Source organism: Podarcis tiliguerta (genome assembly GCF_965153285.1).
Source record: "Podarcis tiliguerta genome assembly, chromosome: 8".
In the NCBI taxonomy this organism is placed as follows: domain Eukaryota; kingdom Metazoa; phylum Chordata; class Lepidosauria; order Squamata; family Lacertidae; genus Podarcis; species Podarcis tiliguerta.
The window spans coordinates 73501194-73641016 of record NC_139541.1 but is presented as its reverse complement, the minus strand read 5'-3'; the positions used below and the strand labels follow the sequence as shown (position 1 = coordinate 73641016).

At 45.2% G+C, this 139823-nt stretch overlaps 9 protein-coding genes and 2 long non-coding RNA genes across 18 annotated transcripts in view; 3 read left to right on the top strand and 8 right to left on the bottom strand.

The window, feature by feature from the left end:
• LOC310684702 (uncharacterized protein) overlaps positions 1 to 14915 on the bottom strand; it is a 36570-nt gene extending 21655 nt beyond the window's left edge. The window contains exon 1 of the mRNA XM_083456181.1: positions 14894 to 14915. The gene's annotated coding sequence lies outside the window, so the exon portion shown is untranslated. The remainder of the gene's footprint in view (positions 1 to 14893) is intronic.
• The window catches only part of LOC310684843, a 36666-nt gene extending 21732 nt beyond the window's left edge, over positions 1 to 14934 (bottom strand). Inside the window, exons 1-5 of the long non-coding RNA XR_014514860.1 lie at positions 14736 to 14934; positions 13269 to 13385; positions 11568 to 11723; positions 8089 to 8226; positions 7248 to 7503 (exon numbers count right to left, since the gene is read on the bottom strand). This is a non-coding gene — a long non-coding RNA (uncharacterized lncRNA). The remainder of the gene's footprint in view (positions 1 to 7247; positions 7504 to 8088; positions 8227 to 11567; positions 11724 to 13268; positions 13386 to 14735) is intronic.
• A 4733-nt stretch (positions 14935 to 19667) lies between these two features.
• LOC310684698 (phospholipase A2 inhibitor CNF-like) lies at positions 19668 to 27729 on the bottom strand. 3 transcript variants are annotated; one of them, XM_083456175.1, is made up of 6 exons: positions 27626 to 27694; positions 25225 to 25315; positions 23336 to 23452; positions 21874 to 22029; positions 20989 to 21126; positions 19668 to 20051 (listed from the first exon to the last, which is right to left on the bottom strand). In XM_083456175.1, exons 2-6 carry the CDS (start codon positions 25271 to 25273, stop codon positions 19876 to 19878), a joined length of 636 nt encoding a protein of 211 aa, XP_083312301.1. In that variant the 5' UTR covers positions 25274 to 25315; positions 27626 to 27694; the 3' UTR covers positions 19668 to 19875. The 3 variants fall into 3 exon arrangements, with proteins under 3 accessions (XP_083312301.1, XP_083312302.1, XP_083312303.1); XM_083456176.1 differs by lacking the exon at positions 27626 to 27694 and adding an exon at positions 25341 to 25485 and having other exon boundaries at positions 25225 to 25293; XM_083456177.1 differs by lacking the exon at positions 25225 to 25315 and having other exon boundaries at positions 27626 to 27729.
• Positions 27730 to 29992: 2263 nt separating this feature from the next.
• LOC310684675 (phospholipase A2 inhibitor and Ly6/PLAUR domain-containing protein-like) lies at positions 29993 to 43399 on the bottom strand. Its single transcript, XM_083456139.1, has 6 exons — positions 43265 to 43399; positions 37372 to 37484; positions 35655 to 35762; positions 34775 to 34933; positions 31320 to 31448; positions 29993 to 30379 (listed from the first exon to the last, which is right to left on the bottom strand). The coding sequence occupies exons 2-6, from the start codon at positions 37415 to 37417 to the stop codon at positions 30153 to 30155; spliced, it is 669 nt and encodes a 222-aa protein (XP_083312265.1). The 5' UTR covers positions 37418 to 37484; positions 43265 to 43399; the 3' UTR covers positions 29993 to 30152.
• Positions 43400 to 48586: 5187 nt separating this feature from the next.
• LOC310684449 (uncharacterized protein) lies at positions 48587 to 62488 on the bottom strand. The gene is made up of 6 exons (XM_083455639.1): positions 62423 to 62488; positions 56730 to 56842; positions 54778 to 54879; positions 52068 to 52235; positions 51211 to 51351; positions 48587 to 49995 (listed from the first exon to the last, which is right to left on the bottom strand). The coding sequence occupies exons 2-6, from the start codon at positions 56773 to 56775 to the stop codon at positions 49136 to 49138; spliced, it is 1317 nt and encodes a 438-aa protein (XP_083311765.1). The 5' UTR covers positions 56776 to 56842; positions 62423 to 62488; the 3' UTR covers positions 48587 to 49135.
• A 2575-nt stretch (positions 62489 to 65063) lies between these two features.
• Positions 65064 to 72521, bottom strand: LOC310684724 (protein RoBo-1-like). Its single transcript, XM_083456213.1, has 6 exons — positions 72392 to 72521; positions 69988 to 70108; positions 68474 to 68584; positions 67720 to 67872; positions 66546 to 66689; positions 65064 to 65330 (listed from the first exon to the last, which is right to left on the bottom strand). Exons 2-6 carry the CDS (start codon positions 70031 to 70033, stop codon positions 65179 to 65181), a joined length of 606 nt encoding a protein of 201 aa, XP_083312339.1. The 5' UTR covers positions 70034 to 70108; positions 72392 to 72521; the 3' UTR covers positions 65064 to 65178.
• A 4336-nt stretch (positions 72522 to 76857) lies between these two features.
• Positions 76858 to 84479, bottom strand: PINLYP (phospholipase A2 inhibitor and LY6/PLAUR domain containing). The gene is made up of 6 exons (XM_083456148.1): positions 84163 to 84479; positions 80868 to 80956; positions 79631 to 79747; positions 78429 to 78581; positions 77776 to 77919; positions 76858 to 77472 (listed from the first exon to the last, which is right to left on the bottom strand). The coding sequence occupies exons 1-6, from the start codon at positions 84168 to 84170 to the stop codon at positions 77321 to 77323; spliced, it is 663 nt and encodes a 220-aa protein (XP_083312274.1). The 5' UTR covers positions 84171 to 84479; the 3' UTR covers positions 76858 to 77320.
• On the top strand, positions 77859 to 81935 carry LOC310684918. The gene is made up of 3 exons (XR_014514965.1): positions 77859 to 77900; positions 80878 to 81019; positions 81624 to 81935. It is a non-coding gene; the product is annotated as an uncharacterized lncRNA (long non-coding RNA).
• Positions 84480 to 86478: 1999 nt separating the features above from the next.
• Positions 86479 to 105351, top strand: XRCC1 (X-ray repair cross complementing 1). The gene is made up of 17 exons (XM_083455239.1): positions 86479 to 86621; positions 87322 to 87414; positions 89518 to 89625; positions 90271 to 90429; positions 91437 to 91517; positions 91616 to 91727; positions 93676 to 93797; positions 95282 to 95405; positions 96194 to 96419; positions 97359 to 97475; positions 97718 to 97817; positions 98542 to 98734; positions 99541 to 99595; positions 99946 to 100091; positions 101033 to 101123; positions 102024 to 102099; positions 102684 to 105351. Exons 1-17 carry the CDS (start codon positions 86571 to 86573, stop codon positions 102795 to 102797), a joined length of 1968 nt encoding a protein of 655 aa, XP_083311365.1. The 5' UTR covers positions 86479 to 86570; the 3' UTR covers positions 102798 to 105351.
• Positions 105352 to 106086: 735 nt separating this feature from the next.
• ZNF575 (zinc finger protein 575) lies at positions 106087 to 114942 on the bottom strand. Of its 5 annotated transcripts, none has more exons than XM_083455927.1 (3): positions 114823 to 114942; positions 109468 to 109581; positions 106087 to 108484 (listed from the first exon to the last, which is right to left on the bottom strand). In XM_083455927.1, exons 1-3 carry the CDS (start codon positions 114899 to 114901, stop codon positions 107787 to 107789), a joined length of 891 nt encoding a protein of 296 aa, XP_083312053.1. In that variant the 5' UTR covers positions 114902 to 114942; the 3' UTR covers positions 106087 to 107786. The 5 variants fall into 5 exon arrangements, with proteins under 5 accessions (XP_083312053.1, XP_083312057.1, XP_083312054.1 ...); XM_083455931.1 differs by having other exon boundaries at positions 113687 to 114856; XM_083455928.1 differs by lacking the exon at positions 114823 to 114942 and adding an exon at positions 112518 to 112646.
• Positions 112568 to 128824, top strand: ETHE1 (ETHE1 persulfide dioxygenase; the record flags this gene model as incomplete). Of its 2 annotated transcripts, none has more annotated exons than XM_083455939.1 (7): positions 112568 to 112759; positions 122335 to 122479; positions 123886 to 124034; positions 124305 to 124434; positions 125776 to 125865; positions 127201 to 127317; positions 128325 to 128824. In XM_083455939.1, 7 exons carry the CDS (start codon positions 112568 to 112570, stop codon positions 128375 to 128377), a joined length of 876 nt encoding a protein of 291 aa, XP_083312065.1. In that variant the 3' UTR covers positions 128378 to 128824. The 2 variants fall into 2 exon arrangements, with proteins under 2 accessions (XP_083312065.1, XP_083312066.1); XM_083455940.1 differs by lacking the exon at positions 112568 to 112759 and adding an exon at positions 117485 to 117701.
• Between the last annotated feature and the right edge of the window lie 10999 nt (positions 128825 to 139823).

Genomic DNA, 139823 nt, shown 5'->3' with positions numbered 1-139823 from the left:
AGAGGCCTTTCTTCTTGGAATAACAGGTTTGTGTCTGCCCAAGAAAGATGTTAAATTATTTTTGTATGCCACAACTGCTGCTCAAATTTTACTAGCTAAGAATTGAAAAACACAAGAAGTACCAACAGTGGAAGACTGGCAGATGAAGATGATGGACTTTTTGGAGCTAGCTGACCTGACTGGAAGAGTCCGTGACCAGAAGGAGGAGATCAGGAGGAATGGAGGAAATTCAAAGACTATTTAGTTAAATATGTTAAGTTAAATTAATTGGAAAAACTTGCAAATACCAGATACGCCTAGGATTTAAACATGTAATGTGATGAATTAATATGTTTAATGTTGAATTGTAAAGAAAGAAAGATGTTAAGTGATGAAGTTAATTTTATAAGAATATTGGTTTTGGAAAACTGTTAAAATGATATACAATGAAGTCTAACCAGGGGGATACGAGTAAGTCACTTAATAATGTTATTAAGTTAGGTTTAAATAAGGTTGATATTTATGTTTGTTTGCTTGTTTGTTTGTCTAAAAAACTTTTTTGGAAAATCAATAAAAAAAATAAAAAAAAGAGTGTGTTCCTCCCTGATAACCAGGAAACCTCACCTCCCTAGGGTGCATTTATATCCCTTTATTTCTCTTTCTCACTTACTGAAATCAGGGACAGATATATTTCCCCAAAGTACTTTCAAAACAAGGAAATACCACTTTAAAGAAAACCTTGAATATTTCCCTTCAAAGAAAACATCTGGTACAGCTCCCCCCCAGTGGTGGAGTTAGCTGCATGGGCGCCCGGAGCAGCAGCCTTGCCGTGCACCCATGGGGCACAGTGATCCATGTACATCAGTGGCAAGGTGATCCTCTGTGCGCAGCGGTAGCAGTGAGATCCTCCGCGTGGTGGCGGCTCACACCTTTGCACCCAGGGGTGGCAGGATGAGCTGCCTATGGTGTGCCTTTTTCTCACCCTCCCCCCAGAGATGGCACCCAGGGTGAACTGCCCCTGCCCTCCTTCCTATGCCCTGCCCCCCCCCTTTGCTTTTATCACATTTGGCCAGAAAAGGTAGTTGATGGCTGGCAGTTGATTGGCAGTTTACTCACCATTCTTTACAATAGCAACAAGTTTCAGACACTTAAGCGATTTATGAGGGAACATGAGGTTTACGACGCAAGAAGTTGAATTCTCTGCAATTGGGTCAATGCACCACAGCGCCCCATGGTAATAAGGTGGAACTGGCAAAATGGAGCATATGGTCAGCCCTTAGTTTCCATTTCAAACAGACACACACACACACAACTGCAATCAAATGGGCCTGCTGTGAAAATCTAATATAAATATTTCTTAGTGTTGCATATTTTGTCCTCAGTATAACTAGAATGATCCTGAGAATGTATCATATTCAGATCATTCTCAGAACATGCATGTTGCTGTTTAGCTGCTTCTGAATGATTTTCAGGATCATTCTAGGGGTAAACTAGATCAACTGAATTTTGCCTTTATCTCACTCCTCCCACCAAATGTTACTACAGCAAAGTCTCCTCTGCATTTGGGGGTGCGGGACACTGGCAGGAGGGTTTCAACCAAGCCCAAAATAGCATCCAATTTGTAGAGGTTCTAGTCTTGACATTTTATAGGGATATTGCTTATTTCATTAAACTTCAAGGAACGTGACAATAATAACATACCCAATTATAAATACGGTCATTGTAATGAAGGTGTCGTTTTCTTCTCATATATAAAATGATAAATGTGTGCACACCTCTTGAGTTTCCAGGACATGCCAAACCTCTTACATGCTTACTGGGTTGCAAAATTTGACTACCAAATGGAAAAGCACCAAACTCCCACCTCAGATTTTTTGGGAATTATGAAGAGGTGCCCGGTTGCTTTCCTGGGGCACCAGGAAGACAAATCTTGGGCCCAGTTATAGTTAGCCTGTGGTTAAAGAATTATTGATACACAAAGTGTCCAAAATAAAAGGATTCTTACTTTCGATAGGATTTTCATTGCATAGGTCAGTATGGCAGCATTCCGTTTTCATCAGAAAAAATCCCATGTATACTGCATTATAACCAAACAAGCCTGGGGTACAATTCTCAGTGTTAACACAGTCACTGTAATGCTTTATTGTGGAGTGGTCTTGAACTGTGAAGAATTAGGAAGAAATATCAAGGTAATTAATTTTGCCACAAAGTAGAGTGGCAAAATCAGAATTTTAAACACATACATAATTTGGAAAGTCTTTAATTTAAAGCTGTACATTGATGCTGTAAGAGTATCCAGCACTTAGGTTGTTTTTCTTTCTTTAATGTGACATTTCAACTAAACATTGTATTGATCTGATACAAAAACCACTTCCCTCGTGATGTGCACATCACCAGGGTTCGAGTATAATTCTTTGTGTTTGGATAAGTGAATTTTCACAAAGCAAGTGAATGGCTCTGCTTGTATTACTTTTATTGCACTGTGTGGATTTCATAGCTTTTGGGTTACACTATGTATGGGAAACATGCAGAAAATAATGCTATCACAACATGAGGTAGAAGTCTCTAAGAAGGGTTTTTATTACACTATGATTTAACTGTTTTGCAACTGGCATTATTAATTAGAGTTTGCATGTTTGCTTTTATTCTCAAAGATAAATAGAACCCACCATATTCTCTCCTAAGTGTGATTTTTGGCTTCAGATCAAAAAATCCTACATTCCATGGCAGCACAAGTTGCAAACATCTGTTCCATGCAAGTCACATTCTAAACTGAAATGCATCTGATACACGTTTTCATGCATATAAAATGAATACTTTTGTTAGTCTTTGCGGGATTTACAATTAAGTTTTTAAGCTACTAAACAGATATGGATCTGTTCTCCTTAGCTGTTCATTTTCAAAGTGAATGCATTTTCAGAGTTAAAATCATTTCCTCTTTTTCAGCAGAAACATCAAACAGCTGGGTTAATAAAGTTAACGTGATGAAGGGGCCCATCATCAAACCTAACCAGTACATGACAAACCTATGCCTACAAAGCTAGCCATCCCTACTAAGACGTACACCACTCTGAATTGAGCAAGGCATAATCTCGGGTAAGAAGGGTTGGGATTTCAGCCACTCTGACTACTTTGATTTCACAGTTCAGTGTTGCACAGTTTAGTGTTGCTCAGGGAGGCAACAGACGAAGAGAGAGAATATAGCTGTAAGTGAACAACAAAAATGCCACAGGGAGAGGGAGGAAAATAATTTTAAATGTAATGTCACATTTAAAATGGAGATTGAGTTGGTCAAAGGTAGGGAGTGAAATCCACATGGTTCTCCTAAACTGGACAAAGAGGTTAGCACTGAGGAGCTATTTCCTCACAACAGGAATTCACATCAGAAAGCTATTTAATGCTGAAATCCAAACCCCCACATACCTGGGAGTAAGGCTCATTGGATTCAGTGGCATTTGCTGCTGAATTCATATAGTCAGGATTGGAATTTTAGCACATATAGCTTCCATTTGGCCAGAAACAACACTTCAGAAAGAAGAAAAGCATAGAGGCACCTCTGTACATAAATGAATATGAAAATGATATGCCCTACATAAAAAACAATTTATCTACCTCTTAATGTATCGTGTGTACATTTTTCAAAAGAAGTTCATTACGGAATCTGTGCCATTTGTTGACTGAATGTGTGGATGGAAGGACATTTGATTGATTCTCCATTGTCAATCGATGCCAACAACATCCCAGGTTCATGCAGAAATATGACAGGGTCCAGAAAACCGTGATAGACTGCTGACCTTAGCTGGAATATTTGCTAGACCCGATTCCTGCCAGAGATTTTTTGAGATAGGGTTGCCATATTTCAAGAAGTACCATTCTGGACACAGATAAAGCTTTTTTTTCTCCTCCTCCCCCCTCCCTTTTTTTGAAAAATCACCCCAAAATCATCTACTTCCAGGTTCTGATTGCATAAACCTGGCCTTTTTGCCAATTTTAAGAAATCCCCCCCCCCGACACTACTTATGCCCCTGGAACCCCAGACACGTCTGCGGAAAACTGAATGTATGGCAACCCTATATTACAAAAGAAAGAAAGAAACCTAACTCACATATTTCGTCTTCCATAACAACTTCACGACAAGCATTGCCTGGACAAAACCGTGGCTCTCGCGAGATGCATTTATTGTAGGCATCATATTTACAGGTCATACATTGTAGTGGCGCCCCTACAGAGAGGAAAGAATATAACTAGACCTCGGTGTCACTGTCTTAAGCAAAAAGAAACCTCCTTTTTGACCTAGCAAAGATTGGCAGGACAACTTACTCTATGGCATTAACCCCTTCATGCATTTAAACTTAAGTATGTTGGTGACTTAAGTATGTGGGTGAGCTCCCGTCTTTCGGTCCCAGCTCCTGCCCACCTATAGCAGTTCGAAAGCACCCCTAAGTGCAAGTAGATAAATAGGTACCGCTTTATAGTGCGAAGGTAAACGGCGTTTCCGTGTGTGCGCTGGTGCTGGCTCGCCAGAGCAGCTTCGTCACGCTGGCCACTTGACCTGGAAGTGTCTCCGGACAGTGCTGGCCCCTGGCCTCTTAGGTGAGATGGGTGCACAACCCTAGAGTCGGACACGACTGGCCCGTACGGGTAGGGGTACCTTTACCTGTATGTTGGTTATATGAGGCCAGAGGCATTTAAATGGTGCTGTGATTGAAGAGGAAGACGATGGCAAATTCCTGAGCTTTACATTATATTTAATAATATATATTTAATAAATTATTTCCAAGTGCTCATGTCATCCCGATTCTTGACAGGCTTTACTTCTTCTGAGAAGCTACCGTATTTTTTGCTCTATAAGACGCACCAGACCACAAGATGCACCTAGTTTTTGGAGGAGGAAAACAAGGGAAAAAATACTGAATCTCAGAAGCCAGAACAGCAAGAGGAATCGCTGCGCAGTGAAAGCAGCAATCCCTCTTGCTGTTCTGGTTTTTATGATAGCTGTGCAGCCTGAATTCACTCCATAAGATGCACACACATTTCCCCTTACTTTCTAGGAGGAAAAAAGTGAGTCTTACAGAGCAAAAAATACGGTAGGCATTATTCTGCCTGCATGGTTAATCTGACATTTCATTACATAAAAGGAATGGGAATTTCCTTCATTCCCCCTTGAAACCAAAGTAGAATATTCAGAGGGCCCGGAATATCCCCCAGAAGGCCACCCATGGCCCATTCATTGAGGAATAGAGGCAGCTTTTAGGATCCTCAGAATGGGCCATTGCCTATACGCTCCAGCAGAGCCATCTAGGGCTGGCCCCTACCCAGCTGCTGTCCCCAAGCAGTATAGCCAGCACTACCAGACTCTACCACTTGCCCCTCTCTGCCTCAAAGCTGCTGGGTAAATGCCCAGTCATGGGAGTTACACCTCCCCAAAATAAGCTGAGGGAGTAGTTTGCTCTGATCATTACAAGCATATTTATATGCAAGACATGCTTTGTTGAGCACTGATCAATTGTCCTCTGGTTGCAGTGTGTGCCATGTATTTGGTGCCAATGAGCCTTTCAGCACCACCACCTCCTTGGTGTCAGCACTGCATGCAGAGGCCATCTGAAATCCCTCTTAGCACAATGCTAGACATGTCTACAAAGAAATACACCCAAATGAATTCAATAGGGCTTTCTTCCCAGGCAGAACATTTCATACTGCAGCCTTCACACCCTTTCCACATCCCTTAACTTTGTTTTTACCAAGAATCTTAATGTTTATTTTTGTAAGTAATTTGCAAGTAAGTAATGAGGCCTTTTCACATATTCCTGTGCTGTGTGAGAGGTCTGTGGTTTAAACAGCAAAACTAGCACAAAAGGAGTGCTAGACCCTCCTCCCATTCCGGACATTTCTGCTCTCTGTCTGTCACTCAAGCCCTTTCCCCCACCCTCCTGCTGGACTCTCAGATCAGAAATAGGTCTGTGTTGGACACGAATCTCCAAGGCATGAAGTCATGGCATGGTAAATCATGGAAGCTTCCACAACCCCTTGCCTGCATGCCCAATTTGCTCCTTAGTGGAGCAATTTATGCCCTAGCAGAGCATTCTGGCAAGTGCAGCAAGTGTAGGAAGAAGGACTCACAGCAGTCAAGAACAGGGTCCAATGGATGCTGGGGCAGTTCAGCCCCTCCCTACAGTCAGAACACTCCAGTTGGGGGCTTTTCATCTAGAGGAAGGAGAGCTTCACAGCTGAAAGAGAGGTGTATACATTGCTTTCTCTAGGACTAGGTAATCCAGGATTCCTTACTACATACTATTAAATGAATTGTTCGTCCTCTCTCCCAATCCTAATCTTCCAAAGGACCAAGCTCCCATGGCACATTCCAGCCAGTTCCAGCCCACTAAATAGGACAATCAAAGGAAGGAAATTAGAAATCTCTGGGAGCTTCCAAATCTTTATCTCATAGATTTCTTCCAAGATTATACTCATGGCTCCCAGATCCTCCTGCTCTTTATCACAATATTCATATATTCATTATTCTGTCTAAGAGCACTTGAAATTATTGACCTCTAGCCCCATTGGCCATTCCATACTCTAGAGGAAATTCAAGGAATGGTCTTGGGACAATTTGTCTTGAGGGTTCCTGACATCAAGGAGGAAGTTTCAGTCTATAGACCTTTCCCAACCATACAGATTTTTGGTTCCTTGGAATTCCTGAGAACCGCCAGGTACAAGCTGCTAGTGAATTTTTAATTGAATGTTCCTCAGAATCAAAGCTTCTGGAAACATTTGAATGGTGGGGGTGGGTGAGCCAAAGAAATCAGTCACTAGTTAAGTCAGGATGTAACTGGATAGACAACTGAGATCTTTTATCTGATCTCTAGTTTCTTTACATATTTGCAGATAATAGTGGTGTAATGGAAAAATGAGCCTTCTAGACTGAGCACATAACAAAGCCAGAAAGTGTGGTGCTTTTCTCTTCATTCAGCTTTCCTAGTGGAACTAGTTCTCCCTACTAAAGAAAAATCAAAACTAAAACCTGTGCCATTAGGGGAAAACTATTAATATCCTAGATTACAATTTTCAGTTTTCTTCTCGTTCTTGGCCTTCAGAAGTTAACATTCATTGTGCCATCACTGCATAGAAATTATTCACTTGAAAAGCCCCAATGCAAGAAACAGAATTTGTCTGCTTTATCAATTTATTCAGATAACAATTCAAATGGAAATCCCTGTGCCATATTTTCTCTAACTACATCTCCCAAATCTCAATTTCCTGCCCTCTTGCACCTGCCTCCAGCATCTCCAGAGATCTTCCACACACTGCCACTGATAGCACAGTTTCCTCCCAAGTCCCACGAAGGGCACATCTACAGGTCAGAAGTATAGGATGATGGCTGGGCATCAACACATGTCACTTGGGTGACATTGAACTTCAGGAAGCCATTCAGTTTTCGCTTTACTCCTGTTGGGATTGTTGTTATGAAATTACAGAAATCTGGTGTTGCACATCCTTTGAAAGCAGCCGTCACTTGATTTGCTCCGACTAGAAAGAGAAGAATGTTAATATGAGTCAGGGTGGACTTAAGGACCCGGCACACTTGGGGAACCTGCAGGACCCTTTTAGCCCCACCCCTGTTATGTTCCCTGAAAATTCACAAGATTTTAGGACCATTTCAGATTTCAGGCATATTTCAGGACCGTTGCACCTCAGAACAGCCCACTTCTGCTGTCTTCCACAAGCCCTGCTTTCCCTTTCTTCCCTGTCTACTTGTACTCTGACCAGACCAAGTATTGGGTGAAGCCCACATTTGCGAATTTAGCCACCAATTTAATTTCCCCCAAAGGCATGTGGAAACTCAAAATGGGAATGACAGCTTTGTACATGTTTGCTTCCATGCGATCAGGGATTTCCCAGGACTGTCTGGGGGTGGGTCAACACCATGCCATTGACTGAGGAATGGGGCAAGCAGTGTAAAGAAAACTTTAAATTCATCCCCTCAAAGAAAACACAGGTCCCCACCCCATCCTTTGCTTTTATCACATTTGGTCAGAAAAGGGTCAGGTAGCTGATGGCTGAGAGCTGCTTTCCCTCACCCCCCACCCTCTGCTGATTGGCAGTTCTACTCACTTTGCTGCAGGCTACCAGCAAATGTTATGCACTTAGTCTCTCCAATAGGGCAGTTATGGGTGCCGATGACCACACAATCATTTGCATTCTTCGTGAAACAGAATGGGCACTGCAGTGGACCAAAACTCTCAGGTTGCACTGGCAAAATGAAATTTATGGTTAGCAGATGGATTCCATTTATTCTGACATGACTGGTTCATTCTGGCCCTTATTTTCCAGTTTGTACAAAGGGTTATCACTCCCCCCCCCCCCCCGGCAAGGTGTTCTAAAAGTGCCATCCAGCTGGGAAAATCTAATATAAATATTGTTGAGTGTTGCTCATGAGTATGGCTTCTGTATGTAACATAGAATCATAGAATAGAATCATAGAGTTGGAATAGACCACAAGGGCCATCGAGTCCAACCCCCTGCCAAGCAGGAAACACCATCAGAGCACTCCTGACATATGGTTGTCAAGCCTCTGCTTAAAGACCTCCAAAGAAGGAGACTCCACCACACTCCTTGGCAGCAAATTCCACTGTCAAACAGCGCTTACTGTCAGGAAGTTCTTCCTAATGTTTAGGTGGAATCTTCTTTCTTGTAGTTTGGATCCGTTGCTCCGTGTCCGCTTCTCTGGAGCAGCAGAAAACAACCTTTCTCCCTCCTCTATGTGACATCCTTTTATATATTTGAACATGGCTATCATATCACCCCTTAACCTCCTCTTCTCCAGGCTAAACATGCCCAGCTCCCTTAGCCGTTCCTCATAAGGCATCGTTTCCAGGCCTTTGACCATTTTGGTTGCCCTCCTCTGGACACGTTCCAGTTTGTCAGTGTCCTTCTTGAACTGTGGTGCCCAGAACTGGACACAGTACCCCAGGTGAGGTCTGACCAGAGCAGAATACAGTGGCACTATTACTTCCCTTGATCTAGATGCTATACTCCTATTGATGCAGCCCAGAATTGCATTGGGTTTTTTAGCTGCCGCGTCACACTGTTGGCTCATGTCAAGTTTGTGGTCAACCAAGACTCCTAGATCCTTTTCACATGTACTGCTCTCAAGCCAGGTGTCACCCATCTTTCTCAGAACATATGTAGGTCTTTCTCAGAACATGCATCTTGGTGTCTACCTGCTTCTGCATGAGAGTGATCTGAATTGTGTGAAATGAGATTGACAATTCTGCCAGCCGGGACAAAAGCAGATTGGCATTGATCCTTACCAGCCTATGAGATGAAACAAGGCTTGCCCATAGATTCTAAGATCCAGGCTTACTCTTTTGAATGGAAGATGATACTTTTCTACTATCCATGATAGGCATTTATAGTGGTTTCAGGTTCAGTCTTGGAGTGATTATTGTGATTATCACCATTAACAAGATCATTTGTTGGGAATGATGCTACTGGGTACATACTGGTTTGCTGTAGGCAAAAGCCGCCCTGCCCCTAACAATGAAATGAAAATGCTACAACATTCAGTCAAATCTTAAATAGGATCTAGTTTTGACATTTTAGAAGGGTTCTTGCTTCTTTCATTAAACTTCACGGAGTGAGACAATAGTAACACACCCAGTTATAAATAAAGTCACACTAATAAATATGTCAATTCCCCCCACCCTCATATATAAATTGATAAATGTGTGCACATCTCTTGATTTTCCCAGACATGCAAAAACTATTACTTGTTTCTGAGCGGGGAAATTTGATGACTAAATAGAAAAGCACAAGATCCCCACATCAGATTTTATGGGACTCGTGAAGAGGAGTCCAATTGCTTTCCAGAGACACTAGGAAGACAAACCTTTCACCCAGTTATATTTTGACTCTGCAACAAAGTAAGCAAAACACAACACAAAGGAATACAGAGAAATAAAGAAACACAGCTCACATGGCTTTGTATGCAATTATATAGAACTACTCAAAGTCAAAACGTAAAAAACAAGACATTTATACTCCACCAAGTGTCTGTTTCTTTAAATATAACCTTTACATAATATATACCAGGCACGTCCAACTCCCAAGAGACTGTGATCTACTCCCAGTATATATTAAAAAATGGCAGTGATCTACTTATTGTCGTTGGAGGGAGGAGGATTCCCCAGAGTTGTTGAGGTTTTTTTAAGGGAAGAGTGACCAGAGTTGGTGAGCATTTTTGCAGGACAACTGCAAAACCAAAATCATGTTCAAGTACAATACGGGATGTCTCAAAACCAAAGTTCCAGCCAAATGTACCTTTATTCAATCAAGAGAATAGAATGTCTAGAAATATACTTGTTGCTAAAACGTGTTCTCCCTAACAGAGAGCACGTGTTGCGGTGGGGGCCAGCAGCCCCCCCCCCTGTTGCTGGCCAGACCCGTTTGGATGTCAACAGGCAGTGATTAGGTAATTTGAGTCTCTGGGGAGACTTCGATGTTGCCAAATTGGAGGTCAAAGGTTTTAAATACTGTGGTACAAATTGGAGTGGGGTCAAAGGTTTTAAATACTGGGCACACAGCCTTCGGCATCCTCTTGGGCTGCATGCACCAGATTACCGGCCCACCCTCCCTGAATTGGGGGGGGGGGTTTGTTTGCTTTGACCTTCCTCTGCCTGTCATGGGGTCGCCTGCTGTTGGAGCAGGGGCCTGGTAGGAATTTTGTCCATTTGGCTGATTGGCTGGTGCAATTTGGTTTTTGCCTACTGCGTAGCAAATCGTCACAACTTGTAAGGTTTGCAGTTAGGCATTAGTTAAAATTGGTGGGTGGAGGGGTAAGTGCCTACCCCCTCCAATGGTGGTGCTGCAAGGGAATTCCATCCTTTTCGTCCAAGTCCCTGGCATCAGGCTTGGGCCATACAAGCCCCGGGAGCATGTGGGTGAGAAGTGAGGGTCTGTTGCCCAGCTTCATTTCTCCCTGACTGGCCTCCGCTGGAATCCGGAAGTCAGTACTTTCCCTGGGGCAAGGACAGATAGCCGTAACCAATGCCTAAGCAACCACTCACATGTGTGTATTTAAATAAAGTTGTGGCCAAAATCATACCAAAAAACCTTAAACAAAATTGATGTGTGAAGTGTGAGTTTATTTGGGGTGGCTTGGGGACCTCGACACACAAAGGATAATCCACACGCTGGATGAAAACAACCCACTTTCCAGTGAGTGTTGTAGCCTTACTCTCAATCACTCAAACCACTCTGATAGAGCCTCAGCTGTGTGAAATCCCAAGTGGGACTCCGACGGCGAGATCACTGGATGCAAATCTCTGTTTCGAATGTCTTCTTTCAGTCCGTCCACAATGGAATGATAAGACAGCAAAACACTTGTTCAAGTAGGTAAGTCAGCTCCTTACACATTCTGTAAGGGCTGAAGTATATTATGCATATATTATGGAAAGGCTATATTAAAAGGAATGGACACTTGGTGGAATATAAGTGTCTTATTATTACATTTTGTCTTTGGGAAGTTCTATATTTTGCCTCTGGACAAGAATTGTTGATACAGAAAGTGTCCAAAATACTAGGGCCCTTACATTGAATAGGGTTTTCGTTGCATAGGTCAGTATTGCAGCATTCAGCTTGCATCCGAAAGAATTGGGGAGTTCCTCCAGAAAAAGAAAAGGTGCCTGGGATACAATCCTGAGTGTTAGCGCTGTCACTGTAAGTAAGGCTGAGGGTGTCTTCAGCAGCTGTGAAGAAGAATTAGAGAGGAATATCGAATCAACCATTTTTGCCCCAGATTTTTTTATTGGGGAAAAAAAGGAAGAAAGGAAGGAAGGAAGGGAGCAAACTTTGGCTGTTTGAATATATAAATCTGCAGAAGATATAGCAAGGTTTGGGCAAAATGTATTACATTGTAAAAATGTAAAAATGATAGCAGGACCTAGGGGGAGCAAGTAAAATCATTTTAAATGTAATGTCACTTTTAAAATGGAGATTGGGGTGATGGGCAGTCATACCCAGGTGGTTCTCCCAAATTGGACAAAGAGGCTACGACTGAGGAGCACGGATAAAATTCAGAAGTAACCAAAGAGATTTTTTTTCCATCTGAAAAGAACAATAATGATTTATGTGTTCCCTTGGCTTTTAAATTTTACAGCAGGAAGCTATTTAAGGCTGAAATCTGAACCCCCACACATCTGGAAGTAACACTCACTGAATTCATTGGGATTTGCTTCTGAGCTCACATAGTTAGGATTTGAATTTTAGTGCATATAGCATGAATTTGGTCAGAAACAAAACTTCAGAAAGAAGAAAAGCAAAGAGGCACCTCTATACATCAATGAGTAGGAAATTATATACATTGAAAAAGTATGTGCCTATTAATGTATCGTGTGTACACGTTTAAAAAGTAGTTCATTATAGAATCTGTGCCATGTTTTGATTGAATGGGTGGATGGAAGGACATTTGATTGATTGTCCATTGTCTGTGGATTCCTACAACATCCCATGCAGGAAGATGATGGGGGCCAGAAAGACTATACACTAGAATCTTTTCTAGGCCTGGTTCATGCCAGGGATCGTGCCTGGTCCCAACAGCCAACCTCACTATTCTCAATTTCAGCAGAACATCGAAGAAAATCAGATATAGAATTGTTGGTTTACAATATCTGACTGTATCATATTTAGGAGGCTCCTGAAAAATGGACTCCCACATACTTAGCCTTGAAGTGTTAAAAAAAACCTAAATCAATCTTTTAGCTTTTTCACTGAAGACAGAACATTTGGAGGGGAGAAATCCTGGTTAAGAGATGAATCACTAAATATGTCAGGTGCTCCCCTTGTAATATCATACAACTCAGAAATCTTTCTGGAGAATCCTTCATGCCCATTAATAAAGTTGTAGTCCACATAATTCCTTCTGTGAGGAGAAGATGTTGAACGCAGGCAGACTCTTCTGTATATTTTACAGAAGACTTTTGGGCTGAGTCACATGTGTATGGATTTTACTGTAATTCTTTGATCGCACAGAGCATGGTAATTTCTGAGTGTGTGGAAGGCCTCCGTTGAGAAGGGTTCTTTGTACATGGGTGCGGGGGGGAAAGAAAACTTACTCACATACAGTGGTGTAGCGTTGGGGGTGCAGGGGGGCCGGCCGCACCAGGAGCAACATCTGGGGGTTAGGGTTAGGGGGCGCAAATCCACAGGTTAGGGGGCGCAAATCCACGGGTTAGGGGGCGCAAATTACTTGCCTTGCTCCGGGGGTGGACAACTCATGCTACGCTTCTCCTCACATAGATTGCTTTGTAGAGCAACTTCACGGCAAGTTTCTTCTGAACATTTACGTGCCTGTCGCAGGAGACAAGTGTTCCTGTACATATATAGACATGTCATACATTGTAGTGATGCCCCTACAGAGAGAAAGGAAGATCACAAAAGCTCAGTGTCGTGATCATATGCCCCAGGCATCTCCATTTTGCTGACTCAAGGAAAAAAAGGTATAAAAAGACAATTCTTGGATGCCAAGAGAGAACCCCAGTAGCAACTTAAAATCACAAAATAGACAGCAAAATAAACCCTTAATATATAACTTTCTAAGTTCTTTCCAAAGTTCTCCTCTTTTAATTGCATAGAGAAAGACCACGCATAATATCATAGGATTTTAAATTTGGAAGGGACCCCACAGAACATCTCCTCCAACCCCCTATGATGCAGGAATCTCAACTAAGCATCCATGATGGATGGCCATCCAGCCTCTGCTTAAAATCCTCCAAGAAGGAGAGTCCATAACTTCCAGAGGGAGACCATTGCACAGTCAAACTGCTGTTGCTGTCAGAAAGTTCTCCCTGATGTTTAGTTGGAATCTTCTTTCTTGTAACCTGAATCCATTAGCTTGGGTTCTAGATTTCCTGCAGTTGTGACTCTAAATAAGTAATTTGTTTACTCACAATATTATGACTTCCTTGCATAAGTGTTTTGTGGACCATCAAGCAATCTTCATAATGAGATGTTTCCTCTTTCATCTGTTGAAAGTATTTTTTAAAGCTCTGCCACATCTTGCTGAATCGACTTCAAGGCTTGAATCTGACCAGGATTTCCTTCAACAAGTTTGTATAAGAACCCTCCTCCGCAATTTTCCCTGGCTCGGCAGATAATGACGCAGCTGGAATTAAGCTAGCTGCTATTTGCTTAGATCTCTACTCTTAACATGCCACTGCAGTTCTGGAGCAATAGCTCATTAAAAGCAAGATAATATGTGATGAAGTTTTATTCCCCCCCCCTCACCCCCTTGCCTGCATGCCCAATTTGCTCCCTAATGGAGCAATCCAAGCCTTAGCATAGCATGCTGGCAAGTGCAGCAGGTGGAGGTAGGGGGCCACAGCAGCCAAGAACAGGGTCCAATGGAGGCTGGGGCAGTTCAACCCTTCCATGACATCAAAACACTCCATTGAGGGACTTTTCCTTGACAGGAAGGAGATCTTTGCAGCAGGGGGAGCCTGATTGGCATCAACATTCCTAGATTGCACTCCTTTGGTGTAGAGATAACTATGATAGTGTTAGGGGACTTTGGTAACTTGTATGATTCACTTTCTCATCGCACCAAGATTCCCAGATTCTCCTGCTCTTCATCCTAATATCCATCTATTCAATACCCCATCCAGGAGCAGATGAAGTTCTTGACCTCCTTTCTCTAGCTCTGCTGACCCCCTCCCTATTCTAGAGGAAGTTAATGGAACACAGAATCTCTGGTTTCTACTCACCTACTGAAAACAAGCTCAAGAGGAGGCCTGTGCACAGAAGAATTCTCATGGTGTTGGGATAATCAAGAGCTGAGAAGGACTTCAAGAAGACCTGGTCCCAAAAAGGCAATGGATACAGCTATGAGCTTACAGAGGAATTTATAGTCAGGGATGGGAACCTCAAGCAGCACTTGCGAATGACTGGTTTAATGAGACGTGGAAACTGGCACAAATGGAGGCAGCATGTTTTCCCAGAGAGCCTCTGATGTGATCTTGGAACACAAAGCAATTTTGAAATTGCATGCAATCTTTTCCAGGAACACCATGAAATTTTGGCAAATGAGAATCCACGTTATCCCCAGTGTTCTTCACAGTGGATACGGGAAAGCATTTTCACAATCATATTCACAGGGGTCAGAGACCCCTCAAGTATCCTGATTTATTTGGGACATCACGGATTGGCAGAAGCTACCCCAGCTTCTGTTCCCAATCCTGAATGCCCCAATTTTGATCCCTCGCACCGGTCACGCCAGCTGTTTTAGGGTTCCGCTGTGGTGCGAGTCCACAAACAGGACCAAAAACAGGACCAAAAAATGGAAGGAAAACTTACCTTGACCTCCTCTTGTGGTGGTTCATCTCCAAGACCAGAGGAGGAGGTGAAGATAGCTGCGCTGCAACAGGAAACAGTCTGCGCTGCATCAGGAGGTGCAGCATAGGCTGGCAGGCCTTCGCCGCTCACATCTCCAGAGAAGTGGGCAGTTTGATGTGGCCTACCGGAAGTCCAGCCTGGCCTCTGCTGCCTCCAGAAAAGAGAGTGGTTTGGTGCAGCCTGCTGGAAGGCTGTGCTGGCCTCTGCTGCATGCTGCACCAGACTCCACCACATCTCCCAACACTCCTGAGAAGGAGGAAGAGTGCTCAAAGGTAGGTGCAGTGCTTTTTTTCTGGGGGGACACAGGGGCACACATACTCCTAAACATGTTGTGAATCTAAGTTTTGCCACATTGAGGAGCAGGATTTCAATGAGTAGGAAATGAGAGTACCCCTAAACATTTTTAGGGGGGAGCACTGGGGGAAGGGGCACGAGAAAAGAATGGGGTGTTGGTTGTGGGCCCCTAACTGCCCTCCCAAAATGTTGGAAGGTATGGGGTCAATTTGTACATCACACAAGCTTCTCATCCAGGCAGTTTGGTATCTCTTGGACTTTACCCTTTCAGCCAAGCTACTTTGGATGGTCAATTATTTAGTATTCCAGAATTCATTTATTTTAAAAAATATTATCCATTCTTAAGCAATAAGAGCTTTGCTATGGATGTTGGACTACCAGTCTTTTCAACATAGACCAGAACTCTGGAAATAGGAATTGTTGTGGCCACTCTAATTTTGTGTCCCAAGCAGGAGCAAATTTTGAAGAATATTGAAAAAACCATCCCACACAGTGCTCACTACTGGAGTCCCACATGGAAGGTCATAGAGTGTTTTTTTAGTCTGTATCTATCTCTGTGTTTGGGGGGGGGGTGTTAAAAAAAGGTTGGGGTGTTTACCTACTACTACAGACTTTGGTTTTAATGCAGGCCAAAATCTGCATAACCATTAATCCACTGTGAATGGTGCTGATAGGGAGCAAGGTGAATAAATTGCTTTCTCTCCTTTGGCTTAAACTGCATTTCCTCACTTTTTCTCTCCATTTGTTAATAACAACTATGTTTCTCCTCTCTCTAAGCTTAGTCTTCCCTCCCAGGGCCCCTCAAAGTGGCAAGAGCTTTGTTATCTCTTGGCCCACTCTTCAGGACTTTTTTATTATTATTTTTTACTGGAAATTGCTGGGGAAAGCTGAGGTGAAAGTAGCGGCCAGTCTAGCTTAATGCCACCATCCCTGTATTTTTAGGTGCTTCTGCCAAATCATCCTTGGCATTTACTCTATGCATCCTTCCTCTATCACAGTGATGGCAGGGGCGGAGGAAGGGATGTGTGGTACAGGCGGGCCGCCCCAGGTGTCACCACTGAGGGGGTCACAAAATGCTGTGTGACACTCACCGCGGGGCCTGCAGTGCACTCAAGCCATGCGTCTCTCCTGGGAGAGACATGGTGGCTTGGGCACCCACAGACTCCATGCTGCCCCAAACAGTCCATCTACCGCCTCCCCCTCAGCTGTAGGGCAGCTGAGTGGGAGGAGACAGACAGACTCCTCAGAGGCCCCACAGAGCGTCCTGTCCCAGGTGAGTGATGGAGAAAGTTTTCATGTATTTCATGTACACAAGGCTTCCTTTACAAATTCTCGAGCATATATATTTGAGCCATGAGATGGCCTTATAGCTTTTTTACATCTCTATGAAATCCCAGTTTGGAGGCTTTTCAGAAGTTAATGAAAATGCGTTGAACTTTGGCTTAGGTTAAGGGTGGGTTGTGCTGTTGCATATTTCATCTCGTATCAGAACACAAGGAGCCACCAAAATTAATGTTCTTTGGCTGCTGGCATCCGTGAGCTGCAGCGAACATGTACAGAGTGTCAAGAAAATTGTTCGCCCACTTAGGGCCCTGGCCAAAAGCTGACAATTACTGGTATTCTGAGGCAGCTGTTGCATCTAGGTTTTCTGTCTTTGAGGCCAGGGATGAAAAATTGGAAGCAGTTTTATCTGTGGGAAAGTGTATATGTGAAAGTACCAGGACATTCTAATTTTGAAGCCTGATTGCTTGAGGAAATTCACCCCAGTTAATATGCTTATTATTACAAAGCAAGCCTATACTGGTGGTTTGGGGTTAGGGTTAGGATCTGTCAATAGCACCCACGTCCACCCCTAACTGGAATCACCAGCACATTCTGAATATATTCCAAAGTACCTTCCTTAGAACAGATTGGAGCATTCCCATAGAGAAGCCAATAATGTGTTTTCTGGGGCAAAATCATTACTTTTCACATGGCATGTCTACTGTGAAAAATTTGTCCTCTCAGATAGTTCCCTCACCCAGGATCAGTTTATGGCCTCACTCAAATCCCACTGTCTTTATTGGCACTTGGCATGGGGGTTCAGTCTTTCTATGGTTTCCTGAGGCCCTTAACCAAGAGTAAACTGATGTTGGGAGACAATTATCAGCTGGCATAACTAGATGGGGTGGAGACCAGTGTCTGCAATATAGTGATGATGGTCATCAGCCTCTTTCACTGGGATTGTAAGCTCACTGGTGTCGTTTGATGAAATGCTTGTTCTGGAACACTGTTCCAACCTGCCTGTTTTATTGCTACCCAATTTCATTGTTAATCTGGACCCTCCTAGGCTTTATATATATATATCCATCACACACAGCAGTTAGAGTATGTTTCATGCACGCAATAGAGCATCCATGATGGATTAAAGTGGATGAAATTATGCCATATCTGTGTCTCTTCTGTAGAAGCTGTGTGGACCTTTGATCACATTTTTTGCTGTTTTAGATAAGACTAATGGAAACCTTAGCATCATGATAAGAGCAGTAGAAAAATATCTAGGCTACCAATGCAAAAGGGAAAGCATAAGATGTTTTGGAAAAGCAGCAATGGAGTGTGCCAACATGCCCATGACACAGCAGAGATCACAGTTGTTTATTTCCCACCCCTTACTGCATGCATCCATCCATCTTGCAAGACAATGAAGTGCACCTACAGGGGTGAAGTCAAACCATTGCATTAGCAGCAACAAAAGTGACACCTCTGGGGTGCAATCCTCAGCAGTGTGTATGGAGGTCCTGGGCTGACCAGAGGATAAGGCACCTCTCTTGGCCTCACTGATGTAGTCCAAAAGAAAGCAGAGCAGCTGCAGATGTTGCTGGAAGGAGGTGTACAAGACATCATCTGACAATCTTAAGGACTCCAGTCCAGATTTGTGTAGGGTTTACCCCAAAGATGTCCCACAAGGCAGCAGAGCTTTAGCATCAGAGTTTTCCTTCTTCTAGATGGACTACCTACCCAGGTTGATGAGCCCCATCCACCCCTCACTTCCCTCTACAGCACATCTGTGGACATTGTCACATGCAACAGTTCCCAAACACTGGTGCTCCATGGCCTTGATTCATGTTGTCTGTGGGGATTTATGGAGAACTGGACTTGATGCCAACAGCCTTTCAAAGGGTTCTGTCAATAGGGATTATGCCTTTACCTCTGACAAACACTGCACTTACTGTTCCTTGGATGGTTTCTGGACATTGCCTTTCAAGTTGCACCTGTGTTTCGGTGTTAGACCAGTTGGTTCTTTTTTTGATTGCTCCTGTGAATGGTCTTGGGACAATTTCTGAGATCAAGGAGCAAGTTTCAACCTATGTACCTTTCCAGACAGTACAGAATTTCTGGACACTATCAGGTACAAGGCTGCTAGTTAATTTATAATCAACTTGAAGCTTGCACAGAATCTGAGTTTCTGGAAACATTTGAGTGGGGCAGGAGAGCCAAAAAAATTAGCCACTACTCAGGTCCTCATATTTCAACCAATGTATCTGACTGTTACTTCTGCTAGTTCTGACCAAGCAGTAGCAGAACCAAGGCTAGGTGGGATAGTTCATTGCATATTACAGATTCTGTAGTTACATGAAATGATGGGGAATTGCCAATTATTTATTTTATTATTATACTTTTTTTTTCACCAGTAGGACAGGACCATTTTGACATCAGGATGTAACTGGACAGGACAACTGAGATCTTTGCTCTGATCTCTGGTTCCTTTACATATTTGCAATGGTGCAATGGAAAAACAAGCAATCTGAACTGAGTACAGAGTAATGCTTTTCTCTCCTTCCAGCTTTCCTGGTGGAAATAGTTCCCCTACTAAAAACACACACACACGTGCCATTAGGAAATACATATTGATATCCCAGATTACAATTTTCAGTTTCCTACTCCTTCTTCACCTTCAGAAATTAACATTCATCATGCCATATCTGCATAGAAATTATTTGCCGGAAAATCCTCAATACAAAGACACAGTATTTGTCTGCTTTATGAATTTATTCAGATCACAATTCAATGGAAATATAACTCCTGTGTCATATTTTCTATAACTAGATCTCTGAAACCCCAATTTCCTGCTCTCTTGCACCTGCCTTCTAGAAAAACACTCACTCTTTAGCCTCTTCAGAGATCTTCCACTCCCCACCGCTGGGAGCAGTTTCCTCCTAAGTCCCACGAAGGGCGCATCTACAGGCCAGAAGTATAGGATGATGACTGGGCATCAAAACATGCTGCTCGGTTGACATTGAAAGAAACCCAGTTATTTAAACTTTGCATTACTCCTTTGGGGACTGTTGTTATGTAATTACAAAAATCTGGTGTTGCACATCCTTTGAAAGCAGCTGACACTTCACTTTTACCCACTGAAAAAAGAGGAATGATAATATGAGTCAGGGTTGATTTCAGGACCCAGCACACTCATGCAATTTGCAGGGCCATTGGATTAATGTGCCCCCCCCTTTACCCCCAACCCAGTTATGTTCTCTGCATATTCAGAAGATATATTTCCACTCAAAAAAAGACACTGAGATGAAAGGTGCAGCAGGATAATCTGAGCCAGGCTTGGCATCAGGGCCAGGCATCTTTGGACAAATGTCAGGGTCAGTGCACCTGAGAACAGTCTGCATCTGATGTCTTCCACAAGCCCTGCTTTACCTTTCTTCCTTGTCTATTGGTATTCTGACCAGATCAAGGCTACTGGGTGAAGCTTACACATGTGAATTTAGCCAACAATTGAATCTTCCATAACGCCCACAATATAGCATCCTTCCAGGGCCTGGGGAAACTCAAAATGGGAATGACAGCTGTTTGCATGCCGACTTGCATGTGATCAGGGCGATCTGTGAGTGAAGCCAATAGCATGCCAGTGACTGAGGACTGGGGCCAACATTGTGTACCTCCCCGATAATCAGGAGATCCCACCTTCCTAGGTTCCTTCTTTTATCCCTTTATTTCTCTTTCTCACATACAGAAATCAGGGACAGATATATTTTCCCAAAATTCATTTCTAGCAAGGAAATATAATGTTGATGAAAACATTAAATGTTGTTGTTTAGTCGTTCAGTCATGTCCGACTCTTCGTGAGCCCATGGACCAGAGCACGCCAGGTCCCAGTCCTCAGTCACTGGCATGCTATTGGCCTCACTCACAGACCGCCCTGATCACATTAAATATTTTCCCTCAAATAAAACACATCTCCCTCCTCCCTTTGCTTTCTTCATATTTGGCCAAAAAGGGGATGGGTAGTTGATGGCTGACAGCTGCTTGTTTTCCCCTGTACTAATCGGAAGTTCTACTCACCTTGCTTCATAATACCACCAAAGGATATACATTTAGTCGCTTTATAAGGACACCTGCGGGCTGTCATGCTCTCGCAATCAGAGGTGCTGTTAGAGAAGCAGGATGGGCACTCCAGAGGACCATATCTCCCAGGATGCACTGTCAAAATGAAATCTGGTTAGATTTCTGTTTTCTTTGGCACGCCAAGTCCATTCTGGCCCTTAGTTTCTGGTTTGTATAAAGGATTATGACATCCACCAGGGTGTTCTACAACTGCAGTCAAATGTGCCAGCTGGGAAAATCTGATATAAAAGTTTCAAGGGGAACTTGCGATTACAATCTGACAACAATTGGGGGGAGGACAGACCCTGCCAACCTTCCATCTATTTGAAATTGTGGCTAGGAACACCATTTTTTAGTTCATTCTTGGGTAAATTATGACTGGCAATCAACTCTGATCATCTTCATTGCGATCAATACCATTAACAATTTCATTTGTTAGGAATGATGCTACTGGGTTGTTATAGGCAATGAAATAAAAATGCTGCTATATTTGCCCATGCTGAAATTTGTCATTATCTCTTCCCTGGCCCAAGGTTAATTGACAACAAATTTTCCCAGGATACGTTAGAAGCCAGCGGAAGTTAGTAGAATGTGGAAGTTAGTAGAATGTGGAAGTATTGCTATATATGGACTTAGCTGCCCCTTTGCTTCCTTTGCTTATAAGCGTATAAATGATTGTGCTGTTTTCATGCGTGGTGCAACACCCCTCACTACTTGCTGGATGAGATTGTGCTGACATTCTCACCTAAAAGTCCCATTTTACTGGCAATTGGATTCTATTGGACATTTCAGGCAGCCCAGGATATCTGGCTTCAACCCCGATATTCCCCCAACAATACTTACTTCCGAATCCATCCTCAATGCATGCAGCAGAATGGCAGCAGGTGAACTTCACCCGAAAATATTTCCTCATTGCTGTAGCAAAGCCAAAATAGCCTGGGTGGCATTCCTGGGAGTCAACACAGTCACTGTAATTAAATTGCTCTCTGTACTGAGAAACTGTGGAAGAGAATTAGGAAGGAGGTTCAAGTCAATCATCTTTGCCCTGGCGTTAACTGTGGCACTCTCAAAGCTGTAGGGTTGCCAAAGGAGGGATTTTAAATACAGAAGTGACCACAGCTGCTGCACCATCCAAAGGTGATAAAAGGCACTCCTAGCTAGGGATGTTGGAAAATAATGGAGGTGGAGACAAAAAATGACAGTGTCACTTGCTGGGGGCACATTGTCCAAGCCATCACCCCAACCTGGAACTATCTATCTATCTATCATCTATCTATCTCACCTGGAGATACAGACCTCACCTGGAGTACTGTGTCCAGTTCTGGGCACCACAGTTCAAGAAGGACACTGACAAACTGGAACGTGTCCAGAGGAGGGCAACAAAATGGTCAAAGGCCTGGAAACGATGCCTTATGAGGAACGGCTAAGGGAGCTGGGCATGTTTAGCCTGGAGAAGAGGAGGTTAAGGGGTGATATGATAGCCATGTTCAAATATATAAAAGGATGTCACATAGAGGAGGGAGAAAGGTTGTTTTCTGCTGCTCCAGAGAAGCGGACACGGAGCAATGGATCCAAACTACAAGAAAGAAGATTCCACCTAAACATTAGGAAGAACTTCCTGGCAGTAAGAGCTGTTCGACAGTGGAATTTGCTGCCAAGGAGTGTGGTGGAGTCTCCTTCTTTGGAGGTCTTTAAGCAGAGGCTTGACAACCATATGTCAGGAGTGCTCTGATGGTGTTTCCTGCTTGGCAAGGGGTTGGACTCGATGGCCCTTGTGGTCTCTTCCAACTCTATGATTCTATGATCTATCTATCATCTATCTATCTATCATCTATCTATCTATCTATCATCTATCTATCTATCATCTATCTATCTATCTATCTATCATCTATCTATCTATCTATCTATATCTATCTATCTATCTATCTATCTATCTATCTATCTATCATCTATCTATTTAAAATTATATGCCACTGTTCATCCAAAGATCACAAGGCAGTTTACAGCATTAAAATGCAAAATGAAAACACAAAATACATATCATAATAATAACAATGAAAACCAATAGCACCTCCCACAAACACATTAAAAAAGCTATAGAATGGCAAAATGGCAGTCCCCACAATTCCTTCTGTGATGAAAGGTTACAGGATGAAGAATGACAGCTCTGTGTATTTTAGGGCTGATTTACTCATGGACCTCACTTTAGTTGATTTCCCAGCATGCAGTTACTACGTGTGGAAGGTGTCTTTTGAAAAGGGCTGTGTGCGCATTCAGTGGAAAGAATGAAACCTTTCTTACTCACATATATTGTTATCCAGAACACCTTTGAGGCACGTATCAGCTGGGCAGCTATGTGCCTCTCGGTTTTCACAATAGTTTTTCAGCCCATACTGACAAGTTGTACATTGTAGCGGTGCCCCTACAAAACAGGAAAGGGGATCAAGAAGGCTCAGTGTCATTAACATACACCACAACACATCTTCTTTTGAGCCTTGGAGCCAGAGGGTCTTGGGCTTAAGATGGGAGACAAGGACAGATTCCCTCGACTTTGGAAACCACGTTAACCTATTTTGAATTAAAGCAATTCAGTTTAATAAAGAATTTGAAAATTGAAATTATGTTTAATAAATGAGCACCAAGTTCATTTCAATCATCCTATCTCCTGGTAGGCTTTCCTTCTTTCTCAGAAGCTGGGTACAATTCTGCCAGCAAAGTTACCTTATATTTCATTAAGTAAAGAGGATGGAAAGTTCCTTTATTCGCTCTTAAAACAAAAGTAGAACATCCAGGGGAGATGTACTGGGATATTCACAAATACATAACTCCAGGCCAACTCATTTAGGTCTGGAATCAGTTTTTAGGATGCTTGGGAACCTGCCCCAGCTCATGTGCCCCAGCAGAGCAATCTAGGGCTGACACTTACCCTACAGCTACAGACAAACAGTATAGCCAGTGCTGGCAGATGCTATTAGAATCATAGAATTGTAGAGTTGGAAGGGACCACAACAGTCCCCTAGTCCAAACCCCCTGCAATGCAGGAATCTCAGCCAAAGCATCCATGACAGATGACCATCCAACCTCTGCTTAAAAACCTCCAATGAAAGAGAGGCCACAACCTTCAGAAGGATGGTCAGTTCCACTGCCAAAAAATTCTTACTGTCAGAAAGGTCTTCCCAAATCTTTTGCTCAATGTGGGACATGAACCCACGACCCTGAGATTAAGAGTCTTGTGCTCTACCAACTGAGCTATCCCTGCTTGTTGTTGTTGTTTATGTTTATTAAATTTGTATACCAGTTTTCATCAGGAGAAAACAGGGTGCTTCACAACATAAAAATACAAAACGAGAATGCAAATATTACTATCATTTATTAAATAGACCCACTTTGGAATAGGGTTGCCGCCCATCCTTTAAAAATACAGGATCATCCCAGATTTCAATGTAAAATGCTGTGTGTTGATTGAATACAGGACACAGTTTGCCCTGTATTTCCTGTATTTCTGCTCTGTACTTTCTGGGTGTGGGTGTGTGTGCATTGCTGGCTTGGCTGGAGAAACCACCTCTCGCTTCACTCCTTTCGTGTTTTCTCCTCGTTTCCTCTTCTCATCTCGCCCCCAAGGAGGTGTTCTCCCTTCCCTTTCCCTGCAACTTCAGTGGGGTTAAGGAAACCATCCACAGAGCTGCAGCCTAGGAAAAAGAGCCTCGTCCTTCAGAGAACAGCAGCTTCCACGGCTCCAGAAACAAGCAGTTTTGTGACATTGTAACCCAGAAGCCACAATTCCAAACATAGTCATCTTAGGGTTGCCATATTTCAAAAAGTGAAAATCTGGACGCAAAAGTTATTAAGCTTTTTTATCTAGACTTTCGACATGGGTTGCCATACATCCGGATTTTCCCGGACATTTCAGAGATTTCTGTCCAGACACTGTTTTCTGCTGCCAGTTTCTGCCTATGTCCAGGAAATTCCAGACATATGGCAACCCTAGTTGTCTGCATAGTAATTTATTTTTTCTCCCTATTCCAAGATGCTAGCCCTGCTTCCCAAATCCTCCTGCTCGTCACTGCCTTGCCCATCTGCTAGTTTTCATTTCTAAGAGCACCTTAGCTTTTCAGTCTCCTTGCTGTAGCTCCACCAACCACTCCCTATTTTAGAGTAAATTACTGGAACACAGGATGTCTGGTTTATACTCACCTAGTGAAAACAAGGCCAAGAGGAGGCCTGTGCACAGGAAAGCCTTCATGGTGTTGCGATGATCAAAAGCTAAGGAGGACTTCAAGAAGATCTGCTCCTAAAAGGGCAATGGATACAGCTATGAGCTTACACAAAGGGATTTTATAAGTCAGGGATGGGAGCCTCAGCCAACACTTGAGAACAACCGGTTTAGTGAGATGCGGAAACTGGCACAAATGGAATCTGTATGTTTTCCCAGAGAGCCTGTGATGTGATATTGGAACACACTGCAGTTTTGAAACGGGATGCGATCTTTTTCAGGAACACCACGGAATTTTGCCAAGCGACAAGTTATCCCCAGTGTTCTTCACGCTGTATATGGGAAATCATTTTCAATCATATTCACAGGGATTGATTAGTTGCTAGAAACCACAGGAGGGGAGAGTTATCTGTGCTCATGTTCTGCTGCTTGGTTTCCCATAGGCATCTGACTGGCCACTGTGAGAACAGGATGTTGGACTAGATGGGTCATTGGGTGGGGGAAATGTATAATTCATCTTAAAACCATTGCAAACAGCTAAAATTGTTAGTAGGGTTGGAATAACACTTGTAGTTTAATGCTGAATTTTGGACATGGAAAAGTGTAATGGAAATGGACATGGAAATGTAAAAGATTTGGATTATCATCAAAGATGCAGGAGGAAACGATTAACAATAGGACCCACAAAGGGGAGGAGGGAAGTCCAGGAGATTCTTTGGAATCTTGTTTTTATGTTGTATGTTGGATATGTGATTGTAAAATTTATTTTGAAAAACCATTTTTTAAAAAATAAAAAAAAAGATGGGTCATTGGGTGTGATCCAGCAGACTAGTCTTGTGTTCTTACATACAATGCAAGGAAATGCACAAGAACGCGTACTATTACATTGATGGATACTTCCCTTGCTTCTGTGCTATGCTTTGTTTTGTACAAGCTTGCAATTGAAATAATTAGGTGTGGTTCTTTTTGATTCTGTAATGTTTAATGAATAGAATACCATCTTTTTTATATAAAAAAAAACAACTTTAATGTTTTCAAAGAAAATACCAGCATTCCCCATTGATTTTCTCTGATCTTGCCAGAAGGAGAGACATAGAAACCTAGCAAGCTGTTTCTCTTTTTTTTTTCTTGGTTGATTGGCAATTCTACTCACATAGATCTGTAGAGCCAGCAAGGGCTATGCACTGATCCTCATTACTAAAGCAACTGGCAGTCTCTATGCAGACTTTTTCTTTCCCATCACCTTTTCCCTTTAAAGACCCTCAAAGATTCTTGACCTTCTGGCTATAGCTGAGGGCTGGAGATCCCACAGCCCTTCAGATGTTATTGGACTACTGCTCCTGTCATCCCTGACCATTGGCTGGGGCTGATGGGATTTAGAGTCCTACAGAATAAGGAGTGCCACAAGTGGGGATGGACAGTTCTCTCAAGTTTTGTTTCTTTTAGTTTCACATTTTTTCCAATCTCAAGTTCAGTTCTCCACATTTCCAACAATTCGTTGATTTTTTTTAATGTCCTAATTTCTCCTGATTTACACATGTTTGTATGCAATTTTGCCTAATATACATGTTTTTGCAAAGCAATGTTCCTTAATGAAATGATTTTTTGTCTGCTATTTTTACCAATATTTAGGGCTGTGCAGAGCTTCTACGGCCATCCCCACCCCAATCAGATTCAAAGCCCGATGCAGTACATAGGAGTGGCCACAGTCTTACCTAGGATGATTCAGAGCCTGAACTGAATCACAGCCCATTCTCACTCTGGGTGCGCACAATCCAATCCGGAGCAACTGAGGGCTACCTAAATCCATGCTGTCTGCATCCTGATTTGATTGGGGACCCAAGAATGAACAAATGAATGAATGAATGAATGAAACTTTATTTGTGTCAGCCATCAGCCATAGCAAAAAAAGAACATTGCGATATACACAGAACAGAAATAAAAAGTCGATTGTATTAAACACGATTATATAAAACACAGTTTAGGGTCCTGAATCAGCAGTCAAATAGTGGATCTTATTCTGATTGCCCCAGCTAGTAATTGGGGGACCCAAGATTTCGCCACAGCTAGTTCACATTCTAACACGTGCTTTTTCGTGCACACTTTACTGAAATGCATGCATTTTTGTACACATTTCTTGTCTAAATAAATGGTTTGAGAAATTTTGAGAACAATTGGTTAATTTTGAAGGGTGGCTGTGTCTTGGTCTGAGTATTGTTCCAGAAAGTGTGGGTTATGTTGATTTGCCTTCACATACGAGCAAAACTGAATTTTGCCCCAGTTCCTGGCACAAGCCTCCCGCTCCTGTTTCACGTCCACTACCCATTCCCTTTCTAGAAATAATAAAAGAATAAAAACCCAGGACTTCTGGTTTCTACTCACCTAGAGGAAGCAGAACCAAAATGAGGCATGAGCTCAGGAATGCTTTCATGGTGTCAGATAGTTGAAGGGCCAAAACTGGAGCAGAGTGATACCAATGCAAGGACAACTCTTAGCCACAGATTGCTCTGGGCCATCCACCCTGACCTGTAGCAGTCCACGCCTCATTCAAGGCCTTGGCAAAATCTGATGCACAGCCCTAGTAACATGCCTGATTGAAGTACAGAAGTACTGCTCAGCTGGTGATATTTCCGACATGGGCCACATCAGTGCTCGCATTGTAGAACTGCAAGTGCCAGGGATACATAGTGGAGTAGGTGGGTGGGATTATTTACTAGGACTTTGTGCTCATTCTTGGCAGTTGAGGAAATATTGTTCTGGAACTCTGCCCCTCTCTGTTTCACTGCTACCCGATTTCACCACATTGCTGGGAAGAGGACGTGTTCAAACTGCCAGTGCTTGCCCCTGGCTATGCCTCCCTGAATTTTCACAAAGCCAATTTGGCTTTCTCCTCCACCTCCATGTGAGCCATAGCCTTCAGAACCCATCTTATTTATATACTCTGTTTTCCCCATATTAGCAAGCAAAGTCTGAATTTTCTGGTGACTGTTCCTATGCTGTCTCTGTTTCAACAGGACGTTCCTTAAAAAGTAAGCATCCATAAGATTGCACAACCATGATTATTGTTTGCACGGCAGGGGTTGGGGTAAATGAATCCTTAGGGTCCCTCCCAACACTATGATTCTAAGTAGTTTTTAAAAAGGGAAACATTCAAGTGAGATTTGTTTAATTCTAAAAAGCACACATGCAAAACTGTCATATATGTCAAGTCAGATCATTAGTCCTTCTCTCCATGTGCTTTTTTGATTGACAGATCCTCTCTGAGGTCTCAAAGCAGAGATTCATTCCTGGTCCTGGTAAAGGTAAGGTAAAGGACCCCTGGACGATTAAGTCCAGTCAAAGGTGACTATGGGGTTGTGGGGCTCATCTGGCTTTCAGGCCAAGGGAGCCCACATTTGTCCACAGACAGCTTTCTGGGTCATGTGGCCAGCATGACTAAACCGCTTCTGGCACAACAGAACACTGTGATGGAAGCCAGAGTGCACAGAAATGCTGTTACCTTCCCACCACAGTGGTACCATGGATCTTGGTACGCAGGGTCTGTTAGCTGCAGATTGAGCATAAAACCTTCCATCTGCAAAGCATGATTTCAGAAGAAATCACAATACATTTCATTTCACTGACCGATTCATTACATTAACTGATTAAAATCACATTTTCAATTGCCTTTTTTAAAAAAAGCCTGCCCAGTTAATCTAGGGATGCATTCATTCATTTATTTAAAAGAATTATTTTTGATAAAAGTAATTATAAAAACTGCAGCTGGCAGCCAGCATCTTAGAAGAAGCCTCCTCCCTTTGCTTCGTTTAGGAGGGATGCCTCTTCTAAGGTGGCACCTGCTGCAACTGGTGTATGTGTGTGTGTGTGTGTGTGCACATGCACATTAAACGTCACCATCATTTGTTGGTCAATGGGCACATTTGCAAATTGGAGAAAGTGCTGTGGGCACCTCACATACCCTACAACAGCCAAAAGAAAAAAATCAAGCAAAATTTCAGAAGCGGGAGGGAGCTCTGTGGGAGCCAGGGAAGGCCTGTGAGCCCAAGTGCTTCAAGCTGGTGACTCCTGAAGCATGCCATCTAAAAAAACAACTAAAATATGATCCACCGTTTGAAACTGTTGTTCTAGCTACAGTGGTACCTCAGGTTACAGATGCTTCAGGTTACAGATGAATTGGGTTACAGACTCCGCTAACTCAGAAATAGTACCTCGGGTTAAGAACTTTGCTTCAGGATGAGAACAGAAATCATGGAGCGGTGGCACGGTGGCAGCAGGAGGCCCCATTAGCTACAGTGATACCTCAGCTTAAGAACAGTTTCAGTTTAAGAACTGACCTCCAGAACAAATTAAGTTCTTAACCCAAGGTACCACTGTACATGCAAATCTATGCAACTTTGAGTTGATCAGTTAAAATGTATTTACTTAAACAGCTAACACGGCAATCCTGTGCACACTTACCTGGGAGCAAATCTCAAGCAACCCAATGAGACTCCCTTCTGAGTAGAGAGGCATAATGTTTCTGTAGTGCAGGGATGGGGTGCCTACAGCCCTCCAGATGTGGTTAGACACAGTTCACATCATTCATGATCATTGACTATACTGGCTGAGTCTGATGGACATCCAACAGCATCTGGAGGGCCAATGATACATTCATCATCCCTCAGGCAAATAGTTTCCCAACTTACACATCCTTATGCACACAGGGGTGCATGCACACCACACATACACAAACATACACACAAAGACGAATGCATTAGGATCCCCCTTTATTTAACTAATTTGGTCTTTGAAATCACATGCAAGCCTGCAAACAGACATTAGCAGATGCTGGAGCCTGAACTTCTGGGAACGGTGCATTGGAGATGCTTTTCCCAGCTTTGCTGAGGAAGACACCTTGAACCAAATGAAATCAGTAAAGGAATTTGTCCAGCAGGAGCCCAAGGAGATAGGGCAGGAGAACGGTGAAAGCAATGCTCCCATGTACCAGGCTGGCTCCATCAGTTGCTTTCTTTATGTGACTGGTGGCGATCGAGATTTTCACGTCTCCAAAGATCATGTTGGTGCCCTTGACAAGGATTTTTGCTGATTGAGTAGCACAGCCTTGCCCAAAGAAGTCCTGAGATGAAGCTGTAGAATCTGCAAAAGGACAATACAGGAAAGAAATAGTATCATCCCTGCTGTGAAGGAAATTGACAGTTGTGAAAAATAAAAATTGTGGGGTTAACTTGTTTAAACCCAGCCTGTACAGGGAAGGAATAGGTAGTCAAATTGTGCATGGGCAAAGTCTGCAGTTGGGACTCAGACCCAAGTAGTTTTGTGGATTTGGAACCAAGGGAGTTGAAGGATATGTTTGGGAACCAAATGAAACTTGAGGAGATCATGCTGGGTCTCAGGATACAAAAGAAAGACACATTGGGCTGAGGAAACAGCAAATTCTAACATAAGTCTTTAGCTTTAGGGACTGTCTCTAGATGGAAAGCTGCAAGTGTTTTAAACTGACATTTGTTTCTGCATTTTTGCTCCATTTAAGGGCTACGTCTGGGAAGCTAAAATGATGGGTGGCTGCATTTGAGCAATTGGGTCTCCTTTGCTTCTACCCGCTCTAGGAGAAAAAAGGTTGTCTCCAGCCATGTTCTGCTTGGAATTAGCTCACTGAAACTACTGGGTCTAAGTTTCTCACATTCATTTCAATGAGTATTATTTTTTCCAATCACAAACTGATGCAGAATGTGACTGAACTTAAGGGTAAAATTGAAAACTGAGAGAAACTGCAATTCATGGGCTTGTCCATCCCTAACCAGGAGGGCTTGCTTTGATGTAGAACAAGGGTTGGGGTTTAGCACAGAGTTCACTTGTGGATAAGCCTAAACTCCTCCATTGTAGAGTCAGTTTGGTGCAGTACTTATGAGGACCTGCTTAAGGTCTGGGTTGAAAGAACTGGACTTGGGTCAGTTATTCTCTTCCAGCCTCACCCATCATAGAACTGCCAAGAGAATAGGGGAGAAGCTAGACTCCTTGGGATTAATATGGAAATAAGATGAATAATCCTCAGTCAGCATACCGCGTTCTCATTTACCTTGGAAAGTCCCAGAAATGGTCAGGCAGTAGTCTTGGGATCCAGTACAGTTTGTCTTGTTACCATGGCAGGGCTTAGAGCTCCAAACGAAGCATGTGGGGCACACCTTCCTGGTGGAGGTTTTGTTTACTGCAACAAAGTGATGAAATGAGTGATGAAACATACTGCTGAACTGGAGGGGGAAACACTCTGCAAAAACAAAAACAACAACACCAACCCACCCCCTTTGTAGTTGGGGAAAATGGAAAAGGCATGGAATTTCTCAATTTGGTGTGGGGTGAGCATCAAATATTTTCTGGTCCAGGCCTTCCACTTCCTTGGGTTGTGGTTGGTCCTTTTAATAAACAAGAACTATTTTAACCAATGCATATGGTTCCCCTACTGGTGGGCAGCCTTCCCATGAGACAGAGCGAGACAGTTGCCTCAGGCAGGATCTGCAATGAGTGGCCAGGAGATGCTGAACCACAGAACTGTGTGTACCATTTCACCTGCCCTGTGCTCCCTCAGCTAGGGTGCTGCCCTCAGTTGCAGTGGAGGATGCTACCTGGTCTGCAGAGTTGAAGTGAGATCATTCTATCTCCACTGGTGCTGCGAATGACAAGTGTTGCATTTTGGTCCTGCTTGCTGGCTTTTCACATGCATCTGGTTGGCCACTGTGAGAATAGGATGCTAGACTAGCTGGGTCATTGGCCTGATCCAACAGGCTCTTCTTGTGTGCCTATGTAGAATGAATATTGTCCCTCAGGGCAGGCAGTAAATTGCCTTGAGCCAGTCCTGCCCGATGCTACTAAGAGCCAGAGCTCAGTGGTAGAACATCTGTGCTGCATTTGATCTCTAGCACCTCAAGATGGGGCAGGGAGACAGCCTTGTCTGAAATCCTAGGGAGCCACTGCCAGTCAGTGTAGACAATACTGAGCAAGATCATGATGGACCAGTAATCTGAGTCAGTAAAATGCATCTTCCTTTGTTCTATGTTCCTATATTATGGTGCCACAGGACCCTCCATTGTTTTGTGGGCAAACTGAATGGCAGAGCACCAGTTTTGTATGCAGAAGGTCCCGACCTCTCCAAGCAGGGCTGGAGGTGTCCCTACTCTGAAACCTTGGGGAGTTTCTGCCAGCCAAAGCCCCACCCAGAGGTGCCAACTTGCAGAGAAGATTGGCGTGGGGGAGATGATGCACGCACAATGTTGGGACACCGCATGACATCAGGATGTCAGGAGGAGACAGGGTGGCAGCAGCAGCAGCAGGAGCCAAATGTGGCAGCGGTGCAGCTATAATAATAATAATAATAATAATAATAATAATAATAATAATAATAATAATTTATACCCTGCCCATTTGGCTGGATCTTTCCAGCCACTCTGGGCAGCTTCCAGTAAAAACAGAATACAACTTCAAACATTAAAGAGCCTTCAGATGTCTTCTAAAAGTTGTTTATTTCCTTGACATCTGATGGGAGAGCGTTCCACAGGGCAGGTGCCACTACCGAGAAGGCCCGCATCTCCTCCTCTCTTGCACCCAGTCTCCTCCGTCTCTTGCTGATGCCACAGGTTGGGAGCTGCACGTCTTTCCCTTACGTGGCAGAAGGGGGAGCAGCCACTGAAGCTGTGCCATGCTCGGCTCCACAATCAGCCACATCTTCCTCCTCCTGCCACCACCATCGGCCGGGGGCTGCTTTCCCGCTCCTTCCCCTGCACAGCAGCAGGAGGAGCCGACCACTGAATTTGCACTGCACTCAGCTCCATACTTGGCCTCCTCCCCCCTCCAATGGTTCTAAACATTGGTAGGCTGCCCTCCTCCCCCCAAAATAATAATTTGGAGGGATCAAAAGAGCTGGGCGCTAGGAGTTGATGCCTACCGCCCCAGTAGACAACACTGAGCTAGATGAACCCTACAGCTTAAGCCAGCCTCCTAGGTCCATCACACTACAGAATCATTATCCGTGCACTCTAGAGGAGAAAAGTTGGTAGCCAGATGGACTTTCTCTCCCCAAATAGCAGTTTCGATTCAGTCCTACTCCACCTTGCTTCCTTTTCTGTTCTTCTTCTTGTGGCAATTTATTAATTTACATACTGCTTAATGTCATAATAGTGCATGGAGAATGGAAGCCAGTCTTGCAAAGCATTGAAATGTTAACATCCTCGATCAAAATATACAGTTTGGCAATCCCATTAAAGACATTAAAGAAATATACCTGCATCATTAATATATGCGATAAAAAAGCATTCCCTTTAAAATAACATAACATTCAAAACAGAAAGCTAAAGTCAAGGGGATGCCTGCATTAAGTGTGTCTGCAGTATATCATTATCATTACTATTGTTTATTGTTGTTAGAATTAATTTTATTTTCTAAATTTGTCCCAAAAGCAGCAAAGATGCAACACTGTGACATATAGAACAGCAGAGATTGTGCATCCCATACAAATCATTCCCTACACAGTGTTGCGTAATAACTTCCCCCACCTTTCAGAAATCTCAGAGGAGGAGGGAGTAAGATTTCAACGTGACCAAAAAATAAGGCACAACCAAAATTTGACAATCTGTAATTCTAAATAACTCTTCCATTATTCTCACTCCTTTTTGTTTCTTTTGTTATTGTTCCTATAAACAATGACGCTGTGCCAATCAGCTGTACATAAAGGTTTCTTCCCTTTTTGCCACACAGATGCTCTGAGTGGTTGTTGTTGTTTTCCCAGAGAGGCTAATTTGCGTTTCAACATTCTATTGATGTCTGAGACACAATGTATTTGCAACATGCTCCCTCTGCTGGCTTTATAGAAACTTGCATCCTTATTTTGCCTGCTGCGACCATAGCCTAAAACTTCTTCAACAGCAAAATACTGTCTCCTCAGTATAATCCTTGCTGAGTTCAATTCGATTTATGCCCAGGCAAGGATGGATATAGGATTGCAGTCCAAATGACTCTTTAAATCTAATGCTTGTGATTTTCCAGGTTTATTTGCATTTAACCAAAACTAGCTGTTAGGAAGAAGAACAAATGAGATAATGATTTGGATGCAGGGGTCAAACTTCCATCCCATGGAATTTTCCTATTGAAAATCCCCTCCCCAAACGGGGGGGGGAGGGGGTCTTTACAAGCTCTGGTTTGTTGTAAGTCATATTCAGAGTAGCCTCATGGAAATCAATGGGATTAAGTTAGACTTGGTTGTTAATTTCAAGAGGTCTACAGCGAGTAGGAGTTAGCTGGATACAGGGCTGCCAATTGAATAAAATATTAGGGGGGCAAGTAAGCCTTACCACAAATAATTAATCACAAGACCATTTGAATGACAATGCTCATTAACTTTGGGGGACCCTGGCCTCCTCAAATATTTTATTGAGGCGTCCAAAGGGACTTTGGCCCCTGGGAGTTATGGGATATGAAAATAAATTTGATATACTCATTTCTGAGACTCCTTCTCAACCTTAATCAGTTCTGGACCCCACATACCTGTAGGTGGGCCACTATTGCAGTTTTTCGTTTTGCAGCATACAGAGTTCCAGGTAAAATTTTTCCCAGCTGTGAAGAGAAATCCCCCCTCTTTGCATGCATCGAAACTGGTCTTGTTGGTTTCACAGCCTTTGAAGGTAACAGGGATTTCTTTGGAATCTTGTGTTTCAAAAAAAGGGGAAGGAAATAGAAGGGAGTTAGGGAGATAACAAATAACATGTTAAAACCAATGACCAAAACAATATCACCCATCCATTAAAGCAGGGGAGGACAAACCTTTTCAGCCTGAGGGTCGCAGTCTATCATTGACAAGTGCTAGGGGTGGGAGGGGCCTGGCGTAAAAGTGGGTGGAGCTGCAAACATGACTCATATCTTTGTGCCCTAGGCTAGATTCCAGCCATGCAAGAGTTAAGGGGTTCTACACACATTGTTCTACCTCCAGGCAAACAAGTTCAAGGGTGCTGAAGAGGGCATGAAGGAGGACCGGTGAGGGGTGTTGCCTGGGCGGGATGAGTGGGGCCTGGGCAGAGAGCGTAGGGCCAGAGAAAGAGAGCTGCCCTTGGCCTCTAGACCTGAGATTTACCCACCCCTTCATTAAAATGCACATAATCAAGCACTGGTGTATTCACACTTGTGGTCAGCAGTGATCTTTCTTGTAAGCGCAACCAAGTTCTTGATAGTGTAACTGATTCCATCTGTAATATGCAGGTGGGTTTGCACTATTCAGACAGTACAATTGGCATTTGATGTGTTCTTCAGATTCATCATGATCATGGCTGCATTCCTCCTCCCCGCCCCCCGCACACACCTTTTAATTAGGTTTCTAGAAAGGCTTCTGTTAGTGTTTTCTGGAAATGTCCCCAGGGACACATCTACCTACTGTTTATATAATTCCATGATTCTGAAATGCAGGATCCTCCAGCATCTTCAACTGTACAAGCTTTGCTTGGACACACTTTTTCACTACAGTCACAATCCAGGGAGTTTGCTGGGGGGAAATAATAACATTGAAAACAGTAAACAATAGCAACTACCACGATGATGAGCAACACTAGTTCTTATTTCTTTTGTTTCTGCTTTATTTTCTAATCCCAACCTTCCTCTGAGGAATTCAGGCTTATGTGCCAGAGACACAGCTGCAGTCGCCACACCCAATCACAACATCACAACTTAAGCCTCATTAACTCCATGCATTTATAGTGTTGTGATACGACTTCCCCTCAAAGAATTCTGCAGTTTGCAAAGGGTGCTGAAAGTTGTCAGGAGCCTCCTGTTGCCCTCACACAGCTATGCTGGATTGATTGTTAAACCACTATGGAAGGGGAATGGGGGCCTCTCCTAAAAACACTCTGCACCCTTACCAAACTACAGCTCCCAAGATTCTTGGGGCGAAGCCGAGGCTGTTTAAAGTTTTATCATAGCAGTTTAGATGTGTGGTCATTGTCTATTGGCTGCAACAGGACTCTACTGTTGTGTTCTAGTCCAATGACAGGCTCCACAGAGAATGCAGCTTCAGGACCATGGACAGATCTCAATGAGCAGCTTCTTTTGACAAAGGCTGGTTGCAGACTGAAGCCTTTTGAGCCTCTATCTCCAGGCTGTCTCCTCCCATGACTACTATTGTGGCAAGGCCACCTGAAGAAAGTATATTGCAGTACCTCACCTTTGCTGTACCTCATTTTACATTGTACTGCCTAATGCTAAAAGTGCCTAATTCTGAGAATCAAATGCTGTGTGTGTCTCTCTGTGCGCTTTATTGCTGGATTAGCAGAAACATATATTTTTAGCTGTGCTTGCAGAATATAGGGGAAAGGGGAAGGCACCCATCATAGTCACAAGGCGAGGCACTATCACCACATGTTCTGGAACACAGGATGTCCGAGTTGGGTGCTTTCCATATAGGACGCAGGATGTCTGATAAGGAAGGGGGTTTTGCTTTGCCTGCCAAAGAGGGGATTTTTAGCTTTACTTGCTGATAATAGTATATGAGTAATTGCCAATATAATGAGCAAATATATGGAAAGAAGAAGTAATCTTTATAAGGACATAGGAGGATTTAGGAAGGGTGATGTTCATGCTCATTGGTTTAATTTTGCTGCAGTGCATGAATATGTAATGTCTGAAAAAAGTATATAACCCCATGGAACTGTTGATCAGCATCCAGTCTTTGGGAGAGAACTCCACTGGACCTGTTGCTGTCAGCAAAAAAATTTTACTTTCTATTTCTCCAACTGCTGCGTCTGTGGTCTTTGAGCGCACCTTGAACAGGTATCCAGGTACTTTCGCAACACTATATCTCTCCTTTGTGAATGTTTGGTAATCTGCTCTAGGAAGACATTGTCCATTTCTGGCTTGGCAGTCTATAGCAGACCCTTCACAGTAAGGTCACTATTTCTCTCTGCTACAATTTTTACTCCTATACTCTCTATCAGCTTTCCATGGTCCAGGTCATGGATTTCTTCACAACTTTACATATAATGCTACTCCTCCTTCCTTCCTGTTTGATCTATGCATTTTGAACAAGTTATACATCTCAGTTGCTACCTTCCAGTCATGCGTTTCATCCCACCAGGTTTCAGTAATATGACTCAACTCACCTGCAGCTATCAAGGCAGCAAAAAGATAGAGAAGAAACAACTTCATGATTCTGGGAACTGAAGTGGTCGGGTGTCAATGGAAGAAAAATATCCCACAGAGAAGGTTTCTGCAACTGCAATACCAAAATGATGGGAGATTTTATTTTTTATTTTTTTTAAAAAAAAGCAAGCAAGAATCAACATGAAGGCAAATGATAAGGTGGTTACAGCTGGGCAAATGGCACTCTAGTGTGTCATGTGGTTGTGAGTTCCAATGGTCTTGTTTTTGTATTTTTGAAGTTTCTCCCTAGCAGACCTGGATCAAAGCATTTTGCTACCTGAATAATAATAATAATAATAATAATTTATTATTTGTACCCCGCCCATCTGGCTGGGTTTCCCCAGCCACTCTGGGCGGCTTCCATAGAAACAAAAAATACAGTAAAATATCACAGATTAAAAACTTCCCTGAACAGGGCTGCCTTAAGATGTCTTCTAAATGTCAGGTAGTTATTTATCGCTTTGACATCTGAAGCAGTAATGAGGATGACATTCTCCTTTTTTTCTTTTTTTCTTTCCAATCTTGCCCTTCCTCCAAAATAATCCATGACAATATACATCAGGGATGGAGGACAGCTCCAGCCCTCCAGATATTTATTTGTTTAAATTTATTGTTACACTTCTATCCCATCTTTCCTCCAAGGAAGCTCAAAGTGACACAGATGTTCTCCCTTTTCATGTTTCATCCTCACAACAACTCTTTGAGGTAGGATAGGTTGAAAGACAGTGGCTGACTCAAAGTTATCCAGTCAGCTTCATGACTATAGGGGAATTTGAACCCTGGTCTCCCAGGCAGGACAACAACTCCCATCATCCCAGACTTTGGGCCATGCCAGCTGGAGCTGGTGGTATTTGGAGTCCCCATCCCTATTTGGGGTAAATAAATTTGCAAAAATGTATTGTTTTTCACCCCCTTGGTCTCTCCATATTAAATCTTTACTGCAGGTGTGACCTCCAGATGTTATTACTAATATTACATATTTATTCATACCCATAGCATCAACATTTCCCTTTTTTAAAGGGAAATTCCCTTATTCCGAATAGGATTCCTCGCAAGAAAAGGGAAAAGTTGACAGCTATGTTCATACCCCACATTTTTCCCTAACAAGAACTTAAGGTGGCTTATAGATAAAAATAGGAATTGCTAAAAACATTAAAAAATTAAGCATTGATAGAATTAATACTCTCTCTTTTTCTCTCTATACATAATCTATTAAAACAATACAAATAATTACAATAAAAACAGCAGAGCACCAGCTCTTTCATTAAAAAGAATAAATTCCCAAAGGCCTGTTGGAACAAGAAGGTCTTCACCTGCCAGCAGAAGGAAAATAAGGAAGGAGGGAGTATCACTCCTCTAGGGAGGGAGTTCCAAAGTCTGGGAGCAGCCACCAAGAAGGCCCTCTTCTGTGTCCCCACCAAGACTGCTGTGAGAGTAGCAGGACTGAGAAAAGGGCCTCCCCTGAAGACCTCAAAACCCAGGCAGGTTCATATGACAGAATAGAGTCTTTGAGATACCTTGGACCTTAGCCTAGACACTGCTAGGGTACTATGGCAAAATGTGCATTAAAATGTATCTATTAGTGAAAATAACGAACGAAAATGCATTAGCACAAATAGGTGTATCGGACAAAATTGCATTGAAATATGTACATATTATAAGAAAGTCACCCTAAAATGCAGGTGAATTTCCGTCACTAATAGTTAACTGCTCCCTGCGGTTTGTGTGACAATATTTCAGATAGCAATCCCATTTGCTCCCACCCAAGGGAATATCTGGGCAAGGCCAGTAGACAAATGACTGTCCTGCCCTCTTTGCTAAACAATTTGGGGCAGGACCCCAGGGCGTGTGCTGTGAGGAGTGTGTATGCAAGGCGAATGTGCCTTGTGTGGACACACAGCACCTGAGAGCAAGAGGAGGGTCACACCCTCATAGCAAACACATCTGTCTGGGAGAGGGGGAGGGGAGAACATTTCGTCTGAAAACCATGTAACGGAGATGGCAAGAATGGATGGCAAGCAGGGCAAGGGAAAAGGAAGACATTCAAAGCTGCCATAGCTGGGTCTGATGGTCATCTGAATTGAGGGGTAGCAGTGAAGCTGGAGGTAGATAGCATGGAGAGAGTGGATAGAGGAAACTATTTATCCCTCTCTTATAACACTAGAATTCATAGACATCCAATGGAATGTTGGAAGATTCGGGACAGGTGAAAGCACATTCTATGGAATTTACTTCCCTGGGAGGTAATGATAGCCACCAACTTGGGTGGCCTTCAAAGAGGATTGGACAAATTCATGGAATATAAGGCTATGCTCTGCCTCCATGGTCTAAGACAGTATTGCTTCTGGATACCAGGTTCTGGAAGCCACAGGAGGGGAGAGTGCAATTGTCCTGCTTGCAGGCTTCTCATTGGCACCTGCATAGCTCTGTGAAAATTAGATGGTGGGCTTGATGGGCCATTGGCTTGATGCAGCAGACACTTCTTATGTCCTTATAGAAGAGAAGCAGAGACTGAAGAGAGGCAGTGAATGGTACTGCGATGTTGACATTTTATCCTTTATCAGGACTGACATGTCTACCGTGCTCATAAGCTGATATGGAAATCTCTTTCAGGGAAACCAGGTTGCTGGATTTCAGGGTGGGTCGTGGATAAGAAACCTTTGATAAGAAAGGGGAGGGTGTCCAAACAAAGGGATTTGCACCCCTCTGAGGGCAGATGTTGAATCATAGAACTGTAGAGTTGGAAGGAACCCCAAAGGTCATCTAGTCCAATTGCCTGCAATGAAGAAATCTCAACTAAAGCAGCCATGACAGATGGCCAGGCAACCTCTGCTTAAAACTTCCAAGGAAGGAGAGTCCACAACCTCCAAAGGGAGTCCATTCCACTCTTGAACAGCTTTTACTGTCAGAAAGTTCTACCTTCAACCTCCTTCAACTGTTCCTCATAAGGCTTGGGCTTGATGTCAAGCCCATAACGCTGTTTTGTACAGCACCAATGAATCCTCCCAAGATTTGTCGAAAAAACACCTGCTGCCAACCTTGGGTTTCACAGTCCTTGTGTTTGTCAGATGCACTGTATTTTAAAAGCTAAGTGGAGTCTTCAACAAAAGGTTGTGTTGCATCAGGTATGGGGGACTTTTGGCCTCTGGATGTTGCTGAATGCCAGTCAGCCCTGACCATTGGCCAACCTTCCTGAGGCTGATGGGAGTTGTAGTTCAGCAGCAACTGGGGTGCCGAAGATTCCCTTCACCTGCAATTAGAGCACGGCTGCTGCCTTGCAGCACTACACCCCAACAGAGGACAGAGCCCACAAAAGGACATTTTGCCTTGTTCCCCCTGACATCTTCCCACTGGGATGGTTATTTCAGTGGAAACTGAGCCCACCTCAGTGCTCTAACACTCTCAGTGATGTCATTGCCAAAACCCATGACTGACCAGTGAGAGTTTTCCACCCACTGCTGTGAGCTGCTAACATCATTTACTGTGCAGTAGGTTACCCTGATGTCATTTAAAACAAGGAAGGCGTTTGTTCTTTTTAGATACATTAGGCAAACATACAGCTATCAATAGTGTTATCAGCAGTACATGGGCAACCGCAGAGCATGAGAAAGCGGAGTGCGCACTGCATGGTACCTTCGTATTCATCCACGTGCATTTATACATAAGTGTGTTGCGTCTTTAACAGTGGTTCACATTCTAAGGAGGACTAACAATATAAAGTGTGTCTAAAGGAGGGTGACCAGGGTGGTTGAGAGGTCTGGAAACCACCAGTTACAACCCCAAGTCCTATGAGGAAATGTTAGAAGAACTGGAGGAACAGGATCTTGATGAAGGGTTGTCATTCAGAAAATGTATACACCCCTGATAGACCAAAAGCCCATCTAGTCCAACATTTTGTCCTCACAGTGGCTGGCAAGGTACCTGTGGGAATCCCAGATAAACAGAACATGACTGCAGCAGCACAGTCTCGGCCCAGTATACCTGAAAGAGTACCTTCACCCCCATCATTCAGCCTGGACACTGAGGTCCAGCTCTGAGGGCCTTCTGGGGGTTCCCTCACTGTGAGAGGTGAGGTTAGAAGGAACCAGACAGAGGGCCTTCTTGTTGATAGCACCTGCCCTGTGGAACGCCCTCCCGTCAGATGTCAAGGAAATAAACAACTATCTGACTTTTAGAAGACATCTGAAGTCAGCCCTGTTTAGGGAAGTTTTTAATGTTTGATGTTTTATAGTGCTTTTAATATTCTGTTGGGAGCCACCCAGAGTGGCTGGGGAAACCCAGCCAGATGGGCAGGGTATAAATAATAAGTTGTTGTTGTTGTTTCTATTGCTCAGAATCACCAAATGCTGGAACTGAGAGGCATGCTACCTCAGATACTGGTGATAATGTAGTCATCATGACTAGTAGCCACTGATAATCATCCACCATTGGTTTATCTACCCCTCACCGTTTAAAGCTATTCAGATTGGAGACCTTTCCTGGTTCCCACAGATTCACCTCCCCCTCCCCACTGAAATTAGACTTGAAAGAAACATTTTTTAGGGGAAGTTGTTTCCCTGTGCATTTGGACACCTCTTAAGATATTGTAAACATTTTTTCTTTCATGATGGTGCCCAAGAACAGGAATCAAGTTTTCATTTGGATGCAATTGGAGACCATTTTGAATCGAGAGGGTGGACTGAAGCTTATCAAAATCGCATTGACTTTAACTCAATTTTACAAAATGGTACCTGAGACCAAGAGGCAAGTTTTGAACTATATTTGTTGAACTATAATACGACTGGATGCCATTTTGAATCAAGATAGAAGACTGAACCTTTCAAAACTGCACTGATTTCAACCACCGATATCAAAATTCCACTGATTTTTCAGTTTTGGAGGTGGCTATCGAGTAGCCAATAGGCTGCTGCGTGTGTGTGCTACACACAACAGTTTCCCTGATTTGCTAGTCCACCTACTCAGCTGGTGGGGGCTGAAAACTATGTTGACCAAAACAAGTCCACTGAGAAACAACAGGCAAATATCAGAATGCTCGTGGGAACTGTAAGGTTTGCAGAAGTACAAAACACACACCCCACTCCTTCCTTCCTTCCTTCCTTCCTTCCTTCCTTCCTTCCTTCCTTCCTTCCTTTAGTGGAAATCTAAGGTGGCAATGTCCATGGCAAATAAAATACCAATCAGGATGATCAGTTCATAGAATCATCATCCAGTCTAACCCCCTACAATGCAGGAATCTCAATTAAAGTATGCATTACACAGGGCCACCCAACCTCTGCTTAAAAGGGAGTCCATTCCATGGTAGAACAGCTCTTAAAAGTTCATTCTGATGTTTAGTCAGAATCTCCTTTCTTGTAACTTGAAGCCATTGGTTCAAGTCCCACCTTCCGGAGCAGGAGTAAACAAGCTAACAGGGACTGAAGAAAAGTGTAACTGTACACAGTGAACCAGTGGTATTGCGAGTGAATGGGGCAGCCCCGTGGTTCCATGTTATGCCCATCATGGCCTGGAGGAGGGAGGATGTTGCAAAGACAGCTTGCCTTCCACTCCTGATCACCTCTGCCCATGCAGAGCTACCAGGTGGGTGCTGGGCATGTTCTAGGATGTCTGTGTAGGAAGATTGTGTAGCTCAATGCTCCTAGCAGCAAACCACAGAAATGGGTTGTGCACCCTGGAAGAGTCCCCTGTAGGTGAATGCACCAAGTTGTGCTGGGATGTCATAGAACAGCTTCATGCGGACCCTCCTAAATATCTCCCCTTTGCTGTTCAGGTCCTAGGCAAGCATCCCTTCCCAAGCACCAGCAAGTCCTGGCTGTAAAGTTGACTAATATCCATAGCAAAGAGTTCCTCTCTTACCTGGTTTCCCCCCTTCTTTGTTGATGTGATATCTTTATGCAGAGAGACCAGCTGAGAGGCATTAGGTTGGTTGTGTGTGTATATATACCCTCCAGGGAAAGGTGAGTAAGTGCCCGCTATCAGTGGGCAGGGAGTAGATATGAGAAGAAAGGGCAGCTTCAGTGAGAGACTTTTAAGGTGGAGGAGAGACGTTGTGATTCATTGTGAGGTGTGGTAAAGAAGGAAACAAGGTTAAAATATCTGGGCAAGCTTGACGGGAAATCTGAGAAACCAGTTCTGCCATGGAAAATAACTCTTGGTTTGTTTAGGACTGTTTTCCTCCAAACACCAAGTGAGGGGCTGCCCTGACTTGAAGAGGTTTTAAGGTGGAGCACATGAGATAGGGACAGGAAAATCTGAAAATTTTGGTTTCTCCCAGTTTCTAATTTTTTTCGTGAAGTTCAGTTTTCACAATTCTACATCAGTGTGCAGATTTTTTTTTAAGTTCTCATAAACATTCATCAGCATTTTAATGCAACTGTTTCTAAATATACACATATTGGATGGAATTGTGCCTAAAACACACACCTTTCACACAGCAAAGATGGATACTTTACTATATACATTTCTGTAAATGTTCCTTGACTGGAGAACCACGCTGCAAAATTTGGAGAACTGTGAATTTCAATGGTTTGCATATTGCGTCGGAAAATGGAGCTTAGGGAGGTTCGCCTCAAAATGCAAACTGTAATGAATTTCTCCCCCATCCTTATTATTAGAAAAGGACCCTAGCTGACTTCCAACTGTGAGGGGTCTAAGGATCTTCAAAAAAACTCTCATCACCTTTAACAAGCTACAGTTTCCAGGACTCGTGTGGTAGGAAGCCATGACTGTTTAAAATGACTGTTTAAACCATGCAGAGGGTCTTCTCGGTAGTGGTGCCCGCCCTGTGGAACACCCTCCCATCAGATGTCAAGAAAATAAAAAACTATCTGACTTTTAGAAGACATCTGAAGGCAGCCTTGTATCAGGAAGTTTTTAATGTCTAATGTTTTACATTTTTTGTGTGTGCTGTAAGCCACCCAAAGTGGCTGCGGAAACCCAGCCAGATGGGTGGGGTATAAATATTATTATTATTATTATTATTATTATTATTATTATTATGCCTCTGAACATGGAGGTTCCATTTACCCATTGTTACTACAGTGGTACCTCAGGTTACAGATGCTTCAGGTTACAGACTCCGCTAACCCAGAAATAGTACCTCGGGTTAAGAACTTTGTTTCAGGATGAAAACAGAAATCGCGTGGCAGCGGTGCAGCGGCAGTGGGAGGCCCCATTAGCTAAAGTGGTACTTCAGGTTAAGAACAGTTTCAGATTAAGAACAGACTTCCAGAACGAATTAAGTTTTTAACCTGAGGTACCACTGTAATAGCCATTACCAAGGAGAGGTGAGCTCCAAGGGCCTTCTGGCGATTCTCTCCCTTCGAGAAGTGAGGTTACAGGGAACTTAGGCAGAGGGCCTTCTCAGTGGTGGTGCCCACCCTGTGGAACGCCCTCCCATCAGATGTCAAGGAAATAAACAACTATCTGACTTTTAGAAGACATCTGAAGGCAGTCCTGTTTAGGGAAGTTTTTAATGTTTAACGTTTTAACGTGTTTTTAATATTCTGTTGAGCGGGGTATAAATAACATTATTATTATTATTATTATTATTATTATTATTATTATTATTATTATATAAAATGGTACCATAGTAGTTTAACTGTATAGCACTGATGGGGCCTGAGTGTTTCAGATATATTTATATTGTACAGTGGAACCTTGGTTTTCGAACATAATCTGTTCCGGAAGACCGTTCGACTTCCGAAACGTTCAAAAACCGAGGATCAATGGGTGGTCAGCAAACTCCATTGATAAAATGGAGAAACACACCTTGGAAGCCATTTGACTTCTGAGGCACATTCAAAAACGTTCGGGTTCCAAATCGTTCAGCTTCCCAGACACTTGAAAACCAAGGTTCCACTGTACTGTTTTAACATGTTGGTGTTTGTCTCCCTGGGCTCATTGGGAAGGAACAGTGGGATAGAAACTTAATAACTAATAAGGAGAGTCCTCCTGGATCACGCCACAAGCCTGTCTAGTCCTACTTCCTGTTTCCTACAGGAAGCAAGGGAAAGCCCACAATCAGAACATTAAGGAGCTAGTTTTTGTAAGCCATGCTTTTTAGATGAATGGTGGACTATAAATGCTGTAAGTATTTCTCCCTTGCTATTCTTCCTCAGGTATTCAGAGGCATGTCCAACAAACAGACAAATAGCCACTATGGCTGATGGGTATTGATAGACGTATTCTCTATGACTTTTTCTAATCCCCTGGTGAATGAATGAAACTGTTCAACCATTTTGTTTTCAGCTGGAGACAGGTCTAGGAGACTAGAGGCAGTTCTTGCCAGGAAGTTCAACAGGAAACTGAAACTTAAGTTGTTACGGGAAATAGAAACTTAGCAAAACTCTATTGTCATTCTGGTTGGCTGCAGTCCTAAAGGGCTGTTTTAGCAGAGGCAATCTTAAAAGAAAGGCTGTCAGTTATCTTGTTCAATTAGCGAAGGTTAAGTTCAGTTGCTGAATTTTATACATATATGGGTGTTTGCTTGTTAATAAAGTATACCTTCTAAATTGGAAACAGGAACCAGTAGAGGGAAAGCAAGGAAGATCTTTATTTTCCTGTTGCAACCAAGTCCCCACCCCCCACCCCACCGCACCTTTGCAAGGAAGTGAGGACCCAGGGCAAAGGTGTGTAAGAACTTTTAAAAACTTTAGAATTTGCGAAGACCCTCAGCCAAAGACCACCCAAAAAGCAGTCTGCTTTCTTCTTTGCTCCCATGCCCCAACTTGACTTCATGTAATTCCAGGATTGTGGTGTGGCACTACAAAACCTCCAACGGGAGCTGCATGAAGACAGCCTTACGTTTTTATGCATATAGGAAGACACACACACACACACAGAGAGAGAGAGAGAGAGAGAGAGAGAGGGGGTCTATTTCATTAACAAGAGTTTGTTTTTAACATTGTTATTTATTTATTTATTGCCATCCACATGTGCCTCAAAGCAATGTATAAAATAAAATCCAAGAAGCAAAAAAAAGGGGAGGGGTTACAAAGCTTGGTTTCATTAAGCATATTTTAAAATACTTAGTATTCCATAGCATTCTTCACATGTATAAATTTGTATCTTTAAGAGCAGGGATTTGGAGCCTGTGGTCCTCAAAATGCTGCTGGACTCCTTCTCCCATCAGAAATGATGGGAGCTGCAGTTCCTGTACTGCAGGGGTTGGACTTGATGAGCCCCGTGGTCCCTTCCAACTCTACACATCTATGATTCTGTGACATCTAGAGGGCCACAGGCTCTCCTGCCATGGTTTAGACGTTTGGGAAGCCCTTGAAAGCCAAACTGAGATCCTGGACTACCAGTTCTCTGGGTCTGCAGATATTAATGATTGTTGAGCAGGTCTCCTGGGGAGGATGCAAATCAGCTCTGTGTTCCCTTGGAAATGTAAACATTTTCCACTGCAGACCCGTCTCCTTTCCCCTCGGACTTTGGACTTGTGCAGAACTCGAGAAACCTGGACCAGGCAAAGGATGTTGTTTACCGAAGGGATATTTGCTTATTGATGAAAAGAGCCACGTCAGCATGTTAGGGTGGTTAGATGCAAGGGGGGGGCAAGGCCCATGTATCTTTAATAGCCGTGTTAAAGAGAGAAATGCAACTATTAGAACCACTAGCAGTCATCTTTGAGAATTCCTGGAGAACAGGCGAAGTCCCGGCAGACTGGAGGAGGGCAAATGTTGTCCCTATTTTCAAAAAGGGGGAAAGAGAGGACCCAAATAATTACCGCCCAGTCAGTCTAACATCAATACCAGGGAAGATTCTGGAGCAGATCATTAAGCGAACAGTCTGTGAGCACCTAGAAAGGAATGCTGTGATCACCAATAGTCAGCATGGATTTCTGAAAAATAAGTCATGTCAGACTAACCTGATCTCGTTTTTTGACAGAATTACAAGCCTGGTAGATGAAGGGAACGCAGTGGATGTAGCCTACCTTGATATCAGCAAGGCATTTGACAAGGTGCCCCATGATATTCTTGTAAAGAAGCTGGTAAAATGCGGTCTTGACTATGCTACCACTCAATGGATTTGTAACTGGCTGACTGACCAAAACCAAAGGGTGCTCATCAATGGTTCCTCTTCATCCTGGAGAAGAGTGACTAGTGGGGTGCCACAGGGTTCTGTCTTGGGCCCGGTCTTATTCAACATCTTTATCAACGACTTGGATGATGGACTCAAGGGCATCCTGATCAAATTTGCAGATGACACCAAACTGGGAGGGGTGGCTAACACCCCAAAGGACAGGATCACACTTCAAAACGACCTTGACAGATTAGAGAAGTGGGCCAAAACAAACAAGATGAACTTTAACAGGGAGAAATGTAAAGTATTGCACCTGGGCAAAAAAAAATTGAGAGGCACAAATACAAGATGGGTGACACCTGGCTTGAGAGCAGTACATGTGAAAAGGATCTAGGAGTCTTGGTTGACCACAAACTTGACATGAGCCAACAGTGTGACGCGGCAGCTAAAAAGCCAATGCAATGCTGGGCTGCATCAATAGGAGTATAGCATCTAGATCAAGGGAAGTAATAGTGCCACTGTATTCTGCTCTGGTCAGACCTCACCTGGAGTACTGTGTCCAGTTCTGGGCACCACAGTTCAAGAAGGACACTGACAAACTGGAACGTGTCCAGAGGAGGGCAACCAAAATGGTCAAAGGCCTGGAAACGATGCCTTATGAGGAACGGCTAAGGGAGCTGGGCATGTTTAGCCTGGAGAAGAGGAGGTTAAGGGGTGATATGATAGCCATGTTCAAATATATAAAAGGATGTCACATAGAGGAGGGAGAAAGGTTGTTTTCTGCTGCTCCAGAGAAGCGGACACGGAGCAACGGATCCAAACTACAAGAAAGAAGATTCCACCTAAACATTAGGAAGAACTTCCTGACAGTAAGAGCTGTTTGACAGTGGAATTTGCTGCCAAGGAGTGTGGTGGAGTCTCCTTCTTTGGAGGTCTTTAAGCAGAGGCTTGACAACCATATGTCAGGAGTGCTCTGATGGTGTTTCCTGCTTGGCAGGGGGTTGGACTCGATGGCCCTTGTGGTCTATTCCAACTCTATGATTCTATGATTCTATTAAAGGATGAGGAATACTTCCCTCTTTGTGTTTGCAAGTCCATCTTATAGAATTTATATTTGCATTTGACCAAAAACGGTCACACACTCTCCAGTTGTTGCTCCACATTCAGAGGTATTTTGTGGTTTTAAAAATATTTATTTTTATTTAATCAAGAATGTATAATTTAATGACATTGACAAATAAAGACTTAAAGAAAAACAACAACACAATTGAATTAATTAAACATACACACCCCAAAATAAAATGAACTACAAATTTTCAGTCGTTTCTTTCACAATCCCTGGGGAAAATAATAATAGTTCCGCATTCAGAGGTGATTGTAAGGAGACTAAGAGTGCAAGCCTATGCACATCAATTCTGAAGTAAGTCTCATTGGGTTTGGTGCAACTTCCACCAGGGGATGAAGGCAAAAAAAAAATTGTTTTGGTTCTCATTTTAATGAGAACCCATCAAATCCACCAATACGTGAATCAAAATGCACCTGTCCTTTGAAATTCACACTTTTCCTCACTTTGTGATGCAGTTCACCCACCAAAAAATGTTTACAAAAAGGTATATTGGGGGGAAATGTACATTAAACTTCTGGGATTGGTGCCCTCTGTTCTTGTATCGTGTTGAAGATGGTCTTCTGGGCCAAATGAAATCAGTAGAGAAATTTGTCCAGCAGGAGCCCAAGGAGACTTGGCAGTAGGATGGTGAAAACAGAACTAGTAGAGGTGGCAGAGGTGGAGGTGGTTGCAGGTTTAGTAAACTTGCTCAGGGACTTGTCGGAGGATCGGTTGGTAGAGGTTTTAGAGGAGGATGAGGTGATGGTGGAAGAGTTGGAGGAAGACAAGGTGGTGGAAGAGTTGGAGGAAGACAAGGTGGTGGAAGAGTTGGAGGAAGACAAGGTGGTGGGTGTTTTAGAGGAGGTTGGGGTGGTGGAAGAGTTGGAGGAAGACAAGGTGGTGGAGGTTTTAGAGGAGGTTGGGGTGGTGGAAGAGTTGGAGGAAGATAAGGTGGTGGAGGTATTAAAGGAGGTTGGGGTGGTGGAAGAGTTGGAGGAAGACAAGGTGGTGGAGGTTTTAGAGGAGGTTGGGGTGGTGGAAGAGTTGGAGAAAGAAAAGGTGGTGGAGGTATTAGAGGAGGTTGGGGTGGTGGAAGAGTTGGAGGAAGACAAGGTGGTGGAGGTTTTAGAGGAGGTTGAGGTGGTGGAAGAGTTGGAGGAAGACAAGGTGGTGGAGGTATTAGAGGAGGTTGGGGTGGTGGAAGAGTTGGAGGAAGACAAGGTGGTGGAGGTTTTAGAGGAGGTTGAGGTGGTGGAAGAGTTGGAGGAAGACAAGGTGGTGGAAGGTTTAGAGGAGGATGTGGGGATGTCCTGGCTGGCCCCATCTTTAGCTTTCTCTATGTGGCTGCTGGTAATCATGTAAGTGATCTCTCCAAAGGTCAGCTTCGTGCCGCTGACAAGGTTGCTTGCTGTAGGGGTAGCACACCCTTCTCCAAAAAAGGGCTCAGTTGTAGTACCTACAAAAGGACAATAAGAGAAAGAAATTATATCATCCCTGCTGTAAAGGAAATGGACCATTCTGATGAAGAAAAGCCTTGCATCTGGGTTGATTTGGGGATTATGAGGTTAACCTGTTAAACCTCACCTGTCCAAGTATCAAAGTAGAAGATGGTAAAATCTTTGAGGAAGGTGCGGGGTGGGATTTCGCATAGGCAACACCGGCAGTTGGGACTAAGGAGCTTATACTTCCTTGCATTTTGTCAACTGGGAACCAAGGGCATCACATAGCCAGAGGGCATGTTGGGGAACCAGGTGAAAGAAAGAGGTCAAGGCAGGTGTCATAATGCCAAGGGCTGGTGGGTGCAAGAAACCAACCATTCTTTCACTATAGGAACTGTGTCTAGAGGGAAAGCTGCAAACATCCTCCAATTCTTTCTGTACTTTTACTCCATTTTAGGGGTTTGCTTTACATGCTTGTAACCATTCGTATTTTTAAACCTTTTCCCTCAGAACAACCTTTTTAATCCTTTTGGTCAGCTTTTAATCTAGCTTCACAAAACCTTTGTCATCTACCTTAATGTGCCACCCTATATACCTGCATGCCAAGTTCTATGCTACCTTGAGGTCTTTTCAGTGGGGATCTGGGGCATGCTGCAAACAGATATAAGCAGCACCTCAAAAAAAATGTGACCATTTTGAGCCAGGCTAACAGTGAGTTCTTGCCAAGCCAGTTATTTGGGTCTCTTTTGTGAACCACAGCTGTTCTTTGAAATTTTCACTTCTCTGAATTTTGCAATGCAGTTCTTAATATGTATTTTTAAACTCCTTATCTTAGGGGAAAGTGTGCATAACAAATGAAAATAACAATCAAAATGCATTATTTTAGGGGAAATAAACCCAGACTCACCCATTGTAGAGCCAGTTCAGTGCAGTGGTTAGAGTATCCACTTAGATTCTGGGCTGAAATAACTGGATTTGGGCCAGTTATTATCCCTTATGCTAACCTACCTCATAAGGTTTATGAGAGAGCAAGGGAGAGGCTGAACTCCTAGGAAGAAGAGCTGGATTAAAATGAAATGAATAGTAATAATTTGCAGTCATCATACTGGCCATCTCTCATGGATGCTTTAGGTGAGATTCCTGCATTGCAGGGGGTTGGGCAAGATATCCCTTGGGGTCCCTTCTAACTCTTCTATGATTCTATGATTCTATGATTCTACATTCTGATTTACCTGTTGTGATAACCCCAGTAATGGTAAGGCAATGGTCCTGGGATTTGGCGCATTTCATCGTGGTGGCATTGCACAACTCAGAGCCGAAAACAAAGCACGTTGGGCACATCAGTTCACTGGGGGTGGTGTCTTCCTTTAGCGCTGCAGGAGTGATGAAATGAGTAAGTAAACAGAAAGAACATCTGCAGTGGCCGGCTCAGCAGTTGGCAAGCTGACTTGCTTTAGATCTCCAAAGTGCAAGTTGTAGCCTTCTCCAACTGGGCGCATCACAGACATTTATCCAGATATACTCCCCAATTTTGGACCAGCTTAAAACATACAGTGGTACCTCAGGTTAAGAACTTAATTTGTTCTGGAGGTCCATTCTTAACCTGAAACTGTTCTTAACCTGAGGTACCACTTTAGCTAATGGGGCTTCCTGCTGCTGCTGTGCCGCAGCTGTGCAATTTCTGTTCTCATCCTGAAGCAAAGTTCTTAACCCGAGGTACTATTTCTGGGTTAGCGGAGTCTGTAACCTGAAGCGTCTGTAACCTGAAGGGTCTGTAACCCGAGGTACCACTGTATTCTGCCTCCCATGCTACCTGAACATTGCAAAGTTTGGAGAGAGGCTTCCAACCAGTAAAGAACCCTAAGCCCTTTTGGCAGCTTGTGCAAAGCCAGGGCAATAGCTCTATTCACAATCAACAAGACAAAAAAGCTACTGTGCTATGCCCTTCATTTTCCTGACTTTTTATATACATTGTTAATAATTTTCATAATGCCCTTCAATAAAAATTCCCAGGGTATTTTGCATGAAAATACACCTATCCATTTCTGAGAGTCCTCCTTAGCCTTAATGAGTCCTGGACCCCACATACCTTCAGGGGTGACAGCATTGCAGTTGTTCTCGTGGCAGCATATGGTTTTAGTGTTCCAGGAAAATTGTTTCCCTGCTGTGAAGAACATCTCCTCCTCTTTGCACGCCAAAGGGGTCTGGCTGCTCCAACAGCTACTGAATATATCTTGTTTTGCACTGGAGTCTTCAGCTTCAAAAAAGTAGAAATCAGAAAGGAGTTAGAGACATCAGAATAACAACAACATGTGTTAAAACCAATGGCTAAGCAATATCACCTTTCCATTAAAGCAGAGAAGGAAACCATTTTTCAGCCTGAGAGCCGCATTGCATCATGGGCTGGTTTCCAGTGGCCAGTGGGGCAGGGGCAAAAGTGGGTGAAGCTACAGCATTCTTCCCTTTGTACACTCAACTGCATTCCAGTCTTGCAAAAGTCAGGGGTTTCTACACAGACCTCACTGCCTCCAGGCAAGCAAAGAGGTATTATTGCTGGCCAAGGACACTTCCAAGTGGGCAAAAGCACTCAAAGACACTGGCGGAAGAAGGGGAGTGCAAGGGGAGCGCACCGCCCCCGGCAGTGCAATCCCGGCAGGGTGCCATCGCAGCTGCCCCCCCCCCGCCCGTGCTGGGTGCCACACCCCTGCAGGTGGCACACCCCACCCCCAGGGCATGTGCCAGCCCTTGCCCCCCACCTGCTCTCCACCCCCCGGTGCTGGAGCATGAAGATCAGCCCTGCTCAAAATAGGAGCACAGCCAGTGAAGAGTGGGGCCTATGGAAAGAGGGGGGCCTGGGAAAGGGCAGCTGAGCCTAGTGAGATCCCCAAGGGGTGGGTAAAAAAGGCTGGAGGGCTGCACTGGAGCCCTGGACCTGAGGTTTCCCCACCTCTGCATTAAAGCATACTTTCAAGAAGCCCCATGGTCAGGCTTCCTGTTTCCGGCGGTGGGAAATGGTTGACTCCCATGAGACCGGACCCTGACCGTGCCGATAATTCAGGGCTGATATGGGGGTAATTAGCCCTGGCAGCTTCCCCAGGGAGGGGAGGACAGTCTCAAAGACCTGCGGTTTGTCCGAGATTGCCGGCATGCATTAAGATGCACCCAGCAGGACACTGGGTCAATGAGCACCACAATGGTTGGCACTCTCCGATGCCACTCCCATGTAGCCGGTCACATCTGTTTGGGATAGTATATATATTTGGAAAACAAACAGACGCGGTCTGATTCAGAAAAGCTGAAGGAAAAAACCTGCAGAAAATACAGTCTCTGGTGTATGAGCTCGAACTTCAAAGAGATCTTCATCACGGTGTGTGGAATGTGGAGGCGATTGGTATGCTTTCTTTTTCCTCTTTAAGATCAACAATTGGTTTTTCATGCCAACCCTCGTTAGGAACTTAAATTGCTTTTAAAAAAAATATGAGTGCAGATGGACTTTTATTTATAATTGGGACTCACACGCAGCTCTTTTTAAGACTTGAAAGGAGAACAAAGGATAAGATGGCGCTTACTTACTACATGGCGCTTACTTACTACACAGTTTTAGAATATTCGGAATTTGTCTCCGATTAAGATAAACAGGAATTAATTGCCGGCTGACAACAATGATTTGAGATAACATACAATGCAGCTGTTTCTGAAGGATTTTTTTTTTCAGTTTGAGCAAGAGAAAAGGCTAAATGGATGTCTAGCGGGGGCCCCTCTAGGACCCGGGGGGGGGGTGAGTGGTTTCCAGGAAGGCTGATCAATCGCCAAATGATTGATATATACATATACAACAAAACGAACAGCGTGCTTAAGAACAATTCAACACTTGATAACAGCCGGACAGGAAAGATTAATGATTTGAGAGCTGCCAAGATATCAAATTCAAAGAACTGGACAAAAGCCTGGACTGGATGGGGTCAGCTGAAGCGGTGCGAGGGGGGGGAAGCAGTGGAGGGGAACATAATATAAACAAGTCTGCACTCGGAGGTGGAAAGTTTATTCGTGTTTTTTGATGTGTGGAAGATCGCAGAGCCAGAGGCAAAGAAGTTTGGAGAGATAAAGTCGGATATGGAAATATGGAAAGATTGTGAGAGGCAGGACTAAGAATTTGGAGTTGCTTTGAAGTTCAGGCCATGGGAAGCCGTAAAACAAGAATCAAATTTGGAAGACAATTGGATTTTTTTAATTTTAGGGTTTTTTTTATTGGATTATGAATTGAATGTTAATTGGATGTTCTTATTGGAAAATTAATTGTCAAGCAGCTGTCAAGGAGCCAGGTCAACCACAGAGCAGGCACAGAAGGCAATTAGCCAATCTTTTACTCCTCTCTGTCTGAGCCTGTGACGCTCAGCCTCTATCCCTCCTTCTCCTGACCCCTCTTGGTCACTCAGACACCCTTCTCCCAGCACCTCCCAGCATGACCCTTCTGCAAACTGCTTTTCCATTTCCCACCACCAGGATCCAGAATCTTAAGTTGGCATCTTCTGTGCACTCGCTGGGAGGCTCTTGAGTGGGTGGCTTCCACCTCTATTCCTCATCCAGCCAGTGCCTGATATCCTGTTACAATCTGTACTACGCTGTCAAGTTTGCACTATTCAAATGGAGAGCTTGGTATTGGACATGTGATTCAATATCATGAAACTCTTGGCTGTATTCTCCCCCCACACACACACACACATTTTTTAAAACCTATGTTTCCAGAAAGCTTTCTGTTAGTGTTATCTGGAAATGCCCTCAGAGGTGCGTTCACCTACCAGTTTTAATGTTCCCTATCACAGCGATGCACGCTCCTTCTTTGTCGGCTGTGCAAGTTGTTCCACTTGTGCAGTTTGTACATTCGCAACTCAGGGATTTTGCTGAGGGGGAAATAATAATATCAATAACAGTAAATGACAACAACCACTGCAATTTTGGCGGTAGCAACAACCTGATCTGTTATTTCTTTTGTTTATGTTTTACTTTCTGAACTCGACCTTTCCTCCAAGGAATTCAGGGTGATGTGCTGGAGAAACTGCTGTTTCACAGCAGCACAACCTAGGCCACAATTGTTCCACACATTTAAAACACTGTGATGCCACTTTAAGCAGTCATGGCTTCCCCCAAAGGATTCTGGGAGTTGCGGTTTGTTAAGGGTGCTGAAAGATTGAGGGCACAAGGAGAAGGGGACGACAGAGGACGAGATGGTTGGACAGTGTTCTCAAAGCAACCAGCATGAGTCTGACCAAACCGCAGGAGGCAGTGGAAGACAGGAGTGCCTGGCGTGCTCTGGTCCATGGGGTCACAAAGAGTCGGACACGACTAAACGACTAAACAACAACAACAAGGGTGCTGAGAGTTGTTAGCAGGCTCTTGTTCCCCTGAGATTGATTGTTAAACTACTGTATGAATAGCAGCCATCTAGCTCTGGGAATTGGAGCTCTATGAGGGAAATAGGGGCCTTCTAACACCTCTCAGTAGCCTTCATGAACTACAGCTCCCACAATCCTTTGGGGGAAGCCAAGACCTGCAACTCTGCAGCACTACAGGATTATCACCCTTGGTGTACATAGGTTCCCCCTCTCCAGTTACTTTTATTCTCACAACAGCTCTGTGTGATATGTCAGTGGGGTAGGAGAGCTGTAAATAAAGCCAATATTCTTCACATCTGGCAACCAATGCACCCCTTTGGTATCAGATAGTACATGGGTAGATGAGTCCAGAAAGACCAGGGCACAAATTTTCACAGCCCTCTAGCAACTATGGTGGCTCATTTACTAGATGTGATGTATTTAGTGTTAACTCTGGAAGTGTTTACAGTGGTGCCCCGCAAGACGAATGCCTCGCAAGACGGAAAACCCACTAGACGAAAGGGTTTTCCGTTTTGGAGGTGCTTCGCAGGACGAATTTCTCTATGGGCTTGCTTCGCAAGACGAAAATGTCTTGCGATTCCTGTGGTGTTTTTTTCTGCTCCCCACCCCCTTTTTCTAAGGCACTAAGCTGCTAATAGCCTTTTAGCAGGTAATCCGCTAATCCCTTAAGCCTTTAATAGCCGCTAATAGCCGCTAAACTGCTAATAGCGCTAATCCGCTAATCCGCTAATGGGCTTGCTTCGCAAGACGAAAAAACCGCTAGACGAAGAGACTCGCGGAACGGATTCTTTTCGTCTTGCGAGGCACCACTGTACTTGATTCTGACCAAACGAAGCCTCCTAATGTATATTTTGCTCTAGGATGTTTATTTTCATTAGAATCGAGCATATATTTCCAGAGTTAATACTAAATACATTACTCCTGGTAAATGAGCCACTACAGCCATGAAAATTTTTGTCCCAGGCCTTTTGGACTCGTCCCCCCATGTACTATCTGAAACCAAAGAGGCGCATTGGTTGCCAGGTGCTCCCCCCCCCCCCCCAGCTCTCCTACCCCACCGATTGATTAGAGTAGAATCCTGCTTTCATTCCTAATTTCATCTGGGGGAGAGCTGGGGTGAGAGGACTCTGAATTGCCTGCTCTGACAGAGGCTAGTTATACCCCTAGTTATACAACTCATAGAATCATAGAATCATAGAATCATAGAGTTGGAAGAGACCACAAGGGTCATCGAGTCCAACCCCCTGCCAAGCAGGAAACACCATCAGAGCACTCCTGACATATGGCTGTCAAGCCTCTGCTTAAAGACGTCCAAAGAAGGAGACTCCACCACACTCCTTGGCAGCAACTCAACTCACCTGAAGCTATCAGGGCAGCAAAAAGGTAGAGAAGAAAGAGCTTCATGGTTCTGGGAAATGAGTAGCTCTGGTTTGAATGGAGGGGAAATGTTCCAGTGAGGTGATTTCTGTGGCTGCAGGACCAAAATGATGAGTGATTAAAACGGCAAGCTGGAAACAACATGAGGACAACCTAACAAAACAGAGTTTGGAGGTACAGCTAGCCAAATGGAACTGTAGTGTGTCATGTAGCAGGGAGTGCCAACGGCTGGAGCTGCTGGGAGTTGGAGCCCAGCAATATCTGGAGGGCTGCAGATTACCCCTCTCTATTTGGGGCAGAATTTTTTTTTTCACCCCCCTTGATCTCTCCACTTTAAAGGTCTACTACACAGGTGGGGGACCTCTGGTCCTGCAAATGTTGCTGAACTGCAACTCCCAGCAGCCCCAGCAAGCATGGCCAGGGTTCAGCGTTGATCTGTAGTTCAGCAACTTCTGCAGGGCCAAATATTCCCCACAACTGCTGGGGATGTGCAGATTAAAGCATTTCCCAACTCTGCTGCTCTAGGCTTCCCTTTGGCAAAGTCCCATCAGTATGACGAAGAAACGGACCAACATTATCCCCACAGAGGATGCCTGTGAAACCTTAACACCTGAACAAATAAGCCTTCTTTTCATGTATGCTGGTTGAGCTGGACATCTCTTAGAGGAGCACCCTCTCTCATCTGTCTTCTGTCCCCCCACCCACTGGGCAAAAGCAGCTACGCATGGATTGCAAGAGCCCTAGTAACATGAATGCATTATGACAAGCCCAGCAGTCTCTATATTGTCTACAGAAAAGCAATGAGGCTCCAAGGATTCAGGGAATTTTAAAGGGGATTTTGAGGCTCCTTCAGCCTTCCATAGCCACACCTTATCCGATAAACTTCAAGAGGAAAGTGTTAAGCAAAGCAATAAGAAGAAGAAGAAGAAGAGTTTGGATTTGATATCCTGCCTTTCACTCCCTTTAAGGAGTCTCAAAGCGGCTAACATTCTCCTTTCCCTTCCTCCCTCACAACAAACACTCTGTGAGGTGAGTGGGGCTGAGAGACTGTGACTGGCCCAAGGTCACCCAGCAGCTGCATGTGGAGGAGCGGAGACGCGAACCCGGTTACCCAGATTACGTGACTACCGCTCTTAACCACTACACCACACTGGCTCCTTAAACAAACATTCTCAAGTGAAGTGGGACAAGAAGAAAACCAGAAATGGATCTGCATGGATCTGTGTGTGTGTGTGGAGAGAGGGAGAGGTTTGTGGGCTCAGCAATAATGGTGAATATCTTGCCTAAACATGGCTCTGGGGCAACCAGCTGGTGAATACTAAGTGTGTAAGGAGACAGGATACTGTTCAGCAATGAGCTAGATGGGTCAATGGTCTGACATGAGGAAAAGTAGCTTCCTAAGTCCTGGAGTAAGAGTAGTCAAGCCTACCTTGGGTTACCTCTAGGGACTGGGGAGAATTTTGATTTAGTCTGCATTTCCAGGAAAGCTTGCTTGATTTGCACTTTGAAAAGCAATCAGCCACCCAAAACACAACCACCCTCTGAAATTCACACTTGTCTGAATTTTGCAATGCAATTTTTCAGCCAAATAAATGCATATACTAGGGTAAAGAGTGTGTGAAAATTCATGAAAATAACATACAAAAATGCATTTTAGGAAGTCCCCATTTACACGAGTTCAATAAGTGTTCACATTGCACTGAACCCAGAAACGTCACAAAAAGGGATGGAAATAGGCAGGGGGAGCAGGCTTTTTTCAGTGATGTTTCAAATATGCATGATTTCACTTAAACAAACAGTGACTTGGAATGCAACCCATATGTACATTGGGAGTTGCCTGTATATTATGGGGAAATGCTTTGCAGAATTGTGTACGTCACGCAAAATTGCATAGAAACGTGTGTATCAAGCAAAAGTCACACCCAAATGCTGATAACTCTTCAGGAGAGAAAAGTTGGAAATGAGAAACTGAAACTGAAATCGACAGAATTGCCCATTCCAAATTACCTGCTCTCTGCGGTTTGCATGGCAATAGCTCAGGTAGCAATCTCATTCACTCCCACCCAAAAGAATATCTGGGCAAGGTCAGTAGACAAAGGGCTGTCCTGCCCTCTTTGCTAAACAATTTGAGGCAGGACCCCAGGGCATGTGCTGCAAGGAGTGCGTATGCAAAGAGAATGTGAACACACAGCACCTGAGAGCAAGAGGAGGGTCACACCCTCATAGCAAACACATGTCTCTGGGAGAGGGTGGTTTGGAGAACATTTCGGCTGAAAACCATGTAACGGAGATGGCAGGAATGGATGGGGCAGCGGGCCAAGGAGGAAGGAAGACATTCAAGGCTGCCACAGCTGGTCGTCTGAATTGAGGGGGAGAAGTGAGGTTGGAGGGGAGAAAGTGAGTGGAGTGAGATGGCAAATGGTACTGCAATGTTGGCATTTGAGCCTTTATTGGGAAATGCATCTCTGCAATGCTGATAAATCAACACAGAGCTCACTTTCATGGAAACCCCAGATAGGTTGGGCCCCGGATAAGGATACTTTGACAAGAAAGAGGAGGTTGTCCAAACAAAGGAATTTTCAGGGTGGCTGCAAGTACAGCAGTGCACCCCAGATGTTTAACTCAAGCCCATGATGCTGCTTTGCACTCCACCCCTGAAATCCCCCAAGTTTTGCAAAACACCTTCTGCCACCATGGGACATCACAGCACTTAATGTTTATCAGATGTTCTGCATTTTCATAGAATCATACAGTTGGAAGAGACCACAAGGGCCATCGAGTCCAACCCCCTGCCAAGCAGGAAACACCATCAGAGATCAGTGGAGCCTTCGCCAAAATGTTTCCATGTTGTGGGTGTGGGGAATTTCTGGCCTTCCAGATGTTGCTAACTCCCCATCATCTGTGGCCATTGGTCATGCTTGCTGGGGCTGGTAGGAGTTGTACTTCAGCACATCTGGAGGGCCAAAGGTTCGCCGCACCTGCAGCTTTCATTCTGGAGTGGTTAAGTCCTGGGTAACTATGGGCAGGTATTTTTACACCACATCAGATCATCTATCTAGCTCAGGATCAACTACATGGACTGGCAGCTGCTCTTGAAGGTTTTAGAAAGAAGGCCTTCTCAACTGGATCTGGGACCTTATGCATGCAAAGAAAAAATAACTCTAATATTTTATGGGGGAAATTAATTTTACATCACAGTTGCACTTACTTTCACTTTTTGAAGGATCTGATAAGTCTGTATAGACAAGAGATTTCTTGATATTTGTGCTTGCTGCAACAATGCTATTCGTTGCCCAGATGTGTCAGATAGTAGACCTATGATGTAAAAATGTGCAGTTTGGCTATAGCTGTAATGTAACATGCAATGTAATGGTGCTGAACGGAAAGCAAAAGAAAGCAGACACCTTTTATGCCACCTGCTGGCAGTTTATTTCCTATGCTAGGGAAAAGGATCTGTGAAATAGGTTTTCAGCTGCATCGCTACATATCTGGATTTGTGACCAGTGGATGGATGATTCCATACAACCTTGATAAAAGATATTATAAACACTGGTGATGTTGGGGGCAGAGGGAAAAGGGGTGGCGGGATTATGCTTAGTTTGCTAGTTGTATTTTGATGTGCAGCTATTAAAACCAACCCAAATACTTATAAAATAAAATTTCAGTGGGGAGGGAGCCCTATAGCACCAGAGAAGGCATCCAACTTTAGTTGTTTTAAAGGACGATTAGATAAATGAATGGAGGGTGACTTTCAACGGCTGCTCATCATGATGGCTACGTTATCCCCATGTTAATGGGACCGCCTCTCCTGGTATGCCCCACAGAGAAACCTACGGTCCGCAAATAAAAACATCCTGAAGGTCCCAGGCCTCAGAGAGGTTAGGCTGGCCTCAACTAGAGCCAGGGCTTTCTCGGCTGTGGCTCCAATCTGGTGGAACGCTCTGTCATAAGAGACTAGGGCCCTGCAGGACCTGACATCTTTCCACAGGGCCTGTAAGACAGAGCTGTTCCACCAGGCCTTTGGTCAGGGCGCAGCCTGACCCCCTCCTCTGGCAATCTGTACAGAGTCTTGCTCAATAATTGCCATCAATTTGATTTTAATTAATTTTTATAATGAAAGGTTTTTAGAATGTTGGATTATTTTGATTGTTGTTAGCCGTCCTGAGCCCAGCTTTGGCTGGGGAGGGCGGGGTATAAATAAAATTTATTATTATTATTATTATGATCTGAGGCAACACACCTCTCAGTACCAGCCACTGGGGATCCTGAGTGTGAGAGTACTATTTTGTAGGTTGTTCGCTGCTGTGAGGACAGAATCAGGGCCAGATTAAGACCTTTAGAGGCCTGAAGCACTGAAAAGATTTTGGTGTTCTCCAGTGTTGTTTTTTCTAGAAAAAGAGGTGCTGTAACTCACCATGAACGCATCCCTTGTTCTCTTATAATGGCAATGGCACCCACCTGAGAGGTGATGAAACTAAGTTCTGGTTGGTGCTGCTAGCCCTGGTGCTCCCCATAAAAACAATACTAAGCTGATTGATTGATTTGCAGGTGAGAAGATTAGGCCAGGGGTGTTATGATTAGCTGTCTAATTATATGTTGTTATATGTCTATGAAAACCAATAAAATTTATTATTATTATTATTATTATTATTATTATTATTATTACTTCAGTGTGGAGGGGGCCCTGTGAGTGCCAGGGGAGACCACCAACTTGAAAAGGTTTAAAAGGGACAGAAAAACCAATGACTAATGACCATCAATGACTACTATTCATGAAGGCTACATTGCCTCCAGTATCCGAAGCCACAGGTTCCTGGGATAACTCAGTTGGCAGAGCATGAGACTCTTAATTTCAGGGTCATTTGCCCAAACTGGGCAAAATATTCCATCATTGTAGGGGGTTATACTAGATGGCCCTTGTGGTCCCTTCCAACTCTACAAATTCTCTGATTCTATGCAGGTCTTCTCAAGACCAGTCCCTGGGGATCACGAGTAGGTGAGTGAGCTAGATGGAATATTGGCTGGAGCTAGATGGAGAAGTCTAAGGCAACTTCCTATGTGCCTTTCGAACAGAGCAAACTGCTGGTATGTGGCATGGCATGCTAAATGTAAAAAGGAGCGGTGTCCTTGAGGTATACACAAACACGAGTCTCTCCCTGTGGTTTCACCACCTTGCACATTTTTCAGGATCTGAAAGAAGAGGATGGGGCTGTTCCCCATGATGTCTTACCCCTCCCCCTTTCAAAAAGTTGACAAAACAACTGATTGCGTATGAAGAAAGCACATTTGGACTCGGTGGACCAGCAGCATTTAGAGTGAGTTGTTTTTCCACTTGCCCATAAAGACAGCTTGCCTACCACTCCTGATCATCCCTGGCCATGCAGGGCTCTGGGTATGTGCTGTGTACATTCTAGGATGCACTTGTGGCAGGATCAGTGGCCTGGCAATGAACCACAGAAATGGCATGTGCACCCTAGAATGTTCCCTGGAATCTGCTGTCCCCTGTAAGCAGAAGTGCCAAGCTATTCAGGGATGCCACAGAACAGCTTCATGCTGACCTTCCCAAATATCTCCTCTTTGCCACTGAAGTCTTATGCAATCACCCCTTCCCAAGAACCAGCATGTCCTGGATGTAAGGCGAACTAATATCCCTAGCAAAGCATCCCTCCCTTACCTGGTTCTCTTTCCCTTGCTTTGTTGGCAGGAAATCTTTATGCAGAGGCACCAGCTGAGAGGCGTTAGGTTGGTGGTGTGAGATATATATACTCTCCGGCAAAAGGTGAGTAAGTAGCCCTATCAGTGGGCAGGGAGAAGATATGGAAAGAAAAGGCAGTTTCGAGGAGGGCGTTTTAAGGTGAAGAGAAATATGTGATAAAGAAGGAAACAGGGAGGTGTGACAAAGAAGGAAAGAGGGCCAACATGTGCGGGTGTGTCTTGTGGGGGAATCTGTGTTTGTTTATTCAGGACTGTTTTCCTCCAGTCACCAGAAGGAAGCAAATGGCTGCACTGACAAGAAGCGTTTCTAAGGGTGGGCATGAAGTACAGGTGAATCAGTCCGTTTTGGTTTCTTTCTGTTTCTCATTTCCCCCCAATCAAATTCTCCACATTTGCACAAGAGATTGGCAAAGTGGGTAGGAACAGGCAGTGTTGACGAACCACACAAGCAGTGGTGACAACCCCTAGTCCTCAGTATTTCTGTAGCACATGCCATACGTAGAAACTTCCTGTCTCTGAATGGCAATGGCCAACTTTTGCACATCATGCATTCAAACCAGGGTTTTAATCAGATGAGCAAATAAGCAGGTTCCTGGACTGAGGATCAAGACTGCTGTACTTCTCCCCTGTTCCTACTGCTGTCCTTCCCTGGGGAAAGCCATGATTTGGCTGAAGAGTACATCCGGACCTGGCCTTGTGGTTTGTCTCACTCCAGAGAAACCATGAGTTGCAATCAAGAGTTCTTCTTGTTTGGCAAAGCTATTGCCTCATGTGCCTCATGAGAGCAAGTGTGGTGTAGTGGTTGAGAGCGGTAGTCTTGTAATCTGGGGAACCAGGTTCGCGTCTCCGCTCCTCCACATGCAGCTGCTGGGTGACCTTGGGCCAGTCACACTTCCTTGAAGTCTCTCAGCCCCACTCACCTCACAGAGTGTTTGTTGTGGGGGAGGAAGGGAAAGGAGAATGTTAGCCGCTTTGAGACTCCTTAAAGGGAGTGAAAGGTGGGATATCAAATCCAAACTCTTCTTCTTCTTCTCAGCTGTCAGGCCTAATGCACAAGCCGAGTGAATGTGCAACCGAGGACAAGCCTGTAATTTTTACCTCTGCCCAGCAGTATTTCTGTCTTGCCACACAGACATGAGTCAGAGTTCAAGGACCCATGCCAGCCAGGCAAAAGTAACCTAAGAGGCTTCAGAAGGCCACATTTGGACCCCAGGCCTGAGGTTCCGCACCCGTGGTCAGACTTTCAAGCTCTATCCATCAGAGCTTCGCAAACCAGATTTGGGCTGCAGCTTGCTCTCAAAAGGCACAGGTGAAATGGCGCACATCTCTGATGCTTATTGTCATTATCATTTGGCGTATTTAAGCAGCTCGCTTCAAAAATGCTTCTAAGCGACTTCCACGAAAATTCAGGGCCAAAAACAATGACCCTTAAAACAGACCCAGCAAAAGAGCGAAGCTTCAGCCACAAGAAACATGGAGCAGCAAACGGCCACTTTTTGTGGGTTTCGTCTTAATCTTTGAAATCAATGCTCAGAATTACAAATGAAATAATAACAGGGTACAGAAAGCTGAGCTTGATCAGATGACAAGCAAGGCTTATAATAACTCTCAAGTGAATTGTACGTTCTACAACAATTTAAGTAAAGGTGTAACAGGATCAAGCATTTAGGCTTACCTAAGCTTAATCATGAAAAGTGAAACTTATTTTCAGAAAGAAAGAAAGAAAGAAAGAAAGAAAGAAAGAGGAGGGAGAAGGACTATGACTATATAATCATCAGGGCTGTCTTAAGCATATGTGGCGCCGGGGTGCAAAAATCCGCCCGGCACACACACCTTGCCACCGCCGCCTTCTGGACGGAGCTGCTACAGCGGGAGCTCAGTCAGATGCCAGGTGTTGGCAACAGGGAGGGGGTTACAAATCAAATAAAATGCCCAGGGACTCTGCTGAACCGATTTCTTTGTCGCCTGTGTTGCCCTCCCTGCTCACATGTTGCCCTCCATCTCCAGCAAGGTGCCTAAAATTTGGGAGGCAGAGAAAGGGAAGGAGGAAAGTTAAGCCTGGCTGCCACCGGGCACCCAAGTGGCAAGCCTCTGCGGACAGCTCATGAAAGCCTGTCTGGGGACCTGGAATGCCCGCTCGCTTTGGTCCCGTGGTGGCGTGGCACCTTAAGACTTTGATGATGACTCCGCTGTCAGACGCTGGGCAGGAGGGGGGGTTGGGGTGGAGAGCCACCCGCAGCAGAAGAGACCACCGCAGCACTCCAACCGATGGGCGGCCTCTTCCACGGACTCAACTCTCGGGCCCCGGACTCTTGGCCTGGGGTCCCTGAGGGCCTGGCACCCGGGTGCCTCACACCCGTAGTGCATATGGATAAGACGGCCTTAATAATTATGGGAAAGTCTTGAGTAGCAGATCAGATGTAGCTTCCTAACTGTAAAGCAGGTGTGAGGAAGCTCTGGCCATTCAGGTTGTTGCTGAACTACATCTCTGAGCATCCCTGGACACTGGCCATTCTTACTGGATGGAGCTGATGGGAATTGTAGTTCGGAGCCAAAGGTTCTCCATGCCTGCTTTAAAGCAATGTAAACTGGGGTAGCGATTTGAGGGGGGCATTCTTTTTCATGCTAGTTTATTCAAAGAATTCACAGCAAGGAATGACGAAGAATGACAGTGACCCTGCAAAAAGTGGAGAAAGTTGCTTCCGCTTGCTCCTTTCAGCCGCTGTTGGTGGCTGGGGATGGGCTGCACTTGATTTTCTTCAGGAGGAAGTCCATGGCTCCAGTAACGAGGTACGTCTGCACAGGCAAATTGCAGGCAGTTGCCGAGGCACAGCCTGATGCTATAAAGGGAAGAGCGGGAGAATCTCCTGAAGCAGAGAATAGAGATGGAGACAAAAGTTAATTCAGTTCCCATTAAAAGGTCAGCCCTGACACATACCTTCCAAAACAAAAGGGTGTGTTGTTGTTGTTGTTGTTGTTGTTGTTATATGCCACCCCAGCCACTCTGGGCAGCTTCTAACACAATTTTAGGCAAATAGTTGTTTATCTGTTTAACATCTGATGGGAGGGCATTCCACAGGGCAGCCACCACTACCAAGAAGGCCCTTTGCCTGGGTCCCTTTGGAAGAATGTGTTCTGGGAAGGAGAAGGAAGAAGAATGACTGGGGTCCATCTTGGGCAGGCTGCTGTGCCGGGTGTGGGGGACAAGCCGCTATTGAAATAAGCATGCTGTAAGATCTGGACTTCCTGCTTAGGGACGTTTTTAATGTTTTATTGTATTTTTAATACTTTGTTGGAAGCTGCCCAGAGTGGCTGGGGAGACCCAGCCAGATGGGAGGGGTATAAATATGTTGTTGTTGTTGTTGTTGTTGTTGTTGTTCCATGCAGACTGTAAACAGGTGAACAAGGCATCTTTTTTAAAGCTACGACAGTCTCTGCAGTGTTTCAGTTCTCCAAAGGAGCATGGTCCCTTGGTGAGTGCCTGGAATCCCTTGGAATCTTTCTGCAGCTTGGCAGAGAGTGGAGGTGGCACCTAACTTTTGTAACAATATGAATTCTATTAGTGTTTAATTGACTTTTTATGTTTTTAGCTTGTTCTACTTTATCTGTGAAAGCCGTCTTGAGTCCTGGACTAGGAAAAAGGAATATTAGTATTATTCCAGACAGGCTAAACTGAGAGGGGTGGACTTTCCTGCAGCAGCCGTTAGGAAGGGATGGTCCTTTGATTCTCTTGGCTGACAGAATAGGTGGAAGAAATTTGCTTCTCCAAAGGTAGGGAGCAGCTCAGTTATGAGACTTTGTGTTTGAATTCTCCATGCAAGACAATTTTAGGTTATATTTTAGTGATCAAGATTTGATATATTTTTTTTTTAACTGCCGCTATATCTGAATTGTCTCTGTTAAACCCAATTGCAATTCAATGTATCCCTGTTGTGTTTTAGGATTTTCCTGATATTGTAAGTGACCCAGAACTGGTCTGTGACCGTAATAATAAAATCCCATACATGCACGGCATCCGTCTTTTGCAATACTAGAGAACACTGGTGCTCTGGGACCCAACAGGAGCTTAAATTGAGACCTACCTGCAGTTAGCTCCCCGGCCGCAGAGATGCAATTATTTTCATCTCCTGTGCAACTCAGAGTCCCAGGTTCTTCTAAGCGGTTAGAGCCAAGCATAAAACTGGTGGGACAATTCACTCCGTTCTTGGTGAGGTTCTTGGGTGGTACTGGAGGGACACAGGAAAGAGAGAAAGCAGACCGCATTAATAAAACAGTAATTGTCAAAGAGGGTACAATTGGGAATAAATAAATGAATCCCAAGTTCTTGGAAGCCCAGAACTCAGACAGAAGCAGCTGTGCATGCCAAGGGGTGGGGAAATCCTCTGGCCTGCCAGCCAATTGTGGCACACTTCAAATCCCATATTCAGTAGTAACCTCATCCATATGCCCAACATTTCTCGATCTACTGGACCCCCCCCATGTGTGTGTGTGTGTCTACGTTATCACTAGAAAGCATTCCAGACCCCCCCCCCTTCTCCCAGAACCTGGTGAGCCTTCAAATTAGGAGAGCAAAGGGCTCACAAGCAATGCCACCCGTGGAAGGAATGACGAATGAGGAAGTGGAAGAGAAGGGAAGGGGAGATTTACTGGCAGAAATGCCATTATTCCTAGAGGCAGCATTTCTAAGCATCTCTCTGTGACTATTGAATGAAACTCAGTTGGTAAGAACTTTCCCTTGTCTTGTCCATTCCTGGCAACCTGCTGCGGGGGTTGGTTCCTCTGCTGCCTGACACCCAGGCCATTAGCTTAAGTTTGTGACATTGTAAGGGTCAGAGAGCGACATCAAGCCTTTGATTGTCTTGAGCCACTGTACAGGCACTTGGCATACAAAGGGAGAAGCTGTTGAAATAAATCATTAGCCATCAGGGATCATTAACCCCCTTTGCCATTGAGAGCCACTCAATGGAAAACTAGCAACAGGTCCTTTTGTTGTGGGCTGTGGCAAAGGGTGATGCTGTGAGAGCAAACAGAGAAGCATGTCAGACCATGGGGCCATCTAGGCCAGTATTGTCTACACTACTGGCAGCAGCTCTCCAAGGTCTCAGACAGAGGCCTTTCCCAGTCTTGCCTGGGCATGCTGGGGATGAACCTCAGACCTTGTTCACACAATGGCAGGTGCCACAGTCCTAATGTCCTTGGCTAACTGTCCCCGCTCCCAAAGCAAACTTATCAAGGTCTGGACCTCCCTTCACATACATTCAAGGGGAGTATTATTGCAGTTTTCTGTCATGCAGCATTTGGAAACGGTCCTCGTAAAATACCCTCCAGCCACAGTAACAGAGACGGCTTCATTGCAAAGCTGAGAATCCTGCTGGCAGCCCCTGGTTATTCCTGTGGCAGCGATTCCTCCTGTTTAAAAAACAAAACGAAACAGAGGGGAATCATAATGGAGTTGGGGAACGTGCCTACAAGGTGGTACCTGCCTGAGGAAAAGGACAAGATGTCACCGCTGCCACCCATTGCTGAAGACAATTTGGATGGAGCAGAATTGCACACATAAAAATGGAGGAAAATCACAAAGGGGTGAGGGGACCCGTCTGCAAGGCAGATATTTTCCTGCCTATGTTTTGATAGGAAAATACATTTTCCAACTATTTTGGGTTAGGGTTTCTTAATAATAATAATAATAATAATAATAATAATAATAATAATAATAATAATAATTTGCAGAGTGACACAGAAGTGAGACAGAACAGACTTCTGTAAACACATTAGTGAAAACAGGCTGATTCACCCACCCCTGTTCTTTGTGAGTACCTGCCTGACTTCAGGAGGTAAGAGAGCGTGAAACAGAGCCTCCTTTAAAAGCCTCATGTGCCCAACAGCAGGACCGGGCCTGGTAGTTCAGTTTTCAATGGATCAGACTGGTCCTGGAAGCTTCTCCTGCAAATGTAGCCCAGAAGTGAGTGGGCTACAGGTGCAAGCACAAGGGAAATACGCATATACCTACCCATGTTATTCTCCTGGGCCACTGTTATGCAGATGGCTTGTGACTCTGGAATTGAACAGGTACCAGTACTGCATGCTGGGCTTTCATTACAGACACAATTTAGGGAGTTTGCTAGCAGAAAAAGAAAATAGGGATGAAGAGGAGGAGAGAAAGCAACATTGTTTCATTATTTCATTTCATAAATTTTAAAGTATGCTTTTAAAATTGAATAATAATAATAATAATAATAATAATAATAATAATAATTTATTATTTATACCCCGCCCATCTAGCTGGTTTCCTCTGGGTGGCTCCCAAGAGATTAAAAATACTCTAAAACATCAAATATTAAAAATTTCCCTAAACAGGGCTGCCTTCTGATATCTTCTAAAAGTCAGATAGTTGTTTATTTCCTTGACATCCGAAGGGAGGCTGTTCCACAGGATGGGTGCCGCTACCAAGAAGGCCTTCTGCCTGATTCCCTGTAACCTCACTTCTCGAGTGAGGGAACTGCCAAAAGGCCCTCAGAGCTGGACCTCAAAGTCCGGGCTGAATGATGGAGGTGGAGATGCTCCTTCAGGTATACTGGACCGAGGCCGTTTAGGGCTTTAAAGATCAGCACCAACACTTTGAATTGTGCTCGGAAACGTACCGGGAGCCAATGTAGATATTTCAGGACTGGTGTTATATGGTCTCGGTGGCCGCTCCCAGGCACCAGTCTAGCTGCTGCATTCAAATAATTCAAATAATTCCAGGTGGGATGCATGGATTCGTTTCTGCTCACATCCTCCTCGCAGAACTTCTCAGTTGCTGTGGGAAACTGGCAAGCGCTCCCCACCACCCCTCCCTGCGGCTTCCAGCAGCCGGCATTCAGAAGCATTACTGCCTCTGACCACAAGAGCTGGGCAAAGCCATTGTGGGCAGTGGCCATTGATAGCCTTGTCCTCTGTGATTTTGTCTAATCCTCTTTTAAAGCCATCTAAGTGGCCGTCCATGGAGTTTTTGCCAACAAAGGTCAGTATAGTTAAAGCTATGGTTTTCCCAGTAGTGATGTATGGAAGTGAGAGCTGGACCATAAAGAAGGCTGATCGCCGAAGAATTGATGCTTTTGAATTATGGTGCTGGAGGAGACTCTTGAGAATCCCACGGACTGCAAGAAGATCAAACACATCCATTCTTAAGGAAATCAGCCCTGAGTGCTCACTGGAAGGACAGATTGTGAAGCTGAGGCCTCAATACTTTGGCCACCTCATGAGAAGAGAAGACTCCCTGGAAAAGACCCTGATGTTGGGAAAGATGGAGGGCACAAGGAGAAGGGGACGACAGAGGATGAGATGGCTGGATATTGTTCTCGAAGCTACCAGCATGACCAAACTGCAGGAGGCAGTGGAAGGCAGAAGTGCCTGGCGTGCTCTGGTCCATGGGGTCACAAAGAGTCAGACATGACTAAACGACTAAACAACAACAAGTGGCCGTCACTGCCTCCTGTGGGAGCAAGTACCATAGTTTAATGACGAGCTTCATGTTGGCCTCACCTGTAGCTACAAGGGCAGCAGAAAGGTGGAGGAGAAACAGCTTCATCTCTCTGGGAACTGGAAAGGTCCGGCTTCAACAATGGCGAAACACCAAGGTCTGGTGGTTTCTGCAGCTGCAGGACTGAAAAGGTAAGGGACAGGTTAAGCCAGCAAGAGAGAATCAGCCCAGCATAGAAGGACAACAGTGTCCAAAGGAATGTCAGGCAAGACTGGGAAAAACCTCATTCTAATACCTTGGAGGTTTCCACCACCTTGTGGCTGAAATCCTGTGGAATGATATGAGCCCACTCAGCATATTCATTAACACAGCTGATTAACGTTTAATCTGGAATGTGGCTTGCCTGTTCAGTGTGCATAGGAAACATCAACAATTGATCTGAGAAAACTTGGTATACTTGTTTGCATAACATTATTCTTGTTTATAAAACCCAATTGGAAAAAAAAAGAAAGAAAAACAATTGATATGGCTTTTTGGCATTCCCTGTTTAGGGAAGTTTTTAATGTTTGAAGTTTTATTCTGTTTTTAGTGTTCTGTTGGGAACCGCCCAGAGTGGCTGGGGAAACTCAGACAGATGGGTGGGGTATAAATAATGAAATTATTATTATTATTATTATTACCATTTTCCTAATATGGATACAAATGGAAGTTTATTATGTGTCTCACATGCCTACTGTTCCCTTCGCCTGTGACATGTGCTCTCAGAAGCCTGTCCCTTCTTTGGCTATGTACACACCTTGCGGTTTGTTAAGGGTGCTGGGATCTGTAGCTGTGAGAATTCTTCTGAGGAATGAATGTGCTTTGAATGGTTGGTGTCCATGCAGCTTCCCCTTGAACCCTCTGCCTGCTTCCTGTCTGTCTCTTGTGTGTTTTTCTTTCACTCTCACTGTGAGTTTGTCTGTGTTTTCTGCTATGCTGGTCAAACTGACTGACTGGCTTAAGCAATCATCTCTCTTTCTCTCCACTTTGGTGATTCCAAGCTGTAAATTGAGACCAAGAGCATTGACTGAGTTCCTCATTTTTGCAATTCAGATCAGAGTGCTCTGCCAGGAATCGACTGGTCAGCTTGGGCAGCTGCCCACACTTCAGAATGCCAGCTCTTGTATTACTTGGCAAAGGCACAAAACAGAATGTATTAAGCTTAGTTGTCACTGTTCGTGCCACAGGCATCTCTGAAGAGAGCCAGCTGCATCCAACCAACTCCTACTCAGAGTAGAAGTGTTGGGCTTAATGGTCATGACTGGACTTAGTTCTATGGGCCTACTCTGAGCCATGGTTGGTTATAACCCAACTGATTTTATGCAATGGCTGTTCAATAAAAATGGAACTGGCATACCCACCCAGGTTCAGAATCACTTTGCTATGGTTTTTGTTGGTTTATTCTGTATTTTGTGTTCTCATTTTGTATTGTCATGTTGTGATCCGCCCTGTGCTCTTCGGATGAAGGGCAGTATACAAATTTAATAAGTAATCAAATGCACCAGCTGGTTTGCATACACTGAGTATATGCCCTACAACAGGCATGCAACCATCTAGACATTGTTGGACTACAACTCCTATCATTTTTAACCACTGGCCATGTTGGTGGTGGAGTCTAGCAACTTCCGGAATATCAAAGGTTCCCCATTCTTCTAGAATAAGTTCCAGAAACTTTGTATCCCTCAGAACACAGGTTAGTATGGAAAGAGTTAGCTGTAAGAGAAATCTGGGGAACACAAACTGAGCTGGGAAATGTTTATGTGTAAGCATGAATATTTAAGTGTGTGTCTCTCTCTCTGTGTGTATTCCAGATATGCAAGATAAAAAAAGAACAACATAAATTGCAAGCAATAAATACAAAAAAATGCAATTATTGTTCAAAATAAAAATAAAAAACTTTTCTGTAGAAAATCAGAAGGTTTATCCCAAAACAAATAACTACAATGAGAACAGGATCAGCATTGTGTATTATTGTTCAGTGCGCACCAGGTAACATCAAGCAGCAAATCAAACAGCAAGTGTTCCAGCAATAATTTTTTTAAAAAAATCTACAAAACATTTATTAATCAATAGCTGTTCTGTTTATTCACAGGTGGAAGGGATGAAGGGATAAACGAAAGCTAACTTGGCCAGATCCAACTGTATGCTGGCTGAGGGGACTGCTCATGCACTTCAACACCTTTATGTGTTGTAAAATCAAACAACACTGATAAGATTAAGGATGACTGTTTGTAAGGTAGGGTGGAATGACTAAATCCTTCAACTATCAATCAAAATGTCTTTCTTTCTTTCTTTCTTTCTCTTTCTTTCTTTCTTTCCTTCTTTCGTTAAGGTCACATTTGCCTTACCCCAAACCCTGTTCAAACACCAACCAGCCTTAACTGGGAAGCTCACAAGTATTTTATCTGCTAAGGATTCATTTTTTACCTGTTTTTCTCCACTTCCTAGATCTTCAAGTTCCTTGTTGAACTGATGCCTGTTGTTGAAGGGCTCAGCTGCAAAGTGTGAGGCTGATGCTGCCTGTATTTATAGATGCATGTACTGTGCAGAAAAGGGTAAGTACCAGCTCTCTGTGGGGAGGGAGGAGATACAGGAAGCAGAGGGGAGCCTAGGTGGCGGGGGGTGGGGTGGCAGTAACGATGAGAAAGGGGAACGGGACATTCCGATTCAGTGCAACAAGGAAATAAGAAACTAGAGGCTGCGGTTTGTGAGAGATGTTGTTATCAATTGATCTCATGCCAGTTTTGGCAGAGACCTTTTAGGCAACATCGGCCATTTGGTCACCCTGTTCCCACCCCTGACTCCCACTCATGTTCCCTCCAAAAATAAACACTGGAGACCTCGATTTTGTTTGCTAATAGATGTTATGTTGAATAGGCGTGGGCGGTTTTTTGTTTTTGGTACATCTAAAAGAAAAAAGCATTGAAGAAAGGCCAAAGTATTGCTCTGTTTTCCTTTGGAACGAGGCTGTGAGGGGGGGGCGGGTCTTGTTGTCTGGGCAGCCCAGGACTTCCCTACATGTTGCCCAGGCTTGCGCCCCAGGGAGGCTACTTCGGTGCTGCTAAAGCAGTGGTCTGTCTTCACCCCTGGAGGCACATGCCCAGGGGTGTCTTAAGCATATGTGGTGCCAAGGTGCAAAGATCCACCCGGTGCCCCCCTCCCCAGGTTGCCCAGTCCCAGGCGTGCAGGAGGGTGGAGCCAGCCAGCCGCCTCAGTGTCTTGCTGGCTCGGTCGCCCCCGAACTCACGGCACAGAGATGCCCGCAGCAGAAGAGCCTGCCACAGCACTCTGACAGACGGGTGGGTTCTTCCCCAGACTCAACTCTTGGGCCCCAGACTCTCGGCCAGGCGCCCCTGAGAGCCCGACGCCCGGGTGCCCCGCACTCCTAGCGCCTATGGGTAAGACGGCCCTGCACATGTCATTGTCTCTTGAAACAGAAATACACCAACAACAGTAATATCCCTGCCTAATGGCCATTCTGGCTGAGGCTGATGTACTGAAACAGGGTCCCCCAACTCTGACCTGTTGACTGGGGCTTTAGCCTCCTGTGTCTAGCAGGAGTCTGTCCATGTCTCATCAGTGCCTTCATGGACTTGTTGTGGGGAGTCCATATTACACCACCATCCCCACAGCAGTTGGACCTGCTGCTGCAACCTAGTCATGATTCAAAACGAACCTGAGGCAGGTTCAATCCCCTACTGCTGTTACTCAATTTATACATTGCCTCCCACTAAAAGAAGGGCCAAATAGGAGAACTACTTGAAAATGGTTTCCAGGTGGTATTTAAATCTGAGTAGGCTTACTGAGATGCATAAGAATGAATCAGATAAAAGCTGGAGATGCAATGAGGTTGAAGGAACATTCTTTCATATGTGGTGAACCTGTAAAAGGGTAAAAGAGTTTTGGGAAATAATTCATAATGAATTGAAAAAAAATGTCTAAAAAGTACTTTTCAAAAAACAACAACAACCTAGAGTCCTTTTTGTTGGGGATAATTCAGATGGAAATTCACAGGTGTCAAAAAAGGTTATGCATGTATGCCATAGCTGCGGCCCCTGTTTTGTTAGCCCCAAAATGGAAAATGAGCAAGGTCCCAACTAAAGAAGAATGGCAACTTAAGCTGATGGAATATGTGCAGCCTGAAGACTTTAACGTATAGAATAAGAGAACAAGAAGAACACATGTTTAGAGAAGACTGGAAAATGTTTATTGAATAAATGGAGGGAATTGTGTACACTTGAAAACGTTGGCAGCATTAAGATAAACCCAACAGTGTAAATAAGTTCTGATGGATGTAATAATGGAATACAGAATGGTTTGGTTTATGTAAAATATGCAGGGATTTATGATATGCAAAATGAACCATAGAAAGAGAAGAAGGGAAGTCATTGATATTTTAAGGATGCTTAAATGAGTATTCTAAATGATAAAACAGAAAGTTTAAGAATTATTATATATATAAAAGAAGGGCTGAAATGATTTGCAGCCAAAGAAAATATCCAATAAAGTGTCATGGACCAGGAGTCAGCTTCACCTTCTGAGCAGCAGCCTGAAGGGGGAGAAGGCAAAGGCGACTCCACCTGTACCTGACCAGCCTTCAGCAGAAGGCACCGATGAGAACCAGCCGTCTCTGGTCTTCTTAAATGCTGGAAACAGCACCTGTAGCTCCTGGCCCTACCTGGCTGTTGCCTGCTCTCCATCTGGAGTCCCTGACCTTTAGACTAGACCTTTGGCTCTGTGATCATATGGACTGCTTCCATCTGGCAGTTTATTGTGGTGGTGCTCATGCATGCAAGCTTTTTCTAGTGTCCCCTTGGCGTCCCCATCATATTTCCCCATCTAATTCAGGTTTCCTGTTTTGCAACAAATCCAGTACGTTTTTTTAAAAAAAAGAAAAGAAAAAAGTTTATCTATCCACAGTCACTGCTAGTGTGGAAGTGTTTGCACCTTTGAGGGAGGGGGCAGGGAGTTGGTTATGTGAGTGGTGACATTTCAGTAGTGACATCTCTATCACCGTCCTCCTGCATCACAACCTCATCATTTCCCAAAACTCTTTTACAGGTCCACCACATATTTTCTTAATCTTATTTTTTTCTCTTTTAACCAATTTTTTACTATTTATTATTTATTTCTTTTCCTTTTTCTATTTCTATCTCCTCCCCCTTTTGTGTTTTGTTTTTTAAAAAGGGAAAAGATATTAAGTTTTGTATTTTTTTCTCTATAAACCTTAAGAACCTCTATAAACAGGGTGGCACCCTCCCTTTGGAATGCCCTCCCATCAGATGTCTAGGAGATAAAGAGCTACACAACTTTTAGAAGACATCTGAAGGCATGGGGAAGTTTTTAATGTTTGATGTTTTTATATGTGCTGGAAGCTGCCCAGAATGGCTGGGGAAACCCAGCCAGATGGGCAGGGTATAAATAGTAAAATTGGTATTATTATTTATTTTTAAAAAATAAATAAATGATTAAGACATTTTTAAAATAACAAGGAAAGCAAAGGGTGGCTCTGTTTTCTTTCATCCTTGCTTTGATAGCAGAACTTACCTAAAACCTAAGAGGATTTCTTCCTCTTTCCCTTCCTCCCCGCGCTCCAGCTCCCACTTTTTATTACTGGTATGTGACTGCTTTTCTCCAGGCAACGCAAGAAAATTTACAGAGATATCTTTAGATTTCAGCTTCCTGGACCAGGTCAAAACCCAGTCTCCCCTGGCCCCAGCCAGGCCTTGAGAGGCAGAGGTAAAAATGAAGTGTGTTTTTTTAGCTACTTTCCATGGCAGTTTATTGAAGGACAACGCAGAAGGATATGGGGGGGGGGGAATCATGCCCCCAACACAGTGAGAGGAAGAGAAGCATAAGAGCATAAGAAGAGCCTGTTGGATCAGGCCAGTAGCCTATCTAGTCTAACATCCATTTCTCACAGTGACCAACCAGATGCCTGTGGGAGGATTCGAACACAAGAGCCCTCTCCTGTGGCATCCAGTTACAGTGGTGCCTCGCAAGACGAAAAGAATCCGTTCCGCGAGTCTCTCCGTCTTGCGGTTTTTTTCGTCTTGCGAAGCAAGCCCATTAGCGGATTAGCGCTATTAGCGGTTTAGCAGCTATTAGCGGCTATTAAAGGCTTAAGGGATTAGCGGATTAGCTGCTAAAAGGCTATTAGCGGCTATTAAAGGCTTAAGGGATTAGCTGATTAGCTGCCAAAAGGCTATTAGCGGCTTAGATCAGCTGTTAAGCGGCTTAGCGATCAGCTGTTAAGCGGCTTAGCGAACAGCTGTTAAGCAGTTTAGGGGCTTGGGGAAAAGGGGGGGAGGGGGGAAAAAACCCCAGGAATCGCAAGACATTTTCGTCTTGTGAAGCAAGCCCATAGCAAATTTGTTTTGCGAAGCACCTCCAAAACGGAAAACGCTTTCGTCTAGCGGGTTTTCCGTCTTGCGAGGCATTCGTCTTGCGGGGCACCACTGTACTGGTATTCAGAACATTGCTGCCTCCAACTGTGGTGGAAAGTCAATAGGGCAATGGAATCCTCGGATCATATCCATGCCATACCTTTCAAACACTTTCATACAACTTTAAGAGTCATGGCTCTCCTGTTTAAAATGACATTTGTAAAAAAAACAAAACCAGAAGCATTTTTGTTAGTGATTTTAGGACGAGATCTGACAAGAAAAAGAAAGGACCTGTTTATGTATGCTACAACAGCGGCAGGAGTTCTGTTAGCACAAAGATGGAAGAATGAGGAAATCCCAACGAAAGAACAGTGGCAAGAAAAACTGATGAGCTATGCGGAATTGACAAAGTTGACAAATAAACTATGTGAAAAAGACAACAGTGACTTCAAGGAAGAATGGGGATTTTTTACAGACTATTTAAAAAGACAACAAAACGATTTGAACTCCTTGGCAGGCTTTGAATAAACATCCAAAAATTTATTAGTAGAACATATGATGGATAAGGTAATGATATGTACAATTCTATAATATGCAGAGAAAAATATGTATAAACAAATCAGAGAGGAAAGTCTCTGGGGGGTCTCTGGGGGGTGGGAGATGGAGAGAGGGGAGGGAATAAAAAGGGGGGAAATGTAATTGGTTATGTTGATTGATAATTTATGTTGTTAATATTTTTCAATAAAATATATTTTTTTAAAAAAAAGAGTCATGGCTTGCCTCAAAGAATCCTGGGAGCTGTTAAGGGTGCTGGGAGTTGTTAGGAGATCCTTAACAAATGACAGTTCCCAGGATTCCCTGGGGGAAGCAGTGACTCTTAAATTGGCCTAAGAGGGCTTGAGATGAATGGCTTGGATGCCACCTTGGGCATTTCACAGGGCTTGTTGTTCCTGAACCACCTTCTTCCCCCTTAGTGGCTTTCTGTGGCTTTCGGGGCCGGGCTGCATGACACCTTGTCAAGGTTGAAGATCACTCCTGCTGAGTAAAGGGCCGTCCCCAGGGGCAATGAGCAGGCCGTCTCTGTGCTGCATCCTCTTGCTGTGAACGTAGAGGGAAGACCACCTGCGGGCAGAGGATGACGTTGGTTAGCAACACAAAGCTTGACGGGGAAGGGTCAGTGGCAGATGCACAACTTCTTCACATGCAGAAGGCCCCAGACTCAATCTCTAGGTAGCGCTAGGACTACCTCCAGGGCTGGGGGTGTGGGGTCTTCTATTTTTATTTATGTTTACTACCTGGCAAATAGGGCTGGCCACTCTGTGGGAAATCATAGTTTTAGTGTCTGTTGCTTCTTATTGTGCATTATGTGACTGAAATCAATTGACAGAGGACAGAGTACTACAGTATATGCTTTTTTACTCATACCGGCATTCAGCGTCCCAGATACCATGATGCAGCGATTGTCTGTTCCGGTGCAATTCAGCATCTCAGTCCCCTTGCAGTGGCTGGAACCAAAGACGGAACAAGCTGGACACTGCAATCCATTGGAGGTGAGGTTTGTAGGTGGCACTGCGGAGAAAAACCCATGTAAAGCCCAGTCGCTCCCAGACTGTGAGGCACAACATATTGTTTCATGCCACCTCAATCTCTGAGCAGTGCAAGATACCAGAGGTCCTTGGCCTAGGCAGGGTTTGGAAATGAGGTACTGTGAAGGCTGCTTACCCCCAGGGTATGTAAATAACAACAACAACAATTTATACCCCAATCCATCTGGCTGTGTTTCCTCAGCCTTTAGATGCCTTCTAAAAGTTGTGTAGTTCTTTATTTCCTTGACATCTGATGTCTAATGGGAGGACATTCCACAAAGAAGTCGTAAAATGACTCTTTAGTGCTGAACTGGAGCAAACAGCAGTTTGGGTATTCTCCAGATTGTTGTTTGCTCCAATTTAAAGTGAAAGAGCAGGCTTTCCCTGAGAAAGGGACAAGAAAGGGACAAGGGCAAAACTGCTCGGACTCATGCCTAGAAAGCACGGGTCAAGGAAAAACCGCTCAGAGGAGAGAAGCAGAGAGTTCCATACAGGTCAGTTCCCAACGGTTGCAGAGGTCATCCTGGCAGCAGCTAGAGATGCTCTGAAGGTGGAGCCCGGCATTGGTGGTGACACTGATGGAACCAGAATAGCAATCTTCAGCAGCAATGCAGGTCTTGAGGGTCTCTGTGGTATCATCACCACCTGGAAAATGAAAAACAGCCATTAAGAGAGCTGGTTCATCGTAGATTTTTTTCTCGTTTTTGCACAAAGGCTGAGGATTTGAGAACATTTGCAAAAAATCTCAGCAAGGAAAGCTTGCTCCCATCCCATCACAATGTGTGTATGTACCAGTTGCTCAGCTTCGCCCTCTTACCTCAGAGGACCCTGATGGAAGCAATACGGAGGATCATGCCACTGAATATTAGACTCCATCTGCACTAAGATGGAGTAGGTAGGAGAGACTCCTATTCCCTTCAAAAAGCTACAATTCAGCTTTAATCATCAATAGATCAGTTGGTACAGTGTGAGACTCTTAATTTCAGGGTTGTAGGTTTGAGCCCCACCTTAAGCAAAAGATTCCTGCATTGCAGGGGGTTGGACTAGATGATCCTCATGGTCCCTTCCAACTCTACAATTCTGTGATTGTATGGTTTTCCCAAACCAAGGAACACTGGTAACTGCAGCTCTGCAGCTCTCCTAAGAGATCTCAGAACCCTTAATAAACTACAGCTCCCAGGATTCTTGGGGGGAAGCCATGCCCGTTAAAAGCATTATGATACTGCTTTAAATGAATATTTTATTTCTTTCATATTTGATTGTAGGGGGGAAGGAAACTTGAAAGCAGTTTACAAAAAAGATTTTTTTAAAATGACTAAAAAAATACAGCATACAAGAAATTTAAACCACAACAGAATAGACTAAAACCAATTAAAACTCAGATAAAGTTTTTAAACATCTGGGTAGGCTTGTCTAAATAATAATGTCTTCAGCAAGTGCTGAAAAGAATGCAGTTAAAATGCAGGTGTTGCCTGTGGGGAACAATAGCAGGAGATCACTGTTGTCCTCATGTCCTCCTTGCAGACTTCTGAAAGAAATATACCTGCAAGCTTGCAAGCTCAAAGGAAGATTTATGGATAGCACACAGGAAAAGGAAACGAATGTTTCTTGAAGCCTCTGTGGGAATCAGAGACCCCCTTTCTCCCTCTACTGGGCCAAGGTGGGACTTGCGTGTCCCTCTTTGCATCACTCACCCAAAGAGTTCATTCCCACGATGGTTAGGCAGGTGTCTTCATTCATTCTGCAGGGATGAGCCAGGCCAGTGCAGCCTTCACCGGGGCTGATGCAGGTCTCACAGATTAGGCAGGAGCCTGCGGAAAGGAGCGGAGGAAGCGGAAGGAGACAAGCTTGTATGAATGAGGCTAGCTAATTAGAAATGAGGACACTCAACAGAATATTTGCATTCACAGGGGATGCACTCAGTCCTCCAGACTGAGATAGCTGGGCTTAGGGGCCACTGAAATAAAAAGTGTGGCATTCTCTCCCATTGCGTTTAATGCAAACTAAGTTCAACTAACTTGGGATGTAATCCTGTGGTCCCTAGAGTGCCAGTGTGGTGTAGTGGTTAAGAGCGGTAGACTTGTAATCTGGTGAACTGGGTTCGCGTCTCCGCTCCTCTACATGCAGCTGCTGGGTGACCTTGGGCTAGGCACACTTCTTTGAAGTCTCTCAGCCCCACTCACCTCACAGAGTGTTTGTTGTGGGGGAGGAAGGGAAAGGAGAATGTTAGCCGCTTTGAGACTCCTTAGGGTAGTGATACAGCGGGATATCAAATCCAAAATCCAAACTCTAGGAGGGTGTTACAAGGGCTGTAGGGCTTTGTGATTATCCTTCTGTGTCATCCATGGTTGCAGCAGAATCCTATGCCCACTTAAGCCTCTCTGAATTCAATGAGACTTACTCCTACAAGCATCTCGTTGCCAACTGTGAGAACAAGATCCTGGACTAGATGGGCCATTGGCCTGATCCAGCAGGCACTTCTTAGGGACCCTGACCACACACCTCCAAACCAGAAAGTAGCATGGATGGGTCTTTGAATCCAAATTACAACATACCAGATGTACCTTGGAAGCTGAACGGAATCTGTTCCGGAAGTCTGTTCAACTTCCAAAACATTTGACTTCCAAGGCACAGCTTCCAATTGGCTGCAGAAGCATCCTGCAGCCGATCGGAAGCCACGCCGGATGTTCGGCTTCTGAAATTCATTCAAAAACCGGAACAATCACTTCCGGTTTTTGATCATTCAGGAGCTGAAATGTTTGAGTTTATGGCGTTCGGCTTCCGAGGTTCCACTGTACTTAATTCTAGCCTCCCAGAGTGGCTGGGGCAACCCAGTCAGATGGGCAGGGTACAAATTATTTATTATTACTATTATTATTACACCAAATAGGCAGGTCAGGGAACAGCATTTCCCCCATGACATGGACTCACCTTTACCCAGGAGAGCAGCCAGGAAGAGGCCGAGGTTGAACAGAGTCTTCATCGTGATGGGACGCAGGATCTCTGCCGAGCTGTTGCCTCTATCAATGAAGAGTTCAAGTGGGAGTATATAAGCCGCAGCAGTTACATAAGGGGGTGAACGGGTAAATATAAGCTTGGCGTCGGGCTTGTTGCTTTTGATGAGAGGCACTTAAAATCCTTGGGCAGCCCCCAAGCTCCCTTGACAGCTGATCCTCTTTGTCTATTGACTGCCTCAAGGAGTCCTTTTGTGAGCCGGCTGGGTCTCGCTCGCTCTCCCATAGCCAAGGGAGCACACAGCCACCTTCATTCCACCCCGACCTTTCCCACTCCTGGCAACGAAGTGGGAAGCTTTGAGTTTCAACTTGTGGGCTACAAAGAGAGTCGATGGAAAGAGGAATGTTTCCCTATCTAAAAGCGCATTGCACTCCTTTTTCTTTTAAATAGAAAGGGTCTTCTAACACTGCTGGGATTGAGTCCCAGTGAGCTGAGCTTTCACTCCAGTTTTTGGAGCGGTGACACAGCCCTTTGATTAGGAAAGATGCCCAGGTCATCTGGCTCAGTACTGTCCACACAAACTGGCAGCTGTTCTCCAGGGTTTCAGGAATGGTGTCTCCTTCAGCTCCATGTGGAGACGCTGGGGATTAAAATTGGAACTTCTGCATGTGAAGAAGATGCTTTCCTGCTGAGCTACAGCCCTTCCTCACAAGGAATAGTCTCTGCCTACAGAAAGAGCTGTAAAGGGAAAAGGACCTCTCCCAAGATTCTCCACCCTTTTCCTGGGCAATGAGAGAGAGAAATTGTTCATAGAATCATGGATTTGTAGAACTGGGACCACAAGGGTCATCTAGTGCAACCTCCTGGAATGCGGGAATCTTTTTCCAAACGTGGCGCTTGATCCCACAACCCTGAGAGTAAGAGTTTCATGCTCTACCGCCCGAGATTTGAGAAAAAGGGTGAAGAAAAGAGAAAATTCTGATTTCCCTCAGTAACATCACTTCTGAGAAATTTTGGCTCAGCTCTGCTATTCACCCCAGCAGGGCAGCATAAGAGGGCTCTGTCAATCTTTGTTTTATATAAAGTACTTGCATTAGTGTTTTAAACTTGCGAACTATCTTGGGTGCATTGGTAACGATGGTGATAGATGATATAGATAGATAGATAGATAGATAGATGATAGAGATGATAGATAGGTGATAGATAGATAGATGATAGAAGATAGATGATAGATGATAGATGATAGATAGATAGATAGATGATAGATGATAGATAGATGATAGATAGACACACACATACACAATAAAAAATGTAAATAAATAACTTTGTTGTTGTTGTTGGGTTGTTTCTCCTACCCCCACCCCACCCCCAGAATGTTGAGTCATGGTTTCAGTGCTGAGCTCCATTCACAAGAAAGCTTCATCACAAGCAAAAGTCAACTCTGTAATTGGCTTATTTTAATTTCTGTCTCACAGAATCCTTATCCCATGGATTCAGGTCAGGTTACTGTATGCAAGTGCCCTGCTGGATCAAACCAAAACAGCCTATCTGTTATAGCATCCTGTACTCACAGAGGCCAGCCAAGTGCCTAGTGGAGCTTACAAGCATACTGTATTTTTCGTTCCATAAGACTCACTTTTTTCCTCCTAAAAAGTAAGGGGAAATGTCTGTGCGTCTTATGGAGTGAATATGTGGTCCCGGGTAGCGGCGGAGCTGGGGACTTTGGTTCCCAGAGTGGCAGGGGTGTGGGCTGTGCGAGTGTCCTAATGGCAGCGCCCATGCAAACGTCCCCTGCCCACATGAGGGGGTGGGGAAAGGTGAGGCGGGGGAAGAGGGCCTTAGAACACTTTTTAGAGTTCCCTTCATCCGAGGTGCTCTGTGACTTGCATGAGAGCAGCCAGGAGCCAGCACGGAAGGGGATCTTTCTACCTCATGTGCTCTGTCAAATTGGGACAGAGAGCTTTTTTCTTGCTTTCCTCCTCTAAAAACAAGGTGCATCTTATGGTCAGGTGCATCTTATGGAGCGAAAAATACAGTAGGTTCCTTGCCTTTGATGTAAAACAAGGATGGACCCTTGGCATGTTGCTGGGCTCCCACTCCCATCAGCCCCAGCCAGTGGTTTAGCCAATGGTCAAGAATGATGGAAGTTGCAGTCCAGCAGGCATCACAGAGTCCCCATCCCTGATGATAAAACCTTGAAATGTTGATTGACCTCGAGACTGCTCAGGAACAAAAAATATGCACACTCAAGTAAAAGAACACAGAACCAATTGTTAGGCACTGAGATTGGAGGGATTCCAGATACTTGCTTGCAATTTCAGTGGTTCAATGGTCCAGGGTCACTTTTTAAAAAAGAAGAATAATGAAGGTGATCCATTAGTGTTGGCTGTCTCCAAGAGAAGGAGGAGTTTTTTCAAACAAGATTGGGTGTTTTTCTTTTTCAAAGACGGATGTCAGTCAAGTATTAACATGACCTTGATGTAAAAATCCTTGAAGGAGACCCCAAATACTTGATGTTAGGAAGCACCTTGCTGAAAATGGGGCCATGATGGAATCAGCACACAACACCCTTCCACTGGGCCCACCGCCGACTCTAGTCAGCTACGTCTGTGAGCAGGTCCGACATTTAAATCGCCCACAATGCCCTGGGGCAACACTACAGCAGAGGCATTTAGTGGATACAGTGGTACCTCAGGTTACAGACGCTTCAGGTTACAGACTCTGTTAACCCAGAAATAATACCTCGGGTTAAGAACGTTGCTTCAGGATGAGAACAGAAATTGTGCGGCGGTGGCACAGCGGCAGCGGGAGGCCCCATTAGCCAAAATGGTATCTCAGGTTAAGAACAGTTTCAGGTTAAGAACGGACCTCCAGAACGAATTAAGTTCTTAACCTGAGGTACCACTGTAATTGCCATGGTGGTTTGCTTGCAGCTGCCTATCTCAAACTGTGGCGCCATAAACCTGCTGCGGCAGACATGAATGTAGATGGGGGCCCACGAGAGAGCATTTTGCTGGGTAAGGGACCCTCAAACCCAATCCAGACTGGCAGTGGGATCAGAAACGAAAGTCCCATACTTCAAATCCATCCCCCTTAAGAGATTCCAATTGGCAAATAAGGCTACAAATGGCAAATAAGACTGCATACGCATTAGCAGCTGAGGATGCAGAAAGATTGTTGCCCTCTGTTGTGTTTTTAGTTAATTTGGCAATTGTATCCATTTAGTCGTGCTTTTATCTATTTGCACGCTGCACAATAAATGCTCATTTACCTTCCCATCTCTTGGGGCTCATCCACATTTTCCCTTGAGTCCAGGCTTAGTTGTTCCGTTTTTAATTTTGTCTGGTGTTCTAAGTTTCAACCTTTTTACCTCATATTTTATTTGGCTATTATTTGCGTTCATTTTTCTAGTCTGCTTTTCTGGTTGTTTTCACCTCTTCCCATGGCAGCTAGGTTGAACAAGTGCATTCAAAAAAATATATAAATCATTGAGGGTCGTATTTCCACTAGACTCAATTTTTCGGACCTGCTCACAAATGAAGCATGAGCAACCATGTTGGGGGAATTTGTCTACAAGTCTCCCGACCTCCTTTGCATCTGAGCACCTGCTCTGGAAGCGACTGTTTCTTTTATGAAATTATTTGAACGAGAGTGCTTATTACAGCCTTCCCCAATTTTCTGGCCTGCATTGCTGGGGCTGAAGGGATCTGTAGCCCAAAATTTCTGGAGGGCATCAGGTTGCAGAAGGATGGTTCAGCATTTATGTTCGTAAATGAATCTTGGAGGGACGTAATGCTCCAAAGAGGCACACAATGGGATGCTATTTCCAGGAGGAAAGCCTGTTGCCAGATTCTGAAAGGGGCCGAGTGCTTGGGCAGAGCCTCTGAGGGAGGAATTGAGCTGAAGCTTGTTCCAAAAGGAATCGGGTAACAGTAGAAGTGGATGAGTCAAGAGAAACAAGCTCAGATTGAGGGCTGATAGAGTTGTTTCTGTTGGCACGTGCGTTTGGGGCAGGAGACAAACAGTGGGGTTTCTTAGGTCTGATCCATCGGGTACCTGGACAAAGTACCTGCCACCCCACCCCACCCAAAAAAATGCTTTCATGCTACTGGATCATCTACTCTGACATCCAGCTGCCCATTTAGGCAATACTGAATGTGTAAAGGTAAAAGACCCCTGGATGGTTAAGTCCAGTTAAAATTGACTATGGGGTGCGGTGCTCATCGTGCACTGGTATGCTTACAAACTGCTAGGTTGGCGGGAGCTAGGACAGAGCAACGGGAGCTCACTCCATTGTGGGGATTCGAACCGCTGCAAGACCAGGAGGCTCAGTGATTTAGACCACAGCGCCACCTGCTCCCAGGGCCGGATTTAGGTTTGATGAGGCCCTAAGCTACTGAAGGTAATGTGGACCTTGATATGTCCAGCTGTCCTTTGTCAACAACAAATTGTTGCTGTTTTTTGCATTGAATATATGATATGTGGTAATTGATGGACCTAATAAAGCCATTTGAACATAACAAAATATGTATTTTATCAAAGTAATTGTTGAACTGAAATACAGTTTTGGAAATGTACATCCAGTTTTGTTTTGTTCTGTTTTTGCTTTAAATTTTTTGGGGGCCCCCAAGAGAGTGGGGCCCTAAGCTATAGCTTGTTTAGCTTATAAGTAAATCCAGCACTGCCCGCTTGCCTCACTGTACAGTACTAGGTAGCAGACCTCAAGTGTATTCAGTTGGGGCAGGGGTCTCCAACATGGTGCCCCACACATCTTCCCCCCTGAGTCCACCTGCCTCAATGCCCCCTGGGTCATGAGTTGGCAAAAGTGCTTGCCAAGTGCTTTTCCATGGAAAGCAGCTCTACTCGCCTCTGAAGGCTCGGATTAATCGTAGAACGTCGAAGAGGAAACTGTAGGAAGCAATGGCTTTGCTTTCACACATCATGAAGCCAGTTCCTGTCACCTCCTTTTTTAAGACAAAGGTTTTAACAATGGTGTTAATAATTAATTAAACACATTTCAAATAGGAAGCTTTTTTATTTTTTTCCTCATTTCATAAAATTTGCACGCTGCTTGACTGTAGCGACAGCACAGCTTGCAAAAAAAAAAGCAGGGGAGGAATGAGAAAAATCTACAACACTTTAAAGTTAAAGCAGATTGCTATCTCCTTAACTTTCTAAGCATGTAGCAGTAACAACTGAATTAATACATCTAAATAAGTGCTGAATACATTAGGAACTGAATGTTATATCGTTGCTCTTGGTATTTATTTATTTATTTATTTATTGCTCTTGGTATTTATTTATTTATTTATTTATTGCTTGCTTGCTTGCTTGCTTGCTTGCAATTAGTAAGAAATTTCCCGCCAGTTTAAAACACGCTCTGAGAGCGAGCGAGAGCGCATGCGCTTACAGGAGCAGGTGGGACTCGCCCGTCGGGATGCAAAACCTGACTTGAACATAAAAAAAGAACAGAAACGACGGCAGGGGGCGCTCGTGCCTCCGAGCCAACGCGGCCTTGCCCTTAGGCGCCTGCGCAAAAGCTCCTGGCGGACTCGTCCAGGTGGGAGGCCGGCGGGCGAGAACATACCATAGAGCTGAGCGTCCTCGGGATCCAGCACTTCCGGTCGGCCAGGGGAGTTTTGCTACCGGGTCACGGTGGTGACAGAAAGTGGCGGGGAGATGCCGGAGATCGCAATCCGACATGTGGTGTCTGCCAGCAGCTCCGACCCGGTGAGGGCGAAGGTGTAGGGCGAGGCCGCCTTTCTAAAGAGGACGCTCCGTGGCCGAGGGAGGGGAGGGAGGTTCCGTTATTTCCCCTCGGCGGTTGGGCGCAACCACTCATAACTAGGATGGGGGTGGTCGGGGGGAGTTGGGTTTTGATTGGTGGAGCCTGGAAGAGCCCATTCTGGAGTGGGGAAGAGAGGTGTGTGATAAATTAAGGGATAGGAGACCAGAGGATATTTTTGGGTGAGGCCATGTGTAGGGTGAAGTGATAGGGTGGGGAGTGATGGAGAGGACAACACACCATACATTTAAAGTGCAGACCCAAGAGTCCTGGGAACTGTAGCTTGTGCAGGGTGCTGGGAATTATAGCTCTTTGTGAGGCAAACTAGAGTTCCAGTGGAGGGGATGGGGAGAGCAGCTGTGTACACACCATACATTTAAAGCACACATACGGACATCCAAGGGTCCTGGGAACTGTCGTTTGTCCTGGGAATTGTAGCTCTGTATGGGGCAAACTATACAGTTTGTAGGATTCTTGGGAGTGAGAGGAGCGGATTGTGTTTTAAATGTACAGTGTGTGTGCAGCTGAAGAAAGCACAGTGCGGATGATGTGGGCAAGTAATTCCTGCTCTAGATGAGAGATTCTTTCCTGCCCCTTCTTTTTTTATCCTTCCCATCTCATCTCTCTTCTCACCCCCACCCCCAGACGCACTGTGCTGAGAACCTGCTTAAGGCCGACACCTATCGCAAGTGGAAGGCTGCACAGGCTGGGGAGAAACACATCTCTGCCATACTACAGGTGAGTTTTTGTTAACCTGAGCATTTGAAATCTGCCTCAGCTCCCCACCTGCACTTTGCAGGACACTTTGCAGAGTGTAAATGGGGTGAGAAATGTGTGATGCAATTTCTTTGGGGCTAAAATACCTGAGATTGGCTTGCACAATTAGTTTAAGTATATGAGAAACTAATTGTGCAAGCCAATCTCAGGTATTTTAGCTGCAGTTCTTTCTTGGCTATGCAAATATCTTACTTGGAAGGAAGCTAAACTGAATCAGGTTGTAGGCTTAGATAACAGCTGTCTTGATTTTGTAGAGAGTGACAGCTGGACAGGATGTTGGCATGGTGATGGAGCTTGCTGGTGGAAATATGTTCATACACCCTGATTTGTGCTATTGTGTCTCCAAGTGATTGCAGGCAACGTATCTACATGGTGCCTAGAGAATAACTTACACCTAAACATTAGCAAGACAAAGGAGATGCTGTTGGACTTTCGGAGGAAGAGAGCCTCGTTGTATATCGGGGGGGGGGTGTGGAGAGAGTCTCTTCCTTTAAATTCCTGGGAGTTTACCTTAGTGAACACCTCACTTGGAAAACCAATATAACTCAGGTGGTTAAGAAGGCCCAACAGAGACTCCACTTCCTCAGGGTCTTGCGAAAGAACTATGTTAAACAACAATTGATGACCTCCTTCTACCGGTCCACAATAGAAAGTGTCCTCTCATATTGTATCACAGTGTGGTATGTTCGCTTGACAGCCACGGACAAAAAGTCTTTACAGAGGGTGGTGAACACAGCACATGATATCATGGGCCTGTCCCCTGAGCCCACTAGATGACATTGCAAGGGTTCATTGCCTTAGGAGAGCGAGAAAAATTCGCAGGGATGATTCACACCCTGGTCAGCACCTCTTTAATCTTCTACCCTCGGGCAGGAGATATAGAAGTATAATCAGTCATACCAATAGGCTAAAAAACAGTTTCTATCCGTGGACTGTTAGGCTGCTGAACGGAAAATAATATAGTGCAACTGACTTTCAGGGTTGGTATGTTGTGCAACAAGCACAGAGAGTGCAGTGAGATTGAGTGTTGGGGGGGAGGCTCGGTCAATTTCATTGTACACAGGTTGTACATTGACAATAAAGGTTTTATTATGTGGCTGTGGAGGGGGAAACGTACTGTGGGAACTGGCAATATTTGTAGCATTGGGAAATAACAAACCTCATGCGTGTGTTTAGTTGCAACTTGACTTAGGTTTGCTATTGGCATTTGGCTTACTGTGGTTGCATTGCTTCAAAAATGGTACTATGTTGGCTTGGGTGTGCTCAATGGGTTGCCAGGTCCTCATGTCCACACTACCCATTGAGCTGCTTTTGCCACCCATCTGTCCCTTGGCGGGGGCGGGGGGGGGGCGAGAAGAAGCCCTGTTTTGGGAAGTCATGCAAGCAGTCTTGAGAGGTCAATTTCAAAACCATGCAGCAGATTAGCATCTCTTCTTTGTCATATCTTGGTGGATCACTTGCAGTCGGAAGTCTGAATGCAGCCCAGCAGCTGTGCATTGTGACCACCAGTGGTTGACACCCCCACTGCCATATTTCCCATAACAAAAATAGGAAGTGTGACAGGCCTTCAGTGAGAAAGCCATAGCCCTTTGGTAGGGCACATTGTTTGCATGCTGAAGGTTCCAAGTTCAATCCCTATTCTCTGTGGCTAGAAGGCTCTTGGGCACCAGGGCTGGGAAGGGAAGGATTCTGTGTGAGAGCTTGGAGAGTCACTGCCAGTTAGAGTAGACAGTTCTGTGGTATAAGACAGCTTCCCCCCAACCCTGTCTCTTCCAGATGCTTTGGACTACAACTCCCATCAGCCCTAGCTAGCACAGCTCTGCTGGCTGAAATTAATGGGAGCTGCAGTCCCAAAACATCCGAAGGGCATCGGGTTGGGGAAGGCTGATATAATATTTGATTTGGTATGAGGTGAGTGTATGTGCATGCATACATACATATCGGCAATCATGCATGAATGGGACACTGTGTTCAATTTGTCAGAAACTTTAGAAGCTTGGGCTGAAATACAACATTTCTGTGTGTTCCCTAACCCTTGGCTGAGGCTGTCATGTCTCCCCACAGTTTGAGAAAGAGGAGCATATTCACAGCATCGACATTGGCAATGAAGGCTCCGCATTTGTTGAAGTATTGGCTGGCAGCTCTGCCTCCTCCAGTGAGCAGAACTATGAGGTGAGCGAGTGCCTGTGTGTGAGAGACTGTGGAAGGGCCTCATTCCTCACCTGACCTGAAAGCAAGCTGTTTTTTAACACAAGGCTGGTGGTTTGGGGCTTTGCAGGATCAGAGTTGTGTCCTCCTTGCAATTTGTTTGGGCTGTCTCATTTGGTGTAGAACATCCCCAGCTCCCTACTATTTTCCTAGTCTGTGGGGTTGAATCAGTCTATTAATGGGGGGTCCATTTCACAGAGGCTAGAAGTGGTACTTAAACCTAGTTAAAGAAAGGCCAAACTTAGAGATAGTGGGAGTGGGGACCAGAGTCACACATGAGTGGCATTCCAGCAGCATAGGCTAGCTGCCACTTGAATGCAGCCACATGCAAAACAATGCTAGACAAGTCAAAGAAAGTGCCATAGAGACATGGAGCGGCATGTGGGTAGAGAGGAGCACCCTGTATATTGTGCATTTGGCAGTTTTCATCAGAAGCCATAAATATGACTCAATGTTCCTCTCTAGTTCCCCACCACCACCTCCTATCTCTGTGAACCCATATTTTAATCCTATTAGGCTGACATCTGTCAAGCTAGAGGCTAGAATGTAATCCCTTTAAGCCTGCAGTGCACCCTGACCTCCACCCCAGTCCTTTCCCTCTCATCTCAGGTGCTGCTGGTCACATCCTCCTTCATGTCCCCCTCGGAGAGCAAGAGCGGCACCAACCTCAACAGGGTTCGTATGTTTGGACCAGATAAGCTTGTGAAGGCCACAGCTGAGAGAAAGTGGGACCGGGTGAAAATCATCTGTACCCAGCCCTATACCAAGGTTTGTGTGGAAGTACAAATGATACAGGATATAAGGGATGCTGGCCAGTGTCAGGCTTGAGTTCCTGCATTCGTTTCTCAGTTCGGTAAGAGACTTACTAGGCTTGCCTTCATTAGCCTGATACTCTCCAGCCATTTAGGATTACAACATGCCCTCATCAGTTCTAGCCAGCACATCCATGTTGACCGGAGCTGACAGGACTTGTAGTATGAAATGCCTGGAGAATACCAGGTTGGTAAAGGCTGTGCTAGCCAGTCACGGGTTAGTTACTATCTCCATTGCCCATCTGTGAAATGGGTTTCATTCTGGCCGGTATTACAGGAGTGGTTTGAAGCTGAGAAAGAGTAAAGTACTTTGCATTCTGCAATAGAAATGATTATTGTAATTGCTCAAAGAACATTTATGTTATGGAGTGCTGTACAAATGCCAAGAATCATAACAGCAACAGCAGCATGAAAAGGCTGATGGCTAGCATCTCTACTAATCTGGTGAACAGAGGATGCAAATTTTTAACTGCTTTAGGTAGTTAAACTATGGGTTCACCATCTAGAGATGAGGTGAAATCAGAGAACATTAATGTGGGATGGAAATAACTAAATTCTTGTATAGGGATATTATTTTGAGCAAATTCCTATTTATGTTTACTCTGAAATTCCAATGATTTACTTCCAAGTAAATGCGTAACAGCATTAATTGGGCTAACTAACTATCAAAAGAACATGTAAACTCCAGAGTTGTGCATATTCTTGGCATGAAAAATATAGTATCAACTGTTTATCAGGGTGATTGTTTACAAGGGGAGCAATTCCTGGTAGGTGGTGTCAGTCTGATGTATGCCTAACATACCAGTAAGCAGGTTCTGTTAACTGAGATGCCTTTGGACTCTGAGGAGTGTGTGGTGATGATAAGAGAGAGGGGCCGCCTGGGAGGAGGGGCCGACAAGTGCTTGGGACTGCCTGATTGATAAACCTGACTCCTTTACTTGAGTTTCTTGCTTTCCTTCTCAGTCCTTGACTTATGGCCTCTCCTTTGTGAGATTCCACTCTCCTCCAGAAAATGACGAGGTTCATTCCAAAACCGCTTCGCCAGTAAGTGCTCCAATGACCTGAATGTTGTCCCCTCTTTTGCTGCCATTCCTTGGCTGATTTGAAACCCTCGCTCTCTCCTTCCTACTCTGTGTATTCAGAAGCTCACCAAGCTGGGGCAGTTCAAGGTCAAGGAAGACGACAACGACTCCCTGAAGCCTGGTGCGCTTTTCTTCAGCCGTGCCAGCAAACCCCTCGTCTCTCCACCTAAAGGTAGCCACAGTACCTACAGCATAGGTGGGGAACTATTTCCAACTCAAGGGCTGCATTTCCCTTCTGGGCAGATGTTCGAGGCCCATATGCCGTTATGGGGGCAGAGGGGCAAAAGAAGACGGGGCCCTGAATATGTCTTGTCTTTGTACAGTAGGCTAGTTTCTGCACACACCTCTAGCCTCCATCCAAATAAGGAATACAGTGGTACCTCGGGTTAATTACTTAATTTGTTCCGGAGGTCCGTACTTAACCTGAAACTGTTCTTAACCTGAAGCACCACTTTAGCTAATGGGGCCTCCTGCTGTCGCTGCACCGCCAGAGCCCGATTTCTGTTTTTATCCTGAAGCAAAGTTCTTAACCTGAAGCACTATTTTTGGGTTAGCGGAGTGTGTAACCTCAAGTGTATGTAACCTGAAGCGTATGTAACCTGAAGCGTATGTATGTAACCTGAAGCGTATGTAACCCAAGGTACCACTGTACACATTATCAGAGGTCAATTGCTCAAAACCACTCAGGGTCAGGGAGGGGTGCAGTCTGGGGAAATGACTTGGTGGCAAGGGGAAGGTTCTGAGGCCAGAGAAGGCCACAGACCTGAGAGGCCCTATGCTTGGTATATTGCTTCCAGCTGGCTAATAATGAGGGTTACTAGGTCAAGCCGTGGGTCCATTGCATCCACTTTTCTGTTTTCCTCAGTGGCCGACCAGCTGCCTTTGAGATGCTCACAAGAAGGGCATGAAAGCTACAGCACTCTCTCACCATTGCTCCTTGGGATCTCGTATTGAATGGTGTCCAAAAGCCCTAAACGGCCTCGACCCAGTATACCTCAAGGAGCGTCTCCACCCCCATTGTTCAGCCTGGGCACTGAGGTTCAGCTCCAAGGGCCTTCTGGCAGTTCCCTCAGTGTGAGAAGTAAGCTTACAGGGAACCAGGCAGAGGGCCTTCTCAGTAGTGGTGCCCACCCTGTGGGATGCCCTCTCATCAGATGTCAAGCAAATAAACAACTATCTGACTTTTAGAAGGCACCTGAAGGCAGCCCTGTATTGGGAAGTTTTTAATGTCTAATGTTTTACAATTTTTTATGTGCTGTAAGCCGCCCAGAGTGGCTGGCGAAACCCAGCCAGATGGGTGGGGTATCAATGCTAATAATAATAATAATAATAATAATAATAATAATAATAATAATAATTAATAATTAATATGGCCACAGAACATGGAGGTTCCATTTACCCATGGTTACTAATAGCCATTACTAAGGAGAGTCCTAAGCAAGTTTGTGTCAGTGGGGCCTAGAGGTGGCTTTTCTTTTTCTTTTCTTTTATTCAGCAATGTGTTCATTTATTTCTAATAGTAATTAATATTTTTTAATAAGCTTTATTTGCACAATAAAAGCTACACATATTGAAACATATTAAAGAAAGAAAAGAAAAAAGGATAAAAAAAAGGAAAATAGCAATAATAAAAAAGAAAGAAAAAATAAGAACATTCAACGAAAAATCTTATCAGAAACATACATTAATTTAAGGGATATCATCCATCGTCGACATTATTATAAACACATATTTCCAGTGAGATGGGTGGGGTTATCAATATATTTATTTATTTATTTATTTATTTATTTATTTATTTTACTGCCACCGAACATGGAGGTTCCATTTACCCATTGTTACTAATGGCCATTAGCAAGGAGAGCCTTAAACAATTTTGTGTCAGTGGGGCAGAGAGGTCGCTTTTCTGTTGGTTCTGGGTTGAATCAGAGACATTCACATGCAAAGCTCTGTGTGCTCCCACTGTAATGCTGTGACGACAAAAGGTTTTTCGTGCCATCCCTGAAAAAGCATTCCTTAACAAACCGAAAACCCAAAGTGGCTCTTCTGCCGTGCACACTTCATAGCATCAGCACTGCATTTCATAACACATTGAGAATGATTATTCATTACTGTTGTTGCAGCCTCTCAGAACAACCAGCCCTCACCCAGTTACGCCGCTGCCTCGTTGCAAACCAGCGTGTCCAGTTCCCCCGATCCTTCGCCATCAGCCGCCGAAAAACCCACCACCAAAGCCTCTCCCAAGGTTAAAATCTGATTTCTGGGTGAATAGTTGGGTGCCAAACTTTATCCTTGCGTGTTAGCCTAAAGTAGCACTGCCAGTTGTTTCTTTATTGTTTTAACTACCTATGCTCTGATTAATAGTTCTATAGTACTTTTGTGTGTTCAAACTGCTTCATGTTCATTATCTAGTTGTAATCTTTACAGCAACCCTTTAAAGCAGATGTGGGGAATATGTGACCCTCCAGATGTTTGTCAGACTACAGCTTCCTTCAGCTTCAGCCAACATGGTTGGATGATGGGAGTTGGAGCTCAGGAACATGGGGAGGGCAACTGGCTCCCCACCCCTGCTTTAAGGAAAACTGATATTATTATTATTATTATTATTATTATTGTTATTATTATCCCCTGCACAGCAGTTGAGACCCTAAGATTTAAGGCTAAGACCTGTGTACAGATCCTCCAAGAGAGCTTTTTTAATTCTCCTCCAAGATTCCAATTTTCCCCATTTTAAAAAATGAAAATATCTTTTAAAAACTTATTTAAAAACTTTTTACTGACTGCTCCTATAGATTGCTTATTGTGATGCCAAAAAGGTTTTTTGTTTTATTTTTGCGTACCCTCAAATTTATCCATCAAAAAACAATATTCTTTTCACTGGCATCTCCTGCATGTCCCCAGCTGCGATTCTGTGATGCCATAAGTTTTTATATGGCCCCATTTTAAGGCCGCCAATATGTGTGCTTGGATGGAGGATTAGCCAAGCTCACTTTTACACGTTGCCCTGTCGCCAGACGGTTTGCCATGGGTCTGAAAATGCTTAGCTACTCCTGGCTGTACTTTTAAATAAATAAGGTATTCTTCATTGTATTAAATAGTAGATTTCAACAGAAGTCTCATAAAGTTCAACAAAAAGAGCAGAAGACCCAGTGGAACTGTAACAACCCTTCATGTGGATTATTGGACTCTATGAACAGACAGGTGGAATAGACACTTATAGACGTGTGGACCTTATGCATGAACAGACTAGAGAATGAACTGATCCACTGGGTCTTTTGCTTTTTTCGTTGAACTTTATGAGACTTCCGTTGAAATCTACTATTTGATACAATGAAGTATACCTTATTTATTTAAAAGTACAGCCGGTTACATCTTGTGTGTTTATTGAGTATGTTTCACATAACCATAGGTTTGTTGTTTTGCTAATGTAGTTTAAAAACAAACAAACCAGGAGCAAGTCAACCCCTGAAGTATACAAATCTTTACTGTAGGTTTGTCCCATCCCATGATCCACTGCATTTCCTCTCTATGTGGTTGTTAGACTACTCCTCTCATCATCCCTGGCCACTGGTCATTCTGCCTGAGGTTAATGGGAGTTGCGAGCCCGACAACATGTGGAAAGCCACAGGTTGCCTTCTTATACCATGAGTAAGTCCCCGTGGCCTCTGGGCATCTTACCTTTTAGTAGGCCTGCATTGTTTTGCACTGCATGTTTCCTTCTGCTCACAGGAGCCCACGCCGGTCAAGAGGAAGTTTGAATTCAGCAAGGAAAATTCTGGTCTCCCGTCTGCAGCCAATAAACCCCACCCCGATACTCCCCGCCCTGCACAGCCAGCCTCCAAGAAACTCAAAGGTGTGTATGCGGGGGCTGCATTTTGAAAATGGGCCTTGGGAGTCCTCTCGTACGCTGGGAGAAGTTGGAGGCTAAACTTGGGGTTACTGTAAGTTACTTGCATTGATAAGTAACTTTGCAGTGCAGATCTTAACACATTTACTCAGCAGTTAAATCCTTCCACATTGCTTCTTATTAAGTGTGCATGGGGTTGTATCCTGAGTCTTTAATATGCCCATGCTTGTTCTTAGTGGTAGTATTCCAACTATGGAATTCCCTCCCTACAGAAATCAGATAGTCTGCCTTTTTAGCTGCATTCTTGAGAAATGTTAAGGATTTTTCTATTTGTTCAGGCTTTTGGAAGATAGTTCTATCAAGGTTTTACATGGCTGGTCCCTGACAACCACACACCTTGAGGGCACATTGATCTCTGCAGATGATCTTGATACTACGGAAGAGACTGAAGTTCTTAACTGCTGGAAATCCCTTTTCGTTCCCCACCCCCTCCCAAATGCTTTCCTGACATCCAGCAATACCATCTGTTGCCAGTATGCTTTCACAGCCATAAGGACTAGAAACTTAGTTCTTTAAAAAAAAGAATGTTGAGATAGCAGGATGTTATATGCTGCTCCTAGTTCAATATTCATGCAGAATCACCCACTTCCAGCAACTATTTGCACAGGGATTAGGACACAGCTTGTCCAGCATCACATTTTGATTGATTCGTACGGAAGAATAGCTACAGATCTGTGCATCCCCTCCTCCTCCTCCTAAATGACTTTTATTTGCTCTTTTCCCCCCTTTACCAGCTTCTCCTTCATCACTACCTTCCCCAAAGACGCCACCTTCCAAAAAGCCTCCACAAACTCAGCCTTCAGAGGGGACAGCAAACGTGTCTTTCCAGCGTCTCCTGCAGGGAACTGTGTTCGTGTTGAGTGGCTTCCAGAATCCATTCCGCTCTGAGCTGCGGGACAAAGCCCTAGAGATGGGTGCAAAGTACCGACCAGACTGGACCCCTGACAGCACTCACCTCATGTAGGTGTCCTGCAAACCACCGGATCTCCCTGTGCCTTCTGAAACTTTGTTTCTCTCTACCCAACCCCTAGGTTTTTAAGACTGTACAGTCCCAAAGGCTTCAACCAGACATGAGTTTGTATCTTGTCGACTTGCTGCTTTACCAGAAACATAACAAGTCTTTGGTACGAGAAGTACATAAAAACGTGCAACTACTTCTTTCCCTGTACCTCATCTCCCCAAAAAAGATCAGGTTTTGCCAGGCCTTGGAAATGGGGTAGCAGGAGAGAGTTCCTCTGCTGCTGCTGCTGTTGCTGCTGCTTATAATTCTCACAGGCTGCCGCCTTTTTTAATATAGCCTGCAGAAGGAAGCTTAGGGATCTTACACACCATAAAAATGCAATAGCAACAAGCTAAACAATTTGCAAATCAGCATTGCACATGTGATTTTAACACAGGCCCATTAAAATAAGTAGCACAATAATATTAATCCCAGATTTTTTTTAAATAAAAGTATTACTCTACTTTCCGTACACATGGGAAAGTTGCTAGACACCAGCCTGCATCAACCTTGTAACCTATATATATATTTACTACAACTCCCATCAGCCTCCAGGCCTCACAGCCATGGCTGGCAGTGATGGGAGTTGCTGTCCAACACATCTCCAGGCATCAGGTTAATGCTGGCTGCTATAGGCGGTTGCAGGGTAGCTCCAGTAAACTAGGGCTGCTAACCAACAAGGAACTACGTAGATGTACAGCCTGATCCTGTGCAGGTCTGCTCAAGGGTTACAGTTGCAGCTGAGTGCATTAGAACTAATTCGAATTTCCACCACAACAATCTGCCTTTTGAAGCGACCGGTTGTGCTTCCTGCCAGTTCTTCTGCTCTTAGCACTGGTTAGTAGCAAGAAACATGTTGCTGTGCCCTGAGTGCCCTGCTGTGCTCTCTCCCCTTCCAGCTGTGCCTTTGCCAACACGCCCAAGTACAGCCAAGTGAAAGGGCTCGGGGGCACGATTGTGCGGAAGGAGTGGATCCTGGACTGTTACCGCACAAAGCGGTGCCTTCCCTGCAAGCGGTGAGTTGGCGGGTGGGGCGGCTGAGCCTAAAGGGCCGCTCTGTCAAGGCTCCTTGCACCATTGCAGAGATGGGGAACCTGCGGTGGTAAAACTCCAGTCTCCTGTCATCCACTGGTAGCTGCGGCTGATGGGATTTGGAGTCCAACAAAATCGAGAGAGTCTCCCTCTCCCCACTGCGTTGGGATGGGAGGTTTGGTTTCAGCTACATCTGGGTTTGCAACGGGTGTGTCTCTTTTAACAGCTACCTGATGGTAAGCCCAGAATCTTCCAGCAGTGAGAAGGAGGAAGAGAGCGACGAAGACACCCCTGCCCGACACCACAAACCCCTTGCACATCCGCAGGTAATAGAGCACCTCGGTTCATATGGAGTAGGCAAGGCTCTGGCAAACTTCTTTTGTCCTGAAAGGAGTTGCTATCGCCCCACTGGCACTAATAGATCAGGGCTATATGTCTGCACACACATTCTGATTGAAAAGTAGGGTTCTTCCTATAAGGTTCTTCCAATGAAAGGGGGTAAAATCAAACCCTGTGTTTACTTCTCATTGCGTAATTTACACAGAAGTAAACCCACTACATTGCCATCTGCCTAGGATATTACCTGCATGGTAGTAAACAGTATCCTGATATTTGAGCCACTTTACATTTACAATTTTCTGTCTGCATCAGACAAAAAATATATCCCCGGAAGTCTCTCGATTTTTTGCCTTTAGAAGGGTGTTTGGGTGTGTCCCTGCCAGTGTTAACATACGGGGGGGGGGGGGGTCGGCGACACCTTATGTGGTTTTTGAAACAAAACTGAACTGTGGCACTGCTTTAGAGAAGAACACCCCCCCCCCCGCCAAGTGTGGTGTTGGTTACTTTGAGTTGAAGCAGGTCAGTTGTTTCTGTTGTTCAAAAGGTTTTTTAAATTAACTGAGAAGACAATGTTCCCTGGTTTAAAATTCTCTGTGCTGTATACCTTTTTACTAAAGGATAAGATTGCAGGTGCCATCTTAGAGGCATCCTCTCCTTCATGAGATTGAAGGGGAGAACCGCTCTGACGTGAGCACTGCTTTTATTTGACAGAGAGCTGACGTGCCCAGCTCCAACCACAAGCCCAAGACCCTTGCCAGCCCCAAAGCTGTACCCAGGGCACCAAAGAGGGCATCCTCTGAAGAAGAGGAGGAGCCCACTACCTCTCGGAGCAGCGGCTTCCATAACAACTCGCAGGCCCCAGCAGTCGACTCTGGAGCATCCAGCAGTGACGAGGATCCCAGAGGTAGGTCTGAGAAGCCCTGGTTCTACCTGCATGTTGGAGCAAGAGAGCTCACTTTCAGACTCCTCCCTCCTGCTTCATCTTCCTATAAGAACCACCTTGCAGGGTCAGGCTAAAGGTCCTTCCCGTTGAGCATCCTATTTCCACCAGCAGCCAGACAGGTGCCGCTTAGAAAGCTCACAAATGGGGCACAAATGTGATGGCCACCCCACCCCCCCATTTTTTGCATCCCTGGGTAATGAAATCCATGAAATGATTATGATTAAAGGAACAATCTTGAACCGTCTGCTGATCAGTTCCACTACATGAAGCTCAAGTTACTAGGCAGTTTTATAAACCATTTTTATCTGTGTATACCAGGCCCGATTCCAGGTGCTGACTTGAGCATATAAATCCCTAATTACTTTGGGCCCAGGCAGCTGAAGGGCCAAACTGAGCCCAACACACTGCAAGGCAATGCAGGGACACTTAGTTGTTCAATCCAGGGATGAAACCACAACCTAGGCATTATCAGCACCAGTTGAGCTGTCCAAGCTGTGGGTCTTATCTCTGGACCCCAGCAGGCCTTTTGAGTGTTCCCTTCCTGAGCCACCAAGCCTCTGATTCTTTGCTTCCTATTGCCACTTGCTCACCTGTCTTTCAGCTTTTTGTGCAATGCTGTAAAGAAACCCCGTATCCCTGGCAGCTATGAAGGAGCTGGAAGGAGCAGGCAGTGGGCTGCATTAACCTGCCTATTCAAATGTAATGGCACAGTAGTGACCCTTTGTACTAATTTTCTCTCTCCTTCTCTACCCCCCTCCCCACCTCAGGTGCTCGAGACAATGGAGATGAGGGCTCTGGTGACACCGACGATGAGCTGAGGAGGTTGGTCAAGTGAATGGTTCTTTTGTAAGCCATGCCCTCAGGGATAGAAGGATTTTGTGTTTTCAAGGGGTTGGAATAGTGGCTGGGTACCTATGATGCCAGCAGGTAGGCAAATATGAGAGAAGATGGTTAGAGATTGGTAGAACAGGACTTGAAGCTGTGGTGTAAAGGGGAGAGGCTCTACCCCATCAGTGGAAGTCCTTTGCGCAGATGTTCCCTGGTTTCTAAGCCTTCAGTTGTAATGGCCAATGTGCACTTTTGTCCTTGAGGACTAGAAACGTGACGCTGATTGTAGGGCAGGGATATAAGGTCCTTTGTGCCAACATATTCCCATTTCCCCTCGGCTTTAGAGTGGAAGAGGAGCACCGCAAAAAGCAACAAGGGGGGCGGAGGGTGGTCCCGGAGCCAGATGACGATCCGTATGGTGGCTCCACAGATGAGAATACGGATGTCGAGGAAAAAGAGGAACCAGATCAGCCCATCCCAGAGCTACCAGGTATGTCAGGACTGTGAGCTTAGATCTGATCAGTCAGCTAATGCTTTTGTTGTTTAACCCACTTGGATGGATTGCTGATTGGGGCTGAGAGTGAAAGACTCGTTCATCTTGTGCAGCTATTTTGTTTCTTCTTTATGCAGTGCGTAGTTAAAACTATGGAACTCGCTGCCACAGGAAGCCACCAGCTTGGATGGCTTTAAAAAGAATTGGACCAATTTGTGGAGAAGACTATCAATGGCCACTAACCCCAGTCAGAGGCAGAAATGCTTCTGAATACCAGTTGCTAGAAACTACAAGAGGGGAGAGTGCTCCCACGCTTTGGTCCTGTTCTTTGTGGGTTTCCCACAGGCATCTGGGTGGACACTTTGAGAACAGGATGCTTAACTTACCCTGATTCAGCAGGGCCACTCTTACACTTTTGAGTATTCCTATAAAAGGAAGTTAAGAAGAAAATATTAAAGATTACCTATTCTTTTCACCAGAGTGGTAGCTTTTTAAAGCTGTGGATTATCCCCCCCCCCCCCCTGCCGCCGCTAGTATCTCTGAGATATATTGACACTTATTTAGTGCAAATTATTTAATGATAAGTTTTTTAGTAGCAAGTTACTGGTGGGCAGCCCCAGCTTTCTCCCTTCTCTGCTAAGGAGGCCTCATGACTTCTAAAGGCAAGGAGAGACTGGAAGAATGAAGTCAGGAGATGAGATGCAACCATGCTATTTCTTCCCTTGCTGGTATAGATGAGACTAGGACCTGAGAGTTCCTGGTTTGCATCCAATGTTAGTATACTCAGAGTAGACCCATTGAAATCAATTAATTAGATGCAACCCTCTAGTCTTGAACTGCATCAATAGACATAATGCTTGGAAATTATGTGGTTCATTTATGGGGCGAGTTTGGGGTTTCACGTCTTCATTCAGCTTCTTCTTCTCTGTCTTTGCCAGATTTATTCGTGGGCAAACACTTCTTCCTTTATGGCGAATTCCCTTCTCAAGAGCGACGCCTATTGAACCGGTACATTGTGGCTTTTAACGGGTGAGTTTTGCTGCGGTGGCATTGCAGTAGGTGCCTGCTGTGGCCCAAGTGGCGTGCCGAATGCATGCTGTCATCAGAGGTAGCCCCCAAAAGAATGTAAGCTGAGTTTAGCAGCCAAATTTCGAAACACAATTCCATATTTTTCTGTAAGGATGCTTCTCTAGGAAGAGAGAAACCAGAAACTACGTAGAGTCTTGACTGTCCACTCCTTCATGCCTAACAGGCGTTGAATATATCATACTCATTTTGTCAGGGCTGGCTAAATTTTAAAAAGCACAATTCAAGCAATATACTGTAACATTTAGCACAGTATACTTGCATACAAACTTACCGACCCATTTAAAAATACTGCTCAGAGTAGACCCATTGAAATTAAGTTAGTCATATCCATTAATTTCTGTGGGTCTGGATACAATCTACCTCTTTCCTTTTCCTTTTTTGGTGAGAGGACGCGCATGAGATGTTGGATTTAGAACAAACCTTGGCTACAGCTTGCGGCTAATTGAGGGAGAGTTTAGCCACAAGTCCTGGTTCAGAGGCCATGCTAAGCCAAACCTTGCCTAGTTTGGTGTGGCAGCAAAGGTGACCTGGGAGACGGAGCCAAGTGGGTGCAAGGTCCTCCCTAGGAACCCATATGTTCAAGTTTGGCTTAGTACAACCTTTGCCAACCTGGCACCCCCCCCCCCAGAGGTTTTGGACCACAACTCCCATCAGCCCCAGCCAACTCACCAAAACATTTGGAGGGTGAGCCAGGTTGGCTTAGTATGTCATGCGAACCAGCCATTTGTGCCAATTCTGCAATCTCAAGTGTATTTCAAGATCACTTCTTTCTGCTCTTAGGGGAGGAGGAAAAGGTGGCTGTAAATTATTGTGAGGGGAATGCTTCTTTTCTGCTTGCAGGCAAGTGGAGGACTATATGAATGAGCGCGTGAATTATGTGATCACAGCTCAAGAGTGGGACGACACGTTTGAGGAGGTGAGCTCATCCTGCCAGCTGTGTAGGACTGCACTGGTCTAGCCCCATCCTCCGTAAGCCATGACACACTTTTCAGGTGGCCCTGTAGATAACGGATGGAGATAAACACAGGAGGCCAGTTCCAAAGGCAACTGTGGCAGAAACAGATGGTCGTAGTAGCACTTTTTAGCATTTTATGCTTTCAAAATGCTTCAAGAGCTTTTTAGCATCCTTACGATGACCCAGTAACATGTTTAATGTTACATTGCTGTAGAAGTGGGGGCTGAGGTTGAAGAATAATGTTTGTTGTTGTTGTTTTAATCTTTCTTATACCCTGCCCATCTGTGACTAGCCCTAAGTAACCAGCAAGCTCTGTGTTTCAGTAGGGAATTAGTGTCAGACAAGAGTGGGGAAACCTGGTTCTAACCACAGCACCCCGCTGTCTCTCGCTTTGTGACCAAGATAAAATGTGAACTGGGGCAACCTCATTTAAATGCTTGTGCTAGTCCACAACAGGTAGGCATTGCATCAGGATGGACTGGCTCTGCCTTTTGGGGTGGGGCCAGAGTCTTCCAAGTGCCAGCATTTTCTCCTTTCTGTTGCAGGCTCTGAACGAGAATGCCAACCTCTCCTTCGTGCGCCCCCGCTGGATCTACAACTGCAACCAGCGGCAGAAGCTGATCCCCCACCAGCCCTATGTTGTGGTACCAAGAGTGTAGGGCAGCCTCCTCCCTGCAGGCACGTCCCTGTGGGTCCTGTATACTCCCTCTGGAGCAAACAGCTCTCCTTCCCTTTGGGGCCACTTGACACAATGCTCTCTCTCACTCGTTTTCCACTGGGACGTTCCTTCCTCTCAAGGGCCTTGTTCAGCAGCCCTGTTTCTACACTCACACACAGACACAGCTGGGATTTTGAGGGCCTTTTTTTCTACTATTGCTTGCTCCAGCAGTAGCTACCCCAGCTCACATGGGACACGATTTCATTTTCAGAAATAACTCGAGCTGCTCTGGAGAAATCAGTGTAGAAAGCCTCCATGGTGCACAGTGGCAGTGGTGAGCTGCTCTGGATTGGGGCTAGTGTCAACTCTCTCAAGGGCTTAATAAGTGGAGTGGGAACTTAGTTTGGACTAATAAGGGGTGAGGGTGCAACTGGGAAAGCAAGATGCATCCTCCAAACAATCCTTTTATTTTTGGGACCCTCTCCTGACCCTGGTTCTCATTTCATTCTTTTTCTTTCTCTCTTTTTCCCTCCCCGCCCCCCCATCACTTCCTAGGAGGCTCTGTGTGTTCTTGCCAGTCAGTTAACTTTACTCTATCTCTCTATCTTTATATGCATATAGCTGAGGACACTGGCCATTTCAAGGTGGATATTCTGACACAAACGTTGTCCTTAGAACGGAGGCACCTGTCCCTCTATACAAGCTCTGCCTTGCTTCCAGTTTTACAGGAGTTGATGTTTGCCTCCTGCTCCTTGACCCCTTTTCATTTTGTGGCTAAGGCCACCCCATCACAAGCTTCCATTTTTTGCAGACGAAATTTGTTCCTCCATCTGCAGATTCAGCAGACCTGAGCCTATGAACAATCAGTGGTATGCTGGCCTGACCATGGGGCAAATCCAAGCCCGTTTTTAGAATTCAGGAATTAACCACTCACAAGTGTGCATTACCATGTTGGTTGACATTCTGCTCACCTGCATTTCTACGACCACCTCTGGAAAATCATGTTCAAATGAGGCCCGCAGTGTAATATCCAGTCCCTGAGTTCACATTCCTTTTTAAGCTCAGTGTACTTGCGCTGTCTTACACAGCTCCGTTATAAGCATGTGGTATTTGGAGTAGACGCCCTACGGTGACCGAGCATAGAATCCTAAGTGGCATGCTTGGCCCAGGTACAGAGATGTTTTAATGCTAAGCGTTCTCACACACAACTGCTTTAAACAGTGTTCAGGGTTGCTATTGGGAGAAACTATGACTGTTAAAATCATACTAAGTTTTATATTGCAGCTCTTATGGCCCAAGCCTCAGATTTCTCCTATAGGAAGCAAAAAAAGCAGCTGGAGTTAATTGTCTTATGATTTGATTCATTTCAGCAGGGTGTTGTCAGTTCCACTCTTTACTTTTTACCCTGGGCAAAGAACTCTTTTTAGATTTCGCTGGAAGGGAAACAGCAGAAAAACCCACCCTTTAGTTCAGCTTCCCGGTGAGCTTTTTTTTCGGGGGGGAGTGGTGTTTAGCCCCAGACCCCCCCAAAATTGCATGCTCCTTCCTGCTTTTCCCTGGCTGTGAACTGGACTGAGAGGCCTTGAATAATCTACCTCGTTTTTACAGCCCATCTCTTCCCCCACATCATTGGTGCTGCCCTCAGCGCTGGGGATCAAGCCAGCAACTCTTCTCTGTCCTTACGTTCATGGATAAACTACAGTAAACAAGCTGATTGCTCACAGGAGCGTCCCAGCTTCAGGAAAGGGCTGCAAATGGCCCATTTCTATGGACTCTACTCTTTGGCCCAAGTGTATATAACATCTCCAATACAGAGGTTCTCCACTTGAACCCTTAGCTTTGATGCTTAAATGGGAAGTCAGCTACCACCTTCCATTTTCCTCTAGCTCCTACTGTGTGGAAGCCCAGAGATCACAGGCGTGGGTAAGAAGTAAGCAGAAGCCTACCAATGAGGTGCTTCAATCAGCACGACCAGCGGATAGCATTGATAGGAGCTATAACAACAAAAGATGGCAGTAGCATGTTGGCCTCCCGTTTACTCCAATGCCTCTTTGGCAGGGAGGATTAGCTTGTCCCCAGGTAGGGGGCATTACAGTGTTAGCCAGAAATTGTTGAAAAGCATGGGATGCTCTGGAGTGTTTGCTCAGCTATGATTCCCAAGAAGCTGGTGATGGCTTTCAGGTGACAGTAAAGGGCAATGGTGTTTTTTTAATAAGCTATCTTGACTACTCACCAGAGGGGAACTAGCTTTGGGAGTGCAATGAGAATTCACAGACACCCCTTCTAAAATCTGCCACGTTCAGGGTTGCTATGGGGGTGGGGGAGGCGTAGCATTTAAACTGTATCAAGTTTGCATCACAGCTCACATGTCCCAAGATTAAGGGCTTCTTGGTTTTTAAAAATGAATTATACCTATGGTTCATTACAGTTTGCATGAGGTTCCAAAAGTTGTGACGAATCTCCTCCAGGGATGTATTCATGTCTTCTTTCCCCCTCCAATCTGGTTTGTTGTGGGGTTTTTTTTTTAATAAAAAATAAATGAAATGAAAATAAAATCTCAGTCTTGAGCTGCTCTTCTGCGCCACAGAACAGAGAGATTGTAACAACCTCCTAAGATCTTACTGAGAAGAAACAGGTGTCAGAATATTCACATGATGATTTCTAACAGGGTCTCAACAGTTCTGGACAGGAAGTCATGCATTTAAGCTTTTAAAAAGGCTCCTGATGCTCATAGCGGCAGTTTCGGCTCATAATGTGGCAATTGAGGGTGGTGTGGAATTGCTTGAACACACAGTAAAACAACTGGCTTCCTCCCCCTGAGGTCTCCATTCCCTGCCTTCCTTCTGTCCTGCTCATACAGCCCCAAATGCTTCTCTTCTGGCATAATTGCATTACTTAGAAACCCACAAACTATTTGTATAAACCATTTAAAAGTTCAAGCCAAGGCAATTACCCCTAGGATTGACATCACTATTTGTCTCCCTCCACCTTCCTCTAACTTAATGTGTGGAAGAGATATCTGACTTGGGTCTGTGCTTTTTTAAAAAGCTTACAAAATCTGGAATATTTAGGCATAAGTGCTTTGATCTGTACCAGCAACAACAGTCAAGTAACTGCCTTTTTGGCTCTAATGGACATCCAATTTAATCTAGCTACCTGTTTCTCGTATCAAAATGCTTTGAAAGTGGGCACATCCCTCTTTTGGCCAATGATGCTACACCTGTCTACTGCGTTGCTCCCCAAAATTCTGCATTTGTCATATGCTCCAAGCTCAACTTAACCCGGTTAACTAAACTTTTATAGGTTTTATTATTTTTTTCCAAGAAAAATAAGACAAAAAAACTCCAGGCTCCCAGGGGAGTCCCATTTTTTTTAGTATCAACTACAAACATACCATGGATCAATCAACACCCCCTCCCCGCCTCCCCTGCAACAATCTGAACAAATGCCTTTGGGGTGGGGGGGTGGGGTGAGAAGGCAAAAGATGCTTTGGCAAAGGGTACAAGGACAAGGAGTGTGTGTGTAGAATTCATCCATCCAAGAAAGGGGGGTGGAAAGGTGGACATGTGTCTAAAAAGTGGGAGATTGGAACACACTGTGTCTTAGAAATCCAACATTTGAACCAAGAGGCAAGACAGTAACCCCCAAAAGTGGGGAATTTGTGGAGGGAGGAGGCGTAACAAAGGAAGGCAGGTTTGTGGGACTGCCTCTCTAGGCATGTGGTGATACGGTCACACGGAAGAAGCGAAAGGAACCGGGCAGTAAAAGTTGTGTAAAGCAAGTGATGGAGGGTGGGGGTGGGAAATGCAGCCATCCAAATCCAGCACTAGAAATCTGTGTGCTTAAGCAGTTTTCAGTACATGTTGTAAATGGCTAGGGACATATTTTGATGCGATCAGGGACAGAAGCCCAGAGCCACCAGTTTTTACAGCAGCTGGCTCAGAGGTAAGATTCCATGCCAACTGAAGCAAAAATTTAAAAATGGCAGATGAACACAACACATAACATTTGCAAAATTATTCTACTGCTACTTGTTGGGAGGGCCCACCACTGTACAGAATGTAGTGTGCGAGCACACCCCAAAAAATTCATGGATTCTTGGCATTTCGGCTTAAGCTACCCCTGGCAATTTTGCAGATGCCACAACCACATTTTCAGACTTGTCTGTGCCTTCATAAAGACTAGCAACTTCTATTGCACACACTGTGTGACACCAGTGTGTACGTGGCATGCCAGGTTGTTAAAACTGTCCCCCTTTTCTTTAGCCACAGGCCGGAGGCACAAACAGGGTTTGATAAGCCACAGGAGGCAGATGTTGTACAACCCAGAAAATGCCAAGTTTGACAGGCCTAACTTAGCAGAGCCTTGGACTGTGAAGATGCTGATCTCTGCATTCCAATGGAAGCATGCGCCAACTGAACACAGACAAGAGACAGCCTGGGCAATGGTCGGAGGTCGTACAAAGCAATGGCAGAATTCTGCTCTCCGGAAGATTTGTGCATATCCATCCATTTTCTATGAATTTATGCAAGCTTCTTGTGAAATTGGGATTCAAAGGTGGCTGGGCTTGTTTTGCAGAATCAGTGGGGGGCCGAGGTTGCAGGCCGTGGCGCTCTGCCCCTCCTAGGCGCACATCTCAGCAATGCACAAGTTAGTCAGGTTGCAGAATATGCCGTTTCTGAGGGCTGAACCGGGGTTCTCTGACCACACACACTTTGGCTTTTTTTTCAGCATGGTATACACAGCTTGGGCTATGGGGAGGCGGAGAGTACACACACATCGACTTGGCACTGTAGGGGGGGAAACAGCGGCAAGACGCGCAACAAAAGAGCTGAGCTGCTATGGGTCCTCAAAGCGCATCTCTGTGTAAACCCCAAACCCCCTCTCCCTTGCCGTTATTTACAATGATCCCCCCGCACCCACCAAGCATCCAAGTTAGCCAATTTCCTCCCCGCACCCCCACGTTGTCCAGTCGCTTCAGATCTCCACTCTACGGCCTCTCTCCGTTGCTGTGGCCTTTGCTTTGGGACAAGTCATCCCCCACTTCCCCGTCCTCGTGCACCCGCTGGTGGAGCGTGAGGTTGCGCAGCTGCCGGAAGCTCTTGCTGCAGCGCATGCACGGGTAGGGCCGCCCCGCCGCAGCAGCCGCGTGGATCTGCTGGTGGGCGGCCAGCTTGGACGGGTAGCAGAAGCTCTTCCCGCAGCGGTTGCAGGGGTAGGGCCGCTGCCCCGTGTGCGTGCGGCGGTGGGCGGCCAGCTTGGAAGGGTAGCAGAAGCTCTTGGGGCAGTCGGCGCATTTGTACGGGCGCTCGGGCGTGTGGATCCACTGGTGGGCGGCCAGCTTGGAGCGGTGTCCGAAGCGCTTGGGGCAGAGCGTGCAGGGGTAGGGCCGCTCGCCGGTGTGCGTGCGGCGGTGGGCTGCCAGCTTGGACGGGTAGCTGAAACTCTTGGGGCAGTCGGGGCATTTGTACGGGCGCTCGGCGCAATGGGTCCACTGGTGCGTGGCCAGCTTGGAGCGGTACACGAAGCGCTTGCCGCAGTCTTTGCACTGGTAGGGGCGCTCGGAGGGTAGCACGGCCGGGGGGCGGGGGCGGCGGGGCCGGGCAGGCTTGGGTGACTCCGTGGCGGGTGGCGAAGACAGAGCCGCGGGCGAAGGCGACTTGGCGTTCTCTTTCAGGGCCTGCGAGTCTGGAAGGGGAGGGGAAAGGAGGGTGTCAGAAGCCAGGCATCCTCATCAACCGGAGGCCATTCCCGCATCTCCTAGCCATTTATCTGCCCCACCTCTCTAGCTTCTCATCAGTCCAATCACTAAATGCATGGACTAGGGAGACTGATGCACCCTGCTGCCACTCACCTGTACAATCTCTGTAGTTCCCTGTGGAAGAGAACTGATAGCTAATTCCCTTTAGGAATTGTAGCTCTTGGAGGGGAACGAGACCTCCTAAGAACTCTCAGCACCCTGAACAAGCTATAACTCCCAGGATTCTTTGCAGGGGGGGGGGCTCTAGTTGTTGTTAATACTTTTATTAAAGTTTTTTCATAACACTCCTCTGTTTTCGAACCATTTTGGGAGTCGAACGGACTCCCAGAATGTATTAAGTTCAAGGACCAAGGTACCACTGTAATAGCATACAAAGTCTTCTCTTAAAAGTAGTTCTTAACCCTTACTGCAGATGGTCATAGGCCCTCCCAGCTCTCACCTGGGATCTTTATCCTCCCTGTCACCCAATATTTCCCCGCCTCCCACCCAGGGCCCCTCCATCAACCATCTACAACCCTCAAGAGCGTACAATCCCTGGACCCTAATAAAATTTCCAAACAAAGAACACCAAAGAAGAAAAGAAAAAGAAAGAAGCAGGGGAAAAAGAGAAAATGGAAGAAAAAAGAAGTAATAAAGAAAAAGAAAAAAATTCCCTTTTTCCATCTTCCAGTTACATTTAAAAATTTATTTCAGTTATCACTCCATGGTTAACACCCATCTTCTCCACTTTCTGTTAAACAATATTTATTTTAAATCCAAGTGTCTCAACTTCATTCATTTCCCTTTGGAGGGAAAGCCATAGCTGTTTAAAGCGATATCACAGGGCTTTAGATTTATGGTGCGCACATGACCTAAGTCCTAGGAGATCAGGTCAGGATGCTCCAGGCTGGCTTTCCAGACGCCCCCTTACCCGCAACACTGCTGCTCAGAGGGTTGGTGCCCACGCTGATCTTGCTGTTGCTCATGCAAGGCTGTTCCCCCCTTTCCAGCATCAGGACAAGGCTTGGTCGGGCGAGAATGTAACCTGCACAAACAGAGAGAAATGGTTTTATCACCATGGCACAGCCATCCATCGTGAAGATAGAATATATAAACAGAAACTCGGGAATCAATGTTCTGCCTTACATCCAGTCAGATGTTCCTTTTACATTGTTCGTTCCGTTTCTGTTCATTGTGGGGGGCAGAGGGAGACTTAAACCTTGTCCTTGGCTGCTAGAAACCCTACAAAGCCACTCACTCTCTGGCCTGGGAGATTGCTCGTGCACTTTCAAGCCTGCCTATCTAGGCCTAAGGACTAGGAACTTGGTGGGGCTTTTTGAAACAAAACAAAACACAAAAGAACCTCAATTTGGCACGCAGTAACAGATTCCTTGTGCTGCCGCTGGACACTTGGCCCTAGGCACAAGGCATCTGTGTACAAAACAGGAGTCATTAGATTCCCTAAATAAATAAAAAAATTCAAAAACCAACTTAAGTGGCTCCGATTTTGATTGGCGGAGCAAAGCTGCTCCAAAGTGGGCTGAAAGTAGCTCAAAAGTGTTTTTTTCCCCCTAATAGCTTTTTAAAGAAGGTATTTGGAGGGAGGGGGGGAGAGAGAATGGTAACTGCCCTGAGATCTACGGGTATAGGGAGTTATACAAATTTAATAAATAACAATGATAAATAAAATTTGAACTGACATATTTGATTGTCGGGGGTGGGGCGAACACAACAAAGCACGCTCAGCATAGGAGAATGTTACAATCAAACCAATTTAGAGTTTCTTCCAGATTATTTCTTGTCGAAATACTTACACATAGCTCAATTGCACACACTTCTCTTTTCAAATGAAAATCTGTTAATACACTCATTTCAGCGTGAAGCTGCCAACTGGACTTGATATAGCACTGGCATCCCATTCATTATGTTGCTAATTAATCTTAATGAAGCAATGCATCATAGATAGAGACTTAAGGGGGATATATATAGCAACGGGAAAATGTATCGCCACCCCGCTCCCATCACTCACAACGACGTTTAATTTTAAAAATAAAATGCAGAAATCCAGTCCCCTCACATCTTGTACAGGCTCGTAAACAGCCCCATGCCTGGTCGCCTATGGCGAGAGAGAAGCAGCTTGAGGTGACTAGGGAGGCCAGATCTGTGCAAATAGGCCTTGTCCCCCCGTTTCCAAGCCTCACATAACCTTTACGAGGATGCGCAGGCAAACGGGCTGCTTATTCCTGCGCCCTCATTTACAGGCTTGGCCTTGGTTTTGCCACGGGTCAGGCGGTCAGCGTATGGATCAGAACTGTGTTAACTAATGGTACTTCAATCGCAGGGTTCCCTCATGGCTTCATGTCTCCCGAAAGGCCCCGGGATCCAATTACTGCTCGATTCTGCTCTTGGCCTAAGTGTGGAGTTGCTATGGAAACTCGCTTGGAATACAGGCCAGAGAGGAGAAGTTGGTGGATAAGGCAGAGAGGAGAAAGAAAACTAACAGCATTTGCAAACCAAAGTATTACAGGGGAAAGCTTTCAGATCAGATGGTGCCCTATGAAAAGAGGGCCGGACCCCAATATCCTCCCTTCCTGATGGCAGGAAACTGCAGAAACAATATCTGCTGGAAACAGACCACTGGCCGTGCTGGCTGGCACTGGAGACAGTTGGGAGGCCAGCAATGAATTGGGACCACGTCCACACATTTAAAGCCCCGAGATGCCCCTTCACACAGTCATGGCTTTCCCCCAAGGAATTCTGGGAACTGTAGTTTGTTCAGGCTGCTGAGAGTTGTTGGCAACGCATTCGCCTCACAGCGCTACAGTTCCCAGAGCTCCTTGCGAAAAGGGACTGATGTTTCGTTTGTGCTGTTGCGTATTTTTTGTGTTTTTATATTGTAAACCGCCACGTGATCCCCGGATGAAGAGTGGGATAGAAATTCAATTACTAATAATAATAACAGTAATTCGCAGAAATCACATCACTGCACATGTTTACTCAGTTGAGTAAGTCGCTTCAGAACGGCTCTGACTTGGGCAGGTACCTCTTTCAAGAACAGGCCTTTTTATTTCTAGAGGGGGGAGCCATGCCTCAGGATCTAGCAAAGCAAATGTTTGTATATGCAACAATTACAAGCAAAACAGCTTATATAAACTATTATATATAAATAGCTTATATATACAGTATGTTTAAAGAGCAAGCTGTTGGCTTTCCAGGGAAGTTCAGTTTCACAGTCTGAAATCCCAGACACACTTATCTGCATGCAAGCACCACTGGAAACCACGGGTGTTACTTTTGAATAAGCACACATAGGATTGTGGTGGAACAGAGTTGTTTGGTGCTGGGCCCAAATCATTTAAGCATGAGCCCCCTGACCTAGTTCCTTAAGAAGAGGGAGTGCAGGATGTAGAGTTTGCACCAGCCACGAACCACAATGTTTTCATCAAAGCATTAAAAAAAAATGCAACCAAGGCAGCCATCCTCTGCACACTTCCCTGGGAGTAAGCCCCATGAAGCAGAGTGGCACTTACTTCCCAGTAACACAGACAACAGCTCTTGCTGCTATGGGGCAGCCCCCTTCCCTTACAGCTGGCCCTCCTTCCCCAAAACCAGTCAGACAGTGGACAGGAGACCAGGAGCTTGAAATGTGATTCGTATTACCACCGAGGGAAATCTGGATTTGGTGCAATGCACCCGGCTTCACACCATATTGGGGGGTGTGCTTTCAAACCGGTTTAGTCTTTTTTGGGGGGAGGGGCGGAGAGGAAAATAAAAACTGCCCCCTTCTTCACCCTGACGCACCAAGGCCTGGAGCAAATGCAAAACCGCCTTCAAATACGAATGCAGCGGGGACTCCCCATTTTCTGGCACCCCACCGCTGGGCATCCCTCGCCTTTTCACCGCATCTATGTATGCAGCTGAGCAGCTGGGCCTTCCTCCTGCTGCCCGCCCGCCCCCTCGCTCCCCCCAGACGCCACTCACCGGCCCGGGAGCCTCCCCCGGCCTCAGGCTGCCTCTGGGGTCTCCCCTTCATGAGCCGATCGCGCCGGGTCATGCTGTCCCCGCGGGGGGCCAGGTCGTGCGCCCCACCGCATCCCTTCCCAGGCCGGTCCCCAGCGACGGACGGGCGGGCGCAGCAGCAGCAGCACCAATCCGGCTGGCTGGCTGGCGAGGAGGGGTCTTTCCTTACTCGCAGCTTCCTCGGCCAATCCGCGCCTTCCCCGGTATTTATTTATTTATTTTGCAAAGTAGGGGTATGTGTGTGTTGGGGAAGGGGGGGGGGATTTAATAAACGTGATGAGGTCGCGATGACGGAAACGGCCATCCCTGGGAGCTCTTCAATTTGCAGACCTAGACCCCCACCATCGTGCATGCAACTAAATTCTGTTTAGAACAGAAATCATTCATTCCAATGGGTCTGCTCTGAGCTGGGCGACGGGGAGTGGGGAGCTGGATAAGTATTATTATTATTATTATTATTATTATTATTATTATTATTTTAAAATACTCTTGTTAGCAATGTTTATTTGAAAGCAAACTCTTGCAAAATCTTACGCATGCATGGTTACTGGTTAGTTAAGACCTACTAAATAAATATACAAAACAAAACCCCTCTGGACGTCAGAGGATGCTGCTACCAGCCTATGCAGTAGGGCTACTTGGAAGTAAGCCCCGCTGAGTTCCGGGCCACTTATAGCTTAAGCAATTATATACATGTGGCCAGGTGCTTCCATGCAGACTTATTTCGGAAAGAAGACCCGCTAGATCTTACTGCCCAATAAATGTCCTTAGGACTCCAGCGCTATATAATGATGCACCTCTCCGTTCAAGGCCATGTCCTAACCCGTTACAGGTAGGTAGCATAGCTGTCAACTTTTTCCTTTTCTTGTGAGGAATCCTATTCGGAATAAGGGAATTTCCCTTAAAAAAGGGGAAACATTGACAGTTATGGTAGGTAGCCCTGTTGGTCTGCCATAGTCAAAACAAAATAAAAAAATTCCTTCCAGTAGCACCTTGGAGACCAACTAAGCTTGTTATTGGTATGAGCTTTTGTGTGCATGCATGCACACGAAAGCTCATACCAATAACAAACTTAGTTGGTCTCTAAGGTGCTACTGAAAGAATTTTTTTTATATCCTAACCAGGCTTACCTAGCAGTAGGGAGACTCTGGCTTAACCTTTTACACGCACCTCCTTCAGGATGGAAATGTGCGTGGCTTCAGTTCCTCCACGATGTGGCACTGCCGGCCAGGTTGCGCTTAAGGGCCCATTGATTTCAACGTGGCTTCCTTCCTTCCAAGAAAGTAGGAAGCTCATTGAATGCAGCAAGGTACTTGCCTTGAGAACTAACCTGGATATGAGAAGGCTGCGTGGGTGTTTAATTTTACAGCCTCTGTTCCTAAAGAGAGGAAGCTAGTCCTTGTCTGCCCTGGGGCTGCAGAATTTTACTCCTTTAATGCCTGCTCCTTAATTCGAGAAAGACAGGGACGGTGGTGCTAATTTTCAGGGAAGAGAGGAGCCCACCTTTTCTCTGCATTATTGCTTACTATTAAGGCTGCAGCCCTGCAGACGGATACAGACTTTAAGGCAAGGCGGTGTTGGAAGGAAGGAAATGTTATTACACCTCTACCCCGCCTTTCTTCCATGGAAGTCCAGGGGAGGCGTTTCCCAAACATTCCTCATGATCTTGGGCACTGACCAGACCAGAACCTGCGTAACTTCAGCCGAGACTGTTGGAACAAGATGCCTTTAGGCCATGATGTCCCAGGACCCTTAAAAACAGACAGGATTTCAAGTATCAAGAAGCCAAAGTTTCAGAGAGACCCACTTTGGAAGCTCATATTGCATCAAGGGGGTGGGTGCGATTTTAAGAGCGTTTCTTGCATTGGCTTAGAAAACAAACTTCTAAAGAACTGCATTATTCTCCCACTTTTCTTTTACGCAGAGATTTTTATGCTTTGGGCATGCAAATAATAAATTATTATTATTAATAATAATAAATTATTATTATTAAGCTGCTTCTTAGAATGCACAGTAGGCGAATGAAGCTGAGGAAGCACAGGCAACGGGAGCAGCGAGGAGCTCTTCAATTTGGTTTAGTTCTGGAAAGTACCGTACATTGAAATGCAAAACTCCGCGCTGCCTAGAAGTGCGCGCGCGCGCAAACAGACGGGAAAATGCAACAAAATATATATATATATTTTAAAAGGACTAAATCACAGGCAGCCGAAGGAAGCGCGATTATACAAAAACCAGAAGCAATCTATACGGAACAGAGAGGAACTACCTGCAGCAGAATCAACTGAGCAAGCCTTGCTGGCAAAATGAGCACGCCCGGGCAGAACCACATCCAGGGATGATTTCATATTCACCCCTCCGCCGAATGGTTTCGCCCACAGAGGAGCGCGGATAAACGACGTTTAACGGTGGCTGGAGACGGACAAACCTAATCGCCTTCTCTTTTCTTTTTTGCCAATGAGCTGCTGTTCTGAGTTCAATGCTGTCCAGGTTTTCCTCTAATAGAAAAGTGAAATATACTGAGAGTCGCAAAGTGATTTCATGCTCTTTATTCAGCTCATAGTGGTGAAGAGGAATGAATAAAAGTCTGGACGTGTAGAAAACGCAGCATTTTCCTGGCATGCAAACATCTAAGTTGCTTTCCACTGGTCCATCTAGCTCAGTATTGTCCACACTGCCTTGGCAGCAAGCTATCTAGGATTTCAGACGAGGGGTTTTTCCCCAACCCAGCCTAGAGATTGAAGCCCAGGACCTTTTGTATGCAAAGCCACTGAGCAGCAGCTCTTTCCCTCGTTAATGTCTGTTTTAGTTAGTCACACTCCAGGACTGGGTCAACGTTTTAAAAGGGTGGAAGCTATTTACTGATGCTGTATTAGGATGGATGGATGTGAGAGCATTATTATATACAATCGCCTTTGGAAAATCTCTTTGTGTTCCAGAATAGTCTCACATTAAGTCAAGGCCGTTTTTACCAGGGACGAAACCTAGGCATTTAGACTTTGTGCTGAAATTTGCCAGAACCTGTTCTGCCTCCTATACAGACATCCCTGCCCCGCCCTCTAGATAAAACAGAGAATGTCAGTTTGCAGCCATTTTAATAAGTGAGTAAAGAATAGGGACATTTCTACCTGCAAAAAAAGTCAGTGGTGGTGTAGTGCTTAGAGGACCTAGGAGAAAAGGGTTCAAATTCTCACTCGGCCACAAAGCTCACTGGGTGACCTCGGGCCAGTCACTGCCTCTCACCCTAACCTACCTCACAGGGTAGTTGTGAGGTTTAAATGAGGAGGGAGGCAGAGTGCCATGTATGCCCTTTGAACTCCGTGGATAAAAAAGTGGGATATAAATGGAATAAATAAGGAAGGAAGCCCAATAAGAGACCACTTTTTCTACCATGATCTGCTGTGTTGCAAATAAAACCTCTTTCCCCGTTCTCTCTATCAAAAGTACCCACCCACACAATGCAAAAAATAAAATTAAAATGTATTTCCCCCCTGTCTCACGCAAGAATACTGTACATCTCTTGCCCTTTGGGCTATAGAAAACGGCAATGTTAAACATTGAAATTGAAGCGTAATTGCACTAGTTAAAGATTTCCAGCTCCCCACCCTAACAATAATGTATATATACACCTCGACTGTGTGCTCTGGCTATGTATATCCATATCCCTCCATATTGTATTTCACCAACAAATCCCACTGCCTCACCTTTTACACACAGACATGCCCTACCCTCTAGTGCTCGCACAGCGTCCCCCAAGTCACACAGCAAACTGCAGTAATATCCATGTAGCTTAAGTACACACATTTTAGCGTTGTAAAACAGAAAGACGAGGCTGCCCTTTGCACAAAGAACGATAGCATGTAATCGTTGCAGGCTTCTTGTTTACGAGAACCTCCCTGCACGTAGACTTTACACCTGCCGGTTCAGCTCTACTTTGAGCTAGCCAGGTGCCTTTGCCTAGCTTTGATTTTAAAAGTGCTATAGTGATGGTAGTTCATTGATATGAATGATAAACCCACTTTTTGAATGTGTATTAGACTACCCTACTTTGTGAGTGGAAGCATATATAGTCTTAGCTATAGTTATGCTGCTGGAACAGGTGCATTGCATTTCAGGGGTGGGAGGCCCAAGTCCCAGATTTTTTGCACTGGGCCCCGGATCTCCTGGCTCGCTCTCTCTCTCCCCCCCCCCCCATTTTAAAAACCTTGTTTTTTAATTTATTTTAATTTGCTTACAGGATGGTAATGCATGCTGCAAAGTGCAGTGCTGGTGATGTCCCAGCCAGCCAGAGACTTAAACATACACCTTTGCAAATAATCACACACATGCAAATAGCATTCAACAGTGCATCTTAGCCTGGTGCTCTGATTCAATTAAATACTTCACAGTGGCCAGTCCCTAAGACAGTACTGATCAGTGACTGCAGAAGGTGGGAAAGGTAGGAACCTCAGGCAGGAAGAGGATTGAATAAATCCTAGCCAAAGGAAGATATACTGCAAGGCAAAACGCTGAAGGTTCTTCATTCTTACCCATGTGTGCATGAATGGACTGTGTGAATGTGTGTTGAAGGGGGTGAACTCCGCCAAATGGGTTTCTCTGGAATGTATTATCTGAGCAATCAATCATCTGGTGGAGTCAATCTGGTGGAGTCCATAAGAACTCTCATTCCTAGAATGTGTTTATCTAGCTCTTATCGCGACTTGTGGCAAGGGTTCTGTGCTGTGCCCTTGGGACCAAAGCCCAGGTTAAGAGTTTGTTGCCAGTAAATCTTGTGATTACAGTAGCATTAAACAGGACTTTTTGGCACGCCAGCTCTTGCTCTTGCATTCATAAAAAAGGTTCGTCAGTTGGCAGGAAAAGCCAAAACAAGGAGAGGGCTCCTGCCGGTGCGTGGCGCTTTAAGGAGGCTCGCAGCCCGCCCACTTTTCCGCCGCCGCTCCTGACCCAGCCTCTGAACTTTTAAAGGGCGTCGCTCCTCTCCTTTCATTTCCACCAAGTGTGGCGCGCCCGATGTCTCTGTCCCGCAGATGCCCTGCTGCAGCCGCGGCTGCTCTGCGGGTCCTGGGCGCCGCTCCGGCCCGGGCCAGCCTTCCCCGGCGATGCTACTGCGTCCGCACCGCGCAGCGCCAGGGGCTGCTCTTCCGACAGGTGAGCTGATCCGAGGCGCCCCGTCCTCCACCCCGAAGGGTGGCAGGCAGGATCGGGACCCTTCTACCCCGCTCTTGAAACAATAGCAGCAGCAGCAACCTTCCATTGAATTTATTTGGCAGTACTGTTGGTTTGGATGCGTGTGTGTTTGTGCTTCTGTAGGTTGCCAACGTTTCCCATCCCATAGGGCTCCTCTGCCTCTGTGCACGGCTGCAAGGCAAGCAGAACTTTTATAGTTGCGAAGCTGCCCTCTCCTTACGTTTAAAGCACATAAACACACACGTACGGATTCTGGGAAGCGTAGTTGTGTTAAGGGTCCTGGGAAGTGCAGCTCTGTGAGGGCCAAACTACAGTTCCCAGGGTTCTTTCTTTCTTCTAAGGAAAGGGAGGGGGCAGTGCGCTTTGAATGTACAGCCTGTATGCAGCTGGAAAGCTCTGCTGAAAAGGTCCACTTGCTGGATTTTTGTTTGCTGTTCCAGATTACTGGAAGCCTAGAGTACTTCCAAGGGGGTGCTGTTTGTTGTTGTGGGATCAGCATGCATGCATGTTTCTCTTGGCTGCTACATTGTGGAGGCAGAGGAGCTGGGATTTTGTGTTCCATTTCCTGGGTGCCTTATCTTCCTTTTCGCCACTTGTTCCTGGGCACCTAGGCTTCAAAGTCGGTTGAGTTCCACAGAGCTTCCTTCTGAGTAACATCTACCCTGCTTTTCAAAGCTAACAACAAGAAGTACAGTGGTACCTCGGGTTAAGTACTTAATTCGTTCCGGAGGTCTGTTCTTAACCTGAAACTGTTCTTAACCTGAAGCACCACTTTAGCTAATGGAGCCTCTCGCTACCGCCGGAGCACGATTTCTGTTCTCATCCTGAAGCAAAGTTCTTAACCCGAGGTACTATTTCTGGGTTAGCAGGGTCTGTAACCTGAAGTGTATGTAACCTGAGGTACCACTGTACATTTGCAGGCAATCTTTTCTTCCAAGTGGTGTGCATCATTCTCCTCTTCCCCATATAACCCTCACAGCAACACTGTTAGGCCGAGACGAGCGCATACAAGCCATCTCCTAGGGACCGAGGTCCCCTTGACCCTTCCAACAAAATATTTGAGGACTCCAGCCCTCCCCCGCCCGAAAGTTGATAAGCATTGTCATTCAAATAATATGCATGCCTCATGATAGATTATGTGGGGTGGGCCTTACCTGCCGCCCATATTTTATTCAAGTTGGCAGCTACTCTATTCTGAACTTAAAAATGGAAAGTGTAATGCCAGTGGTCAACAAGAAGTTTAAAGACTCTCTCAAGGCAAATCTTTAAAAATGTAGTATAAACGCTGACAACTGGGAAACACTGGCCTGCGAGCACTCCACTTGGAGAACAGCCTTTACCAAAGATGTCATGGGCTTTGAAGATGCTCAAACTTATGACGCAAGGGAGAAACGTGCTTAGGGAAGGCACACTTGGCAAATCCACACTGTGATCAACACCCACCCGGAAACCTATGCCCCACTGGAGACCTCCCTATTTCCCTAACAGAGTTGCAACTCTCAGAGCTCCCAAAGGAAGAGGGACTGATTGTTAAACCAAGTTCGAAACCGGAGCTCTGGGAGAGGAACGGGGGAGTCTCCCAAATACTCTCAGCACCCTTAACAAGCTATAGCTCCCAGGACTGGGAAGCCAGTACTGTCTATAGTGCTATTCTGCTTTAAATGCAGAGTCCAGACTGGACTAGCATTGGATAGAATCCTGCATAATCAGGTATAATACAAATGTTTATTTACTTATCATTTATTTTGCTAAACATCAACAAAATACCATAAAGAAGGCTGATTGCTGAAGAATTGATGCTTTTGAATTATGGTGCTGGAGGAGACTCTTGAGAGTCCCATGGACTGCAAGAAGATCAAACCTCTCCATTCTTAAGGAAATCAGCCCTGAGTGCTCACCGGAAGGACAGATCGTGAAGCTGAGGCTCCAATACTTTGGCCACCTCATGAGAAGAGAAGATTCCCTGGAAAAGACCCTGATGTTGGGAAAGATGGAGGGCACAAGGAGAAGGGGACGACAGAGGATGAGATGGTTGGATAGTGTCTTCGAAGCTACAAACATGAGTCTGACCAAACTGCGGGAGGCAGTGGAAGACAGAAGTGCCTGGCGTGCTCTGGTCCATGGGGTCACGAAGAGTCGGACACAACTAAACGACTAAACAACAACAAAATACATTGTCTTTCAATTTACTGTGCTTTCTTAAACGCAATTGTTATATATTTCACTTGAAATAATTACCATAAATTAAATGTTTTGATGTGTATGGTCCCTTTTTTAGGTTATCATATTATTGTCTCACTTGTATTGTTAACCATCTTGACATTTTTAAAACAACAGCAAAGGTGGACTCCAAATCCCTGATTCTCTCTCCCCCCCCCCCCCGTTTTTATTTTTTTACGTGCCCTTCCTCATAAGGTCCCAGGTTGGTTTACAACAACATAATACGCAATTATTTTATTGTTCTAGCTGAAGGCCTTGTAACACTAATACCAATAAAATAATACAGAACATGCATCCATGCTGTAAAAGATACCAGAGATACCAACATCTTATCTTAATTTCAGATTGAACTTTATCTATAGTTATGCAGACTTTTAAAACTTTCAGGATGATAAAACAAGCAAACCATGTTCGAAATGGAACACAGTACTGGCGTGTCTGCTAGATTCTTGGGGCTGTAATCGGTTTGATGATTAACTGCACCTTCTTGACCCCTGGGTCCAGCCTGCTTGGATATAAGCAATGTTAGGAAGCAAGTTCTTCTGTGAGTAGGTCTGGAACTTACGACCTGCATCAAGAATACCGATAGAGAAGTCAGTGGTAGGAATATAAAGTGCTGTGCCATTGGAAGAAAGCCTTGCTAAGATCTAGAGAGTGGCCAAATTGGGCAAAAGTGGAAAATTGTTACACCTGAGCGATGTGGGAGCAGGGAGCAGTTAGGCACATTTAAAAGAACATTGCCATTTCTTCATTTTATATGAAGAGCCTCAAACCCAGTGCATCTCTGGGATTGTAAGAACTCAAAGAAAGCAGCACACCTTTGAGAATTTCGGTCCAACATCTTGATTCAAAATGGCATATTCAAGCATAGTCAAAAACCAGCTCCCTCATCTCAGGTGCCGTCGTGCAGAATTTGGCTGCAATACATCATGAGGTGTCCCAATGCATAGAGAATGGGCAGGCAAGCAACTTTCCTAAATAATACAATACCAAATGTAATGTGGGTATTTTTATTTAGTCGGTTAACACAATTTATAGACTATTTAATCTAAGAAAGAAGAAAGAATCTTTAAGCAGCTTACATAAAATGGTGCAAATATTTAATAAGGAAGTCAGACGCAGTCAAAAAATTTAAATGGGTGTATGTATGTAACTTCTTAAAACTGCAGAAAGACCAGAAGAGATTTTGTTTTTGTTTTTGTTTTAAAGCAAGTATATGGAATAAAAATCACATGTCTGGATAGGCTGGCCAAAACAAAAGATTTGTTTGTTTGTTTTTAGTGCCTAAAGCGGGTGGTGCTGTGGGTTAAACCACAGAGCCTAGGACTTGCCGATCAGAAGGTTGGCAGTTTGAATCCCCGCGACGGGGTGAGCTCCCGTTGCTCAGTCTCTGCTCCTGCCAACCTAGCAGTTCGAAAGCACATCAGAGTGCAAGTAGATAAATAGGTACCGCTCCTACGGGAAGGTAAACGGCATTTCCGTGTGCTGCTCTGGTTCACCAGAAGCAGCTTAGTCATGCTGGCCACATTACCCAGAAGCTGTATGCCGGCTCCCTCGGCCAATAAAGCGAGATGAGCGCCGCAACCCCAGAGTCGGTCACGACTGGACCTAATGGTCTGGTGTCCCTTTACCTTTACTTTTTAAAGCAGTACAACAAAGGCACCTCCCTAATACTACCCTGACACCAGGCAGGCGCCTTCACTTTATTCTTTACAGCTCCTGCTAAAAACATGCTTGCTTAGGCAAAGCTATCCAGAACGCTTGGTGGGTGTTTTAATCTGGATTTTAGTTTATCATTGATTGTAAATATTTTTTTTCAAATCTTTTAAATAGTTGTTTTAAACTGGTTTATTTCATTGTTTGTTATTTTTCCGTTTGTAAACCTCTTTGCGGTTTAGTTTAGTTTTACAATCAAGTTGTATATATAAATGTTGCGAAATAAAGAAAATAAAATAGACCCAGAGCATAAAAGAACCAACGCTAAAAGATCCATACAAAGGCACGTAAAATATTTTTCTGTAGCGGGAGTATATTTGTGGACGTTAATTTGGAAAGAATATAAATCAAGAGATTCCCCAGGGCAAGGGATTAGAAGCCCGCTTCCTGCTTTAACCACTAGGCTTGGAGTGGAGGCACTCTGGCCTATGCGCTGATGCACTTCCTGTTGCCTTTGGCTTATGGCCTCCAGCTTCTTCTCCATGTGACTGCGCACCCATACCCCGGTTGTTGCTGTTATTAGGGGCAGGGGTCCTTTTCTTCCTAAGCACGGGGGCCACTGTAGGAGGGGGCTGCTTTGGGGAGAGGGGTCCTCAGACACTCCCACCTATCACCTTTCATGGACTAACCAAATATATCTCTGGCATTTCCCTCCCAGCTCTTTGAATCAGAAAGTTCCACATATACCTACTTACTGGCAGATTTGAAGACCAAGGAGGCGGTTCTGATAGACCCAGTTCTGGAGACAGCCAAGAGGGATTCGACCCTGGTGAAGCAGCTTGGTCTGAATTTGGTATATGCAGGTGAGAGGAGGTTTTTCTTCGGTCCTGGAGTTGGAGTAGTGTAACATGCTCCCAAGGAAGCCCACTCAGACAGGTTCAGAGTCCTTGCATTTGTTTACAAAGCCCTGAGCAACTTAGTTCCTGGCTAATCTAGGTACCACCTGAACCCTTATTGCTCAGCCTCACCACTCAGATCACCTGTAGGAGCATTGCTGGTCACCCTCCATGATGGTCACACTCATTTGACATCAGTGTGAAAACATGCCTTGGCCCAGTGCCATGGGATGCTCTTCCGAGAGAGATTCAGCATGGCATCCTCTTTTTCCACCTTTGAATGTTTGATGAAAACTCAGCTATGCTGCCAGGCTTATGCAGACAATTAAGAAAGCATCCCCTGTAATGGTTAGCGAATGATCTGTGGTTTTAATTTTTTACTTGGTTTTTATTGCATGTGTGTGTGCATTGCTGTAAATCACTTTGATTTCCCCCCCTTTTTTTGAAGCAGAACAAAACCTTATTATTCCCTCCTCACTCCGTCCCTCCCTCTCTCCCTTCCTTCTTTCCCCCCTCAACCGTACAACATCTATGACAATAGGGTCTTGTATGGAATGTAAATGAAGTGTGAAAAGTGTGAAAATGAATATAGAGATGCTATATGTACTTGTACTTGTTTATTTGTTTTTTAAGACAATAACATCTTTAATAAAAACTAATTTTTGATAGAGTCAAACCTCAGCTCCCCATCGCCTTGGGAGTCGAACGTTCCAGCTTTTGTTAAACAAACGAAAACCGGAAGTGAGTGTTCCGGTTTTTGAACGTTCTTTTGGAAGCCGAACGTCCTGTGGGGCTTCCGCGGCTACCGATTAGCTGCAGGAGCTTCCTACAGCCAATCAGAAGCCGCGTTTCGGTTTCTAAACTTTCGGAAGTCAATCAGACTTCCGCAACGGATTCCGTTCGACTTCTGAGGTACGACTCTACATATAATGAAATTGCAAAAATAAAAGTGGATTTTTTTTCCAGCTCCCAAGAGCAGGTTAGTAAAACCTGGCCTTCATGGGTAGGTTAAAATGGAACAGAAAAGAAATGGCATATTCCACTTTCTACCACTAGGTAGCAGAAGAGTAGAATAATAGAATCGTACCTTTGAATCAGGAAGGAGATGGTAACCCACACTGGCCCAAGGCATTTTGGCACCTGAGGTGGCAAAACGGCCTGGCCTGACTGTGGCCTTAGATCTGTGGTTCTCCAGAAACATTTAGAGGACCAATCCCATCATCCCTCAATGTTGGCAATGTTGGCTGAGACCAACGGGGAGTTGGAGTCCCAATGACATCTGAGGCGGGGCACAGGCTCCCCACTTCTTTGTTAAATGCTTTGATTTTTGTGTCTTGCAATAATAACCCCAAGCTTCTTTTCCTCTTTCTCAGTCAACACTCACTGCCATGCAGACCACATCACAGGCACCGGATTGCTGAAGAAGCTTCTCCCAGGCTGTCGGAGTGTCATCTCCAAACATAGTGGTGCCTCTGCTGACCTCTTAATCCAGGAAGGGCACACCCTCAAATTTGGGGATTTTGTGAGTTTGTTTGTTTGATTGATTTTACACCCCACCTTTTCCTCCAGGGAGCTCAAGGTGGTGTACACACAGCTCTCCCCCTCCTCATTTAACCCCCACAACAACCCTGCGATGTTGGTTAGGCTGAGAGACTGCAGCTGGCTCAAAGCCGCTCAGCGAGTTTCACAGCTGAGTGGGGATTTGAACCCTGGTCTCCCACTCTAAGCGCTATATCACACTGGCAATTCCAAGGCTTGAGTCTCATGGCATGTCACCCTGCTGTTGTTGCAGGCCCTGGAAGCTCGTTCCACCCCTGGGCACACAGACGGATGCCTGACGTATGTGCTGAATGACAAAGGCATGGCTTTCACTGGCGATGCCTTGCTGATCCGGGGCTGTGGACGGACAGACTTCCAGCAAGGTACAGAGGCCTTGTGGATCCAGTTATAACCAGGGAGGGTGGTCATACCAGGGTGGACTCTGATCTGTTGCAAGGGGGAGGGAGCTATGAGATCTGGGTCAGTCTTAATGGCTACCATCAGTATTAGAGGGTAGCTTCAAGATTTATGGGGAGACATGGGCTGTCGTGTTCCATTTGACAAATGATACCCATTATTTTTTTTGCCTTAATCTGAATTAAATACAATAGCACTGTATTTCTCCCTGGCCACATTCAGACCATACATTTGAAGTACCATGGTACCACTTTAAACAGTCATGGTTTTCCCCATAGAATTCTGGGAGCAGTAGTTTGTTAAAGGTGCTGAGAGTTTTTGGGAGCCCTTTGCTTCTCTCACACAGAGCTACAATTCCCAGAGTCCCTGAAGAAGAGAGATTGATTGTTAGACCACTCTGTTTATTGTAGCTCTCCGGAGCAAGTCTCTTTGAAGGGGAAAAATATGGGATGGTGTTTCAATGAAGACAACACCATGTGGGTGTTGTGGATAAGATTGACAACAAGCTGTTGTGTAGAAATGTGCAGCCACCTCTGCAAAAAAACAACCCTGTAAGGGGTATATGTGTTTTCTTCCTCCCCACTTCGAATGAACACTTAATGCCCGGAGTGGACCTCACTGGTCACCCCCTAATGTCCACACACATCCCATTAATGTGAAATGGGCTTTTATGCAACTTCCATGCATCCAGAAATGCAGATTGCCTAGGGTTCCGGATGCATGAAAGAGCCTTACACATTTCTTCCTATATACTACACATTTCTTCCTATATACATAAAAATCTAATGCTGTCGTCACGCTGTGCAGTTCAGGTAGCCACACCAACTGCGTGACAAACAGCAGGCAGGAGAGCGAGGAAGCAGCACTGATGGCAGACATTTAACAGAGGGGGAGGTGCTTCACGGAGTGTTTTAGTCAGCTCCTCTAAAGGCCCCCCTCCCACTGTTAAATATGGGTGACAAGGGGGTGGGTGTAAAGGTGGTTGGTCAGAAATGGGGAAAGGTCAGTGTGCAAATAGGTAAACAGGGTGGGCAGCCGGTGCCCCAGTATATGCTCCATAGATGCTTTCTTTGCACTAATGCTTAACGCATAGGTGTCAGGGGCATGGCCAGAGGGCATACTGTTGGAGGCGGGGCCCATATGCATAGTGCTTCTCCGTCCCCCTGCCTAACTATGTGTTCACTGAACAAATGGGAGGAATGTGTTGAAGACCCTTGTCTAAAGCAGCTGTCCTAGAGAATCAGGTTGGCAAAAATAGCTGATGTTGAAGGAAACTTAGCTCAGTAAGGCTCTCTGTCTCATCCAAGGCAACCCAGAGACCCTGTATCAGTCGGTCCACGAAAAAATCTTCACACTCCCTGGCCACTGCCTAATCTACCCTGCCCATGACTATACCGGTAAGTCGGGGTCTCAGATTTGCTGCTGGGGGGCGGGCAGCACTGTGGTACATCGGACACTGGATGACAATGCAGTTCCTCGCTCAGTTCCTCATTTTCCTTAAATATCCTTAAATATCTCTGTTGCGATCAACACAGTGCCTTGTGGTTCTCTTAGAGACCGATAGATTTATTGTGCTAGAAACTGGAGACCCCCTTCAACAGATGCACAAAGTGTTGTGGTGTTGGTTTTTTGAATGGAATTTTATCAAGCACTTCATATCCAAAAAAAAGGGATGTACGAGGATTTAAAACATTAGTATGCAACTGAGCAGTATATAGATAGAAAGGAAGGCAGATTGTTCTACAGTTCACAGTGTGCATGGCTGGAATCAACTCATAGGAAGGCTTCTTTAAATAAACGTCTCCAGACTAAGGACTGCTTCACTAGTGTGTTTCGTACATGAGAGTGAAGCAGCACTCAGCAGAACTGAACCCTCCTCTCTTCAGTGGAGTCGGAAGTGAGGGTGGGCCATATGCTTATTTAGGGTTAACTGTATGCTTAATTAGGGTTTTAAAAGAACCCTATTTAAACATTGACCCCACACCCTGACTTGATTTGGGCTCAGGTTGATCTGGGTGTTTCTCAGATTGGGGCGGGGTGTGCACACCTGACACACACACACACACGCAGAGAGAGAGAGAGAATGAATATACACATTAGGGCTTCAACTTTTTTACAACCTCATGTTCCTGTTGTGTAGTTAGATGAACCTTTGGTTAAAAACTAAAAGAATGAACTTTCATTTCCAAATCTTTTGAAAACAGGTCTCCCCGAAATAAATGTCAATTTTTTGCATATGTAACTATAATATGTCATGTAATATGCATAGCATTTATTATAATACAGGAAAAATAGGGCTTGCAAATTACTTGTACAATGTTTTGTACATTGTACAATGCACATCACTTCTTATTGGCTGTCATAAATCGAGATTGTGGTTTGTCTTTCCATTTGCTGCAGGCACCATAAAGTTTACCCCTTTATGATGCAGGAAATCATTGGGGGGGGGTTGAGGGGGAAAGTCAAAAGTTACAGTATACTCACAGGGACACATAAACATAGGTGTAGAAGGAAACATTTGTAAAAGTGGAGTCGAGGGGTCATGAAATGTGAGAGGCAGTAGCTCTGTTCAGGCATTTGAACAAATGTCCGCCTGCCAACTGAGGAAGATAATTCCCACATTGGTAGGCCCAAATAACTTTGCCTTGATAAATCTATGTGAGCCTTTTGGGTGCCGCAAGACTCTTTTTTCTGTCCTGGCCCCCCTTGATGCATCTCCTCCTCCCTTGCAGGCCAGACAGTGTCCACAGTAGAGGAAGAAAAGACCCTGAATCCTCGCCTCACCTTGCCCCGAGAGGCCTTCGTTGAACTGATGAACAACCTGAATCTGCCCAAGCCAAAACAAATAGGTGAGGCTGGTTTCTGGTACAGCACAGCAGCATTTATCTGGAGGCTGCCTTCTCTCAGCTGCAAGCCAGTATCTGCTCCGCTATTGTGTCTTCCTCAGAAGGATCCTGGGGACTGTGGTTTGGAAACGGTGCAGAAAATTATCTCGTTTTCCTAGCCTCCTCCGCTTGCTGGGCCAAGAAATGTAGGTAGCTTGCCCTATCTTGAGCCAGATGGTTGTTCCACCTAGCTGAGCATTGCCTACACTGGCCAACTGCAGCTTTTCGGGATTTAAGGCAGGAGTAACACTCTCAGCCTTGTCTAGAGATGCCAAAGATGGAATCTGAGCCACAGCCCTTCCCTTAAGGAATATCCAAGGGATTGGCTTTTCTTGTGTTAGACATCTTAAAGCACAATCCCCCCAAACACTTCCTAGGGTGTAAGTCTCATAGAACACAGTGGGACTTACGTATGAGGAAACAGAGTATATATAGGATTGAGTATGGTGTCCCTCCAGATGTGCGTTTGTTTGCATTTATATCCCAGCTTTTTCCTCAAAGGGGTATACGTGGTTCTCACCCTCCTCAATTAATCCACACAACAACCCTGTGACATAGGCTAGGCTGAGAGGCTGCGACTGGCCCCCAAGGTCACCTGGCGATCTTCCTGGAAAAGTGGGGAGTTGAACCCTGGTCTCCCATGTCTTTGTCTGGCATTCTAACCACTGTACCACACTGGCTGGGTTGCAACTCACATCATCCCTGACTGTTGGGTGTGATGGGTGTTGGAGACCCTCAGAATCTGAAGGCCCATAAGTTCTGTCTGGCTCAATTCCTCAAGTCATGTTGCTCTCTGTAGGACTTGCTTCAGAGTAAGCCAGAATTAGGCTGGGCTCCCGGCGTGCTTGGTGGCTGGTCTGAGTCGGGGGACAGCCATGCTTTCTTGGGTTCTGTGCCCAGGCACAGAGGGAGGGTGATTCCTATAGGAACTCAGGGGAAATAATCTTTCTGTTACCCCTCATCTCCTGCAGATTTCGCGGTTCCTGCTAACCTCAAGTGTGGGGTCCAAGATGTAGCTGCCTAGATGCACCTTCTGACTTCCCAAAGATGACCTAAGGCATCCCTTGCAGCAATGGGATGGTTTCATGGCGTACAAACAATCTCCTTATTACACTCTGAAGGAAGATGACAGTGATTTATTTGGAAAGATGTGTGTGTATTCAGATACACCCTAACTTGGTTTGGTTCCTGATCATCCTGCCTATTGTGATCATCAACCTCTTAATTCCAGCTCCATGACCTCAGCGGCCCACTTTTCTTTGTTGATTTGCACTGGCTGGACATTCCCAGCTCAACCAGGACCCACGTGATGTTTTTGTTTTCCAAGTATGCACTGTGTCAAGATTTCTGCTGGGCCTCGAAATTCCTTGCCAGAAGACAGAGTCCCTTGCACTGTGAATGTTCTGAAAACTCGGGTTTTGTGCCTGAGAAACTCTTGTTGCTGAGAAAAAATAAAATGCATTTGTTGTTAGTCGGCTTCACTTCTGAATAGGATGGGGCTGATTTTTCTGGAGCAGCAATGGGAGATCTTGTCCTTGCGGATGGTGTTAGCCAATGGTCACATCCACACCATGCATTTAAAGCACACGGGAAACCTGGGAGTTGTAGTTTGCAAATGGTGCTGGGAATTGTAGTTCTGGGACAGTTAAGCTTCCCAGAAGCATTTGGTGGAATCAGTGTGCTTTAATTTATTATTATCATCACATTTCTGTCTCACCTTTCCTCCAAAAACCTCATGGTGGCATAAGCACTTCTTGCCCCGCTTTTCGTTTTATACTCACAACAACTCTGTTCACCTGATAGACAGTGACTGGCCCAAGATCACCCCATTGGCAATCATGTACTGAAGTAGGGATTTGAGCCCTGATCTCAAGAGTCCTTAATCCTGCACACTAAGCACTACTCTACACAATCTAACTACTACTATTTCTTTGGCGATCACTCGTAGCCAAGTAAGATTGTCTTCCATGAACACGGTTTTAACAGTGAGTCCGTAAGTGCCTGTGGAGGCCAATTCAGAATCCACACATCCTTCCACAATGGAGACATTGGTTTCCGGGCGGGAGTTGACCACGGTGAGGGTTTGCCAAGCGAGCCTACCTCTTAGCGCATTTCCCCCTTTCGTCCTGAGTTTGAGCATCTTTCAACCTCTTTTGTTAACCACCAGCAATGCGCTTTCCATTTTCAAGTTCAAAATAGAGTAGTTTCTTTGGAAGACGATAATCAGGCATCTAAACAACATGACCAGTCCAACAAAGTTGATGTTGAAGAATCATTGCTTCGACACTGGTGATCTTTGCTTCTTCCAGTGGATGTGGCCTACAACTCCCATCATTCCTGACCATTGGCCATGTTGGCGGAGAGGGATGGGAGTCATTGTCCAATAATTTAAATCAGGACGGCAGCTCACCTAGTCCAGCATCTTCTCACACTGGCCAACCAGATGCCTCTGGGAAACCTGCAAACACAAGAGCCCTCTCCCCTCCTGTGGTTCCCAGCAAGTGATGTTCAAAAGCATTATTGCCTCCAACTGGCACAGCAATAGCTATCATCGCTAGTGGGCATTCATAGTCCTCCATGAATTTATTCAACCCTCTTAAAGCTGTCCCAAGTTGGTGGCCATCTCTGTTGTAACTGTAAGCTCCTTGGAAGAAGAGACCTCTCTTTTTTTGATGCACCCTTGTTCATACTGAAGGGGCTTGTCAGGGGTTCAGGAGCAGAGGCACAAGAAAGGGAGGAAATAGAGAGCGAGGGGGAGGAGTCCGAAGGAAATGTTAGCGATGACAGCGGTCCGAGGTCTCTGAGTCTTTCCAGCGAATCGGAAGATTCACAGAAAGGGGCGCCCATGGTCAGAGCAAGGGGGGTGCCTAGGGGGGCACCCCAGGAAGAAGGGGCCAGAGGGGACTCAGAGAGCAGCAGTCGGAAATCAGGACCAGCGTCCACACCAGAGTGCAGTAGGGGGGAGGAGTCCCAGGCATCGGGATCAGGCGGTGCACTGCCAGCGGGAGGACATGAGTCAGGATTGGCCACGCCTCCATCGGGGAGCGAGGAAACGGTCGAGAGGAAGGTTGAAGGCTGGGCGCGCGTGCCAAGTTCAAATGTACAGGAGGGCGGCGCAGTTGGCAGCCCGGATAGGGAGCCAGGTCCCAAAGCCCGCCGAAAAGAGCGGGAGGAGTCAGGGGGGTCAACGTCAGCGTCAGAAGAATCCAGGAAGGAAGGGACCCCGGGGGGTAGCAGAACCCAGAGGAGAAAGGAGAGACGGAAGAGGTGGAGTAAGGCTAGAATCTTAAACTGGTGTACAGGGGGCGGAGATTCAGATGGAGCTTCGCCGATCTAAACCCTAGACGTAGAGCTGGGGCGCTCCGGCTTGAAAATGGAAACTGTACTTCAATAAAGACCTTTGTACATTACTACCGGCTAGCGTTGGTCCTCTGTGAGCTGGGACCTGGAGCCAGCTCTGACAGGGCTGAAATAATAATCTTTGGCCATTACAAGCTCAGAGACTTGTGCTGCCTTGTAGTTGCAAGTTCTAACCACTAGATAGTACTGTTTGCTCACTGGGGTGACTTGCCAGCAACTGTTAACAATAACAGTTAGCTTGTCTGAAAGGCCCAAACCACACTTTGCAGGGCATTTCTTGGATCTTCTGTTGATTTTTTTTTTTATTTTTATTTTTTTAGCATTTTAAAGATGAAATTGCTATGGAGGCAGGTGATTGTCTAAAAATACGAGCGGAGACATGGTTCTGGGAATGTGCACTCTTTGCTTCCTCATCCGGGACTGAGTTTTGCATGAATATTGTTCCTCTCCTTTCTCAAATATTGACTTGGGAGCATCCAGAAACAGAAAATCTACAAAAAACAAACAAGCATCAATGTCTGGATCAAACACCTTGCTGTGGTCCCAGTATGCAGGGGAAGTGGGTGGGTGGGTTAAGGCGGGCTTCCTCAACCTCGGCCCTCCAGGTGTTTTTGGCCTACAACTCCCATGATCCCTGGCTCGCAGGACCAGTGGTCAGGGTTGATGGGAATTGTAGTCTCAAAGCATCTGGAGGGCCGAGGTTGAGGAAGCCTGGGTTAAGGGAACCAGAGGGAGGAACAAGCAGAGGAGAGGATGTAGCAGCTGTAGCATCTCTGTGTTTGGGGCTCTTGAAAGGAACTGTTGGGGTGGAAAGCTGCCAGATCACAACTTGACCCTGGCTTGACTGTTTCATTTTAAAATGCTATTGTGCTGTTTGGGGTTTTCCAGCTTGGGTTTCCTTGCAGCCTTGGGGTTTTCCAGAAGTTGTGGATAGAATGTGGAACGTATTGCTTGCTGCTAGATGTTGCAGGGACGCAGGTGGCGCTGTGGGTAAAAGCCTCAGCGCCTAGGGCTTGCCGATCGAAAGGTCGGCGGTTCGAATCCCTGCGGTGGGGTGCGCTCCCGTTGTTCGGTCCCAGCGCCTGCCAACCTAGCAGTTCGAAAGCACTCCCGGGTGCAAGTAGATAAATAGGGACCGCTTACTAGCGGGAAGGTAAACGGCGTTTCCGTGTGCGGCTCTGGCTCGCCAGAGCAGCGATGTCACGCTGGCCACGTGACCCGGAAGTGTCTCCGGACAGCGCTGGCCCCCGGCCTCTTGAGTGAGATGGGCGCACAACCCTAGAGTCTGGCAAGACTGGCCCGTACGGGCAGGGGTACCTTTACCTTTACCTTTAGATGTTGTGTTTGAAGTGTTTAAAGGGGTGGGGCACAGAGGGAGCCCTTCTGACTTTTTCACTGTGTTGTGTTCAGAGTTCTCTCTCTCGGGGCACCTAAACGGTTTGGGCAGGTCATTGGGGCAGAGATCCTGGGCCCCTCTCAGCAGGATGAGCAAGAGGGCTCCCCAAAAGCAGCACAACTAGCTTTCCACGGCTTTGATCTAAAGTGATTCCAAGGACCAAGGTGTTGGAGGGAAGCACAAGACGGCAATAGAACAAAAACTGGATAAAATAAACCCATTCTGGGCACTAGTAAAACAAACAAAAAACCAACAACAAAACAACAAAGTAGTATCCAGTTACTCAGCTGGTTAGAATGTGGTGCTGATAATGGCAAGGTTGTGGCTTCAATCTTTATACAGGCTAGCTGCATATTCCTGCATTTCAGGGGGTTGGACTAGATCCACAGGTTTCTTCCAACTCTACAATTCTATTATTCCTATCCCTCAAGTCCTCCCAGCCCTGTTGCAGACTGTCCTGTACAACCAGGCCTGACCTAATGAACCCTAAAGTTGCGGTGTTTTGACTGGATCTGATTCTGCTCTGTTCTCCCCGCACCCTCCTGTGTCCCAGGGTGCCCCACTGCCCTTAGTTCCTGTTATCAGCAGCTGGATACTTTGCCCCTTGATCTTCCAGCTGTACAGAGTGATGTGGTTGCTGGACTGCTCAGGGGCAAACCAGAGAGAGTAAAAGTCCCATCTGTGCTGCTGCTGTAGCTTCAAGCAACAGAACTGCATGGACTCCAACTCGCATTGGCTCCAGCCAGCAAAGCCAATAACCAGGAATGATGGGAGTTGGAGTCCAGTCACATCTGGAGGGCCACTGACACTCCACCACTGCTAAACCATTTTCTCTCTATAGATATCTTGTTGGTTAAGAGGGGAGCATTAAGTCAACAGCTGCAGTTAAGAATTTAAATGGTGACGTAATGAGGCCCAGCCCAAGCCTGCCTGCGAGTTCCAATCTCTTCCGTGAATCCCTTAATCCCCTGATATTTAACCATTCAGGGGCTCTTGGTTACTCAGTAGTGGGGGGGTGTCACACTCTGTGTATGCTCAGAAACACAATGTTCTTTACTTCACATGTTTAAGGGTGGCTCCTGCCATGGAAAATAGGTTCTGGGGCCGAGTCCAAGAACATGCCGGAATGCAAGAATACAAAGCAAAGCAGGCTTAGTTTCCTGCATGACAGATGTAACACTGGAAAAGGTACTATGATACATATATGGTGGAATTGTTTAAACATCAAACAATTTTGGGAAACAGTACATAACGAAATGAAAAAAATGTTCAGATATTCATTTAGGAAAACACCAGAAGGTTTTTTATTGGGAATAGTACCAGGAAGCCTAGGGTGGCGCTGTGGGTAAAAGCCTCAGCGCCTAGGGCTTGCCGATCAAAAGGTCGGCGGTTCGAATCCCCGCGGCGGGGTGCGCTCCCGTTGTTCGGTCCCAGCACCTGCCAACCTAGTAGTTCGAAAGCACTCCCGGGTGCAAGTAGATAAATAGGGACCGCTTACTAGGGGGAAGGTAAACGGCGTTTCCGTGTGCAGCTCTGGCTCGCCAGAGCAGCGATGTCATGCTGGCCACGTGACCCGCAAGTGTCTCAGGGCAGCGCTGGCCCCTGGCCTCTTGAGTGAGATGGGCACACAACCCTAGAGTCTGGCAAGACTGGCCCGTACAGGCAGGGGTACCTTTACCTTTACCAGGAAGCCTAAAGGAAGAAGACAAGACCTTATATTTATACGCAACAGTAGCCGCAAGGCTATTGATTGCGAAAAATTGGAAAAGTGGTACTGTACTAACAAAGATAGAGTGGCTTGTCAAATTATTGGAGTACTACAATATATCCAAAACAATGGGAGAAATTGGAAGGATCTCAAAAGAGAAGGCAGACAGGGACTGGAAGGTGTTTAAAAGATACTTGCAAAACTATATCGAAAAATCAGAACTCCTATTCGAATAAACAAGTTTCGTTTCAAATATTGGAATACTAAATAAGATGGATAACAATGTGTAATAGAAAAAGAAGTATGAAATTAGGTTAAAAGTGTGTGAAAGAAAGTAATAGAAGTGGAAAGAAATTGCAATTGAGTAGATTGGAAGTCTAACACAAAGGTTGAGGGGTGGTGTATGGTGATGGGAATTATCTGTGGGATTGAGTGTAGGTATGTTGTAGGTATGTTGTATGTATGTAGGTATGTTGTATGAAATGTATGTTTGTATGTGTATTAATGTTGAATTATTTTAACAATAAAAAATTATTAAAAAAAAAAAAGGAAAAGAGGTTCTGGGGCCAAGTCCAAGAACATGCCAGAATGCAAGAATACAAAGCAAAACAGGCTTAGTTTCCTGCATGACAGATGTGGGCAGGGCTGGGGAAAATAATCCATATTCCTAGGTGCCACATCATTGATATAATAGCTGGAATTGCACTTAGAGGCCAGCCCAGCTAAGACCTAAAGAAACTTCTCCAGTTTCCAGGCACCTCCAGTTTCTAGAGGTGGAACAAGTCAGTTCCACCACTGACCTGTTTACTCAGCACCCATCCTGATTTGTTTCCACAAAGCTTACACAGTGAGTAGACTATGTCAGAACGAATGCTCAATAGATTACAAGGCAGTTTTGTGACAATGTTCATTCGTTTTGGTTTGCTTGTGGCGTGTTTACATATCTTCCCATGAAACATTTGGTCATTCCACACTCATCAGTGCATTTTCTCATTACTTTCCAAATCACAAAAAGTCTGGGTTGTTTTTTTTATTGTGTTTACTCTAGTGTATTTAAATATTCTTCCATTATTAGTTCTGGAGGGGAGTTTCCAAAAAATCCCCTATTGTCAACATAAATGTCTCTGTCAATCTGGAGAGGCAGAATTGCTAACTCACATACTTACAAATTTCTATTTTTGTTGTGATGTTTGTAACATTTTTATCTAACCCTTTCTACAGAGATTCCCAGGCCGATGGGATGCTTTCTGTGTTTGCTTACTCGTTTCAAATTAGAATGCGTCAACATCTTCCAGGGCTGCTAAATATTGTGGTGCAACATGTAAATATTACCAGGGAATAATTTTAGCAAATTCACAATTTTGCTCTCTATGCCCGGCAATACAATTACCAATCCGTTTATTGTGCTGGGTATCTGCTTTGTTTTGTTTGGTAGTATTTTATATATTTATACAAAGTTTCTTTCTGAATATTGGTCATAGAATACCCCATTATAAATAAATGGACTGTCATTTTTTAAAGGGATTGGTTGTACTATAAGAAACCAGCCCTGGTCACATATACACCAAACATTTCAAGCACATGGCTTCCTTGAAAGAATCCTAGGAATGAAGCTGTTTAAGGCTGCTGGGCATTGTAGCTCTGTGAAAGGTAAACTGCACATCCATCCAAATATTCACATTTTTGCAAGCAATTTTGCCCATTTGTTCAATCAAGCAATCTCCCCCAATTCATGTTTTCTATTCATTAGCACGTACATTTTTCTGCTCTTCCCCCTAATGTATGCATCTTTATACACTGCTCTTGGTTGGAGAACAGCATCAAAAAATTCGGAAAACTGCAGTTTTCGAAGGATGGGTGAGTTACAGTGAAGTCACATGAAAATGCAAACCCTATTCCATGCCACTCATCCATACCCCAAACATAGCTCCATTAAACAGTGTGTGAGACTTACATCTGAGCAAGGTTTTGCACTGTGCACCCTACGTTAATTGCTCCCTTTGAACAGCGCAGCATCCTTCACAGTGCTTTTTCTGTTCTCTAACTTTATTTCCCTCCCCACTTTACCACTTTGGCCGTGGAGACGAATTTGTCTGCCAGCTTCTCACCCCATAATTCCAGCGGGAACACCCAGTGTTGTCACCCATGGGGCAATTGGGGAGAGTTGTGCTTCTGCATGCCGACGGATGTCCCGATTGTATCTCACAAATGGATTGTTTTGAACATGCAGAGAAGTGTGTCCTGCCAGCACGGCTCCCATTCATTCCTACGGGAGGATGGGCAGAGATGACCACCAACTCGGATGGCTGTTAAAGGAGGTTTGGACAAATGCATGGAAGATTATGTTTCATTTCACTTTTAACTTGTATACCACCACCTTTCTATATTACTAAACGCAAGGCGGTTTTCAAGTCAGAGAAACAACAAAATACAGTGGTACCTCAGGTTAAGTACTTAATTCATTCCGGAGGTCCGTTCTTAACCTGAAACTGTTCTTAACCTGAATACCACTTTAGCTAAGAAGCAAAGTTCTTAACCCAAGGTACTATTTCTGGGTTAGTGGAGTCTGTAACCTGAAGCGTATATAACCCGAGGTACCACTGTAGACAGCAAAGATCACACACCTAATCACAATCTGATCCAATACAAAAAAGCCATAATAAAAACATAACTTTAAAATAAACAACTTATATCAAAAAAGCAATATACAATAATCCATTAGAAAGCAATTGTAAACAGTGGCTGTCTTGTCTATGATGGCTATGTTCTGCATCCACAATGGGAGGCAGCTATGCTTCTAAAATACCAGTTAAATGAGAGGGCTCTTGTGCTTGAATCCTGCTTGTGGGATTCCCACAGGCTGGCCACACTGGAAATTTATGCTAGTTTAGGTGGGTCATTGGCCTCATCCAGAAGGCTTTTATGTTCTTCTGCTCAAAACCCAGATTAAGTGCAGGGGGTAGTGATGAAGGAACTAAAGGTAAAATCAACAAGGTTTGCTTTTGTGATTGGTGGCAGTGGCGTAGCGTGGGGGATGCAGGGGGGGGCCGGCCGCACCGGGCACAACATTTGGGGGGCGCGCACTCGCACTCACAGCTCTCTGCCCCTACCTGGCTCACTCACTCTCTCTCACTGCAGTGTTGGCTGTGCGAATCCGATCCGAGCCGCCGGGTCGCCGCCCACTGTGGAGGGGAGGGTGCCAGGCGTGCGGTGCGGTGCGGAGAGAGAGCGAGGGACTATGGGGGAGGGATAGTGCAGCGGGGGGGGCGCAAATTACTTGCCTTGCCCCGGGTGCTGACAACCCACGCTACGCCACTGATTGGTGGCAATTTGTTTGCCTGAGTACTGAAAGGGAGTGGGCTGTTCTCCTTGCCTCCTTGCCTGGTTTTATATAAATATATATAAATTAGAAGCTGGTGGGAAGCTGTTTCTCTCCCCGCCTTCTTCCCCACCTGCACAACTTTCCCTAGACAGGCCCGAGTTTCCCAGCCATTTCCCAAGGGAAACCAAAAGGCAGCGAAACAAGAGCAAAACCAGGCAAGATCTGGCATGTTTCGATCTGCCATCAACTCAGCGTAGCTGGCTTGAGAAGGACGCGAGTTTTCTGTTATGTTTTGGTTTTTTCCCACAGCCCAGGCGGTGAGATCCTGCAATGCCTTGCGAAATTGTTTCAGGGTCTCATTTCCCCAGGGGCTGGAACACAAGAACCTGGGATGAAGGTTCCCACCTTTGATCTGCACCAGGTGGCCTGGGACAGGGATGAGGAACCTGTGCCCACCCCCAGTTAATGTTGGACTACAACCCCCATCAACCCTGGGACTATGGGCCATTGCCATGCTGGCTGGGGCTGATGGGAGTTGGAGTCCAATGACATCTGGAGCGCCACAGGCTCTCCATCACTGGATTTGTTTGTTGCTGAAGCTAAAGCAAGCTGAGTTGTTTAACAGTTCATCTGTCTTCCCAAGGAATTCTGGGAAATGCTGCTGTGTGAGGAGAATAGGGGCCTCCTACCAACTCCCAGCATTCTTAACAAACTACATCAATACCCTCCAACATTTCTCCAGTGAAAATAGGGATGTCCTATTCAACAACAACAATTTTACTCCACTCTAGGTAGTCCCAACCACTCTGGGTGGCTTCCAACACATATAAAAACATAATTAAACATTTAAAAAAACCTTCCCTACACAGGATAACTCCATACCCTCCATCTTTTGTCCAATGAAAATAGGGACGTCCTAAGGAAAAAAAGGGACGCGGGTGGCACTGTGGGTTAAACAACAGAGCCTAGGACTTGCTGATCAGAAGGTTGGCGGTTTGAATCCCCACGACGGGGTGAGCTCCCGTTGCTCGGTCCCTGCTGCTGCCAACCTAGCAGTTCGAAAGCACATCAAAATTCAAGTAGATAAATAGCTACCACTCCAGCGGGAAGGTAAACGGCTTTTCCGTGCACTGCTCTGATTTGCCAGAAGCAGCTTAGTCATGCTGGCCACATGACGCAGAAGCTGTATGCCCGCTCCCTCGGCCAATAAAGCGAGATGAGCGCCGCAACCCCAGAGTCAATCATGACTGGACCTAATGGTCAGGGGTCCCTTTACCTTTACCTTTAAGGAAAAGCACGACGTTCTTCTGGGATCGAATCAGAAACCGGAATGGCTTCTTCTAAGTCCAGAACTGTCCCTGGAAAATAGAGTCACTTGGAGGGTCTGTACATCAACCCAGGGTTTTTTGGGGGAAGCCATGACTGTTTGAAAAGGCATGCTACTGCTTTAAAGGAATAGTTATGCTGCCTGCAGCTGATGAAGTCCAACAACGTAAGAACATAAGACGGACTTGCTGGATCAGGCCAATGGCCCACCTGGTGCAGCATCCTGTTCTCACCTTGGCCAACCAGGTGCCTGTGGGAAGCCTACAGGCTGGACTTGAGAGCAACAGCACTCTGCCCATCGGTGATTCCCTGCAACTGGTATGGCGAGGCATAATACTTCTGACACTGTGGAACATGTTCATCATGGCTAGTTGATAGTCTGGAGGGCCACAGTTCCTCTACCCCCAGGTTAGAGAAATTTAGCTTTCTCCCCCACCCCCAGCAGTCCTTTTACTGTGATGGCTAGTGTTATGTACTGAGTTGAATAGGATCCAAAATTCAGCAGTCTGATTGGTCCTAGAACAATAGGATCCAAAATGCAGCAGTCTGATTGGTCCTAGAACAATAGGATTCAGAATGCAGCAGTCTGATTGGTCCTAGAACAATGCAGCAGTATGATTGGTCCTCAGGAGCCACCCAATCCAGCTCCAGGTGGAAGTGAATCCACAACCTGATTGGCCTACAGGAGAATCCCGGAATTAGCCAATCACGTGCAGCCCATTGTGTAAATAATGTATATAAAGCAGATATTGTGGGGGAACTTCCATTCCTCCTCACCACTATGAGCTGAATAAAGAGCATGAAATCCACTCTCGACTCTGAGTATATTTCAGCTAGGAATGGAGCTTCCATGTTCAGGGGTAGTATACTACAGAGGACCAGACATTTTCCTGTTCCTCACACATCGTGGAGAGAGACAGCAGGAGACAGATGTCACCATCATGCCCTCGGTGAACTTTCTGGGGTGCGGTAAGCATTTGAAAGCATTGCTGGGTATCGTATTGGCAATCGGCTCACAAACATTCAGTTGAAGGGCGGCTCAGGGCTCTGCAGACTGTGAGTCACATTGCCACTGGGATGGTTGAACGGGAGCAGCGGGGTCACGACCCTGATTGCCATGTCGCCTCCAGGACTTCCATGAATTGGGAAAGGGACGTCGCTCAGCAGAAAGGCATCTGCTTTGCATTCAGGAGATCCTGGGCTCAGTCCCCGATGGCATCTCGGAAGCAGGACTGGGAGAGAGTCCCAGCCTGGAACCCTGGAGAGTTGCTGCCAGTCAGTGTAGGCATCACTAGATGGACCCAACAGTCTGACTCAGTATAAGACATGCCCAAACTGTGGCCAAGAGACTGGTATTG

What these genes read in the sequence shown, in the direction of transcription:
- LOC310684698 (XM_083456177.1), bottom strand. Translation starts at nt 27,674, where the DNA reads ATGAAAGCATTCCTGAGCTCATGCCTCATTTTGGTTCTGCTTCCTCTA. An exon ending in TTTGGTTCTGCTTCCTCTAG is followed by an intron (nt 23,453 to 27,625) that starts GTGAGTAGAAAC and finishes CCTGTTTTGTAG; the next exon opens with GGGCACCGCTACAATGTACA. An exon ending in TGTTCTGGATAACAATATAT is followed by an intron (nt 22,030 to 23,335) that starts GTGAGTAAGAAA and finishes TCTCTTCCACAG; the next exon opens with TTTCTCAGTACAGAGAGCAA.
- LOC310684675 (XM_083456139.1), bottom strand. Translation starts at nt 37,417, where the DNA reads ATGAAGTTGTTTCTTCTCTATCTTTTTGCTGCCTTGATAGCTGCAG. An exon ending in TGCTGCCTTGATAGCTGCAG is followed by an intron (nt 35,763 to 37,371) that starts GTGAGTTGAGTC and finishes ATTTCCCCCCAG; the next exon opens with CAAACTCCCTGGATTGTGAC. An exon ending in CATTTCTGGGACTTTCCAAG is followed by an intron (nt 30,380 to 31,319) that starts GTAAATGAGAAC and finishes GTCCTTTTGCAG; the next exon opens with ATTCTACAGCTTCATCTCAG.
- LOC310684449 (XM_083455639.1), bottom strand. Translation starts at nt 56,775, where the DNA reads ATGAAGCTCTTTCTTCTCTACCTTTTTGCTGCCCTGATAGCTTCAG. An exon ending in TGCTGCCCTGATAGCTTCAG is followed by an intron (nt 54,880 to 56,729) that starts GTGAGTTGAGTT and finishes TTTCCCCCTCAG; the next exon opens with CAAAATCCCTGAGTTGCGAA. An exon ending in CAATGCTGTCACCCCTGAAG is followed by an intron (nt 51,352 to 52,067) that starts GTATGTGGGGTC and finishes TCACTCCTGCAG; the next exon opens with CGCTAAAGGAAGACACCACC.
- LOC310684724 (XM_083456213.1), bottom strand. Translation starts at nt 70,033, where the DNA reads ATGAAGCTGTTTCTCCTCCACCTTTCTGCTGCCCTTGTAGCTACAG. An exon ending in CAATAATACTCCCCTTGAAT is followed by an intron (nt 66,690 to 67,719) that starts GTATGTGAAGGG and finishes GTGTCCCTCCAG; the next exon opens with TACCACCCAAGAACCTCACC. An exon ending in GGCCGGGGAGCTAACTGCAG is followed by an intron (nt 65,331 to 66,545) that starts GTAGGTCTCAAT and finishes TCTCTGCTTCAG; the next exon opens with GAGATTCTCCCGCTCTTCCC.
- PINLYP (XM_083456148.1), bottom strand. An exon ending in CGTGGGAATGAACTCTTTGG is followed by an intron (nt 78,582 to 79,630) that starts GTGAGTGATGCA and finishes TTCATTTTCCAG; the next exon opens with GTGGTGATGATACCACAGAG. An exon ending in ATCTGGGACGCTGAATGCCG is followed by an intron (nt 77,473 to 77,775) that starts GTATGAGTAAAA and finishes CTCTGCCCGCAG; the next exon opens with GTGGTCTTCCCTCTACGTTC.
- XRCC1 (XM_083455239.1), top strand. Translation starts at nt 86,571, where the DNA reads ATGCCGGAGATCGCAATCCGACATGTGGTGTCTGCCAGCAGCTCCGAC. An exon ending in AGCCTCCAAGAAACTCAAAG is followed by an intron (nt 95,406 to 96,193) that starts GTGTGTATGCGG and finishes CCCCTTTACCAG; the next exon opens with CTTCTCCTTCATCACTACCT. An exon ending in GGGACGACACGTTTGAGGAG is followed by an intron (nt 102,100 to 102,683) that starts GTGAGCTCATCC and finishes TTTCTGTTGCAG; the next exon opens with GCTCTGAACGAGAATGCCAA.
- ZNF575 (XM_083455927.1), bottom strand. Translation starts at nt 114,901, where the DNA reads ATGAAATCATCCCTGGATGTGGTTCTGCCCGGGCGTGCTCATTTTGCC. An exon ending in CTCAGTTGATTCTGCTGCAG is followed by an intron (nt 109,582 to 114,822) that starts GTAGTTCCTCTC and finishes CTGTTTGTGCAG; the next exon opens with GTTACATTCTCGCCCGACCA. An exon ending in TCTGAGCAGCAGTGTTGCGG is followed by an intron (nt 108,485 to 109,467) that starts GTAAGGGGGCGT and finishes CTCCCCTTCCAG; the next exon opens with ACTCGCAGGCCCTGAAAGAG.